Below are 124,541 nucleotides of genomic sequence, written 5' to 3'. Positions count from 1 at the left end.
AAGAGAAGGAAGAAAGAGTTATTTATATGTTATGTATATATAGTTTGAAAATAAAATGTTTAATATTTACAAAACATCCTACTCTCCAAAGATGTAGTCCTCAGGGACAAAAATTAGTGTACTACAAATACTTTATTGTTTAATATCAATCAAAATACCATTTTGAGCTAATTTTGACACTGAATTTCAAATATATCTGCTAGGTAGTATTAGCTTGCCTGATATAATGATATTTGCACTGAAAAATTTATAGAAAAAGTATCTATTTGGGGTCATTTATAGGCCTTCATCTGGACATCTGCTCTACATTTTTGTATAAAGTTTTTAGCCTCATAATCTTTATTCAATGTACTATTCTGACACAATTTTAATTATATAGCTTCAAAAATTACATATTCACTCTGTATGTTTCCAGTTACTACATACACAATTCATTTCTAAGTTTATACCAATATTTGAATGTTAGTCAGGGTATAACATATATGACAGCCTTTGACTTTAGCAGGAGTTTAAAGGTGTTATAATCTTGGCTAAAACGGCCCTCACTTTTTCAGAAAAACATATGAAACCCAGAACAAACTTTTGAAGGTATTGCCACATTTCCTCATGCCTATTTAATCAATTCTAACTTTTGAGGGACTCCTGGTGTTTGTAAGACTTACTTCACATTGTATTAGAATACACGGTCTGTGAAAGAGAATTTGTCTTCCAGTTCTAAGTTATTCAAATCCTGTTAGGATGAAAGCATAAGTGGATCAATCTATTCTCCATCAAATAATTTTAAAACAATGAATAAGCTATTGTTTAGTTGTCTACATTCCTCCATTTTGTTATATTTGAATTACTAAACACTTTATCATCAAACTGTACTTAGTCTAACTTATTTTTCTTTTGCTATTTTACAACTAGTTTTAAACTCTAATATTCATCTTGGGTGATGTTTACAACAAGGTGCTTTTCTTCCATTTTCAGTATAAATATTTTGGGATTATTTGGGTCCTAATTCCTTGCATGGTCATCTGTTGGCTATTTTAAGTTGGTTTGTAATTTCTAAAGAGTTATGTTTACAGCAATAAAATGATTCATATGCCTTCATTATCTTTTCTGAATTGCAAGGTGGGGATGGGTTTCAACATATAAAGAATAATTAGGAGTTATCAAATCTAGTTATAATTTGAAGTCCATATAAGGGAAGAAATAATTTTATTTTCACACTGTTAAAATTTTTTATTTTTGATTTCCTAAATCATTTCTTCTCATGTTTACTGAGGAACCCTCTCTCTAGAATGCTACTCAGTTATGTCAGAACACAGCCTTAAGCAGCCTCATGTAAATAAGTCAATGATCAATAATGCATTTTAAGCTTTTATTTGATACTTTTAGCATCTTTCCGTTTTCACCCTTTTCTCTTTCATACTCTGATTTTTTTGTTACACCAGCATTTTATATCTTTTAAGTGGATTTTCTTATTTACTTTTAAAATCATGCCTTTATTATCATATCATCATCTTTACTGAGGTGCATCTCCTTTTTGCTCTCCAATGCCACTTTCAGAACATTATCATCTTCATCATTATCATCTTCCCCTTTTCAGACATATGAGATCTGCTCATCTCCCCCTCCCTCTCTTCTTCTTGTGCTATTTTACTGATCTCTTTATAACATTTCCACTTTAGACTCTTGTACTCTGGCCCACTGTCTTCTGTGGCTTCTCCAACTCTGTGGATGAGGCACTTAGTACCCCACATTCTCAGCTCCTATACCTCCATTCCCCTGGTTTCCTCAGTCACTTGCTTCCTCATTATAACCCAGCATGGCAGGACCTCAAATGCCTCTCTTTCAATTTCTCCTTATCCTTCCAGCTCACTTGCTGACAAATTCCAATTGTTGCAATTCCTCCACTTCATTACTCTTTGGGCTCCCACCACTTTCTCAGCATCTGTCAGCTTCACTTCCCTCCTTGTCTATCTAGGCACAGGGCATTTCAGGCCGAGGGGACAACAAAGTTGCAAGCATTCTGAGGTAGGCATGCGGCTTGGGGGATTCAAGGAAGAAGAAGAGACCTACATGTGGAGTGAAAGAAGGAAATGAGAAATGAAGTCTGAGAGGTACCAGGGGTGGGATGGAGTTTGACCTCACAGGTCATTGTAAGAATTCTGATTTCCTCAGTGACATGGAGAGCCACTGGAAAGCCTGGACAGAGGAGTACTCTGATCAGGCTTGTATTTTTAAAAGATCACCTGTTGCTACCTCTTCCGTGCGTACATGTGTGCTAAGTTGCTTCAGTTTTGCCCACTCTTTGTGACCCCATGGAGTCCTATTACCTGGTTTGACCATAAAATTTGGTAGCAAAACAAGTGACAAAAATAAGCCAAAAGTCCTAAACAGTTTAACAGCAACATGCAAAAAGAAACTGGAAAAGGGGCACTGAGCAATAAATTAAAATCCCACTATAAAGTATCTTGAAAGAACTCAAGCATAATAAATATAAATGGAGAATACTGGCCAAAAATTTTGAACAGATGCCAGTTTCTCAGCATGGACTTGGTGATTGAGCTCAAATAATTCAAACTCCAGCTGACTCTGGGAGGCTTACTTTTTCTAGTTTTACAAACAAAGCTTAATTATGCCAGACTTGGGATATTCCAGTCTGCTCTGTGCCTGTGTCCTAGCCATCCTTATGTAAAGCCTAGGGATGAAATCCCCTGCCTCTAGAGCTTTCCTGCAACTGCTCAAAATCTCAGGCTATAATTCTTATCAAAGTTCTTTCTGGGACTTTCCTATGGTCCAGTGGTTAAGAATCTGCCTACTAATGCAGGGGACATGGGTTCAATCCCTGGTCCAAGAAGATCCCACATGCCATGGTGCAACTAAGCCAGAGAGCCACAACTACTAAAGCCCATGCACCTGGAGCCCACACTCCACAGCAAGAGAAGCCACTGCCATGAGAAGCCCGAGCACTGCAACTAGAGAAAGCCCGTAGCAACAAAGCCATAAATATATAAATAAATAAAAGTTTTTATCCGGTTGGACCCAGAATGTAATTGGTCACATTTTTCAAAGGAAAATACTTTGCTGCATTCAAATTAATAGATATCTCTTTCCAAATGTATGCCTGTTTTCTGCTTGATAAATGACTCCCCCAGGCTTCTTATTTATTTTAATCATGTTTTCAATTGGTTTCACCCAGAAGTAGACCCTAAGATAGGATGTGAGGGTAATCTGTAGGGAAAGGATGCAGAGGAAGGAACCACAGGTAGTAAATGGTGAGATGAAAGAGGGGAGGGAAAGCAGGCAGTAAAAGCCAGGGATCATCATGGACAACTGAAGCCCAGCACTTCTGGGAGGGAAAATCCCTCCTGGGGAAAATTCTAGGAGCTGGCGTGGTACTTGCACCATAAAGATAAACTATCCTAGGAATGAGGGCAGAGGGTACTGAAAGGATCTGTCACAAACACTGGTACCCTCTATAGAGCACTCTCTGATCAAATATGTGACACAAAACCTCAGAATTTTCTGATTTGACAGGCTTTCTTGAACATTCCACTGTAAATAAGAATCATCATGAGTTAATATAGCAACAGAGTGGATAATAAAATCCAATGGAGTAAAATAGGAAAGTCTTCAGGTCCCCCTTGTCATTAACTTGTACCTTTATGATATTATATCATGTATATTAATTAGATGCTTGCCCCTGTAAAGTGTATAGACATATAATCATTCTCTTATAATACATGACTTAGCTTTACTGTTACCCATTTAGGAGTGACCTTGATAGATAATCAGTTTTGATGTCTACTCACTGCCAAAAACAAGGGCTATGAGTCATTTAAATTCATCATTTTCTGTGTACGTAGTCCCAACACTCTAACAACTTATTTCTAATGACAACATGACCATTTACTCTGTTTTGAAGATATATTCTTGCACTTAGCTTATTGAAAAACATACATTGAAATTTCTATTGTCATTATTTGAATATGGAAGCAATTAAATAATAAGCCTTGAATTAATGTGTGATGCAGAGAGGTCAGCATAGTGACAAGCAGAAACTCAATAATTATTTTCTGGATACACGAATAAATGCAATCCATTCACACTTCAGTTTTTCTAAAATCCATTCTCGCCTTGACAGTCTGTATGAGAACTGAGCCCCTAGATTACATCACACAGCATATCAAATTCCACTGTTCTCAACAGAAATTCTATTTTGAAATAATTCTTTGGCATGATGATGTCTCATGAGGAACAATATAATTCAATTTGTTAGATTGTAAAATGTACCCTTCCTTAAAATGTCTTAAATACGTTTGGGGAAAGACTAGATATATAAAAATTTAGACCTTTCTAGCGGGTGGTTAAAATTAAGTGGTTAATGAAAGAAAAATAGTTTATTTCCAAATATAACTATTTTTCAAATATCTGAAAAATGAGTCCAAAAAACTGCAATGAGAATGTTGCTTTCTTCATATGACAAAGATCATGATAGTAACAGAGAAGTGCTCTGAGAATCCTATGAGATTAACAAATCATATCAATGATCATCTGACAGGTGAAATCAAAATATAGGTAGACTTTCATACCTTTTCATATGCTGTTCTCTGGGAGAAAAAATAAAGGTATTTCTTTCACATGGGAAGAATATTTTACTAGATACCTCTGCTGCTTAGGTGAAGAGCATGTCAAAATATCTATCCATCTTTGCTCTCTATCAGTGATCAATAAACAATTTTGTGGTTGGTACCTTAAATGCTAGGACAAGTGGAGGGCACCTGGAGAGAGAATATTAACTTTACAGTTTTCCTACCAAGGCAAAAATCCCCCCACTACAAACTCATAAGTTAGTATTCTACTTTATAGATTGTCTTCTATAAACATGATTATTGAACATCTATCACCAGGAAAACTGATCTGTTTTCAATATAAAGACAGAAATAAATGTGACCCTAGAAAACACAGATGTAAACTGCAATAGAGAACTCAGGCCAAGTTAGGTAATTTATAGGTCCTATTTGGGTAACTTGGAGAAGGCAATGGCACCCCACTCCAGTACTCTTGCTTGGAAAATCCCATGGGCGGAGGAGCCTGTTAGGCTGCAATCCATGGGGTCGCTAAGAGTCGGACACAACTGAGCGACTTCACTTTCACTTTTCACTTTCATGCATTGGAGAAGGAAATGGCAACCCACTCCAGTGTTCTTGCCTGAAGAATCCCAGGGACAGGGGAGCCTGGTGGGCTGCCGTCTATGGGGTCACACAGAGTCGGAAACGACTGAAGTGACTTAGCATTTGGGTAACTATCTGGCTGGACTTCTCTTTGCAATACTCATTATTAACAACCTAAAAGCTCTCCGTCTAAAACATTATTATTTGCAAAGTAAGAATAATAAGCCATATTTTTAAGACATATAATGAATTTCTAAAATTATTAAAACCAAGATGAGGATTAAAAACTAATTATATAGAACAAAATTTTAAACACATACAAAATCATTAGAAATTAATGTGTTATAATCTGGAGTAGGAAACAATAAGAAAATCATATTTAATATGTAACACTAAAAACTGAATACTAGTTTATATTAAAAACAGTATATATCTACACCTAATGCCAAGTGTTAATAAATGTCAAATCTATTAAAGATATATACACTCTATAAATTATGAAAGAAAGAATACCACTCAAAAAGAATGCACTGAGTGCTAGTCTTTCTATAAAAATATATCTAATTTAATGTCCTAAAATCTACAAGGGAAAGAAATAGGTAAGGAATCTGCTATTCACAGAGATAAATTAACTCACTCATGGAAACAAACCCAGTTTATAAAATTTCTGGAATTTCAACCATATGTAAATTTTTACCCATTTCAATATGCCACACTGGCATAGTTCATTGACCTTAACTGTAAATAGGTAATTCTATAAGCATGACAAATAAGATGCTATAATTAGAGATAAAGTACGTGAAATAAATAAAAGTACATTTTAACTTCTATGCAGTAAAAACAAATGTGATAAAAATGAAGACAATGAAGATTTCCAATTAATGATAGTTGAATCAAGATATTTTTATGCTACTCAACTCTATGAAATAAAGTAATAGTTGAAAATAACAATCTACCTTCAAAAGCCTACATACACACATGCAACGTCCACTAAGTACACTGAAACCAAAACTAGCAAGTTCTCGCTTTGAGGCAGCAGATATTCCTCTAGATCTCTTGTGAAGATTTCTCTAAAAATAAATGACACAGCCTTTCAAGACAGTGATGTAGGCAGCCTAAAGAATCATCAGAGAACATTTTTACAGGAAACCCATTCCATATCACTGGTCAGTAGGTGAGTCAAAGCTGAAAGGCAGACTCCTTAAAGACGTCATCGTTACTTTCTGACTCCATAGAAATGAGGAAGGCAGCAAGAGAACACTATCGCACATTCAAGGTAACCCAGAGACTTATCCAGCTAAACTTCATGAGAAAACTTCTTACAGCAGCAATAGGGAACTAAGAGATAGCAGGATTCTTTATAACTGCCTATTCAGTGTAAAAATATAATCATTTTCAATTTCAAAATTAAAACATACCCAAGAGAAACTCAAAAGAGGAAAAAAAAAAAAAAGCTGAAAATAATTGCAACATATATGACAGAGGTTAATTTCCCTTACATGTGAAGAGTGTTTATAAATCCATAATTAAAACCTCAGTGACACAATAGGAAAAAGGAAGCAAACTTTTCACAGAAAAAGAAACACTAAAAGCCAACAGCACTTCCCTCCCATGAAGAGGTGCTCATCTTACCATATTAGAAAAATGTCCATGTTTTTCTGCTGCCATTTTGGGTTATCCATAGGTCCTGGTTAATTACCCTGGTTCAGTGACTCTTAAATTTCAGCCTGCAACTCCAGAATTACCTAGAAAGTTTGTTAAGAATAAATATTCTAGGTTCCATCTCCAGAGATTCTGACTTAGTAAATCTGGGGTCTAGAAACCTGAATTTGTTTTGTACTAGACCAAACGATTTTGGTGCAAGTAGTCCAGGAAATATATTTATAAAAGCACTGCCTAGCTTTTGACTTTCCCGTATCTGGATTTCTTCCAAAACAACCTGAGCCCAGATTGCATTCAGAGTCTGCTTGGTGCTTAACTAACAGCATCAAAGGTAAACTACATACACATCACAACTTTGCCAAAGAGGGGCACTGCCAGTGCCATCAAAGTAGCCAGAGTGACATAAAAGTAATGACCACATGGTGAACAGCTGCCACTGCTCTAATGACCAGGAGTCAGGGGGTGAACAACAATGCCTTCTGTGGGGAGAAGTAGGCAGTAAGTATATGTCTCCGGCATTGGCAGGTGGGTTCTTTACCACCAGCGCCACCTGGGAAGCCCATGCAATAAGCATGTAAGTAATAATTAACACAGAACTAGAAGCCACGCTATTCTTTCTGCCCTTGTTTGGAATACATCCCACACCAAGGACATGAAGTCAGAGAGAGCCAACAAGGCACTTCTGTCTGTGGGTAAGTATGATTTTAGGGTGTAAACTAACATCATCCTTATGGTACTAACGTAACTCTTTAGGAAACTGATGTTTAACTCCGTGATTTCGAACACCCACTAAATAACCTGGTTTGCAGCACCCTGGTTGTCATACATAAACTGGTTTTAATGAGGAGACAGGTTGTTTATCTTCAATGCCATTATCTCAAAGTGAACAGACATGTATTCATAGTAACTGCTCTAGGTCAAAACCAAAACAGCTTTGTTTACCTTTTGCCCATCCCCCCAGGCCCATGCTAATGAAAACCCTTTTGCTTAAGTCAACTCTAGAACCTACTTGCCTCTAGCATTTGACATAGTTTGGGACCATAAATACTTTTAAAATTTCCTTTCCTTTAAAACCGGTTTTCAAGAAATTAAGCTGCACTTAGACACTTAAATCATATCCACCTGTAATCCTAAACTATAATTTCATGTAAAACTTTGCCCTAACATCATTTTCATAGTATCTTTGCCTGTAGAGATGTCTTTCTTTTTTTTTTTTTTTTTACAAAAAGAATTTGTACTGGAATGTACTGAATTAGCTGTCCTCTGTAGCATTCTTTTTAAAAATCGTATTAAAGTGCTCTCTCTATGTGTTAGGAGGGTATGACGTTTGGGATGAAAATATACTATGACTTTGGAAGCAGGAAGAGACAATATTATAGAAGCACAAGAACAGTAATTAAATATCAAAAGCACCCCTGAAATTCAATGTACACTTTCATATGACGAAATGAAATACTACTGGTTTGATTTCAAACATAAATAATAGGGCACACTTAACTTGAAAATTTCCATTTACAGAGTTAGGTGGTAAACTCAATAGTTTGGTCAACTCTACAACATAGAAAGGCTGATTCATGTTGATATATGGCAGAAACCAACACAATATTTTAAGAAATTAACCTCCAATTAAAAGTAAATCTAGTTTTTTAAGGAATCTCCACACTGTTCTCCATAGTGGCTGTACTAGTTTGCATTCCCACCAACAGTGTAAGAGGGTTCCCTTTTCTCCACACCCTCTCCAGCATTTATTACTTGTAGACTTTTGGATCGCAGCCATTCTGACTGGTGTGAAATGGTACCTCATAGTGGTTTTGATTTGCATTTCTCTGATAATGAGTGATGTTGAGCATCTTTTCATGTGTTTGTTAGCCATCTGTATGTCTTCTTTGGAGAAATGTCTATTTAGTTCTTTGGCCCATTTTTTGACTGGGTCATTTATTTTTCTGGAGTTGAGCTGTAGGAGTTGCTTGTATATTCTCGAGATTAGTTGTTTGTCAGTTGCTTCATTTGCTATTATCTTCTCCCATTCTGAAGGCTGTCTTTTCACCTTGCTAATAGTTTCCTTTGATGTGCAGAAGCTTTTAAGGTTAATTAGGTCCCATTTGTTTATTTTTGCTTTTATTTCCAATATTCTGGGAGGTGGGTCATAGAGGATCCTGCTGTGATGTATGTCAGAGAGTGTTTTGCCTATGTTCTCCTCTAGGAGTTTTATAGTTTCTGGTCTTATGTTGAGATCTTTAATCCATTTTGAGTTTATTTTTGTGTATGGTGTTAGAAAGTGTTCTAGTTTCATTCTTTTACAAGTGGTTGACCAGAGTTCCCAGCACCACTTGTTAAAGAGATTGTCTTTAATCCATTGTATATTCTTGCCTCCTTTGTCAAAGATAAGGTGTCCATATGTGCGTGGATTTATCTCTGGGCTTTCTATTTTGTTCCATTGATCTATATTTCTGTCTTTGTGCCAGTACCATACTGTCTTGATAACTGTGGCTTTGTAGTAGAGCCTGAAGTCAGGTAGGTTGATTCCTGGAAAACTGGAAATAGACCTGCCTTATGATCCAGCAATCCCAATGCTCAGCATACACACTGAGGAAACCAGAAGGGAAAGAGACACGAGTACCCCAATGTTCATCACAGCACTGTTTATAATAGCCAGGACATGGAAGCAACCTAGATGTCCATCAGCAGATGAATGGATAAGAAAGCTGTGGTACATATACACAATGGAGTATTATTCAGCCATTAAAAAGAATACATTTGAATCAGTTCTAATGAGGTGGATGAAACTGGAGCCTATTATACAGAGTGAAGTAAGCCAGAAAGAAAAACACCAATACAGTATACTAACGCATATATATGGAATTTAGAAAGATGGTAACAATAACCCTGTGTACGAGACAGCAAAACAGACACTGATGTATAGAACAGTCTTATGGACTCTGTGGGAGAGGGAGAGGGTGGGAAGATTTGGGAGAATGGCATTGAAACATGTAAAATATCATGTATGAAATGAGTTGCCAGTCCAGGTTCGATGCACGATACTGGATGCTTGGGGCTGGTGCACTGGGACGACCCAGAGGGATGGAATGGGGAGGGAGGAGGGAGGAGGGTTCAGGATGGGGAACACATGTATACCTGTGGCGGATTCATTTTGATATTTGGCAAAACTAATACAGTTATGTAAAGTTTAAAAATAAAATAAAATTAAAAAAAATAAATAAATAAAAGTAAATCTAAATTGAAAAAAAAACTGACTATGGTCAAAGTTGCACACATTGGTAAATATACCAAAAAATGTATTCACTTATACACATTAAATGACTAAATTTTTCAGTATGTGAATTATACCTCAATAAACCTCTCATTTAAAAAGAAAGGTAACATTCAGCCATCAACTCTTTTCTATTTTGCCTTCACGTATCTACCATAACTGAAAAGTGGCTTGGAAGTGTTAGTCACTCAGTTGTCCAACTCTTTGCAATTCCATGGACTGTAGCCCACCAGCTCCTCTGTCCATCGGGTTTCCCAGGAAAAGCACTGGAGCGTGTAGCTTTCTCTTCTCCAGGGGATCTTCCCAACCCAGGGATCGCACCCATGTCTCCTGCATTGCAGGCAGATTCGTTACTGTCTGAGCCACAATGTAGTCCTTATTTCTATTGCTTATTGTTTCTTTTCTTTGAAATTCACCCTATGAATAGCAATTCAGATAGAAAATTCTGTATTTCAGAAGGAATCAATCAACAGTGGTATAAACAAAAGAAGGAAATCCTTGTAAAATATCCCCATACTTTTCTCCAAGGGAAAAGTATAATTTTCTCCTTGTGAAAAACAACAACTTATAGGGATCTAAACTTGTTTCATTAATTTGCTTAGGCAAATTAAATTATTATGATTCAATATTAACTAAAATAAAACAAAATAAATTCCTTTAACTGGCTAAACAATGGTCAGTTTTCGTATGATGATCTTAGTATAATACACCATTAGAGCTTACCTCAGAGCCTGCTTGGAAGTTATTATAGAAATAAAACCATCATGATAGCCACTGACTTCTCCCTGATCCTTTAGTTCCTTCTTAAACTCGGACTGACCCAACATTCAGAACCATAAATCCCTGCTGGCTTCTCCCATTCGCTACTGTTCTGTAGTGACTCCCACTGCAATCCAGGATCTCCCACGTTTATTCCTGCCTCTTGGTCCAGAGCACGGTACTGAAGCAGTGAAGCTCCCATAACTCTCTACCATCCTCTCATATTCCCCTTTTGATGCAGACACCAAAAAAGAATTAGTATATGGGCCATGATAAACTGGTGGTACACAGAAAGGTGTCAATCATATATTTTTTAAGCCTGAAATTCCATTTATTTGAGACACTTTATTTTCTTCTCCTGTGTTTTTACAATTCAAATTCAAGCAATATTGCACATTACATTTGCACAAGACACAAACCAGAGCTGTTGGTGGTATGTTTCTAGGGATGGAAATAATGCCACAGTTAGCCGAGGAATAACCCCACTCACTGATACAGTGCAAATTCTCATTGTCCTTCTTTATTCCAAGCTAAGTCAAATCCTTCGTACAAAAATAAAAACAAGGTCATAGTGTGATTATAGCCAATGAAAAGGTCTCTGGGAAGCTGGATTGGAGAGAATCATCCCTCACCACCCTTTCTCTTAGAAATAATCTCAAGCAGCAGCACCATTTGTACCTTTGATATTCAGAAAAACAAAGGGGAAAATGCTGTACATTCCAAAAGCCCCAAGCTCACTGGCACCATTGAGAGAGGATATATCTCAAAGAGTAAAAAATAATTTAATACTGTTCACGTAGCTATAAAAGAAAATTTTTCTATGGTAGATACAACTGTCACATTTCAAACCTCTGGACAAAAATTTATGCAAATGAAGGATGAAAGCTCAGTTGGATATAAAAACGTTACAAGAGAATGCTTTGAATGCTTATTTACTCAAGCATCAGTTCAGTTCAGTTCAGTCACTCAGTCGTGTCCGACTCTTTGCGACCCCATGAATCACAGCACGCCAGGCCTCCCTGTCCATCACCAACTCTCGGAGTTCACTCAAACTCATGTCCATCGAGTCGGTGATGCCATCCAGCCATCTCATCCTCTGTCATCCCCTTCTCCTCCTGCCCCCAGGTTTCCATAATTCTTGGTTTAAAGACTAATCTAGCATACAATTAAACAGTTGGTTAATATCCACCCCATGAAGGTATGTGCATTAGTCTTATACATTCTGAAGAGCCACTCAAAGATGTATTTTAAAACACAATCCACACGCCTGCTTTATCAGGTCATCTTATATATTCTTGAATTAGGCAGGTATAGGTTGTTCAGTGGTAGAATTCTCACCTGTCACACAGGAGATCCGGGTTCATTTTCCGGCCTATGCAGCCACAGTGTCCCCTGTTTAGGGGCTTCCCTGGTGGCTCAGATAGTCAAGAATCTGCCCACAATGCAGCAGACCTGAGTTTGATCCCTGGGTCAGGAAGATCCCCTGGAGAAGGGCATGGCAACCCACTCCAGTATTCTTGCCTGGAGAATCCCATGGACAGAGGAGCCTGGAGGGCTGCAGTTCATGGGGTCGCAAAGAGTCAGGTATGACCAAGCAACTAACACACACCCAGATACATAGGTTACCTTAGGCAGATACATCCAAATACTGTCTCTTTGTAACAATTCATTTTTTAACGTTGCTTAAGTATAATTTCCTGCTCTCTGTCCCACAAATACCTTTAACATATCACTCATTTCTCTTCACTTTAGAATACTATGCCAGCCCTCCAACTGCCTAGATTCTATCCTGTGCTTCCAAAAATGCTAAACTAAGATTTTCAAAGGACTAAGTGTTATTTGGAATACATTCCATGAGAGGGGATTGCTTCTGCATTGTTTCTGAAGACAAGACACAGTCTCCCTTTAAAATTCTCCAACAACACCTACTAGCAATTAGAGAACATTTAACATTTTCTTTTTATGTTTGTGAAAGTTGATGCCAGCCAGCAATTTTTTCATGAGAAAACTATACCTATTCTAAACCCAGAAAAACAAAGGAGAAGAAAGAAATGAAAAAGAGAAAATGATTTTCAGAAATAACCAGATGTCGCTCTGCTCTTTTCCCCTTCAATTCTTAGATTTCCAATTTCGGCTTCTTCCCGATACATCTTTATGAGGACTTAACAGGCATTCCTCAGCCATGTTATAAACTTTTTTTATCAGCAGAAATGCCATGAGGAATAAACACACTCTGTACTGTGGTTACCTTAGAACACTTTAATTAATGTTATACCACACTGGTTTGACTGTATACTAAGAAGATGCTAAAATGTGCAAACAAATAATCTAGTAAACTCAAGAGTTTCTTTGTCTTTATTTTTAGAAGATCTTTAAAATTGAAGAATGCAATTCAACAATAGGACTTCTTTAGGAGTGAGGGAAGAATCACTAGAATTAAGACATGAGAATTCCATTATTCTGTCTGTCTCCCTACTTAGGCCTGGTACATTTTCACAATGTCCTGTGCTCAGAGTGTCAGTCCTTGAAGTTGGCTCTGTAGTGAACATGTGCATGTGTATATGTGTGTGTGTGACCATATGTAATTTTGCTTTTACAATGTTGGCAGTAAGAAGAAGCCTACTAATTTCATTCACCATGATGACAGGCCCTAGCATTTTAATTATTTTTCATGTTGTGAGTAATTTATTATTCATTGGGTATCTTCCCTGTAAATCTTGTCCGCACTCTGTAGGGTTTTTCTTTGGTGCCCAACAAAGGGTTTCATTGCAATAAGAATCAAGGTGTGTCTATGCTGTTACCCAGAACCCAGGCAATGCCAGTCCTTCAGGCCAGCCCAGGAGTTCGGGGTGGGGAAACAGTCATCATAGAACATCTTCATCCCTCAGCCCAGAGAGCAGCAGAGTCTTCACCAGGCCCTCCTCGAAGGGCATTTCAAAGCACATTTTCCAGAGCCGAACTCAGGCCGAGGACCAGACTCCAATCAAATCTCACTGCCCGTGCAAGAGAGACCCAGAGGAATGGACTGGCTCCTTTTCAGGAACTTTTGCCTTTTGATCATTTTAATGGTAAGTAGAATCTAAAGGCCTGGGAAAGAAGTGCAGACCTGAGGCCTTGCCTCCTGTGTCAGCTGTTGGACTTTCTACCTGGGATTTGCCCCATTTTTAAACCTTTTCCTGCCAAGGGAGTTCTTATGAGTCCAGCCTCTGGGACTTCAGAGGACTCTCCATGCTGGAGAAATGCCATAGAGAAGCAGGGTGAGAATCTGGCTGAATTAGCCATAAATGACATCAGAGACAGACTCTAATTCAGATAAACTGCTGGAATATTTATATAATTTATAATCAGAAATGCAATTATTTTTATATTTTCTTTTACTTAGACTTAAATCAGACCAATTGCTGTCAAAATTCTCAATGCAAATGGGTTCTAGGGAAGTAAAGTCGATCAACCCCATTTCTTTTAAACAGTTATTTCCCTGCGAGTTTCTTTCAATGTAGAGGAATGTTAACTATGTCAGGATTGCCCTACAATTACTTATAAAATATTTAAGTCATAGGAATTTTTTCCTCAGAAGTGACTAAAGAAAAATGAATGCCATGAAGAGAAACCCTTTCTGGAACTATTAAGGCATTCCTACAGTCCAGGAAGGGAACAATTACATGATCTATTTCTTCAATGTAAACATGGCATTTTGGATATTATATTACTTTCCTCCAATCCTCATAACGCATAGCAAGTATTCAGCCTTCAAAGAGATTGTTGCTGTTGTTGTCTAGTCGCTAAGTCATGTCTGACTCTTCTGCAACCCTATGGACTGTAGCCCACCAGGCTCCTCAGTCCATGGGATTTCCCAGGCAAGAATACTGGAGTGTGTTGCCATTTCCTTCTCCAGGGGATCTTCCCAACCCAGGGATCGAACCCAAATCTCCTGCATTGGCAGGTGTATTCTTTATCCACTAGGGAGGCCCATTGGAAAGAGATTAGGCAGCTCCTAAGGCCGGATCCTTAGAGGAACAAAGATCAGGTTAGTTAATTCACCAAACAACTGTCAATTCAACTAGAAAAGTCTATTTGAGAATAAAATAAGTTAGATTAGACTAGACTTAAATCTATAAATGGTCAAGTGACAGAACAATTTGGTCAAAACAGTTAAAAAATAAGTGGAAAGATAGAAGAGAATTGTTGGAAATTGTAGGGGTTTTTTTCCCAAGCAAATAAAGCCAAATACCTATAGTTGGCTGCACCTCAGTCTCCCAGGAATGTCTGCAGTTGTGCTGCAACGTAAGCTTGGTAAATGACTTCCACCCTATTCTCAGGCAGTGGTGTTATATGAGACTCATGTGAATGTCAGCTCAAAAGGGCAGAAGGCAGCCAAGCGGGGAAGATAAGGAATCGTGTACAGTTGGTCTGGCAGGCACTGCCCTTCTGCAGTTCATGTTTCTATGAACTTCAAAAGTGGTGCTGGAGCCCGACGCTGCAAAGGGCACACACTCCAAGCTTGGAAGGGAACAGCAGTAGAACATTCCATTCTCTGAGCTTGGAAGACAGAGTACAAAATGACAATTTTTGAAAAATACGTGTAAACTGAAAAACTCCAAATAGAATTGCAATGCCCTGCTGTAATGATCACTGTTCATTTATTCCACTAAAGAAAGAGGGAACATTCTGACTTAATCTTTAACAGAAATCAAGAATCATCAGTATGACCTCTGGTTACACTTCTGTGGATTATCTGTATATTTTGACTCAGAAAAACTTTTTGTTTCTATAAGAAAAACTGATTGCATGTTATCAAGATTTTAAAGGTGACTTTTGAGCACTAAAATTTGCCTCCTATTCCTCTATGCACAGCATGTTTTATGACAATATTATTAACTGAAGAGTTCATTTTTCTTCTCTTGATCTTGAAAGAATACTATATTCCAGATTCTCAGTATCTCTTTTTGGTAGTATTGATTTATTATCCTTAGTAATTTTGGAGTTTTTGATACTAAATTTCTCCCAGCATGCCTGTGTGCTAAGTCACTTCAGTTATGTCTGACTCTTTGCAACCCTATGGACAGTAGCCCACCACGCTCCTCTGTCCATGGGATTCTGCGGGCAAGAACACTGGAGTGGGTTTCCATGCCCTCCTCCAGGGGATCTTCCTGACTCAGGGATCAAACTCACACCTTCTGTGGCTCCTGTACTACAGGTGGATTCTTTACTGTTGAGCCACCGGGGACACCCAAATTTCTCCCTACTCCCCACTAAAGTATTTGTGTTTTACATTTCTTAATAATGGTGATAGACTTAAAGACTTGCATTTCTAATCAATCCCTTAATGTATCAATTAATAACTTTTGGAATTGGGAAGTAGAAACTTCTAGCATGTTTCAACATTGGAATAAATGCAAGAAATGTTTAAAGACAATCAATACAATATTATAGATGCTGTGGAGAACAGGCATGCCTACTTGTCTTTTGGGCTTCCCAGTGGCTCAGTGGTAAGCAAAATGAAAGTGTTAGTCCCTCATTCATTTCCGACTCTTTGTAAACTCATGAATTGTGTTCAGATTCTTTACCATCTGAGCCACCAGGGAAGCCCCAGTGGTAAAGAATACACTTGCAGTGCAAGAGACTTGGGTTTGATTCCTGGGCCAGGAAGATTCCTTGGAGGAAGAAATGGTACCCCATTCCAGTATTCTTGCCTGGGAAATCCCATGCACAGAGGAGCCTGGCGGGTTACAGTTCATGGGGTCACAAAGAGACGGACATGACTTAATGACTAAACAACAAGAAATTATCTTTCATTTCCTGAACCTGAACTCTGACCTTTTTTCATGAACTAAATCAAAGGCTCTCTGGAGCATCACTGCAGCTTACACTAACGAGGGTGTGGCAGCCTCTCAGAGACGGTCCTTTGTGTCATCTATCTCTCAACCACAAGAAGTACTTTAAGCGAGATTTTGACTGACTTAACCTATAAAAGGTACCCCCAAACTCTACGCTACAAGAGGGTGTTTCATTATACCACAGGAGTCCTTTGGCATCTTCTTTCTAAGGATGCTGCTCATCATGTACTTCTATAAAACAAACCAGGGTGGGAAGGTGCAGTCAACATTGAACTGAGACTCCAAAGCCCCAGGGTTGAGTCACAGCTTCCCCTCAAAGGGGCTACGTGCCTTTGGCCAAGGCACCCAGCCTCGCAAGCCCTCACTGTGCCCCACATCTGGACACACATTTAGACATGATGTCACCAAGTTTTTTCCAGTGCAGAAACTCTGCAAATGGTAACTGGCTCCTGAATATTATTTTCATAACTTTGGTTGTAGAATCTAAAGCTGGAAGTCATGTTATGAATTACATAAGTTTTTTTTTTTTTTTGACTTATATGTTTTATTGGACTTCTCTGTAGCTCAGATGGTAAAGAATCTGCCTGCAATGCAGGAGGCCCGGATTCAATCCCTGGGTCAGGAAGATCCTCTGGAGAAGGGAATGGCAACCCATTCCAGTATTCTTGCCTGGAGAATCCCATGGACAGAGGAACCTGGTGGGTTACAGTCCCTGGGGTCACAAAGAGTCAGACACGACTGAGCGAATAACACTGCTACTACTACTATACTACTACAGGTTTTATTAGGAAGGAATCACCTTAAGGCAGGGCAGTTATTAGCTGTGAGACGGTATATTTTATCAAGTTGATAAAATCATTAAAAACAGCCACATAGCTTTTATCAGATAAGAATTTTCATACACATATGGTGATCATTTGTGCTATACATAAGATGTAAACATTACAATAAAATATTCTGGTTCTTGGAAAGTAAATAAGGTTGGTGGCAAAGCATATAGATACTATCTCACTGTAAGCTGAAAACAAGCATCAAGATTTTAAAACATATTTAGAACTAACTTATCAATTTCTCACTTAAAACAATGCTATTCTGATATGTGGAACAGAATGTTGTTTTTATTTATATAATTGACAGGAAATTTTCTAGAAGTATAGGCTAGAAGGGAAAAAAAATACCCTTATCTGATTTGGCTTTTTACTTGTATTAAACAGAATACCCTAGACAGCCTTAAATGACTGGTATCAGTACTGCTTGTTATAGAGCATTAAAAAAGTCTTCATCACACCAAAGATTACATAGAAGCAAACCTCATCTTTATTATTTTTTGTTAATATAAATGGCTAAGAAATTATACATTTTAATCCCCCCCCCAGTGGGAAAAAATATATTTTTGCCTTCAAATACCTACAGACTTCATGATGAACTAAAAAAATAAATGTTCCATTCTATGATATATCAGGGCTCCCCTGGTGGTTCAGTGGTAAAGAATCCGCCTGCAATGCAGGAGACACAGGTTCTACCCCTGGGTTGGGAAGATTCCCTGTAGAAGGGAATGGTAACCCACTCCAGCATTCTTGCCTGGGAAATCCCATGAACAGAGGAGCCTAGCAGACTACAGTCCACAGGGTCACAAAGAGTCGGACGTGACTGAGTGACTAAACAAGAATATATATCTCTATTACCCTAGCATGACCTACAATTTTAATAGCCTTCTAAATAATATCTCCCTGTACAGTTGTAGCATAAAAGTCCTGCTCTCAAAATATTTCATGGCTCTTGAGACTCTATGATGCTCTCCCTCTTTCAAAGATATTTCTCTTTTTTAGAGAACTTCTGGATCCTGAGTATACAGTTCTTAGGACTCTTGTCTATACTTAAGCATCCAGGGAAGAATCCTTGTAAAGCAATGAACCTGTTGTTTGAGCTGCAGTGATGTTTCCTTTTCTTTCCCGCTTGGGATCGAGGTTGGAATTCTTCACTCACAGAGAGCAGCTCTGATGATAGGGTTGTCAGAGGAGGGACTGGAGTAAAACCTTCAGATATTACCTGCCTGAGAAACGTCTGGCCTGCCTTTCTACACAGAAAATTATATGGCTTCCAAACGAAAATGCCACTACTTAATATACCTTCAATTACAAACAAAAGTGGTATAATTAGGCTTGAACTTGGCATCTCTCGCTGAGAACAGCAATTGCTTTCCTCAATTATTTTTACAAGTCTTATTCAGGGGAGAACTGCTTATTAATAAATTGGTCCTAGGTGTGCAAATGACTTCGAAAACTGACTTCAAAAAGATAAGTTATGCAGGTGAAAAATAGCCTTGTTCTGTGGCTACTACTTGAAATACACTCAGTATGAAACAGAGTAATATGTATTTCAACATTGCAATCAGCACATGTAATGACTTAGCTTCTCCATATCATATATAAAATCATCATATTCCCTCTAGTAGAAAGTATTTTAAAAGAAAACTAGGCCCAGAAAAAACTCCAGCAATTTGCCAAAAATTAGATGGCTAGAGAATATTATATAATCCTATTATTCTCCCTGGAATGTACACATCATAAAAGGTTGGAGCTTATACACAAAAGATAGTGCCTGTCACATAGTATTTTGTCTATAAAAATTTGTGAATGAATGCATGGGTTTGGTTTCTAATTTATATTTCTTAATAAAGTCACTTTACCATATTTCCCACCTATACGCAACAGGCAACTTCAATGGGGCTGTGAGTTTCAAAGTGAGTTTGAGGGTTAAAAATTGAGACAACCAAGGGGTTGGTCCCTGGTATTTGCTCTGTCACTGCCATCCCATTTCACCACCTTCCACTAGCAAAACATCTTACAAGTAACAAAGTTATTTCACACACATAACAAAAACCCTGAAATATAAATAGAGATATCCTCATTTTACAAATAAAATCGGGGGGCATAAATGATTCATAAATGTACCATAAGGGGTACAGTGGAATTTGAACCCAATATCACATGGCCCAAACTCAATCTACAGTTCCAAAATGGACCCCTTTCCTGAAATGAGCCAATGTTGTAACTTTCTTTTACAATGTGTATGATATTCCAGTATCTTTTCTCGTCTGTTTTCCTCCCTCTTTTAACCTGTGAGCTCTTTACCCCATCTGAGTCTTCATCATATTCTTGGAGATTAACATAGGCACATACATTTTCGTTTCCTTGGTACTTTTAAATTGCTAGAAAAGGTCCTATTCAGGTTACTAAAGTTAATACCATTTATTGTAAGGACCTCCAGAGAAACAAAAAGAAGACAGGAAACTCATCAACTAGGGCACAGAGACTGGGAGTGGCATTTCTGGGTCATATGATAGTTCTATTTTTGGTTTTCTGAGAAAATTCCACATTATGTTCCACTGTGGCTGAACCAATTTACACTTCTATCAACAGTGTACTAAGGTCCCCTTTCCTCCATATCCTCGCCAACATTTGTTATTTGTGGTCTTTTTGATGATAGTCATTCTGACAGGTGTTACTTGATATCTCATTATGGTTTTAATTTGCATTTCTCATTTCATCATGATTAATGATACTGCACATCTTTTCAAGTACCTGTTGGCCATATGAATGTCCTTTGGATAGGTGTCTATTCAAGTCTTCTGCATTTTTCAATTGGGTTTTGGTTTTGATGTTGCCTTGTATGAGCTATTCACATATTTTGGATATTGACTCATCGGTCATATCATTTACAAATGTTTTCTCCCATTTAGTACTTGTCTTTTCATTTTGTTGATGGGTTCTTTGACATCAAATAACTGCAGCTTTTGGATTCTACTGGCTACATTTAAAAAGTAGTGTAACAGTTTTATTTCAAAATATCAACATTTACAATACTCTTAAATTCCATCCTTTGCAGCTATTTAAACTCTTGATGAAATTTTTTAGATGTCTTAGGTTGTTTTCCACTGTATCCACTTAGTTTCTGCCTACTTAAAAGTCTGCAAGGTTAATATTGGATGTGTGTGGTATGAAAATACATGCTGGAGGATGGATCCAAAGCACTGATTCTTTTAGTTAAGTTAATTAAGTTAATTAATTAATTGTCTAATTATTTAATAAATTAAAACTAAAAATTAGGTTAAATTTTTTAGAAAATTTTGAAGAATTAGGGCCACATAAGCAAAAATATCTGAAGATTTCTATAAGACAGTATTAGGAATAGTTCAACACAAACATCAATATTCTCCCAGTCAGAAGAATAATTATGTGACAGCAAAGTTTAAGCAAAACCAGGGCAATTTGGCAAAATAATATCAGGTGATTCAAGAGAAGTTTTAGTCATTGAGTAAATGAGTTGTTAAAAGATAAACTAAAACATATTAAAATTTTAGAATTTATTTGAACAAAAACTGATTGGAATCAGGTATAACCAAACTGTAAGCAGTTAGAAACACTCTGCCCACAGAGGCTGGGGGAAAGCTTTTATAGAGAAAAAGCAAAAGCAAAGTTAGGAAATTATTGGTGCTGCAGTCTAAAGCTGGGCATTTCCCAGGTGGCTCAGTGAGTAAAGACCTGCAACGCAGGAGATGCAAGAGGCACAGGTTCGATCCCTGGGAAGATCCCCTGGTGGAGGGCGTGGCAACCCACTCCAGTAGTCTTGCCTGGAGAATCCCATGGGCAAAGGAGCCTGGGGGCTACACTCCATGGAGTTGCAAAGAGCTGGACACGACTGAAGCAACTGAGCACACACACAAGCACAGCCTAAAGCCTAGTGGACTATCTGTGCCCAGCTATCCTTGAGGCATTAATTGGCTTAGATTTTGGTTTGCTTGCCTCAACACCAGAGCATCAGAGCCACCCCAGTTTAATAGCCTCCTGCTTACTTAAGTTAACAAAAAGAGTCAGTAATTTGGGTCCATCCTTCAGCGGGTGTTTTCATACCACACACATCCACTATTAACCTGGCAGACTTTTAAGTAGGCAGAAACTGGGGTGGATACAGTGGGAAATTACTGCCACATCGCTGACTGAGTTATGAGCAGAACCCCGCTAGGACTCACTCTCACTACTGTCCAGTTAAAATTAGGTTACTGGGTTGATTATAGCTCAGAGAGGAAGCAGGCTACTGAGGCTAGTATGATTCTCAGTCAAACCTAAGACAACATCAGGTAGGACGAGAGGACTAGGTGGAAGAGAATATCAAAGGACAGAGAAAGAAGGAGGAGAAGCAGAGGAGAGAGAGAAGAGAGACAAGGGGGAATCTAAATCACAGAATCTGTCAGTTCTCTGTTATCCTAATATCCTGATGCCCTGAATGGAAGACATCTATTAAAGTGATACATACGGCAACCTTCAAAATATACGATGTCTCTGTGTATTCACTGACATGGAATTTTACCCCAATAATCAGTGCAAAAAACAAATTATCAAATGGCATGTTATAATATGATTTATTTTTGGTTAAAAAAAATTACAACTTGTATATGTGTTAAAACAAAAAAAAAATCCTGGAAGAATTTCTCCAAATATTAACCATGGTGATTTCTAAGTTGTGGGATACTGTGTGATTTTTTACTTTCTTAGACCTTCCAGAATCATCTATCTTTCTAACAAAAAGAACACCTAACTCCCAAAAGGCAATATTTTTAAAAAAAAACAAAACTATTTATTTATTTATTTGGCTATGTTGGGTCTGAGTTGCGATACTTTGGATCTTCGTTGTGGCTCAGTGGCTTAGTTGCCCCGCAGCATGTGGGATCTTAGTTCCCTGACCAGGGATTGAACCTGCATCCTTTGCAATGGAAGGTGGATTCTTAACCACTGGACCACCAGGGAAGTCCCAAAAAGGCAATATTAATTATGAAATAAGACATCTTATGCAACCAATTAAAACCATCTTCTGTTCAATAATAAACTTTCTTCCCAGGTCTAGATATTTTACTATGTCTAATAAAAGTACACATGAGTAAGAAAGTAAGTTAAAAGGAAATACTAGGCCCTACTGCCAAATTTCTCATCAGTATTTTACTCTCTCTGGACTCAGCTGTCATTCCAAATCACCACCCTACACTCCCTCTTACACCCCCATTTCACACCTGCAAAATCTACTCTGCCCCCCTCCACCAGTCCCAGGCTCTCTGGTCTCAGTTCCCTGCCTCTCTGGAGTTCACAGTTGTGTCTGATCCCCTCCCTGCATCTCTGCTCTGTTCTTGACAACAATCCCCAAAGCCAGGACAGCCCTTGTATTCTTTGTCCACCCACTCCCAGACTGTCAAGTACTGCTAGAACAGGCACAGAACAAATGCACAATGAGGGAAGGATCATTTCAAGAATGCTAGGTGGGCCGACGGCTCCTCTCTGACTTGGGCTGTTGGGCTGGCTTCCTGTCACCTCCCCTCTGGCAGATTCCAGAGGTCTTTGACAGTCTCGTGGAGCCCTCCCCACGCCTGCTCATTCCAACTGTTCAGAACTATGGAGTAGGTACGTGTGTAATTTTCCTCCAATTACACCTCCAAATGATTTTCTCTCTTCATTGTATTCTTTTGATCTTCTGTTTCAAAAGAAGAAACAGTCTTCCTCATATCTGGTCTCTTTCACCCACAGCTCTGATTCAGCCATTCCTGTTCTCTCAATCAGGGCTTCCCTGGTGGCTCAGTGGTAAACAGTCCAACTGCCAAAGCAGCAGACATGAGTTCTATCCCTGGGTTGGAAAGATCCTATGGAGAAGGGAATGGCTATATACTCCAGTATTCTTGCCTTGGAAATCCCATGAACAGAGGAGCCTGGAGGGCTACAGTCCATGGTGTCTCAAACAGCTGGACACAACTGAGTGACTAAAGAACAACTAAATTTTCTCAATCACAGTCGTAACTGCTCTTTGATTTCTTCCCCCTTCTCCCGCTCCATTTCCTTTCTCTTCCTATCACTCTTTCTCCACAATCCCATTTCCTCTCCCTGTAGACCATATATTTGATCATGGTGTCCCAAAATATGCCTTGATCTAGTTAAATCCCCACTGCATCTCACAGTTTTAAAATTTCTGAACTTGAAAATGTAATCTATAATTGTTATTTCCATTTTTCTCAATAACTTATTTCTTGACTCCTGTAATTTGATTTATGCCCCTGGGAAAAGTTAGCAAAGCCTGACTACTTTAGATCCCCAATGTCCTCATCCCCATTTTCCTTGTCCTTGTTATGGCACGTAAACCACTAAAGATTCCCTCTTTGTCTAACTTGTCACTCCAGTCCACTCACTCTGCCTGCTCTTTGGCTACTTCTCCTTCACCTACTTACCCAACTTCTTTTCCTTTCTGAACTACACATCCTCTCCAACCCTCCACCGCAAGGACCATAACCCCTACCCCTTCTTAGCATTCTCACACTAACAGAATCTGCTGTACATCCACAGCCCTGATCCCTTGACCTCTCTTTTCTGTTAGTCTCTGGGTGCCCTCTGTTTTCAGACTTCTTCCTTCTGACCTCTGCACAAGCAGTTCCCTTTAGAATCCAATCCCTGCCTACTTCTTTTATCTTAAACTGTTTCAAGTCATAGCCTCATTTCCTTCAACTTTAAACAGCACTCCTGTTTGGATAAATTCTACTTGTACAGGTGGCATATTTGGTAAAGAATCTGCCTGCCAATTCAGGATATTCAAGAGATGTGGGTTTGATCCCTGGGTTGGGAAGATTCCCTGGAGAAGGGAACAGCTACACATTCCAGTACTCTTGCCTGGAGAATCCCACGGACAGAGGAATTTGGTGGGCTACAATCCATGGGGTTGCAAAGAGTCGGACACGACTGAGCACACACACACATATAGCTTTTATATCTATTCCAAGTTTCAGAAACCCATTGCAAACAAATAAAACAAACTTAGGTCACCATTTCCCTGCAGTGATAATCTCCTGCTGAATTTTCTGTTTCTATAATAGTACCTCAATTCTCCAAAAAAGCCTCGCTCACGTCACCAGAATCACGTGATTCTTCCTCTCTCCTGCCCCACAGCCCACAAGCGTCCATCCTCTCCCCTTTCCAGTGCCACCTTAGCACCGATGTTCATTTTCTATGTCTTACCTAAGCAACTGCTATCTAAGGGTGTCAACTTCAAGTGCTTTCTCCTTGTAATCTCCTCTTTGTATCAATGACATGCTTTAAAAATCACGTTCTCGTCACTCCCAATCTCTTACCCAATAAAGTCTAGACTCTTGAGTCTGGAGTATAAAACTTCATGATCTGGCTCCAAGCTCACATCTAAGCCTTGTCACCCATCCCTCCTCATCATTTCCTCTAATTCCTCGAGTCCCTTGGACTGCAAGGAGATCCAACCAGTCTATCCTAAAGGAGATCAGTCCTAGGTGTTCATTGGAAGGACTGATGTTGAAGCTGAAACTCCAGTACTTTGGCCACCTGATGCGAAGAGCTGACTCAATTGAAAAGACCCTGATGCTGGGAAAGATTGAGGGCAGGAGGAGAAGGGGACGATAGAGGATGAGGGTCGGATGGCATCACCGACTCAATGGACATGGGTTTGGGTAGACTCCAGGAGTTGGTGATAGACGGGGAGGCCTGGCATGCTGCGGTTCATGGGGTCGCAAAGAGTCGGACATGACTGAGCTACTGCCCTGAACTGACTGAATATTATTTACCATTTCCAGAACATCCTCTAAAACAGTGCCTTTACAACTGTACTTGTGTTTTCCTCTTGCGAAAGTGTTCTTCCCCATCAATTCCTCTTATCAAAGCAGGTTCATCCTGCAGACCCTTTCAATGGCCTCCTCTCCTATGAGTCTTTCCCAGGATTCACCTTGATAACTTGAGCGGTCCACTCTGTCCTTTCACTGAGCCCATCAGTATCTATGTTGAAGCATGTATCCTAACCTGCCTTGCTGTAAGTTAAAATTTTGTCTTCCCTAAAAGTTAAGCCTTTAGAGGGCAAAAACCTGTATGTTGCATCACCCATGTTTATTCCATATTATTAACAAAATAGTATTTAACAAATGAGTTAATAAAAACACTGTCAATGCTTTTCTGGTACTGCTTCCTTTAAATTATGAAAATTTATGCTTATATTTTACCTTCCATAACAGGTGGTGCTGGAAGTAAACAGTGAATTTGTTGTTGAGGTAATGTATAATGAAACTATTTTTCAATTTAAAAACAAAAGAAAACTGAATTTTGTAATGCATCATATATCAAAAATCAGAAACCATAATAGTTGAGATAAAAGATAAGAGAAAGAACTTCTTCAAAATTGAAATAGCAGTGGTAAAACCTATATTCCCCAATAGCCATGCATTTAGCCATGGTTTGTGACAGCTCAGTGTAGTAACTCCTACTTATCAAACTATGCCATCAGCTTATCTATACATTTTCCAACCTAAATCAAAGAAAAAGAAGCAAAGCTACATATTAGAGTGGGAAGAGGATTTTTTGACAGTTACATCAGCAAGAGGACAACTGACAGTAAATCGATGAGTAAAGGATACAAAAGTAAAAAATATGTAATCGCAACTAAATAAAACAACAGAGAATCTGGTGCAGATTCTTAGAGCAGGACTCAGGATGTAAAGCTACTGTCCTCCATCTCCAGCAGGACTTTATTTCAGTAGTTAAATTTCCATTATGATGATCTCAAACCTTTGAAAAAAATAAAATTAGTTTTCAAATCTCTGTTGCAAACAGGGGAACATTTGTATCAAGTGGAAGTTGCATCAAAATGGGGGGAAAATGAAAAATTCTTTGATTCTGGAAAGGATAAATTCCATTCACTGAATTCTTTCCCCAAAGTGGGAATTAAATAAAGCTTTGATTAAAGCAAACACACTTATCCACATCTTTACAAATATATTAGGAGTTACTGCTAAAAATCTCTACACATAAGTACTTTTGGACTTGTATACAAACATGCAGGTAGTAATATTTCTAAATTCTTTTCTTCTTTATTTATTTTTAATTGAAGGATAATTGTTTTATGATATTGTGTTGGTTTCTGCCATACATCAACATGAACTGTTGGTACTATGTCCCCTCCCTTTTGAGCCTGCCTCTCATCTCCCACATAAAGTCTTTAACTATAAAATTCTTAAATATCCTCCGACAATAGCAACATAAGACTACAAAGAGAAAAACATATAGCAAGCAGAGATACAAACAGACAGCTCTGAGAAGCCATCTAGACGTCCATGGGATTACTGCAGGTACCATCAACTCAGCTAAAATATCCCCTCTAATCCTGCGCTAATCTATTTGGATGCTTAGCCAGGGCAGTGTCTTTATCAAGAGAGGAGAAAAAAATCCCTTCCCACTCTTAGCTGAGCATACTCACCAGCACAAAGCTCTTTTCACAGGGGATATACTCACATGAAACACTGCAGTTTTTATACTCCGGAGACCAGGAAACCTGGTCACAGCAGAGTGAAGGGTGAGGTGGGCAGGACTCCTCACCTGGCGAGGACAGGTTGAGGAAAGAAAAGCCACACCTGTTACCCATTAGAACATACTATAAGCTCCATACACAGCTAAGAAAATTTGTTTCACTAGAATCCTATAGTTAGAAAGAGAGAATTCCAAGGGAAGTTCCTAAGTCAAGGTGACCAGGCTATGTCCATCCAGAGTTGTAAAATAGTAAATACTTTCTTTGTTTCTCAAATTCAATACTGTTGCTTCCTCTGGGTGCACCTTACAGCGTTGAATAAATGTCCTTACTGAGTAAAACTGCTCTAACACTGTGCAAAATGGGAACATTTTTTGCTTAAGGTGAAGGAATTGGACGCGGAAAATAGCACCGCAAAATGGCAAACGGTCAGAAGACAGAAGCGGGAGTGGATCAAGTTTGCTGCAGCCTGTCGAGAAGGAGAAGATAACTCCAAGAGGAATCCGATTGCCAGAGTAAGTGATGAAACAAACAGGAGGAGGCTGTGCTGATAACAAAGGCTTCTGCAGGGCAGGAAAGGCCCCAGACACGTTGAGGACTTGCAGCCTCCAGGACACCATAGTGACTTAGGAAGATGGGTGATGTGGAGTAATTTGTTTGCATTGTTGAGACATTGTTTTGAACATCACGTTCTGGAAGCTGATAATACAGAGCAGAGGGTCCTTGAGTGATGCAGGGAGATCTGGATCTCCTGCACAACTGAGCTTTATCTGTTGGTTTGCATTCTGTGTACTCACATGTCTACATTATAGGAAGGGTATGCATGATGTATGCAATAGTCTTATATTACAAAATCAAAGGTTTACAGTATTGATTAATTCCCTCCAAGAGAGTCAGGATAGTGAAAAAATTTTCCATTAGATTCCTGGGTGAAGTTGCTTCCGTCGTGTCTGACGCTGCAACCCTATGAGCTGGAGCCTGCCAGGCTCCTCTTGTCCATGGGATTTCCCAGGCAAGAATACTGGAGTGGGTTGCCATTTCCTTCTCCAGAGGATCTTCCTGACCCAGGGATTGAACCCACATCTCTTGAGTCTCCTGCATTGGCAGGCGGGTTCTTTACTGCCAGCACCACCTGGGAAGGTTTACAGTATTGATTAATCCCTTCCAAGAGAGTCAGAACAGGGTAAAAAATTTCCACTAGATTCCTACATCCAGAAATTAGAAGAGTCTTAAAAAGTACTCTAAATACTGGCAATCAGTAAGGAAGGAGAGTGAAGAAAAGAATATATAATAAATTGATTCGTGAAGGAGGGGACCCACATTAACAGCCTCACTAGCTCTTTCTGGACATCTTGGCCCTGCCCTCATGCTGAAATCAACAGTACAGTGATCTACCAGAATTCTCTCCTTAAAGTATTACATATATGCATAGCTTAAATGTATATAGAAAGCTTTACATATATCATAAGCATCCCACTGATATTAAAGATGTAACCTCACCTCAAGAAAAGAGATTATTTTCTGTCAGAAGTTTTCAAATTCTTGGAAATTTTTGGAAAGCTTTAAATTGTTACCGTTTCCATTCAACTCACAGTTATAGCTTTCTGTTATCCCATTTGTATGGCATCTTGTGTGCCAGCCGCTCAGTCGTGTCCGACTCTTTGTGACCCCATGGACTGTAGTCACCCAGGCTCCTCTGTCCATGAGATTTCCCAGGCAAGAATACTGGAGTGGGTTGCCATTTCCTTTTCTTCTCTTTTTATTCACACTTGGGGGATTTCCTGGATTTTCATTTATATAAATAAGATCTTTGGATTAAGGGGAGCTAATCCAAGTTGTAGTTTCAGCTGTCATTGTTTAAGTGTGGATATTTGGGTAACAAATCTTAGTATCTTACTGAGTGTTCTCATCTTCAATATATAGGTGAGATTTCAAAGTTGAAATATCTTTGTTTAAATGTATGAACAGCATATACAAAACTACTCAAAACCTATATGGCAAAATATTTGTCACAAAATCTGTTTGGCAAATGAGTGATACAGTAGGTTTCCATTGATAAAATTATTGCCAATATCTCTAAACACTGTATTTCTCTTCCAGCTTTCCTAATTTATTGGTAATTTTGATTAAATCTTTAACTAAAGTCTAGACAGTGAAACACCTTTTTAAAGAACAGTAAAGATGGTGCTTTCTTCTCTCAAATTCTTTCTCCAGGAGCAAAGAGAACCAGAGAATTGAAGAATATTTTCATAATAACAAGTGTAGTAGCATCAAGCACGTAAGTGCCATATGCCAGGAACTGGGGTGAAGTGAGATGGGGTGAGGTGACTATATGCCACCTCATACAGTCACCATAGCAAACCTAGGGTATAGGTGGTATTAGCAAACCTAGGGTATAGGCTGGAGAAGGCAATGGCACCCTACTCCAGTACTCTTGCCTGGGAAATCCCATGGACGGAGGAGCCTGGTGGGCTGCGGTCCATGGGGTTGCACAGAGTCAGACACGACCGAGCGACTTCACTTTCACCTTTCACTTTCCTGCATTGGAGAAAGAAATGGCAACCCACTCCAGTGTTTTGCCTGGAGAATCCCAGGGATGAGGGAGCCTGGTGGGCTGCCGTCTATGGGGTCGCACAGAATCGGACACGACTGAACCGACTTAGCAGCAGCAGCAGGAGCAGCAGCAGCAGCAGGGTATAGGCAGTATTATTAATACCTCATTATCGGCTGCTGCTTGGCAAAGCTAAGTAAATTTTCCAAAGTTACACAGGTATAAGTCATGGCTCCAGGTTTTGGTTCAAAGCCCACTTGACTACAAAGCCCATTCCCTTCTCAGTCCACTACACTCCACAGATTATGACCTGCTCTAAATTAAACCACACTTCTGGCCATTTTCTTCATAGATTCGATCAGACTGTGAAGTGAACCAGAAGATTACATACCGCATCTCTGGGGCAGGAATCGATCGACCGCCCTATGGAGTGTTCACCATTAACCCTCGGACGGGGGAAATTAACATCACTTCAGTGGTGGACCGAGAGATAACACCACTTTTCTTGGTAAGTCACAGCAGTGTGCTCTGAGTTACACATATTTTTTTTCTTTAAAAAATATCATCTCAGGAGTAATGCTTACTTTTGATAAAACACAGTAAACTGAAATCAAATAAATGAATAGATGAAAAAAGTATGAAATATAAATTTACAGTTCAGGATTCTCTCATGTGTTACATTATGTATGTGATCAAATATCTTGATAAAATTTAAATCACTAGATTGTAATACAGTCTGAATTTACTGGGGAAATTGTTGCTTTGCATACTGCCTAATATATTTTCAGGCTCTTGCTTAACTTCCTTTGGTGAAAACAGTGTTCCCCGCACCCCCCCCCAACTTTTCACAGATTTATTGCCGAGCTCTGAATTCACGGGGTGAAGACTTAGAAAGGCCTCTTGAGCTTCGAGTCAAAGTTATGGACATAAATGATAACCCCCCAGTCTTTACACAAAATGTGTACACAGCCAGCATTGAAGAAAACAGCGACGCAAGTAAGCAGGCTGACACGCTTTCACTGCGTTACACCATCTATTTGGCTTGGTTAAAAGCTTTAGTAGATTGAAATACAGGCAATTTCAATATCAGAAAAAGCCAAATTTGTATTTGAAAATGGAAAGTAATTTTTTTTAATTGTATTAAATTTTTAAAGTTTTTTTAAAAATACATTTGCAGAAATGTGAGACAATGCCAACCATGTCACTAAATTCTGTTGTGATATAGTTCATTTTTTATAAAAAAAGATGTGACTTATGTAAACATAATGAGTTTATTGTTGTCACTTTAAATAAATTAATAAGTACATTTTAAAACAAAGATGATTGATTTTTAAAAAAGACTCCTATATTTTGCTAATCTGCCATCTCATCGTTTAAGGAGTATAAGTACTTTATAAATGGTAAAGGATTTTATAGAAGGAAAGCACCATTATTTTTGTAATCAGCAGTGAAGCGGAAAGTCATGGTACTATATTCTCATGGAAAATTAGAACAAGAGAATTCAGGAGAAGGCACACTACTCTTTCTTCCTATGCCTGATGATTTGTAGAATTGATTCTAACAGACTCCCAAACGTTCTCCGCCTCCGTCTTCATTTCTAGACACCCTGGTGGTAAAGTTAAGTGCCACAGACGCAGATGAAGACAATCATCTGAATTCTAAAATTGCCTATAAGATCGTGTCTCAGGAGCCGGCGGGCTCACCCATGTTCATCATGAACAGGTACACTGGAGAAGTGTGCACGACGTCCAACCTCCTCGACAGAGAGGTAAAGCCTGCTGTGAATCAACTTTTAAAAATAAGGAATTCAGTTTTGACAAGACAAAGATGAAATGATTCGTGTGTGCCCATGCCTTTTTCGTGTAAAGGAGAAGAGTAAAAAGAGTCCAGTCATTACTTTTCAATGAAAATGATGAAAAGAAAAAAATACTGTATTAAAAGATGACAGAAAATTATAAAAGAAAAATGGAATAATCAGAATGTGTTGGATTGTATTCCAAACTAGGTCAAAGTCTTAAAATTCTCTTTCATCTTAAGCAACACAGCATGTATAACCTCCTCGTGAGGGGCTCAGATCGGGATGGAGCCACAGATGGACTGTCTTCGGAGTGTGACTGCAGAATCAAGGTTTTAGACGTCAATGATAATTTCCCCACTTTGGAGAAAACTTCGGTAAGTTGTTACTCTTCTACTCCTTTTTTCACCATAAGTGTCAATAATAGATCTACTTTCCCGCTGGTTTGTGAACCTGGTTCTGTGAAATGTATGCTGCTGTGCTGTGCTAAGTCATGTCCAACTCTTGGCAACCCCATGGACTGTAGCCCACCAGGCTCCTCTGTCCATGGGGTTATGACATGTATAGACGTACTCAACTTTCTCACTGTATAAACTTTGGAACTTCTTACATATAATCATACACAAGATCTGCTGGACAAGGAATAGGCTACCCATTCCAGTATTCTTGGGGGCTTCCCTAGTGATAGCTAGTAAAGAATCCGCCTGCAATGCAAGAGACCTGGGTTTGATCCTTGGGTTGGGAAGATCCCCTGGAGAAGGTAATGGCTACTCACTCCAGTATTCTGGCCTGGAGAATTCCATGGACTGTATAGTCCATGGGATCGTAAAGAGTTAGACACGACTGAGCGACTTTCACTTTCACTGAATAGTACGTTTGCCTTTGTTTCACTATTCTGTGTAAATCTCTTCTTTGGCAGCAATGGACTATCTCCTCCATACTCTCTACTCACAGAATTGTAGAAATTTATGAACATAACTCTGGGAATCATGTAACAACGTTGATGTATTTTTCTATGCCTGATGATTTGCTGAATCAATTCCAGAAAAGTCCCAAACATTCCAACTTCCATATTCATAAAAAGCCACACAATTGTAAACAGTAGGGCTGAACCTGGCTCACTGCCTGTTTTGGTTAAAATTTAAAAGTTTTATTAGCCACAACTGTCCTGTGTTGTCTGTGGCTGCTTTGATCTTAACAACAGCAGAGATGAGTAACTGACACAAACTCTCTGGTCCACAAAGTCTAATATAATTACCATCCTGCCCTTTACATAAAAGGAAGAACTAACTTAAGAAAAATTTAAAGGAAGCAAGAAAAATAAAACAAAGTTCCCGTTTGACCTTGATTGCACCGGCAGCACAAGAAAACCAGTTTTATTATCCTGTAATCATTTTATTCTTATATTTCTGATAGGACAGATGGCTGACGCAAAAATCATTGGCATAATCTGTTGTTAGTATTTCAAATAATAATTACGATAAGTCAATCTCTTTCCTTTTGAAAATTTATTGATTATAAAATTGATTTATGCCATTTCAGTACTCAGCAAGTATCGAAGAGAACTGTTTAAGTTCGGAACTGATCCGATTTCAAGCAATTGATCTCGACGAAGAAGGCACTGACAACTGGTTGGCAAAATATTTAATTCTCTCTGGAAATGATGGGAATTGGTTTGATATTCAAACAGACCCACAAACCAACGAAGGCATTTTGAAAGTCGTCAAGGTACAGTACAGGATCTGCGATATTCGCTTTCCAAGAAGGGTTAGAATACTCAGAGAGAGAATCTGTCTGCAACAAGTGGACCATAATCTTGCATACTTCTTATGTGGACAAGTGTCCTGGGTTAGTGGTCTGTTCATCAAGGCAGTGTTTATTACTAAGAGAAATAAGAAGTCTGTTTTGTTCTCACAATGCCCAACACCTAGTTGAGAAAATAAGGCAGGTACTTCCAAACTAGGTAATAATATGAGTTAAAAAAAAAAAAAAAAAACACATAGTAGATGTTATGGTATTAGGCGTAAACTGGAGTGGGCTGCCATGCCCTCCTCCAGAGGATCTTCCCAACCCAGGGATCGAACCCATGTCTCTTACATCTCCTGCACTGGCAGGCGGGTTCTTTACCACTAACACCACCTGGGAAGCCCCAATTAATAGCCAGATGGGTGAAATATGAAATAAGTTCTAACAGATAAGATCTTTCTGAGCAAGAGGTGGCTGAAAGGGTTTCAGTCATGGAATCAGGTTTAAGACTTTATAACCGAGATTGTTAATGTGGGTAACAAAATGCACAAACACACAGGTGAGCAAGCATAAAGCATGTTCAGGCATGACGAGCAGTTCTGTGGGGCTGTTGCAGAGTATTCATGGAGAAAAGTGATGAGATGCAAGAACACATGTTAAGAACCTTGAGTACTAGACTGCAGGGTTTGACTTTTTTCTTATAGATTAATTTTTCTTGAACTACTTTATGCTTTATGGACAACAATAAAATCTAAAAATAGAAATAAAACTAACCAATAAGATTCAAATTAGCATTAATGCAATAAGGAAAATTAATTTTTCACAAACAAAATTACTACTAACAACATAAACAGAACTTATAGCTATGAAAACATATACTAGTAGACCTATGTACATATTTATTTGAGCACACAGTGTGAACTGTGATTATTCAGTTGTTACTACTTTTCTCTATTCCAGTTACTGTGATACTTTTTTCCAGACAGTAAATTAGGAAGCCATTTAGCCCTCATCTGATCCAAACATATTGTTTATATATTGAATTTTTTCTGTCCTTTTTACAACTGTTTGGAGAAATTAAAGTATTACAACTTTACCACAAAATACAACCACTAGCACAGAAATCAGGTAGAGTATTAATGTATGAGGCAGTCATCAAAAACATGGAAAACATCTGTATGTGCTTTTTAAATTGCCATTCAAATCAATATATGACATTTCAATTCCTTAAAGAACACAAGGACTCCAAGAATATGTGATGAACTTCCTGTTTGAGAAACATGGCTTTGGACCAAAGATCAGTAAACTATGACTCTCAGGCCAAATCTGACCTGCCACTTTTTTGGAAATAAAGTTTTACTGGAACACAGCCACATGCATTCATTCATCTATTTCCTATGGCTGTTTCCAAACTCCATTGGCTGAACTGAATGCTCAAGACGGAAACTGTATCTGACCTCCAAAGCCTAAAATATTTACTATCTGCCCTTAACCAAAAAAATTCACCAGCCCTACTTACACACCAAGAAAAGCTTTGAGATATATTTTTAAATAGCTGTAACATTATGAGCTCAACTCCAGAAAGATGAAAGAAAACAATTATTATATTGATCAAGTCTTGAAGTTAGGAACCTGATCTAAAGCAAATGAAGTCAAAATACAAATTAAGGAACAAATAGCCACTGCCAAATGTGACATGGATAGAAAGAGAGAGACAGGAGGTTGCCTATCACCTCATTAAATTCTGAATATTTAGTCACATTTTTTTCCAGGGATCAGAATTTGTTCTACCTTGCATCTTAATTAAAAATCAAGATCTAGACATGTCATGAAATTCTTACCTATCTTCTTACCACCTTTATCACTGTCTTCGTATATTATCTTACAATATATAACTTTTATTTTTGCTTTTAATCTGCCTCCTAAACTACTAAAATAAGAGCAAAAAAAAAAAATCTTTGAGCATAAACAACTTGACCTAAATATCTTTCCATCCCTTGCACCTGGTCCCATGTCCAGAAGATAGCAGCAGCTCACCAAACTTTGAGAGTAATGATGATGCCACTTACTGAAACTGCAGCTCTCACCGAAACAGGAGTCACTGAGCTTGAATGCAGAATTCATCATTTCTACAAAATTAGAAAAATGAGAAAGAAAACACGTTCATCACTCAGGCAGTGCACTATCTATGACATACATAATGTCTTCTGTGAGACCTAAAACTTTTTTTAAAGATCTACTTATATTATTGCAAAAAAGAAAAAAAAAAAACTACTGGAAATTCAATTTCATGAAAAATTGGTCAAGGTAGTATTAGACATGGTGTAAACAAAGTATGTGTATTTTTTCAGAATGATAACTTCCCAAGTTTCTTACAAAGAGCAGAAAACAATATGCTTTAAAACATCAAAATAATGTAGAAGGGCTAATGAAATTTAAAATCTTAATATCTGTGCCCTGATGCTGGGGAAAGATTGAAGACAGGAAGAGAAGGGGATGACAGAGGATGAGATGGTTGAATGGCATCACCAACTTAATGGGCATGAGTTTGAGCAAGCTCCGGGAGTTGGTGATGGACAGAGAAGCCTGGTGTGCTGCAGTCCGTGGGCTCACAAAGAGTCAGACACGACTGAGCAAATGAACTGAACTGAACTGAATATGTGTGCTAGCACACAGCCAAGAGAGCTATGCATGTAGAGGATATATGTGCAATTTTCCAAGATTTGGCATTTGGAACAAGGTCACTGATGTCCTCTGGGACTCTCTCCATATTCACTCAAGCTATCACTTAACCTCATAGGAACTGACCTCTAAGTCACAAGCTTTTGACTAAGATTTCTAGAACCCTTTTCTTAGTCTGAGGATATTATAAATAATTCACTTCAACCCAAATTTGAGAAATGAAGGGTACCAGGAATATGAATCAGACATAGTCCCAGTTTTCCAGGAACTATCCCACTTTATAGCCATCCCACTTGTAAATCACTTATAAGGATTTTCTGAGCAGAAAATCCTAACAGATTCATCCTCATGGTTTTCCCTTTGTTCTAGAAACCTTGCTCCTTTCAGGGCTGTGGTATCCTTAGTTTAGCAAACCTTTTTCTCCTTTTCCCCGCCAGCTCTCAATATTGCCCATAATTAATTAACCCCATTTCTTGGGTATGGAATCCTGGCAGGCCTACCCTCCTTAGGATTGGCCCCTGTGGTGTAACTTAACAAGAGAAAGACCTCTAAGAAAGTGAAAAATCTCTTTGTCAATAATTTTTTTTTTTGTATTTATGATCACATACGTATGGATAACAAAGAATATAAATAGATGGGGGAGTAAGCACACATTCACTTCAACATCAAAAAGAAAAGCAAAATACTATCCAATTGGAATTCTAACAAAAAAATACTGGTTGTGTATTTTTCTAATAACTCTAATCAAGATTTATTACACACTTGCTGACCCTGTTCCTACATGGGACACTGGTAAAGAATCCACCTGCCAATACGAAAGAGGCAAGAGACGTGGGTTTGATCCCTGGGTCGGGAAGATTCCCTGGAAGAAGAAATGGCCACCTGCTCCAGTATTCTTGTCTGGGAAATTCCATGGACAGAGGAGCCTGGTGAGCTATAGCCCATGGGGTCCCAAAGAGTCAGACACAACTGAGCACGCAGGCAAGCACTCTCTGGACACCAGTTATTGGGTTATATTATGTGTATAAAGGCTCTATGCATATTATCTCAATCATCACAACTAAGAGAAGAAAATATTATGATTCCTTTTTTTATAGAAAGTGAAACAAAACCAAAGAGGAAAACTAAGTTTTCTAAGTTCACCTAGGCAGCAAATGACAAAGACAAGTTCCAACCAGATGTCTCTGATTCCAAACTCATTCTTAACTGCCACCTCTGTGCCCTACAGTGTAATCCAGAGCCAGTAAACCAAGTTTTAGGAAAGAATTAGCGTCTGAAGATTTTTCCCTCTGTTGATTTCTGTAAGATCTTTCCCGACTGTGTGTGCCCTGCTGGTCAGATCAGATCAGATGAGTCGCTCAGTCGTGTCCGACTCTTTGCGACCCCATTAATCACAGCACGCCAGGTCTCCCTGTCCATCACCAACTCCCAGAGTTCACTGAGACTCACGTCCATCGAGTCAGCGATGCCATCCAACCATCTCATCCTCTGTCGTCCCCTTCTCCTCTTGCCCCCAATCCCTCCCAGCATCAGAGTCTTTTCCAATGAGTCAACTCTTCGCATGAGGTGGCCAAAGTACTGGAGTTTCAGCTTTAGCATCATTCCTTCCAAAGAAATCCCAGGGCTGATCTCCTTCAGAATGGACTGGTTGGATCTCCTTGCAGTCCAAGGGACTCTCAAGAGTCTTCTCCAACACCACAGTACAAAAGCATCAATTCTTTGACACTCAGCCTTCTTCACAGTCCAACTCTCACATCCATACATGACCACAGGAAAAACCATAGCCTTGACTAGGTGGACCTTTGTTGGCAAAGTAATGTCTCTGCTTCTGAACATGCTATCTAGGTTGGTCATAACTTTCCTTCCAAGGAGTAAGCGTCTTTTAATTTCATGGCTGCAGTCACCCTCTGCAGTGATTTTGGAGCCCAGAAAAATAAAGTCTGACACTGTTTCCACTGTTTCCCCATCTATTTCCCATGAAGTGGTGGGACCGGATGCCATGATCTTCATTTTCTGAATGTTGAGCTTTAAGCCAACTTTTTCACTCTCCACTTTCACTTTCATCAAGAGGCTTTTTGAGTTCCTCTTCACTTTCTGCCATAAGGGTGGTGTCATCTGCATATCTGAGGTTATTGATATTCCTCCTGGCAATCTTGATTCCAGCTTGTGTTTCTTCCAGTCCAGCGTTTCTCATGATGTACTCTGCACAGAAGTTAAATAAACAGGGTGACAATATACAGCCTTGACGAACTCCTTTTCCTATTTGGAACCAGTCTGTTGTTCCATGTCCAGTTCTAACTGTTACTTCCTGATCTGCATACAAATTTCTCAAGAGGCAGATCAGGTGGTCTGGTATTCCCATCTCTTTCAGAATTTTCCACAGTTTATTGTGATCCACACAGTCAAAGGCTTTGACATAGTCAATAAAGCAGAAGTAGATGTTTTTCTGGAACTCTCTTGCTTTTTCCATGATCCAGCGGATGTTGGCAATTTGATCTCTGGTTCCTCTGCCTTTTCTAAAACCAGCTTGAACATCAGGAAGTTCACGGTTCACATATTGCTGAAGCCTGGCTTGGAGAATTTTGAGCATTACTTTACTAGCGTGTGAGATGAGTGCAATTGTGCGGTAGTTTGAGCATTCTTTAGCATTGCCTTTCTTTGGGATTGGAATGAACACTGACCTTTTCCAGTCCTGTGGCCACTGCTGAGTTTTCCAAATTTGCTGGCATATTGAGTGCAGCACTTTCACAGCATCATCTTTCAGGATTTGGAATAGCTCAACTGGAATTCCGTCACCTCCACTAGCTTTGTTCGTAGTGATGCTTTCTAAGGCCCACTTGACTTCACATTCCAGGATGTCTGGCTCTAGGTCAGTGATCACACCATCGTGATTATCTGGGTCGTGAAGATCTTTTTGTACAGCTCTTCTGTGTATTCTTGCCATCTCTTCTTAATATCTTCTGCTTCTGTTAGGTCCATACCATTTCTGTCCTTTATCGAGCTCATCTTTGCATGAAATGTTCCTTTGGTATCTCTGATTTTCTTGAAGAGATCCCTAGTCTTTCCCATTCTGTTGTTTTCCTCTATTTCTTTGCCCTGCTGGTCAGACACATCTATACCAGAAAATGTCAATTCCTGGGCATTTCAGCAATTGAAATCCCAAATCTCAAGGGTTTTAGCTGAATTTTAAGTGAGACATGTTGAGCCAGCCCCAAACAAGAACCCTAGTAAATTCCTGTAAATATTTCTATCTTATTACCTCCTGTGAAGAATTTAACCAAAATCTAGAACATTCATGAGGTTATGGAATTTCCCTGAGAAGCAGAGATTTGTCTAAGATTCTTGCTGATGATACTCATATCTTAACTTCTGTTATTGGTAAATGTGTTGCAATTGATGTTTATCTTAGCTTCCAGGGCACTTCTAACAGCACCCAGTACTCCCTTTTCTACAACTTTTTTTTTACAAATGGAGAAGATGGATCTCTTCCAATTGAAAATTCATTTTTGAGCCCACAATTCATTTCAGCTCTGTGCTGAATCATTGTTGGTGACTTTTCATGTCACCACATCAGTCATTCTGGATCAAAAGATTCTATTCATCTTTTATCCAAAGAACCCATCTCAAAGGTGACTTTTCTCATTTGAATGTGCCCTATGAAGGAGTCTTCTTGTTCACCAGACTCAGCACAATTAAATTATAGTTGAGGGCTCTAATAGTCTATAATAGCTATAGACTATAATAGTCACAAATTCTCCTTTAGAAGTTGTTTGCATCATTTTTCAAAATTACAGGTTCAGTTACATCATATATACTGGCTTCTAGGTTCTCTGATTATACTTCCAAGATATTCTCAGATAGGCATTCTACGAAAGAGACCTGGCTACTATTTATTCATTTAATAACTGTGAATATTTTTATTTCATTACTTTTTATTTTTCATAAGCACCTCATTTGGAAAGAAGGGTCATCTTTCATTTTAGGGTTTTATGTATGAAGTTCAAAACTCCAAAACTAGAGTCCAACTTAAAGTCACAGGCCTAAATGATCCATGTACCATGTACCTGGTTATGCCAAAAGATAAAGGAAATAACATGTCTGATATATCTAAGTGAACGTGAAAGCGTTAGTCAATCAATCTTTGTGACCCCATGAACTGTAGCCCACCAGGTCCTCTGTCCGTGGGGCTCTCCAGGCAAGAATACTGGAGTGGGTTGTCATGCCCTTCTCCAGGGGATCTTCTCCACCCAGGGATCAAACCAGGGTCTCCTGCACTGCAGGCAGATTCTTTACCATCTGAGACACCAGGGAAGCCCATGATATACATAATGCAGTAACAAACAAAATTCGATCGGTTCAAGAGCAGAATTGCACAGCTCCTGGCCTTTATTTTAGTGTACTGCTTTTTAAATTTTGACTTCTAATTCTATCAAGAAAGTCTTCTTGCTGTTTCAGAGTTTTGTTGTTGTTTTTTTTTAACTTTCTATCATTTCAGACGCTGGATTATGAACAAGTGCCTAATATTCATCTTAGCATTGGAGTTAAAAACCAAGCTGAGTTTCACCACTCGGTTGCCTCTCAATTCCGAATGCACTCAACCCCTGTGAGAATTCAGGTTGTTAACGTGAGAGAAGGACCTGCATTTCAACCAAATTCTATGACGTTCAGTGTGCGAGAAGGACTGAAAGGAAATTCCTTATTGAATTTTGTGCTTGGCACATACACAGCTATAGATTTGGATACAGGAAATCCTGCAACAAACGTCAGGTACTGCACATATTTTGCTCGTGTTAAAGAGATAAAGCTCAGCTCTTCCTATATTAATTCACAAGAAGGTGCTACTTTTGAAGTTTTGCTTTGCTTTTTGTCTTCGTTTTAGAAGATGACTGTGGTACTAACTTTATTTCAGAATTTTAATAGTGCTTTAGAGGCAGTAAGGGCTCCAACAGGTTAAAGGAGTAATTGCGTCCAGCGAGCAGTTGTAAGATCAAAGAGCCACCTACAGATACTCTGAGTCTCTCTGACCTTTTGTGCCCGGCTATACTACCCTGGCCCCAGGATGATTAAGCTATATTATAAACAATAAGGCATCATAAAAGATGAGTCACTGTTTTTCCTTAAAATCTGTGTTATCTAATGACTTTGGGGCTAATTTCAATCTCCTACTTGACCTAAAACAAAAAAGTAAAAAAAAAGAAGAGGCTGAAACATAGGTGTTTCAGAAATTTGATGAATCTTAAGAGAATCAGAACTGAAAAAATAGAAAAGTAGGTATTAGGGTCACTAGATACACAGATTATATATGAGTTAGATCTATGTAAGATATCCTGGAAAATAATTATAGTGAAATATACAAGTATTCTCTTTATCTTTTCCTTCCAATATATTTGGAATGAGCAAAGTCTACTGACCTATCAGTTACTTTTGACATAAAAATTTTTGATTATTTAATCAGCTAATAAATAGGTAGACAACAAAAACTGTGAAGTCTATCAGAGGAAAGAATGTGCAAGGTAAGTGTCTTGGACGTTTGAATTTATGCCTGGTACAGAGAACAGATGTTCTACCAATAAGGTCAAAAGCTTTGAATCCATTATATGTAAAAAAAAAAAAAAATTCCACATACACAAGCAGACTAGATGATACCACAACCTCTAACAGGCCAACCATGAGGGGCTCTGAAACCAGTATGTATTAAAATCTAAGAAAAAAATGTATCACATGTGAAAATGAATAAAGCACATTCTCACATTCTTTCAATAGACACTGCTATGATTTTATAAACAGCCCTGAAATAATTTCATACATTCTATTAACAATTATATTAAGAGCCAGAAGAGTAAGAATTATGAGATTATAAAATTCTGTTGTGAATCTGTACATAAATATGTTCTATACTGGAATTTTATTTTCTATACATTTTATAAACTGACTCAATTGTCACTATAAAGCATGCAAATACCATATATAAGAGTAACACATTGTGCAGCTTAAAATGATTAACTTTTACATAAGCAAATGATGAATGTATTTATTTAAAAACAGGTATATCATAGGACATGACGCAGGCAACTGGTTAAAAATAGATTCAAGGACTGGAGAGATACAATTTTCTAGGGAATTTGATAAGAAGTCAAAATATATTACCAATGGGATATACACAGCAGAGATCCTGGCTATAGATGGTAAGAAAATTTATTGTCAATTCTTAATAAAATTATTACTAAAACATTCAATACAAGTAATATTCTAATGTTAATACTAGATTGACTCAAATCCAACATACAGTTTATTGGTGTCTTTAAGACTTATAGAGAGTTCTAAATACCTTAGATCAAGGACTGAGTTCAGTATCCTTATAATCATAATTTACATTTAAGTCATAATTTATTTCACCTATTTACAAAAAAGAATTGTATGTGATTTACAGTGTGAAGCATAAAAGTTAAAATATGTAAATAAAATTCAGTTTCTGCTTTTTACTTCATCTCTTGAGAGAATTGATCAGCTTGTACAGTATGTTAGAAATGTTTACTTAAGTAAGTGCTACAAAGTGTGCTCAAAATTCACCTGCAGGTAAGGCAGCGTCCCGAAGTATATAGTTATTTCAGAACCACTAAAACTGAGCTACAATAAGAGGCCTGTGTGAGTACTGTTATCCAAAGAAAAATGCTGAAGACCAAGAAAGCACAAGGTTATTCCAAATATAAGATTCAAATTACATTTGTAAGTGCAGATGCACTGAAGTAACTTGTAATTGAGCAGTTCCTCACATGAGAAAATCTATTAAACATTCCTCTTGGTGAGCAGCAACAGAAATTTGTTTAGCAATAGTTAATGATTCTCCAGAACAAAGGCTACTACTGTTATTTCCTAGCAGTAGCTAGGAAACCAGCCACTATGAAACAAAACAGCAGAAAAAGCTCAGTAACCAGGAAAGAAGGGAGAAGATGTCTCAAGTACATACCTAATAGAAGATAGATATTGCAGGATTGCATTAAGTTTATACCTGAGATTTACAGTAGCCAAACAAAGAGAAAGATAAACAGTCAGTATAGGATTGAAAGAGAAACCATGGTAATACCCAAACAATTACATACATTCTAGTCTTCATCCCATGAGTGTCACTTTCAGCATCTGCGTGAGTTATATAAATATTTATTTTCAGTATTCTGAAAATGAATTCTAGCCAGGTTGATCACAGCCAATGAGTCATACGAGAAAATCCAATTCTAGTTCAAAAACTAGAATAAAACATTAGTCAAGTAAATAAAAACAAAACTACATGAAAATGTACCCACAGAAACCTAAAAACGAGGGCCATTGTTTATTCCCCTAAGCCGAGCGTCTGCACTGGCACAAGCCTTCCAGATAGCTGGAATACGTTTGCTCAAGGATGCTCGGCCACTAGGTGAAGCAGCAGAGCTCTGCCTATAGCAGGCAGACACAACAAGGAGCAGATGCTGTAGACAGTGTTTTTAGCTGTGGTTTGCCACAGAAAGTGAAAGTCGCTCAGTCGCGTCTGACTCTTTACGACCACATGGACTATACAGTCCATGGAATTCTTCTGGTCAGAATACTGGAGTGGGTAGCCTTTCCCTTCTCCAGGGGATCTTCCTAACCCAGGGATCGAACCCAGATATCCCACATTGCAGGCGGAGTCTTTACCAGCTGAGCCACCAGCGAAGCCCACAGCCCAAGGCCATAAGAAAGTTCCAGAGGATGAGAGAACAACACAGCACATAATCTAATCTACGGGATAATCTAGTGTCTCTCTAATGAACCTAAGTCTAGAATAGAAAGTCAACTCCCAAATCAGGTATAAGAACACACTGTACAAAACCATATACAGTATGAATAGGCTCCTGGTTTGTTATCATTCGAGTAACTAAATGACTCTACCATTTAGGCATACAGAAGACATCTTTAAAAGACATTTATTAACGTCACAAAGAGTGACCTAGCAAAATACCTAGAGATGATAGTGTTCTGACTTACAAATGAAAATACTAAGACTCTCTGCAATTAAAAAACAAAACAATTCTTTATTCAACATAAAGTATAAAAGTAGACTAAAAGCCCAGACTCCTATTTCTTTGTCCTCTGCTCCTTCTAATAATATACTAACCCAAAATTTGTTTCAAATGGGTTAGGAAAAAAGCAAATATATTTATATTTGTTTTCAAAAGTACCATTTCAGAGAGAAACAGTGTCTATCTAATGGATGGATTTAAACAGTGAAACAGAAAAAAAAAAAAAACTCAAACAATTATTTAACTTCAATTGCAGTTATTTCCACAAACACCGGACTCAGTAAGTACCCAGAATGAAAGGCTCTAAAATGGACTACAGGGGTCTCATTTGGGGAGATACGGTGGACTAGAAAGCAGTAAACCTTCTCTGAGAAAGGACGCCGAATTTTGCATTCTGAGATATGTAGCTGAATGAAACAGGGATGAAACAACATTTTAGGAAGAGTGACTAGAAGGCACAAGTGTTTGGTTTAGGAAAGAACGAGTTCAAAGAACTAAAAAGAAGCCACTGTGCCCAGAAGGTGCTAAGCAAAGGCAAGCATGGCTTCAGGAGATTTAAGCAGGCAGGATCCTATCACATACCAGCTCAGGAGTCAAGTAATGTATTCCTCTATGCTGTGGCATCATCATGGGATATGAGAAAGAATTTTCTCCCCAACACCATTTACCCCAACACCCTATATGTCTTGCTGTTTCAGATGGCTCTCTAAAAACGGCCACGGGAACCATATGTATCGAAGTTCCTGATGTCAACGATTACTGCCCAGTCATTGTTGCTGAGAGAGAAACCATCTGCATTGCCTCTCCCTCCATCCTTATCTCTGCTGCAGGCGTTAACAGTCACCCTTATGGGTCTCCCTTTACCTTCTGTGTTGTTAATGAACCCCCAGGGACAGCGGACATTTGGGATATCACATTAGTAAATGGTAAGTAGGATGCAAATTTGCTTATACTCTAAGGCCAAAAGTAAAAACAATTACCAAATAATTAGTCAAGTCACATAATAATACTTTCCGACTCTATGTCCACCAAAAGTGTAAAGAGTCCATAATAGTATGCGTGTTTATGGTAACTGTTGCTACTTTAAAATAAAGGCCTCACATTGATAAAAATTGAGATGTCATTTCAGGCATCTTAACAATTTATGTACCTTGGGTTCTTTTTCCTGAGATGTTAGATGTATAATAGAAAATGAAATGTTTTGGACATGTGCATTCTGGACATGTGCATACTAAGTCACTTCAGTCATGTCCAGCTCTTTGCGACCCTATGGACTGTAGAGACTAGCTCGCCAGGCTCCTCTTTCCATGGGATTCTCCAGGCAAGAATACTGGAGAGGGTTGCCATTTCCTCCTCCAGGGGTTCTTCCCAACCCAGGGATCAAACCCGCGTCTCTTACATCTCCTGCATTGGCCAGCGGGTCCTTTACCACCTGGTAAAGTGCCACTTGGGAAGCTCCCATTCTGGCCACAATAGCTCTCTCGTCAGACATTCATTTGGAGAAACAGGAGAGACGTTGTAGGTAGGGTGGTAAGATGGTGGTCAGAGTTCAAGGTAAGAGGAAAAATCCACCTTTCTGAAGCCACCAAGCTTTTCCATTCATCCTAAAATGATGCCAGGAAAAAAAAATGCCACCATTGACTTGGAGGAAATCGGGTAACCTGTTTTCACCATAAAACCTTTTAGCCCTTTCACACAAAACCACCTTAATATTTTTAAAAGCTAAGCAATTGCATTAAAATCAATATAACTCTGAATTCAATGTTCACTACAAAAATCAATATGTTGTTCTTAAATAATTGCTAACTACTTTTTCCTCATTCATATCCTAGATTTTATGAGGAAAAACAAGAAAAAATATTCAGCATGAGATATTTCTATCACAGATTTACCAGTAAAAAATATAGTCTTATTGGAAAGAATATTCTTAGGGTCCTATTTACATGCATGTCTTGAAGAAAAGAAAAAATCCCACTTAACAAAAGGCTGGGGCCATGCCTTATTTGACTCTTACTTTGAGCTCAGGTTACATTTTGGTAGACATAGCCAGGTTATTACATAGCTAATTGAAAGCAATAACCCATAATAATAATAATTAACAATAATAATAATTGAGTGTTAAGGATTCATCAATTACTATTCATGATTTAGGAGTAAGTCATTTCTAAGGCCTCCTCAGGTTGATAAATTACAACCTATATGTTAAGCAATGGTTTCTATAAAAATCAATAGATAATCACAGCACAAAGAATTAGTAAAATAATAGTTTTTGGAATAAGTTTAAATGTTAAGACAGTGATTTTGAATAAGAGATGAACAACAGTCTTCATGAGGGTATTTGGAAGCTGTCATCCCAAATAGAAAACTTCTAATATTTCCTTTCAGCTCAATATTCTTCATTCATTGGACAAATATCCACTGAGTGCATACTATATGCCAAGTATTGTTGCTCTGGAAATAAGCATCATAAGTGTTAATTTTTAAAAACTGACAATGTATTCTATGACTAAAGGAGCATGAAAAAAAGTCAGATCCTAAGTTAATCATGGGTATTAGGAAGAGTTACTCACCAAAACGTTTTTTAAATTTTTCCTGTATATTCAAGTACAGTCACTTGACAATTTCTGTGTTACTTTTAGGTATACAACAAAGTGATTCAGTTATACATACAAATATACCCATTCTTTTCCAAATTCTTTTTCCATATGGATTTTTACAGAGTATTGAGTAAAGTTCCCTCTACTATACAGTAGAACCTTATTTTTTATCTATTTTATATATTGTGGTATCTATCTGTAAATCCCCAATTCCTAATTTATCCCTCCCCCATTTCCCCTTTGGTCATCAAAAGCTTGTTTTCTATGTTTGTGCTATTTCTGTTTTGTGAATAAATTCATCTGTATCATCTCTTTATATTTCACATATAAGCTATATCATATGATACTCTTCTTTCTCTGTCTGACTTTACTTAGTATTATAATCTCTAGGTCTGTTCATGTTGCTGCAATATGACTTCGTTCTTTTCTATGACTGTGTAATATTCCATTGTACATATGTACCCCATCTTTAATTTATTTTCTCTCTTGCCTTTCAGCTACCTCCGCAATCCTGAAAGCTGAGCAGACTTTATATTCCGGATACTACGAAATCCCGATCCTAGTAAAGGACAGTTTTAACAGAGCATGCGAATTGCCGCAGATCGTGGAGCTAAGGGCCTGTGACTGTGACGGCAAGCACGGGTGCTGGTCCTCGGGCGCCACAGACGTCAGCGCCGGGGCTGCGAGCTCTGTCACCAGTGTGTCTGTCACTGACGGCCAAACCGAGGCTTCAAATGTTGGTATGGGATCAACAGGGATTGGCATGATCACGATGGGCGTCTTACTGCTGCTTCGTAAGTACTGGATTAAATCCCTCTTTTCAGCAGTTCTTCAAAATAAGAATGTAATCAGGTTCACTGGAATGGCCATTTCTTTTCAGTACCTATGGCAATGTTTGTGGAAATCTGGAAATAAGCAATGGGATTGATATGGGCATGTTACTTGTTCAATAATGGTAAGTAAGAATATTCACTGGAAGGACAAATGCTGACACTGAAACTCCAATACTCTGGCCACCTGACATGAAGACCCAACTCATTGGAAAAGACCCTGATACTGGGAAAGACTGAGGGTACGAGGAGAAGGGGGCGACAGAGGATGCGATGGTTGGATGGCATCACCAACTCAGTGGACATGAGTTTGAGCAAACTCTGGGAGATAGTGAAGGACAGGGAAGCCTCATGTGCTGCAGTCCATGGGGTCCCAAAGAGTTGGACATGACTGAGTAACTAAACAACAACAACAACAACAACAAAAAAAAAGTCCAGGGTTAGTGAGGGTCAAAAAGATGGGAAATATGCAAGTCCCTAAGTATAGTATTTTTGCTGTTGTTCAGTTGCTCAGTCGTGTCTGCTTTATAGCAGAGCATAAAGGAATCGCATCATGACAATTTCAGCAGAGTCCTTTAAGAGCAGAAAAGCAGAAGTAATTAAGTCTAAATAGGAAAGTTGGGGAAGGACACAGGAAAAGCACAGACATAAACACACATGTAAAATGTGCACACATGTACATAGGGGACTAGGAAACATAAAACTGAATTTGAATCCTGGATCTGCCAACAACCACTTTGGAGTCTTAGATAAGCAGGAAGAAAGAACCTTATTTGCCTAATCTGTCATTAAAGTTTACCTGATCTTAAGTGATTAGCGGATTTGTATTTATAAACACAGATACGTATCCTCAATCCTTAATGTTACTCAATCAGTCATGTCCGACTCTTTGCAACCCCATGGACTGTAGCCTACCAGGCTCCTCTGTCCATGGGATTTCCCAGGCAAGAATACTGGAGTGAGTTGCTATTTCCTTCTCCCGGGGATCTTCCCGACCCAGGAATCAAACTTGGGTCTCCTATGCTGCAGGGATATTCTTTACCATCTGAGCCACCAGGGAAGCCCCACTCAATCCTTTAGGGGAAATTAATGCATTACATTTGTATTTTTCCCTCTAGTTCTGAATGTCATGCCACATTTTCCCAAAAGTGATGCATTTGATGACTTCCTAAATTGAGCAATATGTGTTAACTCTTCCTTTCCACTTTCTTGGGCAGTGGCACCGCTCTTGCTGCTCCTGTGCTGCTGCTGCAAACGAAAACAGCCAGAAGGGCTGGGGACGAGTTTTGCTCCTGTGCCTGAGGGGGGAGAAGGAGTGGTGCAATCCTGGAGAATAGAAGGGGCCCATCCCGAGGACAGGGTGAGTGGATTCGTCAGGTTCCACAGAAGCTTGGTGTTTCAGAGGGATTCAACATGTCCTGATAATTATACATTGCACAAAGTTGAAAATACATCACTTTTGAAATGTTTAACATAAGCACTTCCCTGGTTCAGTGGCTTAAACCCTGTGCTCCCAATGCAGGGGGCCCAGGTTCGATCCCTGGTCAGGGGTCTAGATCCCACATGACACAACTAAAGGTCTCACGTGCTACAGCTAAGGCCAGTGCAGCCAAAATAAGTAATTAAATATGTATTTCAAAATGTTTAACATAAAACATTTCTTTAAAATCTTTTTTTTTTTCTTTTCAGGATGTGTCCAACATATGTGTACCAATGACAGCCTCTAATACCCAGGACCGTATGGATTCCTCTGGTCAGTGGATGTCAAAATCTGTTTTCCTTTTTAAAATTTGCAAACTGTTCAGCCAGGCAAATCTCATGTATAAGTACCTTACCAAAAATCAGCACATCTGTCATTTTCCTTGGAGGACAGTGTAAGTGGAGAGAAAGTTACATATTTGAAGTGGTGACTTTATTTTTCTGTCTTAAACACTGGCAGTGAAGAACGATGTAGCAATTCAAAGGGCAAAGTCTGGAACCAGAATGCTCAAGTTTGATTCCCAGCTCTGCCACTTACTAGTAATTAAGTCCTTGAGTAAGACACTTCACCTCTCTAGGCCTCAATTTCCTTCTTTGAAACTGAATTTATGATAGTACCTACTTCAAAGTGTTCCTATGAGGAGTAAATGATCATATATATATATATATACATATTATATATTATATATATAGTATACATACTATATATTATACGTATATTATACATATTATATATTATATGTATAGTATGTACATTATATATGTATGTGTGGTATATAATATGGATCATATATGTTACATATATCATATACAAATGTATGTATATGTGCTGTATGTATATATGTATATCACAAAATATACATTAGAATAGTGCCTTGCATAGTAAGTGTTACCATTATTTGTAAAACAAGCAGTTCAAAAAAAAGAAAGAAAGAAAAAAACGAAGCAGCAAATATGTTCTCCTAAGAATACACTGAAGGGGACAACAGAGGATGAGCGGTTGGATGGTATCATGGACTCGATGGACATGAGTTTGCTCAAGCTCTGGGAGTTGGTGATGGACAGGGAAGCCTGGCGTACTGCAGTCCATGGGGTCATAAAGAGTTGGACACGACTGAGCAACTGAGCTGAAATGAGGAACTTTTCTTAAATTTATACATGCATTCACCTCACCACTCTTACCCTCTCCTAATTTACCAAGTCCCAGAAATACCCTAAAATACTGGGAAAATACCCAGTATTGGGCAATAACTGAACAAAGTAGAGAGGCTGCCCAGTTCTAGAGCGGGCTTGTGATTTTTCAGTGATGGTTTCTGAGCGTCCCAAGCCAGGCTCTGAACGCAAAGAGTCTAAGGTGACTGAACACTCCTATGGAAGCCCACTCCCCATGCAGCACCAGGGTGAATGAGGACCCTGAGTTTCCCTTTCTGCAAACGCGTGGCTGGCCTTGCTCTGGAGGGCTCATGAGTGAGTGCAAGTCTTCTCAGCCAGGCCTGGGGAGCTTGCCAGAGGCAGCCCGAGAAGGAACTGGTACAGGCAAAACGGAGGCCCTGCTCCTCTGGCCTCTTCTGCACCTTCAAGTCTGTCACCTGAAAGGTGGCAAAGCCACGCCTGATACCTGGCTCCCTTTGTACTGTTTGTTTAGTTTTATTTTTATCAGCAAGCCTGAAGATTATAGATATAGTTGGAATTGCTCCTATACTAGCGTTCCAGAGCCTTCCCTTTGCTGGGGGGAAGGGGTGGTGGTGTTGCCGACAGTGTCTATGCGGGTAAACAATGCAGACGACTCCAGCACCGTTGAACCCCGTCTCCTTTCAGAAATCTACACTAACACCTACGCAGGCGGAGGAACGGTTGAAGGGGGTGTCTCGGGAGTGGAACTCAATACCGGTCTGGGGGCGGCCGCTGGCCTGGCAGCGGGAGGAGCAGCGGGCACCGTGGGGAGGAGGAGCTCGGCGGTGGGCATCCAGCGGGACTATGCGGACACCGGCCTGAACCTGGCTTTCCTGGACAGCTATTTCTCTGAGGTAACTTCCCTGCACACAGCTCCACAAAATAGTCTTGGGACTGAATAATAATAATAACAATGGTGGTCGAGTCTTCTGAAATATATTCGGGGACTCTTAACTCCACCCCAATCCTGAATAAAAAAATATTTCTCTGAGGTAATTCCCCTGCACACAGTTCAACAATATTATCATTCACTCTTGAGACTGCATAATAATAACAATGGCAGTAGATTCTTTTCTGAGATATATTCAGTTACTTTTAACTCTATCCCAATCTTGAATAAAAAATATTTCACTTTTCCTTAAAATACAAAAAGCCAACTTACTGAAACACATCATATCCAGTGAGCATAATACCTCTGACGACTGTGAAAAAGGCTAGTATCCCATCATTTTCCATTTCCCTTCTGCTATTTTCCTGTATTCTGTTTCTTTCTGGTATTCCCAGTGTTTCCCACAGCAAAGAGCAAAGAGAATCCCGATCAAGAAGAACTACATGTTCATGTCTGTTCTTCACAGTGGCCTTTGAGCCCTGCAGATACCTCCAACAGAAAGGAGAAAAAAATGAATCAAAAGCCAAATTAGGGAAGAAAGAGAGCAGAAACTGAAGAAGAGGGCATCACCAAGATTTGATGACAGATTAGGGCCTGGAACCCGGGTCTCTCATCTCTACTCAGGGCCCCAGGCACTGTGTCCCTCACTAGGGGAGAGGATCATGGGTCTATGAGCATGCCAGGAGGAAAGACACAAGGCCCTGGGATGGCCTAACAGGGCAGCACAAAGGATAAACAGAGGATTTATTTAAACCATCTTGTGAATTCCTATCTAGTACATTTATTTCTCTTATTTAGCAGTCCATTTTATCTCATATTCTAATTAGCCCATTTTACTCCTTATGTGGCAACATGTGAGTTTCAGCACTGCTCTTAACAAAAAATGCTAAAGATGTTGTTGTAAGGTGTATCTTAAAATTGGTGGTTACCAACACCACTATAGATAGGGCATGAAGAGTATCAGTTATTTAAATGAGTCATCCACACCACTCAAGTACATTTGGGAAATGGGCACAAGACTAAGTGTGGCTAAGACTCCACACTCCCAATGTGGGAGGCCCTGGGTTTGATCCCTGGTCAGGGAACTATACCCGACATACCACAACTAAAGATCCTGTGTGCCACAACTAAGAACTGGCACAGCCAAATAAATAAATAGAAAATTTTTTTAAGAAAAAGTAGGGATGTAGACTCTGGTACAAACCATAGGGAAAGCAGCATGATGCAGTGGAGAAAAGATAGGTGGATTTGACGTTGTATTGGACAACTATTTAAGTCTTGGGCATGACATTAACCTTCTCTGGGCCTGTGGTTACCTTATTTATAAAAGAAAGAAAGGGTCAGATTGTATCAGGGGATTTTGGATGGTGTTGGGCAGGCCCTGTGGGATTTCATGGAAACCAAGAGCTATAACAGTTGAGGCAAATAGGGAAGCGAACCACCAGGTCTCTGCTCCCTCCCCACACCTTCAAACAAAGAAGTTCTCATTTCATCACTTCTACATGTTGAGGTCACGCCTAGGATTTCATTTAAAGGGCCTGTCATTTAAAAAAAATTTAAAAATCACTGTAGATAAACTCCCTCCTGATAACGTAACTCCAAAAACACCCCAGCTCTCTTCACCTAGGCCACATAAAATAAGCCTCTGAAACATAGAGCTATGTACACCTCTATAGATGTTTTTATTCCAAGTTGATCAAATATCTCTCCTTAAATAAATAATGTTTTGTACATAACTAAATATGTTGTTATCTTAGACCACCTCAGAAACAAAAGACTATGCACACTGATCTCCTTTCAGAGTTCCAATTATTTAGAAATACGGCAATCAATCAGGGTATCTCTCAGTTCATTCCATTAAATCATCTTAGATCAGATGTCTCTAAGGCATTGTTGTTGTTCTTCTTTAATTATTTTATAGAGAAAAGAAACTTCTAATTGTCTGTTTTTCTTCCAATTTTAGAAAGCACAGGCTTATGCAGGCGAAGATGAAGGCCGCCCTGCAAACGATTGTTTGCTCATTTATGACCACGAAGGAGTAGGGTCTCCTGTGGGCTCCATTGGTTGTTGCAGTTGGATTGTGGATGATTTAGATGAAAGCTACATGGAAACTTTAGATCCAAAATTTAAGACTCTTGCTGAAATCTGCTTAAACACGGAAATTGACCCATTTCCTTCACAGCAGTCCTGTATCCCCATCAGCACTGACCTCCCCTTACTTGGACCGAACTACTTTGTTAATGAATCTTCAGGAATGACTCTCTCAGAGGCTGAATTCAAAGAAGAAATGGCAACACCTGAACCCATGATGCACGGGGATATTGTAGTGACCGAGACTTACACTGCTGCTGATCCATGCGTGCAACCCACTACGATTGTCTTTGATCCTCAGCTTGCGCCCAATGTTGTAGTAACGGAAACAGTAATGGCACCTGTCTACGAGGTTCAAGGGAATATTTGTGTCCCTGCTGAGTTAGCCAACACACACAATGTAATCTATGCTGAGAGAGTGGTGTCTAGTCCTGGTAGGCCTGACGTGAGCAGTAGTAGCATGAGTGATGGTTGTAGGGGACCTGTCATGAGTGGTGGTATTTTGGTAGGACCAGAAATTCAACTGACACAAACGATGAGTCCAGACATTCGCATAAGCCAAACTATTGGTTCCACATCCCCAGTGACATCTCGACACAGAGTAACACGGTACAGTAACATACATTACTCCCAACAGTAAGTGTTTTATGGTCAATACTCTCTATGGAGACCATGCACCTTGTAATCACCAACATATCCATCAAAGATGCGCAGTGTACCACATTTAACATTTTAAGTCAACAAATGTTCAAAAATTCTAAATTCAGTGAGATTCTTTGATTATATCTTTTGGGGGGTAACTATGGCCAAGCACTTTAGATAAGCCTTTAAATTTTTTTTTCTGATTTTAAATTATGTGCCAAAAAAACTTAAAGAAAATGTGTTACATTCTTTGATACTGTCTAATAAATAGCACATAATTCATACAGTGAATCTTAAGGACTTCAGGCCTGTAAAACTGGTCATATAAACCAAGATGCTCTTGTTCTTGAAGGTTGCATAGAAAAGCCTTGTCTGCATTCAATAGCCATGTTAACTTTCAAATACATATTTCTATTTAAAACTTTAAAGTGGAAAAAAATGAATTAAATGTACACTTTTGAAGTGAAATTGAAAAAGAAGATGGAGAATCTGTTAATAGAGATCTAAAGTCACTTGTCTCATCAAATGGTTTCTCAAGATAGGCAATGATTAGGGCATGCTTAATATAATACAGGGAAAGAGCTTCTTAGCTGAATGTGTCACTGAAAATGGTCCATCAAAAGGAATTATATACATATATAGATATGCATATATTCATATCAATATGGATGAATTCTTATTGCACTTTATTGATTTATATCATCAACTATAAATTAATTTAGACTAGCAGAAATATAATTATGACAACATGACAACAGAAACAGTTTCCAGGAGAAGTATTAGAGATTTTACTCCTTAGAGAATGTTTTTTCCCCTGCTTTTGTTAATTATGTCAGAAAACCATATGAAATGTGGTTTAATCAGTTTCACTGACCTGAGTCATAGACTATTTCGTTGGCAATCAGATAGCCTCTAAAAGCACCTCTGTAATTATTCATACATTCAACAATATTGACTTGGAAGCTTCTCTGTGTTGAGTGCTGATCTTGACTCTGAATGTTAGTTGAAGACAACTGGCAAGATTCCTGCCTTCAAAAAGCCTCTAATTCATTTCTAGACTTAAAACTCTGGTGATATGGCTTTGAGTTCCTACCAAAAATAATTAACAAAATATTTAATTTCATTACCAAGTTGTGTTTCTCTTTTTAATGTTATTAGTAATGTTGAATAAATAAAATGGAAACCCATGCACAGATTGCTTATTCTTAGTAGGCATCAAGCTGTCCTGAGAAAAAGAAATTCTAGCAAGATAGTTTTATTTAATTCTGTAAAATATGTAAACTATATAGTAGTAAGGATAATGATGTGACTAGTAAGATAATATAAATGGAATAAATTTATTTTCAGGGCTTATTTTCTTCTGGAAGGAAATAACTGTAGTGCTTCTTGCTTAATATTTTTATGAGTAAAAGTGTTGAAGAATTTGGGGCCTCTCACAATCTCTTGTCCAGTTCTTTCATTTTATAGAAAAATTTTCTGTGATCTATCCCACTATCAATATGCAAAGATTTAATGGTGCTTCAAAAAGAGAAACCCCATTTCTGGTGGATGCATTCCTCCATACTATCCATGGAAATGAGATCAGAACCATTTCATTTTTTCTCTCAACATTATCAGTGGAGAGGAAATTCTCCATCATTCTACGTATCAATCATATGTGACTCAAGCCTCTGAAATTGACATATGTTAAAAACATCATCTCAAACAAAATAAAGGGCATAAAGCAAGATTTCTCCTGCTTAAGAGGGTACTGATTTAGCTAGGAGGTAAAGATGACATAGCATTTATGTTAACATTTGAAAATGAACCCAGGAGTCCAGGAAATGGGATTTAATAAACAAATATAATAGAATGTAGTTTGAGTTCTATCTTCTGCCCCATAGAGTGAATAAATGGGTTCTCTTAGAAAAGTCTTATCAGGTGAAGGGAAAAGAAGACGTCGACAAGACAGAATTTATAAACTTCTTTCAGAAAAGCATTCTTTTAAAATATTCCCTCTTTTGGATTAGATACTTCTGATTGCAATATATTACTGAATATAATAATGTTTTACATATGTCTTCAATAAAAAATATGTGGTAAGAAAATATATGTTTTATTTTCTCTTTGGTGCATGCAGTATTCCACACACAAATACACATTTGGAAAACTATTTCCCATTTTGTTACTAGGTGATTATCATCTTTATCATTATGTGCACAATACAGGAACATGAATCCACTTATAAACCGAAATTCAGAATAATGTATTTATCAGTGGTAGAATTTCTCAATAGCATCATTATTTTATGAGTAAATGGCTCATTATAAACTAAAAAATCAATTGAATAAGCTCCAGAATTGTTCTAGACCTTGTATAAATTATAAAACACCATCTCTTCCCACTGTATTTAAATTTAGCAAAATAGGGCTGGCTTCCCTGGTGGTACAGTAGCCAATGCAGGGTACACGGGTTCCACCTCTGGTCCAGGAAGATTCCCAAGCTGTGGAGCAACTAAAGCCCGTGGCCACAACTAGAGCCCGTGTGCTGCAATTACTGAAGCTTGCACCTGGAGCGTGTGCTCTGCAACAAGAGAAGCCACCACAATGAGAAGTCCTCTCATCGCCATAAGGAGTAACCCCTGCTCGCCACAACTAGAGAAAGCCTGTGCACGCCAACAAAGACTCAGCACAATGAATAAATAAGTGAAGATTCAACCTCTAAAATTATTTCAAAAGTTATTAGTATTATTTCTGTACCAGAGGTATCAATTTCTGTTGAAATAAGAAAAGGATAATTAATTTCAATTATTTTTTAAAGGCTCCTTGAAGATGGGGACACCTGAGGTAAGCCAAGTAGAATTCTATCTGACAGTGGTTCCAAAAGTATCAACGTCAGAAATACAGGGTATATTCAGAAAGCACTAACAGTAAAACATAATTTAAAATGTCTGAGGCAAAATATGAATTATCACATAGTCAGCCATTTTATATAATGCTTGCCATACGAATTACTCGAAATTATATTTTATTGAATTCTCTTTTTTCTTTTTTTAAATTAATTATTTTAATTGGAGGCTAATTATTTTATAATATTGTGGTGGTGTTTGCCATACATTTACATGAATCAGCCATGGGTGTACATGTTATGTGAGCTTAAGTAAATAGCAGAGTTAAAATTCAACCGCAGAACAGCCTAACCTCAAAGACCTTATTATTATTACTCATCAAATTCTTCCAACTTAATTCTAGAAGGACATATGGGAGACAGATGGCAGAGGATCTTGAACCCCATTAGGGTTTTGGATTTAACTTTGTAGAAAGTGGCTCAGATAATTAAGAATCTGCCTGCAATGCAGAAGACCTGGGTTCAATACCTGGCTCAGGAAGAGCCCCTGGAAAAGGAAATGGCAACCCACTTCAGTATTCCTGCCTGGAGAATTCCATGGACCAAGGAGTCTGGCGGGCTACAGTCCATGGGTCACAAAGAGTCGGACATGACTGAGTGACTAACACTTTCACTTCTCATAGAAAATGAGGGTCCCAGTGAAAATTTTTGTGCTAATGAGTGACTAGGTCCTATTTCATGAGATGACACTGGGGCAGGCCTCAGAAATCTCATGATACGTGCTGTGCTGTTGATCATATGATACAGAGACACCCCCGTGGCCAGATTACTAAGGCAGAGAGCCCAGGATGGTGTCAGGATCTTCCAAAAAGCCAGCGTTCCAAGCTGAGCTTGCTGGCCCCAAAGCCTGGAGATGGTCTGTACACTGCTGAGGTGGGCAAGTCCACGGTGCACGGCCTAAAACAACACCAGTCAATCATTCTCTATGTTAATTGAAGGCTGTATACATTGCATGGCCCTGACCTATTTCATTACTTCAAGTGAGGCAGATGGACAATTTCAGTCTCTAGAGTAGGGCATGCTTTCTCATAGCTGTCACTCTGCCCTACCCTGGCTCCTTAACTGGAAACCCTCTTCCTTCCCTTCATCTTCTCAGCTTCTTCATTCTCGTCTCTCAACACCCACTTCAATCATTGTCACTTTCTAGGAGCATTTCTTGGTATCTCTTCCTATTGACCCAACCTACTTGCTCAGCTACTTCTCTACCCCCTCCAGCAATTAAGATACTATATTTTTCCTATGCCTGCCAGTCTGTGAGCCCCCTGAGAATAAGGACAATTTTATCATTTCTGTTGGAGAAGGAACTGGCAACCCACTGCAGTATTCTTGCCTGGAGAATCCCATGGACAGAAGAGCCTGGAGGGTTAGAGTCCATGGGATCGCAAAGACTTGGACACAACTGAGTGACTAGCACACACATCATTTCTGTATCTCCAGCATCAGCAGAATGTCTATCTAGCACAGGCATACATTACTTTTGGAAGCGAAGAATACAGTCAAGTTCTCTCAAGCACCTAAAAGGAAGTGCCTGTATTTAATCATAATATATCTCTCAAAAGTGAAAGTTGCTCAGTTGTGTCCGACTGTTTGTGACCCTGTGGACTGTACAGGCCATGGAATTCTCCAGGCCAGAATACTGCAGTGGGTAGCATTTCCCTTCTCCAGGGAATCTTCCCAACCCAGGGATCAAACCCAGGTCTCCTGCATTGAGGGCAGATTCTTTACCAGCTGAGCCACAAGGGAATTCCAAGAATACTGGAGTGGGTAGCCTATCCCTTCTCCAGCGGATCTTCCTGACCCAGGAATCAAAGCGGGGTCTCCTGCATTGCAGACGGATTCTTTACCAACTGAGCTATCAGGGAAGCCCATATTTCTCAAAACAACCATGAAAACCAAATAAATGAACCCCAAACATTATACTGACTAAACATGTCACATGAAAAAATCCCATTCCCAGAAAGCCAATACAGCAGTGTTACCTCTAGACAACAGCCCTTTGAATGACCTTTGAAAGGTTTGTGTAAATGCCACCCTTAGCATGAAGACACAAATACAAACTCATGAAGACAATTGCATTTTGGGAGAAATTCACCATTTTACAGGAAGAGTAATAAAGTCATTGAAAGCAATCTTGTGTGCTTTTTGAAAGAAGTTATGAGACAGATGAATAACATATTAATAAATTCTAAAATGTTACAGAGAAGATGTATCTGGGAAATGTAGTTCCTTGAAAACCTTAAAAGTGAGTGATGGTGAAGCAAACCTGAAAGCTAGCCATCAGGTATCCAAAACAACTGGTTTTAAAGCAATGACGGCAGATTTGCTTTTTCTAGAGTGTAAAGGTATTCTAGTTTAGCATCATGATTCTGTGATTGGATTCTGAATTTTTCTATTATAGTACTCTTCTATAATTTGATTTTCCCACATTATCATGAACATCATTCTTTCAAAATTCTGCAAAATATTCATTAATTTGTACACAACTTCTAACCATTCCCTGAATCCCAAAGAACTAGGCTGATTCCAATTTTTGCTGTTAACAAAGCTTCAGTGGACATTTATATATACACATACATACACATGTACATAATCACAGGAGCACATACATATGTTGATATATTTTTATAAGACAGACTCTTAAAAAGGAGGCTGCCATATCAAAGACACATGCAAATAATTTTTTAGTTTTCCTAAATTTCCCTCTCAACAAAGTGTATCAATTTACACTCCCACCAACAGTTCTTAATAGGACTTCTTAACCACAAACTTAATAATCGTTAATCAGCTGATTTAATCAGTTTTTAAATTCTTAATAATCTAGTAAGAATTATGATTACCTGATGTATACCCATCATCTGCACACATGCTGACAATCAATAAATATGAGTTGATTGAATCATAGAATGAGCTAGTACAGCCACTATGGAGAACAGTGTGGAGATTCCTTAAAAAACTGGAAATAGAACTGCCTTATGATACAGCAATCCCAATGCTCAGCATACACACTGAGGAAACCAGAAGGGAAAGAGACACGTGTACCCCAATGTTCATCGCAGCACTGTTTATAATAGCCAGGACATGGAAGCAACCTAGATGTCCATCAGCAGATGAATGGATAAGAAAGCTATGGTACATATACACAATGGAGTATTACTCAACCATTAAAAAGAATACATGTGAATCAGTTCTAATGAGGTGGATGAAACTGGAGCCTATTATACAGAGTGAAGTAAGCCAGAAAGAAAAACACCAATATAGTATACTAACACATATATATGGAATTTAGAAAGATGGTAACAATAACCCCATATACGAGACAGCAAAAGAGACACTGATGTATAGAACAGTCTTTTGGACTCTGTGGGAGAGGGAGAGGGTGGGATGATTTGGGAGAATGGCATTGAAACATGTATAATATCATATATGAAACGAGTCGCCAGTCCAGGTTTGATGCACGATACTGGGTGCTTGGGGCTGGTGCACTGGGACGACCCAGAGGGATGGTACGGGGAGGGAGGAGGGAGGAGGGTTCAGGACGGGGAACACATGTATACCTGTGGTGGATTCATTTTGATATATGGCAAAACCAATACAATATTTTAAATTAAAAAAATAAATAAATAAAAAATATATATATATTTCACAAAACAACTATGAAAACCAAACAAACAGACCCTAAACAATACACTACTAAACATATTACATGGAAATTCCCAGAAAGCTAACACTTATTATCACTAAACATGGTAAATTTTCTTGAATGTCACCATGTGTCCATGTATAAACAATTGTTGCAGTATTTTAAACATGGACTAAATATTAAATACAGACAATGAAAATTAATTTGCTCTTTAAATTCTATTTCTGCTTATTTGAAATAAAAGTAAGAGCAAAAAAACAGAATTTATATGAGGAAAGAATTATTGGTGGAGATCTGCCAGTACTTTTATGGATTGTTGAGAAAGTGAATAAGCAAGAGATTTCATCTCAGCATTTTCAAAAAAATAATAAAATTAAGTGCAGAAAAAATCAAGGAAAAGGCAATAAAAACAAGTCCAATAATGATGCAAATAAATTCTTCTTTCCAGATAAAGGTGGTGGTTGGTACTGACCGTGGGCATGGGGGTATCAGGTGCTGCTAACACAGCGTGCGTGTTCATTAGCTCACGGGCAGGCTGACTCGTGCCCAAGGAAGGTACAGCAAGGATACCGGTACACAGCGTGGAAAAAGTGAGTTGAATTGAGTGGGAAAAAATGAAAGCCAAGGACTACCTGTATTTACTGTTGTTGATATAAAGGATCAACCTTAAGTACTGAAAATGTTTTTCTTAAAAAGAAGACCACACTCTGGCTAGAAATGCTAGAGCTGAGTTTCTCTGTGATTAGTAAGATGACTGAGTTAAAGGTAAGAGACATGCTGAATGTGTGTTTAATAGAGGCAGTGAGTGTGTGTGGTGAGTGATGATGAGGTGTTAGTACAAAAGTCACAGTGTTTACATGTGATCAGCATAAATATTGGTTGACTGGGAAGTCTTCCTTAGGTATTTAACAAGGAGGTACTGATAGGGTGGAAACTTTGGTACCAGTGAAGTATAACCACCAGGTGTGGGAAATCCGAAACCTTTACAACTCATAGATAAGAGCTGTAAAGAAAGAAGAGTGAAAGAACAAGTATTTATTATTATTATGCACCAAGCATCATGGTAGTTACTTTGCAAAAATCTTCTCATTTAATGTACTTTATGATCTTCCTTTTCAAGACAAGGAAAAGTGAGAAAAAGAAAAATGATATGGGAGTCACTGTGATCTATTTCCAATGCTCATTCATTCATTTATTAAAAGTGTCTTTTTGTTAGTTGCTCAGTCATGTTCGACTCTTTGTGACCCCATGGACTGTAGTCTGCCAGGCTCCTCTATCCATGGGATTTCCCAGGCAAGAATAGTGAAGTGGGTTGCCATTTCTTTCTCCAGAGGATCTTCCCGATCCAGGGACTGAACCCAGGTCTCCTGCATTGCAGGCAGATTCTTTACTATCTGAGCCACCAGGGAAGCCCTACTCAATCCTTTAGAGGAAATTAATGCTGTGTTACTTTTGTATTTACCCCTTTAGTTCTAACTATAACCCGGGTCTTCTACATTGCAGGCAGATTCTTTACCAGCTGAGCCACCAGGGCCTATGGGCTCAGTGCTAGGAATAAAGAGGTTGAATTAGGGTCTTTGCCATTAAGGCCCTCACAGTCAGATGCAGGAAGTAGTAAGAGTTAAAATACAGTATGACATGGGACTTCCTTGGCCATCCAGTGATTAAGACTGACTTCCAATGCAAGGGGTGCAGTTTCAATTCTTTGTTGAGGAGCTGAAGATCCCACATGCCTCACGGGCAAAAAACCACAACATAAAACAGAAGCAATATAGTAAAAAATTCAATAAAGACTTTAAAAATGGTCCACATCCAAAAAAAAAAAAAAAATTTAAAGAAAAAAAAAAAACAGTATGACATGTTTCATAAGGGGTATGAATGTGAGGATTAAGGAGAAAGAGAAGGGTCGTCCAGCTGAATAGTCGAGAAAGGCTTCTCCTGAGAAATGACCTTTGAGCTGAGTGTAGCAGGACCACAGGAAATAGCCAAGTAAAGAAACAGGAATGGCATTCCAGGTCAATGGAACAGACTTGGGGAGAGACACGGGGTGGTGTGGGGGTGGGGAACATGAAGAAAGAGATGTGCTGTTTCTGAAAACTGAAAGTAGCTTATTAAGGCTGGGGAAGATGCTTATATAAATGAGAAGTCAGAGGCCTAAATATGTATGACAGCCTAAGGAATTTTAATTTTAATCCAAAAGTCAGAGTGAAGTGAAAGTTGCTCAGTTGAGTCTGACTCTTTGCGACCCATGGACTGTAGCCTGCCAGGCTCCTCTCTCCATGGGATTCTCCAGGCAAGAATACTGGAGTGGGTTGCCATTGCCTTATCCAGGGAATCTTCCCCTCCCAGAGATCAAACCCATGTCTCCTGCATTGCAGGCAGACTAACGTCTGAGCCACCCAGGGCTTTTTCAAGTTAAAGAAAACCATTCTCTAAAGAAAGTTAAAGAGAAACTTTCTCTAACGAAAGTTAAAAAGAACCACTAAAATATTTAAAGAGCAGTGACAGTGGAATCACTCGTGAAGTTTGCCCTGGAGTAGACAGGAGGAGGAGGAGGCTGTTGGTGAGGGGATAGAGGAAGTTCTTTCAATTAAACAAGGCCGGTGAGGGCCTGCTTTGAGCTTCCTCTACACATCCTGATCCTGGGGCTAAGTGAGTAATTCAAAATCCTATTTGAATTTGTGCATTTCACATCATCAGCCAGTGGTGGCAACCAGTTATGCCAGCTCTCTCCCAAAGATGGCACTACAAGCCAGAGACATCGAACCCGTCAAGGCCCTGGAAATGGGGCAGCTCTCCCTGGAGGACCATCAAAAAGGAGCAGAACATGGACACAAGACTAAGCCTTTCACCTTGAGAATAACATGTTTTCTACATTTACAAGGAATAGAAATGAAATCAAAGCAGTCAGTGTTAGGAGTTTAAGCCTTTTTTTTTTTTTTTTTTTGCTATTAGTGCACCATTGATTACTTTCCTTACTCTTGTTGTTGTTGTTCAGAAAGTCGTGTCTGTCTCTTTGCAATCCCATGGACCGCAGCACCCCAGACTTCCCTGTCCTTCACCATCTCCTGGAGTTTGCTCAAACTCACGTCCATTGAGTCGTTGATGCCATCCAACCAGCTCATCCTCTGTTGCCCCCTTCTCCTGCTGTCTATAAATAATGTGTTAGCCCTGATCTATGTACATATAACCCTACAACCAAAATAATGGTTTACAATTTTCTAAGAAAGTACCAAATTGTCATCTAACAATTTAAACCCTGAAAAACGTCTCTTCCCCCAAAAAAGTCATAAGAAAATCAGAACTGCAGTGCACACCAGCACGCCCAGGTACCACCTGTGGGCGGACTGACAGAACTAGGTTAGCCATCCATCAGAAAGGATCCTCAGATTTAAGTATGTGCTTTAGAGAGGAAAAAAATATATTCCCAATAAAAACAGGACAGACATGACCTGACATGATGATAGTAAATCCCATCCCAGGATGGCACTTATTACTTGCCTTTGTTCTTAATTTCAAGAAATTTGAGATTTTTATACCATTCAGAATGCATTAAACCCTGACTAATCTTTCACAATTGGTAGATTTCAATCAGGTTCTAGCCTATTCCCTGTTACTTTCCATTTCCACTGTTTCAAACCAATATTTTCCCCTCTCACCCTGCCTCCCTCAACTTAGAGCATTTGCATCTTCTGCCTCACCTGCACTGAGATACTGAGAGAAGATACTGTGATCAGTAACACTGAAAAATTAAGACAAAACGTTCAACTTTTGAAGAGAGAGAATGGAAGACCTGGATCCATGAGCAAACCTGGCCTCCGCAGTCATTGCTTTCCCAACAGTTACAGGCTGAAGTGTAAACCCCAGACAAGCGTCACAAGCTAACAAGATTCATTAGCTGTTTCTGATGGCTGTTACCTATTCACACAGAGCATAATCTTCATATTCATACAGAGCAGAATCAAGATGCTTCCAATCAACTACTTAAAACCAGCAGTACTTTTGGACCATACCACATAGCAAGCACTAAAACAGTTAACTGGAATCTTAACACTTTCCCACCCCTTGAAGTTTCATAAAATTTATCAGTGAAAAACAACTGATTATCTATAGAAATGGGAAAAAAAAAAAAAAAAGAAGGTTAAATCCTTTACCATATTCTGGTAATCAACTAGTTTAGGGAGTTAATGCCTTCCTCTCTCAGTCTTCAGATTTTCTGACGGGAGGCTCTGAGGAATCATGTTTACTGCTAAGAGGAAGCAAGCACGAGAATCAGAGAGAGAGCAAGAACTAGAGGGAACAGGGCACATACCCTCCACTGACTCCGGCCTCTCCCAGTCTCTCTCTCCAAGTCAACAGTTCCTTTCTGCCTGCACCACAGGCTTCCTCAGACAGGAGGATCCAGGTCAGGAGGGCATCAGACTCCTCCTGAATTCCTCCCTCCATGCTTCTCCCTCCTCTAAAGAGAGAAGAAGGGAGGCAAGCAAAGACCACAGAAAATCCCACTGCCTTAGCAATCATGGTTTCTCGGGAATCGAAAGGGATGTCCTTTCTCTGAAGATAAGGGTGTGTTCAGCTCACTGCATGTTTTGGCAGAGTACTTGACAAGACAGAAAAGTATGTAGCTTAACAGGAAAAGAAGGGCTGAGAAATGGTACCTGAAATTGAAGCCACTAAGCTCCATGAAAGACTGATTAGCAGGGATAACTTAGAAAATATCCATCATGTTGTCAGCTGGAAAATCTGGGCAAAATGAACATTGCTTTATATTGAGTTTTGAAATCTGGAATAACTGGTGATTCTTAGGATTGAGTACAATAATTAACAGTGACCATAACCTCCTGGATTTCTAAGATGGGTTCATATTTATCACCAGTTATTTTAGTCTTAACTTAAAATCATATATCTCTTGCCCCCTTATGGACTCATTCTTGTTAGACTAAACTGAGTTTTAGAAAATACAGTCACTCTTGTAGGCATTCATTAAATATCTGTCAATTTCACATGACCAATTAGTCATGTAAAAACTTTCACAGCATGAATTGAATTAGCTTATTGCTTTCCATGCCTATGGATACACTTTGATCCAAGACTCCACCATTATCTCATTAATCTTTGTATCTCAAGGCTTAGTTTAAATTGTGCCTGGTACATTAGACACTTAATAAATACAAATAAATATATTCCATATATGTGGAATGTATACTCATTGACTGAATTATCCTTATTCAGTCAATTCTTAACATTGTCATCAAAATTGTCTCTTCTAGTAGCTGTAGGTTATGGGAGGATCAATGTTTCTAAAAGAAAAATCATGAAGAGATATCATTAAACTTCTACGTTCCAAGATTTGCAGCTCTCACAACAGGTCTGAGAATTCTATTCATATTTGGATTCAGTTCTTGGATAAGTCATTTAAATTTTTCAACATACTTTGCTTATTTGTAAAGTTAGAGAATTGGATTAAACCAGTGTTTTTTTATACGGCTTCCCAGGCGGCACTAATGGTAAAGGATCCGCCTGCCAGTGCAGGAGACACAAGAGCCTCAGGTTCAATCCCTGGATGGAGAAGATCCCCTGGAGGATGAAATGGCACCCACTCCAGTATTCCTGCCTGGAAAATTCCATGGACAAAAGAGCCTGGTGGGCTACAGTCCATGGGGTCGCAAAGAGTCAGACATGACTGAGCACTGACACACATGGTGTTTTTAAAACTGTGGGTCACACTCCCCCAATAAGGAGTCACGACGTCAATTTAGCATGCCTGTCTAGACAAATATTTTTACAGAATTAGATAGAACATAAAAGAAAAAGAAATAGGAGAGTATCTCACACAGAGTCAGAGTACACACTTATATATCTATGTATCAGTTGTTGACATAACTCTATTTTTGACCATAGTTAAAACAAGTTTGAATACCACTAGACTAGATCATCTTGAGCTTCTTTAGTTTCAAATGTTTGAATTTGAGGAATAGATTTAAGGAGAAACAGGAAGGGCTTTACTGGTAGGAATGGGGGAGTAAGAGTGACAGAGGACAGTGCCTCTAGGAGCAGAGCAAAAGTTGTGCCAGTGAGAGATGCTTCAGTCCCTTTAATATTATTTACATCATCTGAAGATAAGCAGTAGGTAAATCTTTTTACAGAATACCTCTTCCTGGAGAGTACTGGGAAAGTAAAGTCATCAAATCCCGGAGGACTAGAGTTTGTAAAATGACTCAGCGATCCTCAGTGACCAAAAGCTGGTTACTAAGGAAAGGTGTGTGCGTGCTGCCACTTAGTCATCTCTGACTCTGCGACCCCGTGGACTGTAGCCCATGAGCCTCCTGCATCTCCTGCATTGGCAGGAGGATTCTTTATCATTGAGCCACCTGGGAAGCCGGAGGAAAGATCATGTATATTCAAAGCTATTGTTTTTCCAGTAGTCATGTACAAATGTAACAGTTGGTCCATAAAGGTTGAGCACAGAATTGATGCTTTTGAATTATGGCGCTGGAGAAGACTCTTGAGAGTCGCTTGAACTGCAAGGAGGTCAAACCAGTAAATCCTAAAGAAAATCAGTCCTGCATATTCATTAGAAGGACTGTTGCTGAAGCTAAAGTTCCAATACTTTGGCCACCTGATGTGAAGAGCTGACTCACTGGAAAAGACCCTGATGTTGGGAAAAATCTAAGGCAAGAAAAGGGGGCGGTAGAGGATAAGATGGTTAGATAGCATCACCAACTCAATGGACATGAGTTTGAGCAAAGTTCAGGAGATAGTAGATGACAGAGGAACTGGTGTGTTGCAGTCCATGGGTACACAAAATCAGACACAACAAGGGAAAGACAGTTCATCTAACATGGAAGAAAGAAAGGCTCCATGTAAGTTTTAGGTGTATCCTATCTTCATTTATTTAAATTGAACCTAGCAAACCCTACTCTATCTTTGCTTTGATCTTCTGCTTTTGGAGTATGATATAGCTTGCCATTTGTAGATGATGAAACATGTGCTCATGACTCCTGCCCAGTGAGGTCTTGTCAACCTAACCTGGATATGGGATTGGTGCCCGGTCTTCACCACTGAGGAACCATGCAGTGACAGGCGAGTCCCTTACCTCCCCGGGCTTCACAGGCTTCACCTCCAAAATGTGAGTTTCCTGGACAACACATGTTTCTGGGTATGAAATTGCCCAGATCGCATCTGCTCTAATTTAACAAGACAATCCCTGTAGATACTAAGTCTTTCCCTAAAAGGAGAGTGACCTGAGGCACTCTAGGCACTTTGTTCAAGGAGAAACCAGTTTCAGAGAATCCCCTTTGTGAGTAAAGCCCCAGGTATGTAATTTCCAGGGTGTTTTATGGTCAACTGAGAAAATTAGGAATGAAGGCTCTTGGAGAGCAATGAACTGTTGTTCCCCGAGGGATAAGTTTTCTGAAAGAAACTTCAGAATTCCTTGAGATTTTGTGTTACCCCTCCCCTTTCTGCGTGCTCCCCTTCTTAGTGGACCGAAGCGGGGTGGTCAGACTCAGTGCATCTACTCCCACACGCTCACTCCCCGCTCCACACACACAGAAGCTTGCTTTTCCTCAAGTTCTAGCAGAATGGGTTTTAATTAAGTCCAAATAAATACTGAGCAATTTTATGAATTGGATCCTCTTTTAAGAGTGAAAAAAAAAAAAATTGGGAGAGGGGGCATTTAACTTTTAGAGTGAAAATACAGAAAATAAATTTCCTCTGATAAACAGAGTAACACAAATTTCAGATCTATACTTTGCCCAGAGGTAGTATGGAAAGGGAAAATTAATAAAAGGAAAAGAAAGAATGGGTGGGGGTGGGGCACTGCTGAAGGAGCAGGAAGTAAAAGGATGAGAGGGAGGGAGAGGGAATAGTAATTAGGAATGGAAAGAGCAAGCTACATCCAGACAGGCAAACTGGAAGGGGGATGTGCCTTGAAAGGCAGTCAGGAGCGGATGCTGGGTTCCCTAGCCCCAAGGAGCCTGCCACACTCTGGAACCTCACACACACACACACACACCCCTCCCACTCCTCCACCCCAACTTCTTCACCCCCTCATCCCTGGTCCAGCCACGGTGAGATCTCTGACCTCCTCACCAGGAAGCCAACACAAGACAGAGAAGAGATAATCCTTGTTCTAGGATAGACAGTCATTTCCTGGTTTGGAGCTTGTTAAACTGACTAGTTGCCTGTTTTTGTTCCTAATTTGTACTCCATTTCCATTGTTGTTGTTTTTCTCATAGTAGTCAAAAATGCCAACCTCTTTGACTTTTTATTATGACTTTGTCTCCCTTAGACCTGACTGTGAGCATAACAAGAACTTTTTCAGACACTGAAAGGTGCCCACAGTCTGACCTGGAATCTCTGACCCTGATCTCAGACTTTCTCCCCAGGATTCCCAGATCTGTTCTTTCAGTGTAACACTCAGAGGCATGATTCCTAATGCACATTTTGCTCACACTTTCAATTCAACAAGCACTTATTATCTGGCATGGACAGGTGAGGCATGGGGGCTACAAAGAGGTACCAGACACAGCTCCACCCTTGGGAATGCTACAGACTAGTAAGAGGGATCAACATGTAAGCAAACATTTCAGGATAATCTTTAAGAAATTCCTACCCATGTGCTTTCCCATTGGCTCAGGGGTAAAGAACCCACTCACCAATGCAGGAGACATGGGTTTGATCCCTAGGTCAGGCAGAGAGGAAAGATCCCCTGGAGAAGGAAATGGCAACCCAATCCAGTATTCCTGCCTGGAGAATCCCATGGAAAGAAAAGCCTGTCAGGCTACAGTCCATGGGGTCTCAAAAGAGTCAGATACAACCGAGCAACTAAACAACAACCCATGTATGGGAATGCAGACCCAGAGCACAGGCTAGTTTGGGAGATAGAAGATGGCATCTGGAGAAGATGAATCCTCAACTATTAATATGTTATATATATGCATGTATATATATATATAGATATAGATATAGATATATATACTACTGTTTGTCCATTAACCTTTTAATATTTATTTATTTGGCCATGCCTGGTCTTAGTTGCAGCACGTGGGATCTAGTTCCCTGACCACAGGTGGAGCCTAGGCCCCTGCACTGGGAGCAGAGGCTCAGCCACTGGACCACCAGGTAGGTCCCTAGTCATTCATCTTTAATGGACACTTAGTTTGCTTCCATATGTTGGCAAGTGTAAATAATGCTGCTATGTAGCTTTTTGAATCAGTGTTTTTGTTTTTGTTTTCAGATAAATACCCAGCAGTGGAATTGCTGGGTCATATAGTAGCTCTATTTTTAGTTTTTTGAGAAACTCCCATACTGTTTTTCACAGTGACTGTACCAAATTATGTTCCCATAAACAGTGTATGAGGGTTCCCTTTTCTCCACATCCTCTCCAACATTTGTTGTGTTCTTTATGAACACAGCCATTCTGACAGGTGCAAGGTGATAGTTCATTGTAGTTTTGATTAGCATTTCCCTGATGACTAGTGAAATTGAATATCTTTTCACGTACCTGTTGGCCACCAGCATGTCCTCTTTGGAAAAATGTCTATTTACGTCTTCTGTCCATTTTTCAATTGAGTTGTTTCCTGTGATGTTCAGTTGTATGAACTGTTATATATTTTGGGTATTAACCCCTTAGCAAGTATTTTCTCCCATTCAGTGGGTTGTCTTTTTGTTTTGTTGAGGGTTTCCTTTGCTATGCAAAACTTTTTAAGTCTAATGAGGTCTCATTTGTTTATTTTTATTTCATTTCCTTTGCACTAGGAGATAGACCCCCAAAAATATTGCTATGATTTGTGTCCCAGGGTTTTCTGTCTATATTTTCTTCCAGGATCTTTATAGTTTCTGGTCTTTCACTTAGGTCTTTAATCTATTTTGAATTTAGTTTTTTATATGGGGTGAGAAAATGTTCTAATTTCATTCTTTTACATTATCGCTGTCCAGTTTTCCCACAATATTCTTGTTAATCACTCTTAATTGGCTGGTGGGGACATATATTTTTCTTCCATACAGACTTTACATTTTTTTTTTTTAATCTTTCTCCACCCCCATCTTTCACATAGACTATGGATCAAGTCTGAGAACTGCACTGAGAATTTATCTATGAGGAATTGACATAGTAATTCATTTCATCCTGGAACACATTAATATCTTTCTATTTTCTTAGGTCTTATTTTATGCCCTTCATTAATAGTCTTCTAATCATTCTTAAGAAAGTTACTTGCAAATATTTTACAGTTTTTCAGAGTCTGAATGGATTCTTATTTCACTTTCTAGGTCCTTTTTTACTACTAGGGTAAAAAAAAAGTTACTAACTTATTATATAAAAATCCATGTTAAAATTTCTAAGATAAGCATTACATGCAAATGTGTGATAATAAATTTGAAGATGCTAGAAGATATGGATAAAAGATATGGATGAAATGCTAGAAGATATGGATAATTTCCTTGAAAAATATAAACCATTGAAAGATGGCCCCCAAAATAGAAAACTTCTACAGACCAATTGACCATAGTGAAACTTGGAGTAACTGGAGATAAATTTCCTAAGCTCAAAATACTTGCTTAAGATGCAGGCTGACCAATCCAAATTAGTATACACTACATCACTTCAAAGTCTAAAGGAATAAAAAGGTGTTCCAAAAATTTGTCAAACATGACTTCATGCAGAGAACTAAAGATTAATATTGTCACCATGTTGCACAAGTTAATCAACGTGTACACACATCCATAAAATTGGCCGTGTGTCTAAGGCTTCAAAAACGAAGCCCAAACTGACTCATGAGCGTGCTGTAAGAACAAGGGAGACTAGAGGTGGAGTTTTCTCGACTTTAATCTCTCTTGAGGTGTAGCCTTCCAGGAAACCAAATAGGCTCCACCTGTGCCAACACTGGGTCAAAAACCATAAAATTATACCATAAATATTGTGCTTTGAGAAAAGCTCAGCTTAAGTGAGTCCACAGGAATCTTCAGAAGTTTCAATAAAGGAAAGTAAACTGAAATGATGTTCAAAAAAGTTAACATGAAACAATAGAGAAAAAAATTCCATAAGCTAGGCAACATTTTCCTGTAGACATAGATTTATTACCTATTCAGGTACATAATGGATTCTGATCCTCTTCTTAATGTCAGCGAATAGAATAATGGTGTTTATTCAAAGGAAGGCCAATTAGACATGTCCCAAACTGCAGAAGAAACATGCTCATATGTTTGAACAGGAAGTTCAGTGCCTTCCTAAGTCTTATGTGACTGTAAAACTGATCTGCACAATACGAGAATTATCAGGCCCCTGAAAAACACAAGCAACAAAATACACTTGCCATTTTTTTCCTCTCATTCATCTTTTCAGGAGGTTTTGTCACTCCTAGTCAGGACCCCAGGGCTTACAATGCATGGGATGATCAGTTGTGCAAGTTTTACAGGTTTGCCAAACTTCCTTGCAACTTACTAATCATAAAAGTATCAGTGTATGATGCCTCATTAGGTAAAATGTCAGCAACCCATGAGTCTTTGTAGAGATTAAACACATCTGTCTTTGACCCAGAAGAACGAAATGTGATAGACTGCTCATTTTTCGGAAATATCCTTCCTCACTTCATTAGAGCTAGTAGTTCTTAACTACAGTCGTTGCTAAAATCCTTGGAGATCATTTTCTCAAATGTTCCATGCTGTTTTCAGAGCCCATCTGAGGCAGAGCAGGGAGCAGGCAGCTGCTGCAGCAAATGATGCAGTGTATACATTCCACCAGCAGCCACTCCTCGTGACGCGTGGTTTGAGAAGCTGGTGGAACATTCCACATGATATTGCTTCCCACGGGTTGGGTGGGGTGGGGGGGGTAAGCTTTATTTATCTTTTTGACTGTGCCAGGTCTTAGTTGCAGCATGCGGGATCTAGTTCCCTGACCAGGGATCAAACCCCGGGCCCCCTGCATTGGGAGCATGGAGCCTTAGCCACTGGACCACCAGGGAAGTCCCTGGGTTGAGCTTTAAATTCTAAAAATTATTTTTCCTTCCTTAGAAATTACCAGTAATGATACTGGTACAATTTGACTCTTAGGAAAACATAAGTCATGGCCCTCACGATACTTAAAAATATTTGAGAACTTCTGTGAAATGTGCTCTTTATCATCAAAAGGACTATTAAAAATATACAAATACAGGGATCTAACAACAACTAGGGAGTATAGGAAATTAATACTTAACTTTTTATATTTCATTGTCCTATCTCTTCAAATCATATCATTTTATTATCTGAGATGGTGAAAAATCATATCATTCTGTCACCTCCCCTGAAAAGGTCAGGATGAGGTTAGATTGAGGAGGGATATCAGGTTCTCTGGATCAAACCAAGATCCAGAACTTATTTAATTTTGGCTCCAGTTTCTTAGATTGCTATACTCAGAATCTTAACTTCATTTAATTTATTATAATCCAATTAATTATTATTTGCATTTATAGGAACCACATTTAAATCTCTTGAAAGTAGAAGTGAGAGTATAGCCACTCAGTTGTGTCCGACTCGTTGTGACCCTATGGAGACCCTTCAGTCTCCTCTGTCCATGGAATCCTCCAGACGAGAATACTGCAGTAGGTAGCCATTCCCTTCTCCAGAGGACCTTCCCCACCCAGAGACACAACTGGGGTCTTCTGTACTGCAGGCAGATTCTTTACCACTGAGCCATCAGGGAAGCCCCCTTTAAATCTCTTACTATAGGTAATTCTTTTCTACTTCTTTTATGAGAAAACAGTACCCATATAAAAATATATATTTTAGCTCTACTAAGAGACAGTTTAGCTCTACTAGGAGATTTAAAGCTAAAATCTCTTAGTAGAAGTAAAATATATATTTTATATGAGTACTATGTTCTCATAAAAGAAGTAGAAAAGGATTACCTATAATAAATGTTATGCCTCAGGGGGATGGGGAAGAGGAGAGACAATTTCTTACACTATCAGCGGGAACGTAAATTGATAGAGCCTTCTGGGATGATGAGCCATTAAAAATCTGGAGTATATGTGCCTTTTGAGCCAGCAGACATACTTGCACACAATTTTTAAAGATATGTTCATTTATTCACCCTGCAAAGTGCTGGGAATATGCTGTAAAATGAAACAGACATGATCCCTCCTGACAGAGCACACAGACAAGTGGAGGAAGGTCATGTTAAGTGTTCCAACTAAGAGATAACAATGACACACGGTACTAAGCCCCGTGTGTGTGGGCATGCGTGCACTCAGTCCCTCGTCACGTTTGACTCTTTGTGACCCCATGGACTATAGCCTGCCAGGTTCCTCTGTCCAAGAAATTTTCAAGGCAAGAATACTGGAGTGAGTTGACATTTCCTACTCTAGGTAATCTTCCCTACCCAGGGATCAAACTGGCATCTCTTGTGTCTTCTATATTGGCAGGCAGATTCTTTACCACCAAGCCACCTGGGAAGCCCCATTACGCCCTATACAGGTAGCAAATTGGGATGATGGATGAAATAATGGGGATGAGCAGGCCCATGCTATGGAAGAGGAAGAAAGGACCCCTATGAGAAAGCCTCAGAAGCCACCACCTGATGAATGAGAAGTAGCCAGTCTTGCAGGAGAGAAACTGAGTGATGACCTAAGACAGGAAAAGATGATTTTCGAAGAACAAAAGAAGGTGCATGTGAGATGAAGGGAGTTTGCGATGTGGCTGGAGGGGAACACAAAGAAGGACCAGGCAGTTCCCTGGAAGCCACGACAGGCGGTTTTGATTCTGTTCCAAGTACACTGCAAGCTGCGGTCCTTTTAAAAATAGCAGTCAGGTTGCTGACTGAGAGCGGACTGAGAGGCAGACTGGGTGAGAGGCGAGAAAGAAACAGGACTGAGTCCTAGGCCCCTTGCCTAAGCTACCTTGAGAGATTCCAAGAATCTGGCAAGTGTGGGAGCCCAGAGAAGGAGGAAACTAGACGGATTCAAAAATAGGTCTTATAAGTAGATTCCACCTTATGGCTTCCATGATAGCTCAGTTGGTAAAGAATCTGCCTGCAATGCAGGAGACCCCGGTTCAAGTCCTGGATCAGAAATATCCCCTGGAGAAGGCATAGGCTGCCCATTCCAGTATTCTTGGGCTTCCCTTGTGGCTCAGCTGGTAGTGAATTCCCCTGCAATGTGGTAGACCTGGGTTCAATTTCTGGGTTGGGAAGATCCTCTGGAAAAGGGAAAAGCTACCCACTCCAGTATTTTGGCCTAGAGAATTTCATGGACTATATAGATGTTCAAGCTGGTTTTAGAAAAGGCAGAGGAACCAGAGATCAAATTGCCAACATCCACTGGATCATGGACAAAGCAAGAGAGTTCCAGAAAAACATCTATTTCTGCTTTATTGACTATGCCAAAGCCTTTGACTGTGTGGATCACAATAATCTGTGGAAAATTCTGAAAGAGATGGGAATATCAGACCACCTGATCTGCCTCTTGAGAAATTTGTATGCAGGTCAGGAAGCAACAGTTAGAACTGGACATGGAACAACAGACTGGTTCCAAATGGGAAAAGGAGTTCGTCAAGGCTGTATATTGTCACCCTGTTTATTTAACTTCTATGCAGAGTACATCATCAGAAACGCTGGACTGGAAGAAGCACAAGCTGGAATCAAGATTGCCAGGAGAAATATCAATAACCTCAGATATGCAGATGACACCACCCTTATGGCAGAAAGTGAAGAGGAACTAAAAAGCCTCTTGATGAAGGTGAAAGTGGAGAGTGAAAAAGTTGGCTTAAAGCTCAACATTCAGAAAACGAAGATCATGGCATCCGGTCCCATCACGTCATGGAAATAGATGGGGAAACAGTGGAAACAGTGTCAGACTTTATTTTTCTGGGCTCCAAAATCACTGCAGATGGTGACTGCAGCCATGAAATTAAAAGACACTTACTCCTTGGAAGGAAAGTTATGACCAACCTAGATAGCATATTCAAAAGCAGAGACATTACTTTGCCAACAAAGGTCCGTCTAGTCAAGGCTATGGTTTTTCCTGTGGTCATGTATGGATGTGAGAGTTGGACTGTGAAGAAGGCTGAGCGCCGAAGAATTGATGCTTTTAAACTGTGGTGTTGGAGAAGACTCTTGAGAGTCCCTTGGACTGCAAGGAGATCCAACAAGTCCATTCTAAAGGAGATCAGCCCTGGGATTTCTTTGGAAGGACTGATGCTAAAGCTGAAACTCCAGTACTTTGGCCATCTCATGCGAAGAGTTGACTCATTGGAAAAGACTCATGCTGGGAGGGATTGGGGGCAAGAGATGAAGGGGATGACAGAGGATGAGATGGCTGGATGGCATCACTGACTCGATGGACATGAGTCTGAGTGAACTCCGGGAGTTGGTGATGGACAGGGAGGCCTGGCATGCTGTGATTCATGGGGTCGCAAAGAGTCGGACATGACTGAGCGACTGATCTGATCTGATAGTCCACGGGGTCGCAGAGTAGGACATGACTGAGTGACTTTCACTCACTCAACCACAAGAACCAAAGAAAAGCTTTTTCTAAAGAAACTCACTGTTGAAGTGAGGAAATTCCTCCCTTCTCACTCTTTATTACCTAACAAAAATATTTCCACAAATAAGCAATTGCCTAATCAGACTAAACAAAGCCAAAAGAAGTGGACCCTGGTCCACGACATAAGTGAAAATTTTTAAATGCACGTTCACCTGTATTTATCCTTCTGTTTGGGTTTGAATCAGTATATGATAAAAATTACACAAATCTTTTGAAAGAAAGAATTCCAGGAATCACAGAACCATGGTGACCATGTTGCATACCATCTAATAGAAAATTAGATCAAAGCTCTATTTTCACTGATTTTTACAGTTGTAGGCTGTTCTCTCCAAATGCATGATTATGATGTTCTCTGACATTTCTGGATGTCTTCAAGTGATGATCTTAATGGAAGTGCATGATTCCATTATCTTGAACAACAAAAAGTGATGGATCAGTACAGTGACAGGCCATTTGGGTAACATTTTGCTAATGCATTCTTTGTGGAACCCATATTTTAATTCATGAATTGGTGGACATTCAAGAACCATTAAATATCAAAAAGTAGTGATGTCTGACATGTAAGATACATGATATACATTTCCAGTCAAAACAAGCAAAAACCAGTGAAGGCTTGCCAGGGAAGGCAGTCTTATTAAGATTCTCTACTTGATGAATAACAGAACTACTGTAGGAAATTAGGAACACTGGGGACATCATGGGAACCTCTGAAGCCACTGCCACATAAACACTCATTGCTTCATTTCTTATTTCATCTGTTCAGCTTTCAGCAGATTGAAGAACAGTGTCTTCTTTAACCTATGATGTATCGTATCTATTGTTCCATTCTTATATTTTTAATACGATGCATCAAATGAAGCACAGTACACATGTACTTTTCAATGATTATGATTATTATTGTTATGATCCTCATTTTCATTTCAGCTTCTTCAGTAAAAGCTAGCTTCCAGTTGGGGCTTATGTTTCCAAAGCCATTATCTGGAGAGTAATAACATAATCTCTCAACAGAAACCACTGGAAAATCCTCCCTTCTTTCCTTTTCACAAACAAAAACAAACAAATTAGCAAGTGAAAACATGCTGAGTCCAGAAGGCAAAGGCACCACCCAGCAGGGGTAACCTCAGTCTACCTTCCTCTCGCCTGGTAAATGTGGCCCCAATACAAGGATGTTTTATTACCTTACTGAGCTCACCAATCCTGCAAAGAAAAAGAAGTGCTATCTTAAAGTATTGTCTAGAGCACCTAGAAGATTAGGGGAGTCCTGTCTGCCTACCAGTGGACAACGGGATCTGTCCTTCCTTTCTACAACCCTCCTTAACTTAGCCTGCATCAGGCTACGGATGGTATATAACTCTCCTACAAGGGTGCCCATACTCTATTTTCACCACCCAACCAAGAATTTACTTACTGGCATTTCAAAACACAAAAATGAAGTACCAGTTAAATCCTTAACCTGTGTTTAGGTCAGGAAAGAGCAAAGTGATAATTAATATTTTTAAGCCTAATTAATAAAAATTGTCAAAGAACTAGAATTTTAGGAAAGGCAAATCAGAAGGAAAAAAATGAGCCATATCTAGAATTTAGTCCACAATGCAATTTATGGGTATTCCTAGGAATATCATAATTCACTGCTATCATTTTTAAAATCTCTTTTGTCTTTAGCACAATAATTGTTCTCTAAGTAATGTCTGACTCTGCAACCCCATGAGCTGTAGTATAACAGGCTCCTTCATCCTCCACTAACTCTGCTTTGAAGAAACTGCAAGATATTATAGAAAAGGAAGCAACTGAAGTTCATTTCTTCTCTTTTTCCCTGCCCCAAAGTTTAGAATGTTATACATAAAGACTTTCTGTACTCATATTATTTTTAAAGAACTTTCTTTTCTAATTGTAAAGCTAATACGCTGTCTTTAAAAAAATTTTTTTTAATGTATACAATCATAATGAAAAAAGTTAAATATATTCATAATCACTTCATTCAAAAATAAGTTCTAGTATATTATGGTAATCCATTGTAGTTTCTAGTTTATATGTATTTCTTTTCATTATCTTATAATTAAATGGCCCCAGTACACACACATCTAAACCCAAAACTCTCAACAATGTTAAACAAATTCAGATGCTAAATTCACAAGTAACCAACATTTCAATTGCTGAATTATGCATTACACAAATCAGTAATAAGTTCAATAAAGCTCATCTCACCTTCTATGCTCCTAAATTTGTTAGCTAGTCCTGTCATGGAGAAACCACTTCCTAATTCAAGAAAGACTTTGCCATGTGCTTCAGTCTTTCCATGTTAGAAAGGATTCAGTATTTGTTCACTTTATGATTCTAATCAAAAAGTGAATAAAATACACATTATGAAACTTAGAAGGAATTCTACAAAGGATATTAAACCTGAGCTTTGGAAAATTTCCAGGTTTTTAACGATTCACTAATTATTCCTCCATTAGCATCAACACCCAACAGATTTGCCACAAATGCTAAGGTATACAATGTTAGTCATCAGTCATCAAGTGTTTTCTGAAAGTAAATAAATAAAGCCAACATTTCTCATAAATAGGTGGTGGTGGTGGAACTTCAGTCACTAAGTTGTGTCCGACTCTTTGTGACCCCATGACTATAGCCCACTAGGATTCTCTGTCCATGGGATTTTCCAGGCAAGAATACTGGAGTGGATTGCCATTACTTTCTCCAGGGGATCTTCCCAACCCAGGATCAAACCTGAGTTTCCTGCCTTGTAGGCAGATTCTTTACTATCTGAGCCACCAGAGAAGCCCATTTCCTATAAGTTAGTATTGAATAGTTTTGGCTTAGCAGCCATACAGTCTCTGTCCATTCTCAACTCCCCTCAACTTGGCCCTTTCACCACAAAGTCAGCCATTTACAACACATAAACAAATGGGAGTAGCTGTGTTCCAATAAAACTTTATTTACAAAAACTTTATCACAAAATCAAGATTTTTTTCTGGGAATGGGTAGTAGGGATGGCTGTACAACAATGTGAATACATTCAATGTCACTCAGCTGTAACCTGAAAATAGTTAAAATAGTAAATTTTATTATGTATGCTTTACCAAAATTTTTAAAAATACACACACAAAACCCCCAAATGCACAACATTTTGCCTATAAGGTGTTTTTTCCCAACTCCTTGACTATGAAATCCTTTCTGTCTGAAATACTCTCATTAAATGGCTTTTCTGAAACTAAAAAGCTTCCAAAACCCGATGCATAAATACTTATAAAGATAATATTGTTCTTCTACCAAACCTTTAAAAAAAACCTGGAATGCTGAAAGCACAAAGGCTTCAGTAGTTGTGGCCCACAGGCTTAGTTGCACCACAGCATGTGGGATCTTAGTTCTCCAACCTCGGATCAAACCCACGTCCCCTGCACTGGGAGGTGGATTCCTAACCACCGAGCCACCAGGGAAGTCCCTGCAAACTACTTTTTTTTTAATTTATAAATGAAAAGAAATACAACAGAAAGATGTCAACTGAGTATTATCAGATACCTGATTTTGCAACACATGGTTTATAGATTTCAAATATCCAAGGCACCATTTGTATTTAGTGTAATTTTATTTCTAATTGTTTTCACTCAAATCCTATTATTAGCAACTGCTTGATGCGATGATTTTCTTCTTCAGATCTGCAGTTTCTTTCAAAAAATATATATATTGCTTAAAACCTAAAGTATATTTTGCGTGTGTGTGCTCAATCGCCCAGTCGTGTCTAACACTTTGAGATCCTCATGGACTGTAGCCCACCAAGCTCCTCTGTTCATGGGATTTTTCAGGCAAGAATACTGGAGTGGGTTGCCATTTCCTTCTCCCGGGGATCTTCCCAACTCAGGGATCGAACCAGTGTCTCCTGCACTGGCAGACAGATTCTTTACCACTGTGCCACCTGGGAAGCCCCCAAAATATATTTTGCTCAACTTTAAATCTACTCACACATACTCAAGCTAAAAATAAGTGCTCTTCCACAAGTTAGATTTGGGGGAATTTCGGATGTTTTGTTTTACTTTTCAGTTTTAATTGGCACCATGAGAACCAGCCAACTAGATCCTTCTACAGTGTAGTCAAGGCTAGATTTTGCCCTTCCACACTGTGATTAATTTATTATTCATCTGGTACCTTCCTATTAGAACTGGTTTTTAGCCTGTGAACTTCTCTTTCAGCTTCCTACAAAGGATTTCATTGCTTCAGGAATTGAGGTGTGTCTAAGTTTTTACCTGGGAGCAAAAGTGATGCAAGCGTTTCTGGTGAGACCAATCCTTGGTTTAGGGTGGGGAGGATCTGCATAACAGGCCATCTGCAGACTCCTGAAGACAGGAGAGACGCTGAGAAAGGGCTTTCCTGAGACATCGTATGCCGACGGTTGGAAAGACTAAAGCGGCAGCTCCCTTCGTTCACCAGGGAAATCAGAAACCATGGCTTGGCTCCCTTTCAGAACCACAGGGGCTCTGGCCATTTTAATGGTAAGTCCTCCCCTCCCCCCGCCCCCCAATAATTGCAAACTTTCCCTGTTTCCTTCCTTGTTAGAGAATATTAATTTGATTGCTGAATCCCTATTATAAATTCTAAAAAGAGTTCAGTGGAAATAAACATTTTAAAATGAAACTGCAAAGATTACCAATTTCCCCCTTTTGTTGCTGTTTGGTTGTGTTTTTTTTTTCAGTGCTGTATTTTCACATGGAAAACCAAGCCAGATAGAAACGAATTTGAAAGTTGCCATTTAGCATATTTAGTTGGAGAACTAATTAATCCTGATTGCAGGTCTATTTTCCACAGTATCTTCACTTTCTTTAAAGTCATGCTTTTATTCATCTTTTTGTTCAGGCTTTTATTCTATTACACAAAGTAAAACACATAAAAGAGAATGAGGTCTATTTCCCAAGGTTATATATATCTCTTAAGCACATGGCTAAGAATTGTACATGCCTGGTCTTGATACCTGACATGTTTTTAAGTAGTCTAAGACCATTGAATTAAAATCAAAGCAATGTTTGATTCTGGAGAAGTTGGGAGGGTTATTAAGAAAAGAATGTTTATGTTTATGTGCAAAAGATATCTAACCTTTAGGGAGAAAAAAATATTTTATAAGCCAGTTTTCCAGAAAAGTAAAACTTTTACTGACTGGGAAAGTTTTATATAGTATTAGATAAAAGAGTAGTGGAATCTGGAGAGCAAAGAACTAGACTAGACGTTACAGACTAGTGTGCTCCTTAACTATGTTGTTTTAGTGAAGAAAAAAATTGGTCACAATATTATCAGTTCCACATAGATATCAAAATAGTGAAATACACCATAATGAAGTTTTTAAATCCCTAATATTAATTCCTCATTTTATCAACAATAAGTTGGGTTGGCCTAAGTATCAGTTTCCCTCATGTCCTCATCTAAAAAATTGAGATAATTGGACTTCAAAAAGTTACAGGGAGATAGATCTCAAGAAAGAACTTTCTAAAAATTAAACATGCTTAAAATTAGAATAGACTGCCTGTTAGCCAGCATTTCTTAACCTTATCTGTTATGGCAATGGTCAAGCAGAATATTGGTATCACATCCTTCTGTTCGAGTCTATTTCTATTATGACAGTGTAACTAACTGTTTTGGCAATCTAATGAATTTAATTGACCCAAGAATGTTGTAAAGAGAAATCTGGCAGTTGTATGACTTCCCCGCCTTTCCAGATGGTCATTTCTGAACTAAATAAACTGCAGGTAGCCTGATAAGCCATCTGTCCCGATCAATGACCAGCCTGGGAAGCTAGGGGATATGCGGCAGGGTGTGCTGGAATAGTGTTGTTGTAGAATTGGACTGCCACATGCTTAGGGGAGTTTCTTTCCCTTCTCTGATGTGTACCCCTCTCAGCTACCCTTCTGGTTCTGGAGTGGCTGTAAGATCCTTACACAGAGGGCTGTTTTATTCCTCTTTGCATCCCCAATGCCTACCATAACATCTACCTTACAGTGGATGCACAATTGTTCAAAGAATGGGTAAATGAATGATTGAATAAGGCCTCTCTAAACTATAACCCCCACCACAGTGCCTCTATAATCCTAGTCATGGGGGACGCTCCCTCAGGAAAATTTTGCAGGCTCACATACAAAAACACACAAGTTATTTACACAATAATATAATGTTATATATAATTATTAAACTAAGTGGTCTAGAACTGCTCTGTCCAATACAGTAGCCACTAGCCACATGTGGCTATTAACCACATGAAACGTGGTTGATCTGTATTGAGATGTGCTGTTAAGCATAAAGTATACATTATATTTTGAAGACTCTGTATGAAAAAAAAAGAGAACATGCATGCATATGTGCTCAGTTTCATCCAACTCTTTGCAACCCTACAGACTGCAGCCTACCAGGCTCCTCAGTTCATGGGATTCTCCAGGCAAGAATACTGGAGTGGGTTGCCATGCCTTCCTCCAGGGGATCTTCTCGACCCAGGGATTGAACCTGTGGCTCCTGAATGGCAGGCAGATTCTTTACCACTGAGCCACAGGGGAAGCCCAGAAAAGAACATAAAATATGTCATCAATAATTTTTATGTCGACTGTATATTGAAATTGACAGTAGTTGGGGTACATTCGTTAAAAATATGTTGAAAAAATTAATTTCACCTTTTTAACCTTTTTAATATGAATGGTAAAAAATTTAAAATTCGATAAGCGATTCACATTCATTACTTTATTTCAACTGGACAGTGCTGGTCTACTCTTAATCCCATTAGTGGAAGGCAGTGTCAGTCAGAAGTGAGGTAGGCAGGGACTTCCCTGGTGGTCCAGTGGTTAAGACTTTGCCTTCCAAAGGGTGTGGGTTCAATCCCTAGTTGGGAAGCTAAGACCCTGCATGCCTTGGGGCCAAAAAACCAAAACATAAAAAGTACAGAAACAGTATTGTAACAAATTCAATAAAGACTTAGAAAACAGTACACATCAAAAATTTTTTTTTAAAAAGTGAGGTAGGCAAACCAGGCTTGATGAACCAGGAGAGATTCGGGCTGCTCTCTGATAAATATAGGTGGGCCACAGGGACATTTATTTTGTCGTCAGCCCAGCATGAGCAAAGGCAGGTGCAACTGAAGCGCTTGCCTAGGGGCAAGGGACACACTAGTTTGGCTGCACTGGAGAATCCGGATGTGAGTTAGAATGGCAGATGAGGGTCAGACAGAAAAGTGCATTCTGTGAAGGGTAGTGAAATCCTTTTAGAAGTGGAGAGCCACCCAGAGTTTCGAAATGGTGTGGTGATGGGAAAAAAACAATGTTCTTAAAAGCATTGTGGAGTGGGAATGTACATCTTTTGTTATTGAAGGATGGGTGTGAAAGTTGGAAGACCTGTTCGGAGGTTTTGAGTTAATTCCACCAACCTATGACCATACAAAGGTTGCCTGGAGAGGTAATACATAAAAGCTAAATCATAGACTTTAGTCTATACCTGTACCACTGACTCACTCCAGGTTTTGCTTCCTCAGCTGTCAAATAAGAATAGTCATATCCCCCTGACTAATGAGAATGACCACAGTAAAAATGAAACAGCAATGAGTGCAAAAAAGTGTTCCGGAAAATATAAAGTGCTTTGTAGGACTCTACTTCCTACTATTTGTAATATTTTAGTAATAAAGATGAAACTTGATAACACCTTAATATTCTCCCTTCCTATTTTAAACAACTACCAACATTAGTTTTAATGTCAAGAACCTACATTTTTCTTGAGTGAAAGGGCACATCAAAAACAGTTATGCGATTAATTTTTTGGAAATTGACAGAAAAAAAAATTAAACCTGAATTTTAAATGATAATGGGTATAGGGAAATAACAAAATTTTAAACTTGGAGCATTACCCTAAATTTTAACTGCTTTAGTCTAGATTCATTGAGAGGGGACTGTGTGAGGAACACCAGCATGTTGTAAAATTTAACACTTATCTGTTTCCCATGTTTGCTTGATCTGTTTTGCACAATACCAAGTAAACATTTTGGGGAAAGGTTTTGTGATTGAAAAATACTTGTCTTCAAAGATTTAAACTTTTCAAAACAATGTTTGTCTTCAAAGGAGACTACCGGTCAGTATTACAGAAGTCCATTAAATCTGAAACACAATCTGTCAAATAACGTTCCTATAGCATCTGAACAATAAGCCATTTAATTTCATGTTACAATATTATTATGTAAAGATTTACTCATTACAAAACTAATACAAGCGTTTGAAATCCAAAGATGTTTAAAGCACGACGTTTTAAACAAGTTAATAGTGTTCATGCTGGAAAAAAGAAAAGTAGTTTAAATACCAAGCTCTGAGTTAGAATGTGTTCTAAATAGAGCAGCGGTGGTGATTTAGACACTAAGTCATGTCTGACTCTTGGGATCCCATGGACTGTAGCCTGCCAGGCTCCTCTGTACATGGGATTCTCCAGGTGAGAAGACTGGAGTGGGTTGCCATTTCTTTCTCCAGAGGATCTTCCCGACCCAGGGATCGAACCAGGATTTCCGATATTGCAGTCAGATTCTTTACTGACTAAGCTATGAGGGAAGCGCCAAATACAGCACAACACCCTTCAACCACTTTCTCTACAGAACATCCAGAAAGCAAATTGTTAAGAAAAGAATTGTATGCTAAGTGGCCCAGATTTTCCAGAAGGAAAATCTTCGACATACCCTTCCTTCTCTTCACTGATGAAGCACTCCAATTTCCAATGCTGGTGAATATATGAAAATTAATTTCCTCCTGAACCTCTCCAACAGTTAAAATTCTAAAATCAGAATAACCTTGCCAAGCGATTCATGCCAGCCCTGACTGACGTGCAAACCTTGGGAAAGATGTAATTATTTACTTCCATCAATTACCATTCCCAGTTGCTTAATACTCAAAACCGGTTTTCATTTAGAACTAGAAGACTTGGTGTCCGTGATGCTTCTCATAAACCTCTTAGCCTTTGGCTCTTCCTTTCCAGTTAAGAGTCAATCTGATAGCCTAAGGAGAGGGTTTGCTTTGTGAAGTTCATTACAAGAATTAGGGCAAGAGTCGAACACGACTTGGCAACTAAACCACCAAGGAGATGGCTTGCTTTGTGAAGTTCATTACAAGAATTACACAGGCAACTGGTTACTATCCATAATTGTACTATGAATAATTGAATCCATGTAATGTGCACATGTTCCTTGTATGACCGCTGCACAGCTGACCAGGCTGTACACTGCACAATGCCAGGAGGTATGTTCACATAAACTACAATGTGAACAATGTCCCCTGGAGTTGCACAGGCGGCAAATCACACCATTGGACAGTGGAACACTGGTTCTTATCTCTTTCTGAGGCTCAAGAAAGAGTTCTATGTGCCTTGACATGAGTAATAATAATAAAAGATCATATCACAGTGGCTCTTTACATCTTTTTTAAGTCTTTTTTAAGACCTGTTAATTCATTTAATCCTCACAACAAACCTATAAAGTTAGTAGAATTATTATACCTATTTTATGGATAAAGAAACTGAAAAATTAAATAATGTTCCCAAGTTTTTCAGCTAGTACATGATGAGACTAGGATTTTAATTGAGGGATTCAGAATCCAATGTCCAGTTTTGTATTTCTACACTTAACTGTTACCTTTGTTCTTGTTGTTTAGTGACTAGGTTGTGTCTGACTCTTTGTGACCCCATGGACTATGGCCACAAGGCTCCTCTGTCCATGGGATTTCTCAGGCAAGAATATTGGAGTGGGTTGCCATTTCCTTCTCCAGAGGATCTTCCCAACCCAGGGATCGAACCCGCATCTCTTACATCTCCTGCATTGGCTGGTGGATTCTTTACCACTGAGCCACCTGGGAAGAAACTGTCTTACATAGTACTTAAAATGAGCTCCTGAAAAAGGACTTAATTTTCTAAATTGAATTTACTCTAAACATCAGTTATTAAAGTGTTGAACTCTCCTAAATTAAATACTTCTTAAGTAATTAAACATAAATCATTTTCATTCAATTAAGGAATTTTCCTTGGTAAACATGAAGCTTATTAAAATACTTCTGGATTTTTTTAATCTTAATTTCAAAAAGTTGATACATATCTATTGATCTCTTTAATCTGACACATAATCTTGCATCTAACCAATTATAAAAATAGTATCACCAACCTATATGCATACATATATTTCATGAACTTTTCAAAAATAATAATTAATTTTAAAAATCAAGTTTAAAATTTGTAATGATTCCTTTGAATTACCCAGCTCATTCTGCAAATTTCCCAGAGAGGAGTGGGTCTGATCTTATCCCATGCAGAGAAAAATGGCCGAGAAAAATGGCCATGCTTTATGCTGGCTAGGACTAGCTTCCTGAATCCAATGCATACTCAAACAGTCTGACCTTCCTTCCCCACGCTGAAATTTCAGAGTACTCTAAACAAAACCTTAGCCAAACTCAGTAAAAAGCAACTGTTATTATATAAGACTTTTAAAAATCCAGTCACCCACATCCTCAAAATATATTTATTACAAATCTACCATACTCAATAGGAATCTTAATGATATAACTACATACATTTTAGTTAGCAAATAGGGCATATGAATATCCAGCCATTTTATGTCGCACGCTTTTTATTAACTTAAAAATCTTATTTGCTTTTAATAAAACATTTCTAATTCTTATGTATACCAAGGCATTTAGACCATATTGCTGCTTTATAAATCATACAGTCAAAATTATAAAACCATAACCAGGGAACACAGGGAAGAAAGAAAAATAAATTCACAAAATACAGAGTGTTTTCTCTACACTGCTATTTTCTAGACTCTAGGCCACAAAAAAGACAACTTAATTGATTTACATTGTCAAGAAGCTATTGAAATATTTATTAGATATTCAAAATAATTATATGAACAATGTAACTAAAACAACTAAATAGCTGCATATAAGTACTAATTAACTCAAATAGTAAAGTTTTTTTAAAAATACTTGGGAATAATGTAAAGCTATGACTATATGTCTAAATACATATTTAAAAAGCACTGCATTATTCAAAAGTGTTCTTAGTAACTGTCCCCATATTCCTAAAAACACAACAAAGATTATATTTTCACAATATTCCCTAAAATTGGAAAACATTCCTGGTGGGCTAACTTTGAAAGAGAGGATGGGAAAGAGTAAAGGTTTGGCTGAGTAGCTTCTTTAAGGGCTCGGAGTCAAAGAAATGACTTAACAAGTAAGAAACACCTGTCTGCAATGCTCGATTTCCACAGTTTAGGGTTTGTCCTTCCTTCACTTCCCAGAAAAACAGATATCTTGTCTTAATGTCTATTAGAAAAATCATTCTCCACAGGGCTAGTACAAACATGATTCATATTTTCAGGATGACTCCAGTTTTCCTGTAAAAGGGATCATGCCTGGTCCATCCCTCCCCTCACGTAGGGCTGAGTTGTTCTTGGGAACTGAGAAAGGTGTACAATGACTTCATTGTCCTGGTCTTTTCTCCCACGTAATGCATGTGTGCACATGTACTCAGTCGTGTCTGACTCTGTGCAACTCCATGGACTACAGCCCACTGGGCTCCTCTGTCCATGGAACTTTCCAGGCAAGGATACTGAACTGGGTCACCATTTCCTTCTTCAGGGGATCTTCCCAACCCAGGGTTTGAACCTGCATCTCTTATGTCTCCTGCATTGTCAGGCAGATTCTTTACCACTAGTGCCTCCTGGGAACCCCCCAAGTAACTCATGAATCTGTTTAAAAAAGAGCAGCAATGCTGTAAAATAATTTTGAGATCTGTTATAACCACAAGTCATGGTCTTTTTCCATGACAATTTTAACAAACATCCTTTGAAATAAAGATTTTACTGAAATTTTTAGAATGGAAGCATCCTCACATCCTAAGTCTGATATCATTTTTCCTTTGGTTCAGACTGGGACTTGCCTCTTTATTATAGCCTTCCAAAATAAGCAACGTAATAAATCTACATTGTTTCAGGATTAACTGCAGCCTTTGCCAGGAAGAAATCTAAATTGACTATCACATAACTTTTTTTCTATGACTCGTTTTTATTTTCTATTTATTTACACTGACTTAAGAATCTAGTGTAGTGGTGATGTGCACACTTAGAGTCAGGCTGCAGAGATTCAAATCCGAGGGCTGTTAGTCGGGGCAAAGTACTCATTTTCTCATGAGTATTCTCCTTTTCTTCATCCCTGAAAGACAGATTACAGTATCCTTCAGATGGCTGCTGTGTTAAGTGAGATAGTAAACATAAAGCTCTGTGAATAGCATCTGACACATAAAACATAATTCTTTTGTTCTGATTTATTTTTCATAATCTTTTTCCTTCCAGATTGTCTTCAAATTAGTTAATCAGTGAGAGTCAGAAAACAGTTTTAAAACATCTGCTAAGGGATCAGTATTGTAAGGATAGCAAAAAACAATAATAATAATATAGAAGCACCAATTTGGAAAGTTTGCCATTTTCTTGGCTCGACACCATATAATGCACATAAAACCATAAGAAATAATAAATAACGGTAAACCATTATGGGCTAAATTGCACAGTACAGAATATACGTCATGTAAACTTAGAAAAGGAGACATCAGTAAGGACAGTTGCATGGAGACTGTTGGAACTTAAAATGATCTTCAAGGATGAGTAATACAGTATTCAAGTATGGGAAGGTAAGAAGAATGCATTCCAGGTAGAAAACAACACTGAAAATGACACAGATGAAGGTCCTATATACTCCTAAGAAGGTGAAGACCTAGTCTGGCCTGGCTTCATCTTATCTTTATTTGTTTTAGATCAGTAGGAAAATTAAGCTCAAATTTAAATTGAACTAGTAGAGCAGAGATGCACAAATCCACATTCCATAGCAAATAGTACTTGTGATTGGAATAGCACATCCCCATCTTTTACATTTCATTCTCTAAATTAGACTGCTGCTGCTGCTGCTAAGTCGCTTCAGTCATGTCCAACTCTACACGACCCCACAGGCGGCAGCCCACCAGGCTCCCCCGTCCCTGGGATTCTCCAGGCAAGAACACTGGAGTGGGCTGCCATTTCCTTCTCCAATACATTAAAGTGAAAACTGAAAGTGAAGTCGCTCAGTCATGTCTGACTCTTAGCGACCCCATGGACTGCAGCCCACCAGGCTCCTCCATCCATGGGATTTTTCCAGCCAAGAGTACTGGAGTGGGTTGCCATTGCCTTCTCCCTAAATTAGACTAGTTCCTTTCCATTCTCTCAGCTCTTATATGACTAAGAAAATGCCTTAGTCTGGAATTGCAACTAACGAAAACAGCGTTGCCAAGTCGGTAGAGTAGGTCACAGCTTTTAATAATCTCCTGTGGTACTTTCTGAAGCTTATTAGAATGATGCGCACCATTGTTTCCCAAAGCAACAGCTTCCATAGCTCCTGGGAAGTGTTTATAGAGCAGCCAGGTAAGAAATGTCTGGTTGTTGCAACAACTGTTAGAATTTTGAAAAGTCCAATAGATTCCCCTGAACATCATTAAAATTCTACAATTAGATTACACAACTGAAGGAACTATTTACATGAAGACTGTTTTCTTTTTTGCTCTTTGAATACTGCTTCTCCAAATCTACCTCTTTCCTATTTTTATTACTTTTAATCGGAAGATAATTGCTTTACAATGTTGTGCTGGTTTCTGCCATATATCAATATGAGTCAGCCATAGGTATACCCGTGTTCCCTCCCTCTTGAAACAGAAACAACTACAATAGGAACAACAGAATGTAAAAATCAGAATTATTATCTTATGTAATTACTTATTTGAAGAATTTATGTTTAATTTGACTTTATTTAAATGTCTACAGGTGGTTCTTTTGGTTCATGGAGAATTGAGAATACAGGTAAAGTATGAAAAAGATTTTGCAATTAAAATAGTTTAGCTTAAAAACTGTACTGGAAAAATAAATATTTACTTAATATTATAAAGTACTAAATAATTTAATTGTGAAAATACAATTCTAACAACTAACCTAGTAATACTTAAATACTAGCATGAATCGATGTCATTATTGTAATTTACCTCATGCATTCTTTTGTCTTATCTTAAAAATATCAACAGATAAACCAGTATCTGTGCCCAGAACAGTTAGATGTTGTGGAATATATATAGGAAATATAAAATATGGCTAAATGTTAATATTAAAAATCATATAGCTCAGTAGCTGTTTTAGTTATTTACTGTTTCTTCTTTGCATGATAGTGTAAGGGAGAGAAAATTGGGTTTTTAACCATCTTAAATATCTTGAAACATAGGAGACTCCTTAACCTAGGTGTCTGTAATTAATACTCAAAGCAAATATTTCCAACAATGTTCATAATAAAATGTAATCCCTTTTTGAATAAGACTAAAGGACAATACGAAGAATATGAGACAGCAATACAACAAGGCAAAAGGAGATACAAACGTGAGTGGGTGAAATTCGCAAGACCCTGCAGAGAAGGAGAAGACAACTCATACAGAAATCCAATTGCCAAAGTAAGTCTTACGAGCAGAAGCAATGTGAGTTTTGAGAATAAATGTACTAGATGTAAATTAGAATAATGCGGAAATTCCAATTAGCAAGATACAGATTGAGGAGTCCATAGAACAAATAATCTGGTATTTTCAATAACACAAAAAATACAACAATAATAGTATTAATAATATCAATTTAAAAGAGAAAGATGAAGGAGTTACAGCTTCCAGAGTAATTAAAAATAATTAAGAGCCATTTCAATATATTTCAATGGATATGCCTTTTGGAATTCAGATTCTAGCAAATGAATAGAAAAATGTATATGGCCAAGTGCTTTGTTTGGGGCAGCAAATTATCCTCAGAGAATGTGACTGTCTTTACCAGTAATGTATTTAACACGGGTTCACTGCAGGAGTTATGACAATTTCACAAGCTGAAAACATACAGGATAATGTCTCGCAATAAACCCAAAAATACCATACTCCTAATCAAGTGCAGATTAATCACACTATTGTTCCAGGCAAGAGAGGTTAAAGGCATAGAGTCCAGATTAAGTTGAGGTGGACCTTTCTACCAGTTGGTTCTCACAAGAGTCAGTTTAGTCAATCACAGCTGATGTCTGGCTGCCAGTGCAAAAGCAAAAGTCCCTTATCACTAGAGCACGCTGCTAGGGAACAGAGGTAGTGGCAAGCAAGATTACAGTTTTCACCACTGCCAGGCAAAAGTTGCCTTGCCCAGGCAGGAGCTAATGCCCCAAGCTCTTCAGAGAGGCATTTAGATCAGCTAAGAGTTGCCTTGCCCAGACTGAACACTCTCAAGAAGTCCTCACAAACTGTTCCTTATTTAAAGCTTAAATGTCTCCCAGCCATAGTGACTTCTCCACGCACTTGTATCAGTAAGCCCCAGCGTTGCTCAGCAAGAGCTGAGCTGAATGTATATTGACAGTCACAGATATCCACAACAACATCCTGACAGCTTCCTCAATGCAAACAACCACACTCTTAAAGCAACTCTATTCCTAGATAAAAACAAAAAAGTAGATTTGAAATCATAGCAAACCAACATACAGCAATAAGACAATTAAAGATGGTTGACAATCAACATTGGATTGGCCATGTATTCAGAACTGTTGAAGCTGGGTGATGAGATATATCAGGTTCATTATACATTCTAACTTTATAATATATTTGAAATTTTCCCTATTAAAAATTTAAAGATTAATAATAAAAGCAATTCATTCTAATATTTTTAACACTTAGTATATTATCACTTTCCATTTTTTTCTCCAGCTTCTCCTATTTAAAACTAAATGTCCTTTTTTTTTTTTTTGGTGTTATCTGCTAAGCAACGAGGCATTAAATAGTAGCCTGTCATTTTTTTCTCCAGCTTCTCCTATTTAAAACTAAATGTCTTTTGTGTGTGTGTGTTATCTGCTAAGCAAGGAGGCATTCAGTAGTAGCCTTGTCCTTCACTTTCTCTCAACCTTTTAACATCACCATGGTGACCACAATCTGGGCAAATATTCTAAGGCTGGAAAGGTTAAGGCACGTTGGTCCATACTGGCCAACAGAGGAAACAATTTGAATTTATTTCATATTCCTAATAGCTATCAAGGCAAAAAAATAAACAACACAGTGTCAGAAAGCATGAATAAAATGAACAGATGACTTGAGAGTGTGGAGCACAGGGGGGAAGGAAGAGGCCTGAGTGATGATCACCTTAACATTTTGGGTATTTTGGGCTGCAGATTACTTCAGACTTTGAAGCAACCCAGAAAATTACCTACCACATCTCTGGAATAGGAATTGATCAGCCCCCTTTTGGAATCTTTGTCATTGACAGAAACACTGGGGAAATTAACATAACAGCCATAGTTGATAGAGAAGTAACCCCAAGCTTCCAGGTAAGTGTGTGTCCTTGATATCAGCCACCCTTTCCCTTGTGGCAGTGACTTTAGAAGGTTAATCTAGAAGGATATCAGTGCATGAATCCATCCACCATCAAATAACAAAGAGCCTTCCTTGGATGTCCCTGGTGATCCACTGGTCAGGACTCTGGGCTTCCACTGCAGGGGCTGCAGGTTCAATCCCTGGTTGGGAAACTAAAATCCCACAGGCTGCAATGTGCAGCATAAAAGTAAAAAAAACAAATAAAACAAAGAGCTTCTGAAGGTTGTGCCCCTGAAGGAACAACCCAGGAGGATGTATGAACACTGAACTCCAGCATGCTTCTGGCTAAGACTTTCAGGCTAACAGGAGACACGGTAGCAGCCCACAAGAAGGGGTAACTTGGCCAACTAGTCTACCCAGAATAGACACTTTCCTACTTTGTCTCCTCTTTGTGAAAAATATTTTTCCTCTTTGCACAAAAGTACTGCATATGCTGCTGCTAAGTCGCTTCAGTCATGTCCAACTCTGTGCGACCCCAGAGACGGCAGCCCACCAGGCTCCCCCGTCCCTGGGATTCTCCAGGCAAGAACACTGGAGTGGGTTGCCATTTCCTTCTCCAATGCATGAAAGTGAAAAGTGAAAGTGAAGTCGCTCAGTCGTGTCCGACTCTTAGTGACCCCATGGACTGCAGGCCACCAGGCTCCTCCGTCCATGGGATTTTCCAGGCAAGGGTACTGGAGTGGGGTGCCATTGCCGTCTCCACTGTATATGCTAGGAGAGGCCTTATCTCGACAAGTTTTAATAATAAGCAAACTGATGTTGTAGAACATTCATTAATGCGTCCTCTCCTTTTCTAGATTACATGTCGTGCTCTCAACGCCCTAGGACAAGAGGTAGAAAAACCACTTATACTAACGGTCAAAATTTTAGATATAAACGACAATGCTCCAGTATTTTCACAAAGCATATTCCAGGGTGAAATTGAAGAAAATAGTGCTTCGAGTAAGTCTTCGGCAGTAACTACCACTTTTAATTATTTTTGTTTAACTTTCAGATACAAGCATGATTATAGTACATCATTTTATTCTCTTAGTTTCATCAGTAGTTTTGTAGAAAAATCCATGAAGACAGTCTGGGTCTTCCTTGCTAATATTTGTGATTGAGCTACATATCCACTGCCATTGTACTTCTAGGCTATGGCTGTGTTATCAAGTCAAAGCTTATTCTAGTCACAAAGCTGAAGAGGGGGCTTTAGACAACCCAGATGCATCAGCTGGGCCTTCTTAGATTATAAGAGACAGAGACACTCTCCTTACATGGATAATTGGGGAGAAAGGGAGAACCATAAAGCCATTCAGCAAGGGTGAAAAAATGAAGAGGAAACAGTCTCAACCTCAACATAACCAACCAAGGCTTAGTGAGAAGTGGAGGATTTTTATGGAAGGCAACAACGGGTCAACTGACTCCGTCACCTGACTAAGAGATATTGCACATGACATGTAGTTTTTTGGCATACAAATAGTTTTAAAATCTTACAAGACAAAGATCAATTTGAAATTGTGTTGGATATTTAACGTGAACATAATGTCAATCTTTACATAGCCTTTAATGAACTTCTGTACTCCTAGACTCACTGGTGATGATCCTAAATGCCACAGACGCAGATGAACCGAACCACTTGAACTCTAAAATTGCCTTCAAAATCATCTCTCAGGAACCTGCAGGCACATCCATGTTCCTCCTAAGCAGACACACGGGGGAAGTCCGCACTTTGACCAATTCACTTGATCGAGAGGTAAAGCAAGGCTCTTGGGAGCATTCAATAACTCAGGATTCAGTTGTAAGCAACCCAGGAGAGGTGACTCCCTTCTACCTAAGAAGGAAAGAGGGAAGGAAGAGGGGTTCTCTGGATTCAACTGACCCAACTGAGGGATGCTCCTCACATCCTACTGTGATTTTGCTGGGGTGGCTTGTGTGTCTGAGATCTGCACAATCGATTGTACCTCAATAAATGAGTATCCCATATCCATGGAAGTTAAACTGAGGGAATAAGAGAAGGCATTGTATCCACGGACAGAGACTGAACTGGGGCTAATCCCTCATGTGATGGAGGAAAAGGAAACTTCCTAGGGAGAAATTTGTATCTGGAATAAAGCCCTCTCTGATGCTGTGCTTTTTCTCCTGACTTCTTTCCATTTTACTCCTGTTTCTAGAACACTAGAGAATCCCCAGGAATTACCTGATGGTCCAATGGTAGAGCTTCATGCTCTCTCTGCTGAGCAACCCGGATTCAATCCTTGGTTAGGAAACTAAGGTCCCACAAGCCACATGGAGCGGCCACAAGGGAAAAAGAAAAAAGAATCCCCTTACTCTCTCTTCTCCATTGTTCTACCGACACATCTCCAACATCACACAAGACCCCATGAGACTCTGTATTGCTTTTACACAAATGATTTTCTGAACAGACCAGCAAGGAAGCTCTATAAATGAGCTTCCCTCAGATAAACAGAGTACCATCCTCATTGTCCATTTCTGCTCTTAGTGCACTTTCCTGCCCTAAGAAGCTCACAAAAGAGAAAACTTGTATCAGGCCCATAAAGACTTCCTCCCATGTGGGGCATGTGCCCCATATGCTTCATCTATGGTGGACAATGAAAGTGCATGTGGTCCTTCTAGAGAATGAACCATGAATTTAAATATTTTCACTTCCTTCCCATAGGAAGCAAGTAATTGTCATTCATATCCCTGACACTAGAGATTAATCATTTATCTTTTTTTCTCCAAATTTAGCAAGTTAGCAGCTATCGCCTGGTTGTGAGCGGTGCAGACAGAGATGGAGAAGGACTATCATCTCAGTGTGAATGTAGCATTAAAGTGAAAGATGTCAATGATAATTTCCCAACATTCAGAGAATCACAGGTGTGCCTTTTTTTCCTTGAAAAATAATTACTTAAAACATTATTATAAAACAATTATATATATATGTTTATATATATATATTATGTTATACCCTACCACCATAATTCGGGATTTGCTGGCTTGCTGGCTTTTAGTTACATACTCTGCACTTTTCTTTTAAAATAAGCTATGGTAAAAGATAAGAATTCAGGGGCCAGCAAAGAGCCAATACATAATTTGGGAATTAATGACTAATGCCATTCAGAATGAATATAATTCTTTTAGATAAAACCTGACATTGAAACTTAAATTCTGCTTTTTTTTAGTATTTAGCAAGTATTGAAGAAAACACTTTAAGTTCTGAGTTGCTTCGAATTCAAGTAATCGATTTGGACGAAGAGTTCACTGATAATTGGCTTGCAGACTTCTTCTTTACCTCTGGAAATGAAGGGAATTGGTTTGAAATAGAAACTGATACCAAAACTAACGAAGGTATCCTGAAAGTAGTTAAGGTAAGGTCTGATTTCCTTTCAGTGGGAAAAACATTCTGTATTAACCAAAACTGTTACTTTATGTTAGCCGAAACTGTCATAAATAAACCTTATTCACTTACAAATAATATCACGTCTCTACATAAAATATAAAACACACACAAAAGTAGACAGAATTTTGAAAACACAGCCCCATTTCCTAAGGAGACTTTTCTTAACATGTTGATTTATTTCCTTCCAAACTATCATCCTTTCTACAGAAACACAAACACACTAATAGATATATATGTATCAGTGTGCCTGTTTTAAGCACAAGAAAGTAAAACATTTCCTGACTTAAACTCAGGAACAGACAAGAATACATTGAATAGTGGCTTGTGCATTTGTTGACTTACTTTAAATGGATTAGCTACAGTCCTCGGAAGGGAAAAACGGCAACTTTTTCTAGAAAATGGGAATATATAAACTAAGTTTGCAAAATAAACAATTCAGTAAAACTTCCATTTAACAGACTTGGTTACAACACACCCTTCATCTGAAATAACATAAACCTATTTATGTCTGTCTATTGTATAGACTAGAAAAATATTACCACTGTTTTAGGACATTCCTTGGCATAGGACATTGGACTATATGAGCTTCTCTCTTAATTCCGTGAGTCCAGCAGAATAACAGACCCATAATATTCCCTTAACAGGGTGGCTGCTGCAATTCCAGATTGCTGGAAGCCTCATACGACTTCCTATTACTCTGCTTTTCAGAGAGTGAGCTACAGCCCTCCTCAGTTGCAAGGTTTTGTTATGGTCTGGCCCTGACCTTCCTTCTTATGGCCTGTGCTGCCGCAGGCCTTGCCTCCCTCTCTTCGAGATGCTGGCGATCCCTTCTGGGTAGACTTCCCCACCCCCACCTCCTGTGTCTACCCCCCCTTCATTCTCTGTCTACCACATTTTTCTGAAAAACAGTTTGGACCAATTCCTCTCCCTTAAAAACCTTCCTTGTTCTCACTGGCTGTGAAAATGGCCCTCAGTTAAAGACTGTCCCTTTGAATCCGCTGCAGCTTCTCCTAGCCTGTGGGAACATAGGAGTGGTTGGTCCAGTTTGTCTTCAGGGAGCTCCTCAGGGGGCTCTAATATGCAGCCAGGGTTGATGACCACCTGCTGGCCTTGGAGATGACCTTCAACCCCCTCAGAGTTGTACCCCAGGCCTCTCACTATCACCAGCTCCCTATCACCTTCTGCTAAATCTGGCATTTACTCTGCCTGAATGACTCCTCCTCACCCTGAAATGCTCACACAAAAACCTCTAGGAAGCCTTTCCTGATTTTTCTCAAGTCCAAGTCTTCAGTCGCCTTCACACAGAGACTTACCATCTCTTTGGTCACTTAGCCCTTACATTATAATGACCAGTTTGAGCATCTTTCTCTTCTTCTCCACTAGGAAACACTTGAGTCCACAAAACCAGTCACTGCCAAATTAAAACTCAAATCTAGACCTCATACCTTATTTTCAGTTATACTCCAATGTAACCAAAATGAACATTTCCTTATCCCATCACCCTTAGAAAATTTACTAGTGAATGAAAAGAGCTATCCTGGGATATCTCTGGCCTTGACTTGTGCCACTTCAATATAAGAGCCAAACAGTGAACACATAAGACCATATGAAAATGGTTCTATGGAGAGTTGGTGGGCCACCCTCTCACTGCTCTACAGAAGCCTATGTGCCAACCAAGTTTAGTAAGATAATTTGTCATTTCTGAATTTTTTTAAGTCAGGAAAGATATTACTGCACATGAATCCACTATATCCACTGCAGAGAATTCACTATTCTGTGAGTGGATGTAGCTACCATTTACAGGAATGTATTGTGGGTCGTAATTTGTTCAGTCCTTACAACAATGTGATGAGGTAAGAGTTTTTTTTTCTTTTTCACAAGTAAATAGTTGAGGATCAGAGATATTAAATATTGTGCCCTGAGTCACACAGCTATTAAGTAGCAGAACCAGGATTCAAACCAAGCAACAACAAATTTGGAATTCTTTCCACTGCATCACACAGCCTAAAGAAACTGTAAAGGTGTTTTGTTAGTCTTAAAAGAGATAACTGTGCTTCATAAGTATCAGTCACCAAACTGAGGTTTCATAAGCAAAGAATTCTGAAGGACCCTCATCAGAGCATTACAATCATCTGTGAAACCATTTTGCTGTGTAGAAATAAAGGATTCATTCATAGAAATAAAGGAGTCATTCATAGCACATAACATAGAGTTCTCTGGTCCTCTTACCTGATCATATTTTTGTGACACCTCTTTCCTTCTATTTTTATTTTTACTCTAGTCTCTAGATTATGAACAAGTACAAAGCATGCAACTTGGTATTGCCGTCAAAAACAAAGCTGAATTTCACCAATCCGTAATCTCTCAATATCAAGTCCAGTCAACCCCACTCATAATTCAAGTAATAAATGTGAGGGAAGGAATTGCATTCCGTCCTTCTTCCAAGACATTTACTGTCCGAAAAGGCATAAGTAGTCGACGGTTGATCAATTACGTCCTGGGAACCTATCAAGCCATTGATGAAGACACTGGTGAAGTTGCCTCCTTTGTCAGGTGAGAATAATTTTTTTAATATCTCGTTATTCCTTGATGAAGTTTCTTTTAATTTTTTTGAAGTATAGTTGGTTTACAATGTTGTGTTCATTTCTTATGTACAGTAAAGTGACTGAGTTATACAGATATAATCTTTTTCAGATTCTCCATTTCAGTTTATCACAGGATATTGAATATAATTCCCTGGGCTGGACAGTAGGACCTTGTTTACCTTGACTAGTTTTAATTTATAAACTATTGCAAAATAATATCTAAACTACTCTATGCCAAGAATATAAAGAGATACAATGGTGACCAACTCAAGGACCTATATAACCCAAGAAGAGATGTGCTATGAGCTAAGGTAGCATAAACATAAGTGAAAGTGGAAATGAAGAATGACAGCCTGTCTAGTGAGATCTAGAAAGTTTCATGCAAACTTTCAGTTGAGCCTTAAAAAAGTAGAATTTCACCAGAAGACCATGGTGTAGTCAGACATAGAACAGTACGTACAAAGCACGGTGCCTAAAATAATAAAACACCATGAAAAGTTGCTGCTATAGTATAAAGAACAAGGACACAGTTATTTTACTGAGCAGAGCAGAAAATTTAAAAACCAGGCTAACATATTCTTAAGGCTTATGAAATACTCCTTGTCTAGGCTAGTATGTTAATTTTCTGCTGCTTTTTAGAAAGCATATTTCAGAGTCTTATGAAAATACATTAAATATAAGTCATTTTCATTAAATAGGTAACATTCCATGTTTGGAAAAAAACTTACTGTTTTCTGTTACAAAACAGATATGTCTTGGGACGTAATGATGGTGGTTTGCTAATGATTGATTCAAAAACTGCTGAAATCAAATTGGTCAAAAACATTGATCAAGACGTTACTTTCATAGTTAACAAGACCATCACAGCTGAAGTTCTGGCCATAGATGGTAAGAAAAAAATATTATTCCAATTAGCATTTTTTTATGAATAGATGCTTTTGATTACTAACATATTACCTTTATCACTGCATGCATATGTGCTAAGTCACTTCAGTCATGTCCAACTCTTTGCAACCCCATGAACTGTAGCCCACCAGGCTCCTTTGTCCATGAAATTTCCCAGGCAAGAATCCTGGAGTGAGTTGCCATTTCCTTCTCCAAGGGATCTTCCTGACCCAGGGATCAAACCTGCATCTCCTGCATCGCAGGCAGATTCCTTACCACTGAGACACCAGGGAAGAATCTTTATCACTAGATAAAGTTGATTACCTTAGGGGCCTTGGGTCTTAAGTCTGAGGTGGCTAAATCTAGGCGACGACTGAGCATCCTAGCTTTTCACTGGAGTTCATTGGACCAGTGAATTCTGGGTTTAGTCCTACTATTTGCTGTGGTTGGCGCAAGAATTTCTTGATTTGAGAATGTGAACAAAGATTGATACAGAAAGCCTATCAGGGAAGTTCAGCTCAAATGTGAGGTGCCTTTGTGAGTTACTTACACACAGAGTGAGTTACTTACAGAGACTTATATGCTTATATCCTAGAACAGGAAAAATCTGCTGAAAAATCTTCTAAATGAAGCACCTGGTCAAAGCACATTGACTATGTGCTTCCCTAAGTGTAAAATTAATTTATACTCAAGGCAATTTCAGCAAACATAAAAATAAAATAAAAAATCATATTATCTGGAAAAACAGAAAAAAGCACTAAGGGAAACAACAGAAGTAATTTTTAATCCCACCACTGAGAGATCTTATATCTTGGGTAATAAAAATAAATCATAGTTTATTCCAAATACTTTGGTTCAAGCTTTAAAAGCAGAAATCTTCCACACAGTCTGGGCTCTTGCACTAGAATATATTTAAGAAAACTATGATTTTTATGTTGATTTCATTCATAATCAGTGGCTTTATCACCTTAAAGGTCTTGGTTCCAATCACATTGAATAGCTGACGCTACTAATTAAGGTGGCTCAGAGGTAAAGAACCCACCTGCTAATGCAGGATTCCATCTGTGGGTCGGGAAGATCCCCAGGAGAAGGAAATGACCCACTCCAGTATTCTTGCCTGGAGAATCCCATAGACAGAGGAGACTGGCAGGCTACAGTCCATGGGGCTGTAAAGAGTCAGACATGACTTAGTGACTGAACAACAACAAGCTAATTAAACTAATTAAAGACAGCAGCCAAGCTGATAATTAGATTTCCTTTTAACCGGGTACAGAAATTGGGTGACATCTTTTTATTTGTAGGAATAACAGACACAATTTCATGAGTACACACACCAATCTGGTGCACGTGAGATCATTTTTTTCTAATATTTATTTATTTATTCCTGGTTGCACTGGGTCTTCTTTGCTGTGTTCAGGCTTTCTCGAGTTGCAGCAAGCAGGGCCACTCTCTAGTTGTGGTGCACGGGATTTTCATTGTGGCGGCTTCCCTCGTTGCGGAGCACAGGCTCTCAGCTTCAGTAGCTGCAGCATGTGGGCTCAGCAGTTGCAACTCACAGGCACTAGAGCACAGGCTTTGTAGTTGAGGTGCACGAGCTTAGTTACTCCACAGCATGTGGTGTCTTCCTGGACCAGTGATCAAACCCATGTCCCCTGTGCTGGCAGGTGGATCCTTATGCACTGTGCCACCAGAGAAGTCCATGCATGTGAGAGACATTTCAAGGGCTTATTTATTTGTTTCTTTATTTTGCACAACTTGCTCTGTATAGTTCTCTAACTCTAAAATGTTATTCTTACAGAAAACACCCATAAAACTTCTACAGGCACCATATATGTCCTAGTACCTGACTTTAATGAAAATTGTCCAACAATTGCCCTGGAAAAGGAAGCAGTCTGTAGTTCGTCACCTTCCGTGGTTGTCAGAGCTTCACTACTGGAAAGGGATAAATATGCTGGCCCCTATGAATTTTCAGTCGAAGACCAAAGCGTAAAACTTGCAGTTGTATGGAGTATCTCAGGAAGAGATGGTGAGTAATTGTAAAGCTGTTTCTACAAATGAAAACTGCTGCTTCTTTATATTTCCAGAAGGTTAAGAGGGAGTCCATTTGGGAGCAAGTCCGTTCCAAGAGTAATTTTAAAAATTCTTTGCAATGAAGATGATGTCCTATCCTCATGAATCTCCTCTGTCTTCAGAAAAGGAACAACATAAGATATTCAGTTCAGTTCAGTCGCTCAGTCGTGTCCAACTCTTTGCGACCCCATGAATTGCAGCATGCCAGGCCTCCCTGTCCCTCACCAACTCCCGGAGTTCACTCAGACTCATGTCCAATTTTAAAAATTCTTTGCAATGAAGATGATGTCCTATCCTCATGAATTTCCTCTGTCTTCAGAAAAGGAACAATATAAGATATTAGCACTATTTAAAATTTTCTGTTTTTCTCATGTGGACTCTAACTATTGGATATTTTATATTTTCAATTTTTTATCTGTATCTCCTCAGTATACCAAAATAAATAAATAATGAAAAGATTACAGTCAGGCACCTATTTTACTGCTGAGCTGTTTAGATTTCTAAATACATAAACTTTTCCTAACTGGCCAGCCTGTCAGCAGACTGGAGGGGTCAGCCTGCTCACGGTTGTCCCTAGTCTGTCACTAGTTAGGAATTTTGAAAGCATGGTAGGCTGAAGTTCTCAAACTCATAAGCCAATGGGCAAGAGTTAATCCATCCGTACTTTTCTCCTAACTTTTATAATGCTAATTTCACATTTCCTATGTTTTCCAGGAGTCTCATAGAAAAAGCCATTAGACATAATAAGAATCTTCTCTCTTTTTAGATTTCATAGTGACCAGCAGGGCTTCCCAGGTGGCTCAGTGGTAAAGAACCTGCCTGCCAAGCAGGAGACACAGGTTCAATCCCTGGGTCGGGAAGATCCCCTGGAGAAGTAAATGGTAACCTACTCCAGTATTCTTGCTTGGGAAATCCCATGAACTGTAGGCTGCCAGGCTCCTCTGTTGCAAAAGAGTGGGACATGACTTAGTGACTAAAAAACAACAAAAGTAACTATCGGGCCACTTCAAGTCCTTTGTAAATGACCTCATCTATCGCTTGCTCTTTTCTGAAATAATGTATACCCAACTGAACCCCAACAACCCTCATAACTGCTCCAGTCTCACCCTACTTATTTGTGACAGTGATGTGTCAACTGTGGCCCTATTCACCCAAAACAACAAGTAGTTTTAAGAGCCAGAGACACCTTGTCCTACTGCTGATGTGTTTGATGGTTCCCCTACAGCTACATCCGCACTCCTCACAGCCCCACAGCCAGTCTCTCCCGGAGTGTACAGAATCTCCATCGTGGTCACGGACAGTGAGGGGAGGCGGTGCGAGGCACCAGAGAGCTTGACCCTGGAAGTCTGCCAATGTGACTACAGGGACATCTGTCAAAGACCGCATCCACCCACCACCACTAATCCCATAATTGGAGAGGGCTCTGGGAGGATGGGGGCCGCCGCCATCGGCCTGCTATTCCTCGGCCTTTTGCTGCTACTGTGTGAGTATGCCAGGGGTATGGTAGCATGTGCATGGACAAAGCATCTCTGCAGCTGTTTTAGAGGCAGAGCTCACAGGGTGAGGTGGGGGCAGGGGGTGTGCTGACATCTTCAGGAAGACCCAGAAATGTTTAAAGTTAACACGTGACTTGCCAACAATCTATATTTATAATACAGCAGAGCAGGTCGTGTATGTTAGACATATAGAAACCAGCACCAGAGAATCAAAGAAAGGCGAAAAGAAAGCATGGACAGTCTACACACTGCCTGTAATGTTCACGGTCAAAATAATGACTTTATCCAGGATCACAGTACTTTCTAAAATGTCTTTTCCCTCTACAAGTCTCATGAAATTCTAAAATACAATAGAGTCCTGACCAAAAAAATTTAGGAAAAATTCTAAGATAGCATAAGCTTTGAGCTTTACAATGCACATAAATATATCGCACTCTGAGAAGTTGTTGCTTAATCCAGAATTTCCTCAAAACAGCTTTTCACCTGAAAATACACTCCTTTAAGGCTCAAACTTAATATGATGAAGTTTACTGAACACATTAAGGGAATTTACACACACATATTTTTTTCTCTTTCTTTTTTATATTTTTGAATTATGAAAGTATGATAACACATTTACAGGAGAGAGTTAGAGAATACAAAGTTATTTGTATAGTTATAGTTCCACTACATATGACAATTATTTTTTGAGTAGGTAAATTTAGATTTTTAGAGTTGCAATATCAAACTCTGAAAAACTAACAGAATGTACAGAAATGTAGAAGGATAGAGTAGACCTGAAAAGTACTATGAACCAATTCAACATAATTAAGATTTATACAATTTTCACACAATAGTAGGATACAACAAATTCTATTCAAGTTCCCATAGACTATGAACTAGGAGACACTGGACCATACCCAGGGATATAAGACAAGTTCCATTCCAAGAGGGAGAGTTGCTGAGAATATCTGAATAAAAGAGCGACATGATCTTATTTGTATTTTAGATAGATAACACTGACAGCAGTGTGTACTGCAAATTAAAAAGGGAAGAAGAGTTAGGAGGTTATTGTAATATTATAACTCACATGGGATGATGAAGGCCAGGTTTTGCGCCACGGCATAAGACTGGAAAGGAACGAATAGGTATGGGAGGCACAGTTGGAATAAATGTAGAAGATCTGGAGACTAATGGAGAGAATGAATGGATGAGAAGTCCAGATGAACCACTGAATTCAGTTGCTACTGAAACCATTAAATGAAATTGAAAATATCAGACGAAGTGCAGATAAGTAGGGTGGCAATCATAAATCTGATTTTGAAATGTTGAATTTTGAGGTACAGATATATCCTCTAGACTACTATGCACTTGGGATTATGGCTCAGGATGGCAGTCAGAGGAAATATACTGTGATATTCCCACAGTCATATTTACTTCATGTGATCCTACCATTTGCAAAAGATCATATCTTGAATTTTGTGGACAGAACATACACATGTTTCTGTGGAAACACAGTCAACACTTTGAAAAACTTTCCCTGGATGCGTATATAAAAATCGAATACATATTGTACATACAATGATCAACAAGACTTCTAAAATACTGTTATACTCATCTAAAAATACTGACCATACATATATATATTCATCACTTTTCAAAACAAATTTGCCCACTTAAACTATTCAACCCTTCCCATACATTTAATTAAGTCATAGAATTGAGGATGGCAATAAAGCCTTTAGAGGTATCACTTATATGAACATTATGTTAAATTCTGAGAAAATGTGCTTTGTCCAACTTATTTTATTTTATATACTTGGCCTAATTTTTTCACCATATATTTACATATATATATATATATGTAACTGACCTAATTTGTGTAACTGATGTAGCTCATTCAAACAATACTAGGGAGTCCTCTCATGGCACTCAATACCATCCTTTATCTCCATTAACTCATAATCCTCACAACAATCTATGATACTATATATCCTCCCATTCTTCGGATAGTTAATGGAGGCAAGAAAAGATGATGTAATTTGTCCAGCTGGTGAATGGTGAAGCCAAAATTCAAACCCTAGAAGACTGACTCCAAAGCCTATATACTCTTAAACCCCTCACTAAGCTTCCAGTAAGTAAAAGAATTCAAACTAGGATTTAGTGCTTTCCTTCTGCAGGGCAGGACTTCCCTCATAGCTCAGTCAGTAAAGAATCTGCCTGCAATGCGGGAGAACCAGGTTAGATTCTTGGGTCGGGAAGATCCTCTAGAGAAGGAAATGGCAAACCACTCCAGTATACTCGCCTGGAGAATCCCATGGACAGAGGAGCCTAGCAGGCTACAGTCCATGGGATCGCAAGAATCAGACACAAACTCAGTCGGACACAAACATCCAGCACGCAGGGCAGAGGTGGAGGTGGGGTCATCGACCACCCAGCCTGGGAAGTGTTTCATTTCTCTCTTGGCCTATTAGCCTGCTGCTGCTGTGTCGCTTCAGTCGTGTCCGACTCTAAATGATGTTAATCTTATTGCCAAGATGTGACCTATCTGCACAGAAAGAATGATAATTACCCAGGCAGGAAGGCCCCTCCAAGCTAAGGATTCCTAAGTCACCATTAAGAGTGTAAAGACATTAGATCATCACTTGCAGAGGGAGTTTGTAGGTTAATTGCTATTCTATAAAGAGATGTTTAGAGACCAGATTACCATATCATTATAATGCCCACCTAAAATCTTGACTATTCAGGTGTGTATTCACCCCACATCATATACTGAGCTTCAATATGTACAAATAAAAGCAATAATAATAAGAATATATTATAGAAAATAATTGAGGAAATGAATGACCACTATTATCATTCATCAAACAGTGCCTCTTTTAAGAAAATATACAGGTCGCAAGAATAATCTGATCTGTCTCCTTCAGTTTCATAATTATGTGAAATTTTAGTACGCTTAGTTTATCAAATTTTACCTTGTAGAAATTAATTTTGCTTTCTATTAGATTTTCCATAAGCATTAAAGATACTGTATTTCTTTGTAATGTTTCCAACAATTGCCCTGTCAAGTCATTTCCAAGTGATTCAAATCTTCTGCTACTTTGTTTTCCTTCATACTAGTGGCTCTCCTCCTGCTGCTGACCTGTGACTGTGGGGCAGGTCCTATTGGGGGAGTGACCGGTGGCTTTGTCCCAGTGCCGGATGGTTCAGAAGGAACAATTCACCCGTGGGGAATTGAAGGAGCCCAACCTGAAGACAAGGTGAAGATCCACTTTGTAAAACATTTACTTCACTCAAACAGAGCAAACTTAAATTTACATACTAGATAGAAAGGGGGGGTAATGGGGTATAAAAAATAAGACTCCTGACCATCAAGGACCTATGAGAGTGCTGAAATGAATGGAGCCTTTTAGGATCTTAGCTCTTCAGATGTCACATCATAAAAACGGTTACTCCTGCAAGAATTTGGAATTCTTGTAATGTCTCCATTTAAAAGGGAGTGTATTTCACTTATATTGGTGAAATCTGGTTAATTTTTAAATATATTTTTTGCATATTGCTTGTAGGAAATCACAAATATCTGTGTGCCACCTGTAACTGCCAATGGAGTTGATTTCATGGAAAATTCTGGTAAGTGAACATCGAATTTATTTTTGAAAGGAACAATGGGTTAAATAAGAAATATTAAAAACTAAGAAATGTTCTAAATTCTCTCCTTAATAATTTGTGCACACACTGAGATATTACCACTGAAACAGGGTTTCAGTGAATCGGTTTACTGTTAGTATAGAAGTCAATTTTGTGACCTAGTTCTGACTTCAGTAAGTTCATTTGTCTACTGATGTCACTATTTTTACTAGCAGAAGATTTGTTATATTTCTCCAAACTTCGGTAAACTGAAGTATAGCTCTCTGATAGTTGATTACTAATTTTTTAATAAGTTAAGAATTTTACATATATAGAAAAATGTAAAGGAGAATATAAAACACACTATGTACCCACCATCCAACTCTGCCTGTTAACACTGGTAATATTTGCAGTTAAAGTGTCATGTGGGCACATCCTAGATCTTGTTGCCCTTCTTTCTTCCCCAGAACAGGAACCTGATTTCAATTCAATAACCAATTCTTGTATTTAATCATGGGTTTCCCTAGTGGCTCAGTGGTAAAGAATCTGCTTGCCAGTGCAGGAGATGGGGGTTCAATCCCTGGGTCAGGAAGATCCCCTGGAGTAGGAAATGGCAACGCACTCAGTATTCTTGCCTGGAAAATCCTATGGACAGAGGAGCCTGGTAGGCTACAGTCCATGGGATCACAAAAGAACTGGACACGACTGAGCAAACTGCAGCCATGAAATTAAAAGATGCTTACTCCTTGGAAGAAAAGTTATGACCAACCTAGATAGCATATTCAAAAGCAGAGACATTACTTTGCTAACAAAGGTTCGTCTAGTCAAGGCTATGGTTTTTCCTGTGGTCATGTATGGATGTGAGAGTTGGACTCTGAAGAAGGCTGAGCGCCGAAGAATTGATGCCTTTGAACTGTGGTGTTGGAGAAGACTCTTGAGAGTCCCTTGGACTGCAAGGAGATCCAACCAGTCCATTCTGAAGGAGATCAGCCCTGGGATTTCTTTGGAAGGAATGATGCCGAAGCTGAAACTCCAGTACTTTGGCCACCTCATGCGAAGAGTTGACTCATTGGAAAAGACTCTGATGCTGGGAGGGATTGGGGGCAGGAGGAGAAAGGAACGACAGAGGATGAGATGGCTGGATGGCATCACTGACTCGATGGACATGAGTCTGGGTGAGCTCTGGGAGTTGGTGATGGACAGGGAGGCCTGGCGTGCTGCGATTCATGGGGTCACAAAGAGTCGGACTCGACTGAGCGACTGAACTGAACTGAACTGAACTGAGCAACTAAACAACAACAATATTTAATCATAATGGGACAAGGATCGCTTGTGTTGTCATATAAGTGAAATTATTTATTTCTTTAGCTTACCAAACGACTATTTCATTCATCTTATCTCAGTGCCACACTAAGGTGTAAACTAGAACAAGAAGCATGCTAAGTTGCTTCAGTCGAACCCAAATCCCCTATGTCTCCTGCATTAGCAGGCACATTCTTTATCACTAGCGCTACCTGGGAAGCCTATAGAACAATAAGATCTAATGCCTAATATTCAAATTTTTCTTAATTCCATGCTTAGCAATAGATTGTTTTTAAATGTCCAGCCTGAAAAATCTACATAAGATCGCCCCCAAAATGTAACTATCTGTCTTTATCAGCTACCTTAATCCTTATTTGCTTCTCCCATTACATCACAAAAACAATATTTTGAATTCTCTAGGAAAAAGAGCTTTCCATGAAAATGCAGTGTAAAGGTAATAGGCAGAATAGTCACAGCTCATTAAATTTTCATTAGGCACTAAGACACCTAATTAGCATTGGCTAATTTGCATGATTACATTATGTATGTTTCCTCTTTGGTTTCCATATTGAGCCAATATGACAGCTAAATTACAACTTCTTTTTTCCTGAAAACAAGCATCACATTAGAAGCTTTCCATGGCTGTGCGCTGAATATTTCATTTATACTTTTCCATTTCTGGCTGTTGTCACTGAAAATCTATTTTATTTTTTTAATCAGTATGGTTTCAGAAACAATACCTCTCTGAAAACAACACCCTCTGTTACTCCCTCACCTCCTCTGTTCCTCTCACATTACAGACTGTGGGGTGTTCTTCTCACTTTGAGTCATGAAGTGAGTCATAAAATCGTATTTTCTCCCACATGCTGGCTTTATTTGGCAGGAGCTCTTGGATATCAAAGATCAGTAAAAACCAAAACAAAACAAATCGCAGCATGAGATGTTACAGCACTTTCTCCCTGTTTTTAGAAGTCTGTACAAACACATATGCTGGAGGGACGGTGGTAGAAGGAGCTTCGGGAATGGAACTGACCACCAATCTTGGAGCAGCTGCAGGATCTGGGGGTGCCACGGGGTTCGGAGCAACCGCTGGTCTGAGCAACTTTTCCGTGGGACAGTCCGGGACGATGAGAACAAGGCATTCCACGGGAGGAACCAACAAGGACTTTGGGGAAGGGGCAATCAACATGAAATTCCTGGACTCCTACTTTTCTCAGGTAATCTGGTGGAAAACTCTGTGGCTTTGTTATCTTGTTTACATTAGAGATCTTTCTACTTGAGTGAACTTCGGTTTTACATTTCGGTTCTTTTGTAGCTTGGTATAAGACAAGAAAAAAGAGGTAAAGGCTCCTTGTTAAAATAACAAGGATAACCTAAGGTAGCTGCCAAAATCCAGCTACTGGTCAAAAGAAAGGGATGGGTAGACACAAAATGAGAGAATATGGCAGCTCATTCCTCCCACTGAGATAACAACAGAAAGCAAAACCCTCTGCTTTTCAGATCAGCGGCATCCTCTTTAGACATACAAAGCAGTTATTTCTCATTTCCTGTACCATGAAGTATGTCAGAATACATCGGCATACATTTTTCCGAGAGGGTTATAGTATTCTTCACATTGTCAAGGAGTCCATGTTCAAAAATGCTGAAGAAACTTTAATGACCCAAACATAAAAGGGGAAACAAGGGATGTGGTCCAAAATGAGGCGAGGTGTCAGGAAGCAGAGAATCTACAAAGGGACAGGGGTGAAGGGCAGAGAGGACGCTGGGAGGCAGGTAGCTTGCCTCCTGGTTGGTGCATCAATAGAATGGATCTCACCTAAACTCTGCTATCAGAGCTGTAAGTGATGGCGTTTGTCCTCGTGGCCAAGCAGATGAAGGCTGACACAGTGTTTGAGGACAGACTGATAGGAAGGATCAGATTCCCAGTTAGGGGTCAGAGTCTCCCAAGGGTTAGAGTGTCTTGGCCAAGGCCCCTGGCTGGTGAGAGCTGCCTCAGATGGTGAGGAAGCCTGCACCCTGCCCCACACAATGACCTGCAGTAACCCAAACACACACAGGGACCCTCACAGATGGCCCAGCAAATAACCTCCAGGCTCCACACACATTTGCTCTGTATGGCTAAGTCTGTGTCAATGCAAGTCTTAAAACTCAAGAGTTCAAATATGAGCCTACAACAGACTCAAGTTTGAAGGAATGTCAATTGCATCATTCTCCAAACACAGATAACTTCTGTAACAAGACTGCTAATATGGAGTATGCCCTTACTTCTTTTGTTGTTGTTGCCATTCAGTCGATAAGTCATATCCGACTCTTTGGGACCCCATGAATTGCAGCATGCCAGGCTTCCCTGTCCATCACTATCTCCCTGATTTTGCTCAAACTCATGTCCATTGAGTCAGTGATGCCATCCAACCATCTCATCCTCTGTCACCCCCCTTCTCCTGCCCTCAATCTTTCCCAGCATCAGGGTTTTTTCCAGTGAGTTGGTTCTTTGCATCATGTGGCCAAAGAGCTTCAGCTTCAGCATCAGCCCTTCCAGTGAATATCCAGGGTTGATTTCCTTTAGGATTGACTGGTTTGATCTCCTTGCTGTGCAAGGGACTCTCACGAGTCTTCTCCAGCACTGCAATTCAAAAGCATCAATTCTTTGGCACTCAGCCTTCCTTATGGTCCAACTCTCACATCTGTACATGACTTCAATGGATTACCTCAATCACACAGTCACAATCAAATGTTGAGTTCTACGAAAGGTATTACATCCTTCCCCTGAATGTCTCTTACAGTTCATTTTCTCCTCTTCTCTCCACCTTTAGAAAGCATTTGCCTGTGCAGATGAAGACGACAGCCAGGAAGCAAATGACTGCTTGCTGATCTATGATAATGAAGGAATGGAGGCCCCCAGTTCTCCCATTGGCTCCCTGGGTTGTTGCAGTTTTATTGCCGACGATTTTGACGAGAGTTTCTTGGACTCCCTCGGCCCCAAATTTAAAAAGCTGGCCGAGATAAGCCTCGGGATGGATGACGAAACCAAAAGCTCTCAGCCGCCTACCAAAGACAGCAGTTCTAGGGTTGACGCCTGTGGCCAACACGTACAAGTCCAGCAGTCAGAGTCTGTTAGGTACCAGACTTTGTCAGGCAGCCAGGGGGCATCTGCGCTGTCTGCTTCCAGTTCTGTCCTCCAGCCCGCCATTTCCATCGCTGACCCTTTGCAGCATGGTAGCTATCTGGTAACGGAGACTTACTCGGCTTCTTCTGGTTCCCTTGTGCAACCTCCCGCTGCCGTTTTTGATCCACTTCTCACACAAAATGTGATAGTGACGGAAAGAGTGATTTGTCCGATTCCTAGTATTACTGGTAACCTACATGGTCCTACAGAGCTACGAGGATCAGACAGTAAGATCTTTACTGAAGATCCTTCTTCCCGTCTGATATAAGCAGAGTGAACTGGAATTACATACTGGCCAAATACGGATACTTGAACCAAATTATTCAAAATAGCACAGCAAATCTCATAGTATTGGTCTGATTTGGCACTTATTTGCTACTCTTTCATAAACTGGTCATGATTACAATCTAAATTGTCTAGTTTATATCCCCACACTGGATGTGTGGTCACTCTTACTTCTCAAATTCAAGTCCTAGTAGATCTTAAATGTTTTCTGAAATATCTTAAGATCATATTCAGTGGGAAATTTCCTAATAATTTTTAAACTTCAAATGCAGTGTGTTTTGTGGATTAAGGACTTGGAGTCAAGACCCCCAGTTCTTGAATCTTTCACCTTTGCTTACATCATTAGTAATGATGTAAGAATCATAAAGTCTTTGCTAAAGCATTTTGAGCTGCTTGGGGAAAAGAAAATAGTTGCATTTGAACTTCTTCCATCTTCTGGGTGTTGGGAGACCGTAGGGACATCTTTTGCTCAAGCTAAGGGTATTGGTTTACACATTAAACTTGCTGCATCTATATTCCTCATACTCTCACAATAAGACAGTTTTGAAATAGAAGTATCATAGGAAATTTAGGAAAGTTCAGTAAGGTGTAAATATTTTTGTGTTTTTTTAAATCACCTTGAAAGGATCTACCTAAAGAAAATATTTTACATTAAGCCCCTCCCTACACTTCTCAATAACAGTAATCCTGTGTTAATAGTCTTTGAAAATTACTCTTTATTTTTTAAATGTTAGTAGGTAGATGTAACTTACATATGATGTGTAGTGATATTTATCATGTTAACAATGTCTACAGACTTCCTAGGAATACAAAATATGGCTTTTCTCACAAGCAAAACAGGCCTCTGACTAGAGTAACACATAGTGAAATTTGTGAATGTGTATTATATACCATGTTTCAGGTCAAAAAGGGATATAGAAAGAGATTATGAGTAACAATTTTATTAAGCCTCACTCCGTTTAAATGAAGCTGCTACCACTGTTTAATCCTTGAGTATAACCATGTTAGGTTAGTGACGGCTTAGAATATGTCATTTCACGTGTGTCACCCTGATGACAATGTAGTTCTTCAAGTCATTTCTAATCATTCAAGGTCCTCATCCTTTAGCCCATAGAGAGCACCCTACCTCTTATTAACATTATTGTCTTAGCTGAGTCTTTACAAGGTCATTGTTTGGCTCTATTGTCTCTAATTGTATATAAAATAATCTTTTCTGGTTTTTGCCAAATTCAAATCTATATTTGTTTTCAGATGAAAGGCAAAGTATAAAGTGTTTGTGTTTTAACACAGAAGGGTGCAATCCTAAGGATTCTTGGCTGGGAGGAAACCCCCTAAAATGTCCTTACATCTAGCATTCTTCCCTCTCCCTGGTGTCATGACTAACAGAAAGCCCAAGAAGCACAGGCAATCACTTCTTCCAACACAAGGTTGCTGTAGCAACAAGGTCTGCAGAGGCCACCTTGAGGTGAGAGGAACTAGACCCTCTGGAGCAGCCTTGCAGGTCCTGAGGAAGTTGCCTTGCTGTTACCTCCGGGGCCTATTCTCAACAGAAGCTTGCTCTGGGGTCTAGAACACACAGAGCTGACTTGTGACTCTGTTTATGCATGAGAATTAAACTAATAATCAGAATAACCCTTGTTCCAAGTTCAGAAGTGTTTTCACGATCCTCAAGGTATTCTAATATTTCCTCTTAAAATCCAACTCATGAAATGGGAATTTTGCTGCACTGCCAAACTGCAGAGGAAACTATGCCACAGTAGTAAAGTCAAATAAGGGGGAAAGTGAAATTAAAGGAGTTTTGAAAGAAAAGTAGATCACTCTTATCTAAGAGGACCTATAATTTTAATCTGCCATGTAAAATTAAATTCAAAGCAAAAATGTATCTGTATTTTTTCACTAAAAATAAAAAATGTTTTAAGCAGAAAAACTCTTTAAAAACTATCTTTTTACTTGATGTATTATAAATTTTAAACAGTATATATTAAAACTTATAGAGTGGTAACATTGTTATAATAAAACTGTTTGGCAACAAATTTATGAGTACTTCCTTAACCATTTAGCAAAAACTGAACTATTCTCTGCAGTTAATAACTATTAACAAATATGATGTAAGAAAGTGATTGCATGTGTATTTTTATCAGTATTTTTCTTTTATTTTTTTTTTAAAGCTGACACTTTTTCTGAATCCTCCCCAACAGGAAGTACATGGGGACTTGGCATCTCTTCTTCAGGTGGAAATAGATGTTGGATGAGGTCAGGGCAGATTTTTATTAACTGGATGATTTAACTCATTTATGATCTATTGGGTAATTTGGAGTGGTCTCTCAGGCAAAAATGTTGACACCCTATGAAGACTCAAGAGAGAAAAGGTGGAGAAGGAGAAGGTAAGGTTTATAGCCTAACATGATGACAAAAATGTACCATGACTTTGGTGACAGCCATCAGCCCCTGCAGTGAGTGTGTCTGCCAGTAAATGTCTGAGGTGGCTCAGTGGCAAAGAATCTGCCTGCCAAGCAGGAAACATGGGTTTGATCCCCGGGTTAGGAAGATCCCCTGGAAAAGGAAATGGCAACCCACTCCAGTATTCTCACCTGGAAAATCCCATGGACAGAGGAACCTGGCGGGCTACAGTCCATGGGGTCACAAACGAGTCAGAAACAACTTAGTAACTGAACAACAACAACAAAAGTATGTTATTTTTATGTCTTCCTTTAAAGGGATACCACAAAACAAGTCCCTTCAGAGCCTCACATCTTGGTTTCGCTGACCCTCCTCATTCTTAAATACAGACAATTCAACTTGGACCTGGGGTAAGGTGAGCAGAAACTGGATTTGAGTGAATGTTGAGTGAAGAAAAGTGGATGGCTTAACTCAGATGTCCTAGATCAACCCCAGGAAAATGAAAACCATGCAGGTAAATCCCAAAAATATCACCAGTTCCTCTTATTCATAGGAAGGTGAAGGAATAAAAACAGCAAGATCAGTTTCTCTTATCTAATTTTCAAAAGTCAAGTAAGGTGTAAATGAATACATTCAACTGACTAGCTTCAATGTAACTGGTGATTAAGAAACAACTAGCAATTAAGTAAAAGTTAAGGATCTTTCCTTCCTGTTATTGGCAATCCAGTATTTTCTCAACTCCTTTACTGAGTTTATAAGAGTAATAGTGAAATCAGAGATCACATGATTTAACGCTTGCTCAACAACATAAGGAGGATATTTGATGAGAAAAGAAGGTAATCATTTAAATTCCAGGTGCCAGAAACAACACATCTTCCACAAAGAATACTGAGATTCCTTCTGCTTTGCCTGATCCAAAGATCACCATGATCCCCTCCAAGACAAGACACAGGCCGTTACACAGGTTGGTGTCTTTGCTTTTTTTTTTCTTTTATACATTGCCTTTTTTTTTTTTTTTTAACAAATGCAAAACAAACAAACAAAAAAATCTAAGTACAATGCAGGTATAGTTAAAACTCAACATAATGATGGTCTGAAGTGTAAACAGATGCAGTTACCAAAAAAGGAAGAATGATACTTTTGAGGTCTACCAGACAGCCAAGAGAGTTATATTCTAGTTTATCTCTTATGGTAACTTTGAGATTATAGCCACAAAAACAGAAACTCAGAGAATCAAAGTAACTTCCTTAAGATCATAGAATAAATGACACAAATGTAAAAGTTGATCTGTATCATTCAGCAATATTAATACTTATTAGTTTCTCAGAATAATCTGTTTATTTTCAGATCTAAGAATTTAAGTAGAATATGAAAAACTGGAAAGAAAACAATGAAAATTATAAAATAAAAAGATCATAAATCCAAATATAATTCTAAAGATTAAAGAAGCGATACAATGCTGGCATATATATATTATAACTGAAAGATACAGGTAGAGAAATAAAAAGGTAGGGACAGATGAGAAAATGTACACACTTGATTTGCCACTATTTTGAAGACTATGTGAGTTTATTTTTCAGGTCACAGTAAGCAGCTTTCCTCCACATTTCATAACAGAAACAAGCTACCTGGAGGTCATGGAACTTCTTTCCCAGTAAACTCCTTAAAAATTACTTTGATAACACACTTTAACAGAAGAGGTAATGTGACATGCATCTAGATATAAAAATAACTTTATATGTTAAATTTTTTTTATATTTATGTATATTTCAAAATTATTACAATAGGTCTAGTTAACATCCTTCACCATACAAAAAAATCTTTTTCCTGTGATAAGGACTTTTAAGGTTTACTCTTTTAGCAACTTTTAAATATGCAGTTCAATACTGCTAACTATATGACCCAGCTGTACCTTACATCCCCAGAAGTTATTTATTTTATAGCTAGAAGTCTGTACCTTTTGATTCCACCCATTTTGCCCATCTCCCAACCACTTCACCTCTGGCAATCACCAGTCTGTTCTCTGTATCTGTGAACTTGGTTTTTGTTTTGTTTTTTAAAAATAATAACTTTAAATGAGTCCTTCTACCTCAGTGTTTCCATGATTTGTGGGAAAAAACAAATTTTTAACAACTACAGCAAATATTTACTACCTAAAGCCAATTCTACTTATACCTTTATTCCCATGAAGGATATGGGACCACCTTATTTTTAATTTTATGCCTCAGGATATCCCTAATATTTCCTGTGGGCTGAATTTGTCACTATTAAGTTAGCAAACAGTAAATTTTGTATAAAAACAGAGCATCGAGTTATGATAAAAGCAAAATATTGATACTGAAAAAGTATGTCCTCATTTCTGTAGAAGGTAGAGGAAATACTTAAAGTCTTTCATAATCAAAAGAGGGTTGCAAAGAACTTTCTTAATTATAAAGCAGTACAGAATCAGGTAATCCTGGATTTATGTAAATGGCATAATGATATGGTTTCTGCTCCTGCAAGGAGGCATTGTTACTAAACCAAAATTGGGTATTTAAACACAAAATGTGAGATTAACTTAGTCACGCCTTCCATGTCCTACTCACTAGTACTGATTGTTATGGTCCTAACTACCAGGAGAAACATACACACACACACACACACACACACACATTTACACATGCACCACAAGCACATGGTATTTGCCACCAGTAGCCACGTAGCCTGGTATAGCTGAAGCAGTGTCTTTTCATTCTTAGACCCATGGACCAAATACTAATATTTAGTGGTGCTGCAGACACAAAGTTTCTCCATACAAGGAATCTGCTCTCTAGATCCATAATTAAAAAGAAAAGAATCACCTAGATTTTCCACCTAAATTTCTTTCAGTAAGACACAATGAAGAGGCCTTGTTTGACCAAACTTTTATCTTTTTTTAACTAATCTTAATTATGCTTATCCAGGGCAGACACCCACAACTTTTGATCAGTAAAAACAGGTGTAATCGGAACTGAAGCTATTAGTCAATGGGTACAAAGTTTCGGTTGTACCAGATAAATAAGTTCAATAGACTAATGTGTAGCATAAAGCTTATACTTAACAACTCTGTATTATATACTTAAAATTTTATTAAGAGGGTAAGTCTTACATTAAGTGTTCTTGTCACATGCACAAAGTAACAGTAATAAAGAGTGTAGGAGGAGACTTTTGAAGGTGATACATAAGTTTATGGTATAGATTATGATAATGGTTTCATGGGTTTATACTTATCTCAAACTCATCAAGTTGTATATATTAATTATGTACAACTTTTTGTATGTAAAAAAATTTTAATATATAATAAACCCTTAGTCCAACATCTTTTGACAGTATTTTTCCATATCTTCCCTTTCCTCTCAGTTGTTATAAACTGCTATGGATTCTTCCTCAGAAGATATTTATGGCTGCTAGTGGTTGAAATCTAAGCTGATTTTCTAACTAGCCACTCTTTCTGTACACACTTTCATGGGCCCTCTTTGTATTGGTCTTTGAGTATTCGTTCAAATTGCAAACTAACAACAAAGGCATATGCTGTCAGGATAACATAAGACCTTCTATTCTAGGAATCAAAGACTCTCCCAAGGCTTCCAGAACAAGCCAATGCACGCTATTACCACTTTGCCAACCTTGGTTAGGGAAGGATGTCTCCACTGAAAGAACAAGTCGGGAGATGTTGAATATTTTGGTTAGGAAACTATGAGTTGTTAAGCAAAGAAAATCTGCTAGTGGTGAAAAATCAAAACTTATTAGGAAGTTATAAGTTAAAACTTATTATAAGTTTTGTTATAACTAACAAAAGATAAACTTAAAACGTTTTTGTTTTGTTTTCAATTGTGTGTTTAAGTTAATGGTTAAGAGTTCAGGTTTTGGAGACAAACTACTTGAGTTTAAATCCCAGCTTCATCACTTACTAATTGTGTGTCTTTGGCAAGTTACTTCGACTTTTCACACATCTCTGGACTATTCTTATGGAGATAGTAACAGTCCCTACTTCATGAAGTTTCTGTCAAGAAGTAATAAGAATGTACTTAGGTCCAGTGGCTAGGACTCCACATTCCCAATGCAGGGGGCCTGGGTTGGATCACTAGTCTGGGAAACAGATCCCCTGTACCACACATACACGAACACACGCACACACAAAACAGAACACCCTTAGGACATATTAATAGAGGTACTCATGAAGATCTGACATAAAAAGTTTTTTCAATCTTCAAAATGAACTAAACTCAGAAAGTTATGAGGGTGACATCCAAAACCACTGAAACCATACAAACTCAAAACTTCTAGATTATCTGATCCAAAATTCTGTTTTACAGATGCTCAAACAGGCTGAAAAATAATCTGTTGATCAAAGGTAGAGTTAGGAACTAACTAAGCCAATTCTCTTCTTGTGACTCCAAATTGTGAGTGCACTATTTCTTTTTCACTAATCTTTCACCTTATCCACAGAACCTGTCCTGTCTACCCTACATGACACTAGAAATTCCTCTGAATACACAAGCAAATAGAGATGAATTCATTCATATCAAATTGCGATCTTGTAGCCAAACTGATGAGAATCACCAGATCACTGGAATTTTTCAGCTGGGCTTCCTTAGAAAAGGACAGAATGGAGGGCTTTTTTTCCCGTTAAGAGTTCTAACTATGTCATTTCCACCAAGTAGAACAGGGCAGCCAGGTAGCTTTAGGTGGAAAAAAAAGTAGATATACTTGAAAACCAGCAATCAGCATAAAAAGAATGCTGCTACTGACCCAATCTCCAGTAGGAGACATGTTAGAATAGTAATTACTGTATGAAGAAAATTACCTCACTTTACAGTTTAACAGGATTTATGGTGCCAGGTGAAAAGGAATTTCATTTACAAAAGCCAGTTGACTCAACATAAAATAGAAGGAAGTTAAATTGTCTTTACCTTTGCATATTTTATTACCTTATTTCCAGAATATAATATGGGAGATAGTGAAGGACAGGGAACCCTGGCATGCTGCAGTTCATGGGGTCACAAAGAGTCAGAAACAACAATAAAGGTTTTCATAATTACTTCCTATTTCCTTTAAAATGTGATCGTAACTAGTTAATAAAATTTTTAATTGTTTGATAAATTAATTCACGGCAAAGTATAAATCACAGAAAATGCTTTGTTCTCCTCCTTGAAGTATGTATCTTACATACTTAAATATCTGCTGACTTAAAAAACAAAATAAAATTTCACTATCATTAGGTCATAGGTCAGGAGGTGGAGTGTTTCCTGCAGGGACATTTACCTGCCAAATCACATATGTGGGCATCTACACGTACATTAGGACCACCCAGGGCAAATCCAAGACTCAGGTTTCATATTCTGACCAACTGACCTAATGCATCCTCTCTAGAAATAAAAGTAAACAAAATGTTCCTTAGAAATCCCATCATCCTTTTAGTCCTGAAAGCCTTAGAATAAAAATCTTCCTCTGTTTTTTATGTGTGTGTGTTTGGTTTTAGGTGGCTTATTCACACTTCTAAAGGGGAAAATCGCAGGTATAAAGAACAGTAAATCATACTCTATGGACTTGAGATTCTAATTACAGAAATTTCAAGGTCCAAACAATGGAAACTCACAATGGCACGTTATGAATCATAAAACAACTCTCCATGTGGGCTCTCACGCTATTTTACTTTGTTCATCTCTTAAGTTTTCCCTGCTGTACTGTTCTGCCTGACTTGTCATAAATTTACTGATTACTTCCATGTTCTAATCCTAAAGTTAAGAAAGAAGAACGAGGATACACTCTCTTCTTTTGTACTCACAGAAGTATTAGTCACAAGAAGTCTTTATTGGCTGACTTACCTTTATTGTAGCTGATTCTGCATGAAATGGGCGTGACTCTCTCTCCAAAGGTATGACTCATTCAGATACTGTTTCAGTAGAAATTAAGAGAAGTTCACCTAAAATAATATGTTACGGTAAATTAGCAGACAATTGTTTTGTAAAACAAGAGGTCTGTTTCCAAGGGCATACAGTAATGTTCATAATAAATATTACCTTTTAACAAAAAAATCTTTAACCACAAATATTCTCAGACAAGCTAGTAAGGATTACTGTGGTCATTTAAAATATCAGGAGCAGATTCTTTCCTATTGCCTTTTTTGTAACTAAGTTTTGCTTAACTGGTTTGATAATATTTGAACACATTTCTATATAATAAAATCTCTAAATGGGAGCTAGAGAAGGTGATAAAACTCAAACTAAGTGAAAGTGAAAGTGTTAGTTGCTGAGTCACATCTAACTCCCTGCGAACCCATGAACCACAGCCTACCAGGGTCCTCAGTCCATGGAATTCTCCAGGGAAGAATACTGGAGTGGGTAGCCATTCCCTTCTCCAGGGGATCTTCCCAACCCAGGATTCCAACCTGGATCTCCTGCTTTGCAGGCAGATTCTTTACTGTCTGAGCCACCAAGGAAGTCTGAAACTCAAACTAGGTCCACTGCAAAAACAAACCAAAAAAAAAAAAAAAAAGTACAGTGCAGGCAAAACAGCTTTAAGAACACTTTTCTAAAATGCTCAGGCACCAGGGACATGATAGCTGAACAACCGTTTCAACTTTCCAATTCCCGGGGCACATATAGATGTAAGTGAGTTAATTAAGTTGTTATTTATCGTATTAAGAGACTTTTGATTATTTTTGTTATAAAGTTACTCCATAAAAACAATTTGCATTCATAATATCAAATCTGGGATTCAAGAATAACAATATCCTAACTTTTGCTCAGCACAGCAGTGATTCTCAATATTTCTTCTGTGTAACTTGTGCCAAATGACCTTCACAAGGTCACACCCTCCCTTGGACAAGTTCACCCTCGGGCACCGTTTGCCTCCCCCACTGGAATCAAGACTCCTTTTCCACCCGAGGGGATGTCAAAAATGCAAGTAAATAACATCATTACTAAATAACTTTGCTGCTGCTACTGCTAAGTCGCTTCAGTCGTGTCCAACTCTGTGTGACCCCATAGACGGCAGCCCTCCAGGCTCCCCCGTCCCTGGGATTCTCCAGGCAAGAACACTAGAGTGGGTTGCCATTTCCTTTTCCAATGCATGAAAGTGAAAAGTGAAAGTGAAGTTTCGCAGTCGAGTCTGACTCTTCCCGACCCCATGGACTTTAGCCTACCAGGCTCCTTCGTCCATGGGATTATCCAGGCAAGAGTACTGGAGTGGGGTGCCATTGCCTTCTCCAACTAAATAACTTTAAATGTGCTCTAATCATTTTATAACAAGTAAATCAATCACAGATTTTGGAACTTGATACTTAACAAGTCACTGCATGGTACAATAATTTTAAAAAGCATCAACAACGTTAGTTCGGAAAGGAAATCAAAATGAGTTAATTTCTTTGAATCCTTGCTTTCTCTTTAACATGGAAATTGTTGTTTATTTTCGAAATTCTGCTTCTCTCTGCTAAAGTATTTATAATCATCCATTGGACTGCTTTGAAAAGAACTTCAAAGCCAGTATTTTACATCCACCTTTTCCAAAGCCATTATATCACTTCTTTCTCATTTTTTTCTTGATATGCAAGAATGTTACCTGTTCACGTTCAAATGACTGAGGTAACTGCTGAGAAACCAGTGCTCTTTTCTGTCTTCTGAGGGGCTTTTTTTGGTGGGTTCCTTCCGAGGCTCATTAGTCACGTTTGGGTCAACATGTCTGACACTCGGAGTAAACACTCCTGTACTGCCCATAAGCCCCACAGTTCGCAATGGGCGCCACTTCAGTGCCGCTATTAGTAACCAAACTCTCCACCCTTCTTCCCCGCCACTTCCCTTATCTTTGGAGAATTCTTATAAACAAACCCTAAGGTGAAATCAAAGCTAGAGATTTATTCTGAGATGTTTTCCAGAAAATGTAGGTGGGGAGATAAAATCAACATTCCCAAGTGCCAAGCTCTGGGAATGAATGCTAGCTTTGTGCATCTCCATAGGGAAAAGGGATTTTCCATGTGGTTTATGGTTTTGCACTTTGTCCCTCCTGTAAGGAAGGGAGTCTCGAAGAAGAGGAAAAACACAGAAACACTCTCCACTGGCCTCTGAACTCCTCCAACTTGACATGGTTCAAGAAACCTTAGCAGGCTTGTCTGGGATAAATTTGTGTGGTGGGGGGAGGTTGTCCACGGTACTGGAGACCTTCCAGCACACCCCCACCTCAGTTTGGTGAGATTAACATCTTTCCAGGAATATTAGTCTCTTTTCATTTTACATGTACACTCTTTCTCTCTCATACACACACCCTTTCCTCCAAAATAACCCTGAAAATATATTTGCTATTTTTTCATTCACACATTCAACTAGTATAAACTGAAGACTTACAATTGATCAAGCACTGTTTGGGTGATCTAAGTTTTGTGCGCGTTAGTCACTCAGTCATGTCTGACCTGCGACCTCATGGACTGTAGCCCACCAGGCTCCTATGTCTATGGAATTCTCCAGGCAAGAATACTGGAGTGGGTGGCCATTCCCTTCTCCAGGGGATCTTCTCCACCTAGAAATCAAACCCAGGTCTCTTGCACGGCAGGCAGATTCTTTACCATCTGAGCCACCAGAATCCATCAGTTCAGTTCAATTCAGTCACTCAGTCATGTCTGACTCTTTGCGACCCCATAGACTGCAGCATGCCAGGCCTCCCTGTCCATCACCAACTCCCGGAGTCTACTCAAAAATCATGTCCACTGAGTCAGTGGTGCCATCCAACCAACTCATCTATTTGGCTGTGCTGGGTCTTAGTTGCAGCATATCGGCTCTGTTTCCCGACCAGGGATGGAAGCCAGGCCTCCTGCATTGGGAGTAACGAGTCTCAGCCACTGGACCACCAGGGAAGTCCCCACCAGAATCCATAGCAGTTCATAGGTAAAGACCTCAGCCTTCAGGAAGTTTACATTCTAATGAATGGTGACAGATAATAAATAAGTAAATGCACAGCCTTTTAAGTTGCAATGTGCCAAGAAGAAAAATGAAGTAAGAAAGGTGGGTGGGGAGATTTGGGGGTGGGAGATGTATTATAATTTTTATACGGGTAGCAGAGATGTCACTGAGAAACTAATATTTGAGGAGGGAGTAACCCTTGTATGTGGCTGGAACAGAACCTTCTCGAAAAAAGGAACAGAGAGGACAAGGGCTCTCAGGTGGAGCTTGCCTGGTGTATTTGTGGTGTCAGGTTATGATGTAAATGATTGATCAGGATTAGCACACCACCCTCCCAGGAATATGCACACAGCAGTCAAGGGAGCCTTCAGCTAAGGGATTTCAGATCTTAGTGGGAGGGCGAGGCATTCTAATGGGCCATCAAGACCTTGCTGAGGTTTTCTAGACAATCCCTGTTTTGAACACACCTCAATTTAGGACTATTATAGTCTCATCACCTTGTAAAACTAGTGCATGATGTATTTCGAAAAAAATCTCTTATGATGTCGGTTCAGCACTCTACTTAGACCCCAAAACAGACAACTTTGTTTTCTCTGCTGTGTCAAGTCTTCATTTTGCCACTGTTGTGTCTCCCTCTGATTCTCTGGTCCACAAACACTGCTGACAATTTCCTGAAGTCATCTCGGTTCGGGACTTTGCATGCAAGGAGTCAGTCCTCATCTACTGACTCACAGGAGGAGCCTGCAGGGAACAGCTCAGCTACAGCCCGTGACTCACCACACACGGCTCTCTAATCTCTCGGGCAGGGTGTTGGCATCTGTGGCTGTGCTCCCAGGGCTGATGTTGCTGCAACACAGAGCGGTGACTGTTCACTAAGGACGTGCTGGTTTCTCTACAGTAGACCATGGGGCTTGCAGTCTGCTGGGCTTTGATTATTACTCTGCAAGTCCCAGCTCAGAAAGGCAGCAAAGCTTTTTCCCACCCTGTTATTAAGAGATCATCCCCCACCTGCAAGTCACCCAGTTCTCCCCTCTCACTGTCTAAGGCTCTTGGTCCAGCTAAGCCATGAAAATTTCAACACCCAGACACCTACTATCTGTGATCTCACTCCTGCTTTGGCTTCTGTGGAAAAGGACCATACTCCTCCTCCAGGATTAAGGGGGTGGACAATCCCTTGCCATTTCTCCACCTGCGGCTAACACACTCTCTTCTTAACCTGTCCCTGAACTCCTTCAGCTTTGCTCTGTCCACACCCCTCCTGCCACACTCAACCCTGGAGACACCACATCCTGACACTTACACCGCTATCAGGCCACTCTGACTCACACCCACCATCTGACATTTCTCTCCTGCTCCTGGACTGTAGCAACCTTGGAGGAAACACACAAACATCCACCAACACAACTGTATATATGTTTGCACGTCTGTATGCATGTGCATAACTCCCCCCCACACAATCCCAGACCATTTTCTGGCCAGATCCACTATTAATACATCCGGAGTGGATATATTCAAATACCTTCCCCTACAATACTTCTTTTTTACTTGTAATTAGTCCCTTCTATGTGGGCTTGGTTCAACAACTCTTTATTGATCATCTTATATGTGCTGGATACGGAAGTCTGGGCCAACTATGAATATGATATAGCGTCTGCTCTTAAAGAAGTAACCATCTTTGAAAAGAAGAGGCATCACAGCAGCAGACATGAATGAATTAACCATACATCACAGTGATGCTGCGAAGCACATTGTGTGAATCATCTTGAACAGAGCCACAGAGAATGAAAGTACAGTAATTGCAGACAATACAACAAGAAGAATTGAGAATGATTCTCAGGTTCCCGGCTTGAGTGGTCAAGTTGACCAAGCATAGGAGGAAGGGGCAAGCTTGAGCTGGAGAGGTACAGAGGGATGGGGAAATCTCTTTTATCAGTATGCTGTTTGTCAGTATTCTGTTATGGCTTCCCTGGTGGCTCTGCTGGTAAAGAATCCACTTGCAATAGGGGAGACCTGGGTTCAATCCCTGGGTTGGGAAGATCCCCTGGAGAAGGGCATGGCAACCCACTCTGATATTCTTGCCTGGAGAATTCCATGGACTGTATAGTCCATGGGGTCGCAAAGAGTTAGACATGAATGAGTGACTTTCACAAAGTTATTTGATGATAGTTTGAGATCCTTATGAGATATTCAAATGGTAATGTCCCATGTTTGAAGCTCAGGAGAGAAAGCTGTGAAGGATTTGCACAATGCAAGTGGTTACAGAGTCATTCTGGGTACCAAGTAAGAAAAGATGGAAAGGAAAGAACTCAAGAGGTGTAAGTATTTAGCAGGTACGCAAAGAATAAGAAATGTATTGAGAAACAACAGCCAAAGATAAAGAAAATTGGCAACTTTTTCTGCCTCCTAAATCGACCTGTAATTGTAT

General features: G+C 39.0%; 2 protein-coding genes, 1 long non-coding RNA gene and 1 other non-coding gene across 4 annotated transcripts; 3 read left to right on the top strand and 1 right to left on the bottom strand.

Annotated features, from left to right (window-relative positions):
- Positions 1 to 13,672: 13,672 nt before the first annotated feature.
- On the top strand, positions 13,673 to 53,547 carry DSG4 (desmoglein 4). The gene is made up of 17 exons (XM_055558874.1): positions 13,673 to 13,925; positions 16,832 to 16,950; positions 25,756 to 25,791; positions 27,425 to 27,556; positions 29,945 to 30,100; positions 30,444 to 30,588; positions 31,194 to 31,360; positions 31,630 to 31,764; positions 32,930 to 33,115; positions 40,311 to 40,582; positions 41,861 to 42,000; positions 44,547 to 44,774; positions 46,943 to 47,239; positions 48,493 to 48,635; positions 48,965 to 49,028; positions 50,573 to 50,781; positions 52,780 to 53,547. Exons 1-17 carry the CDS (start codon positions 13,673 to 13,675, stop codon positions 53,545 to 53,547), a joined length of 3,450 nt encoding a protein of 1,149 aa, XP_055414849.1.
- Positions 53,548 to 79,917: 26,370 nt separating this feature from the next.
- Positions 79,918 to 110,870, top strand: DSG3 (desmoglein 3). The gene is made up of 16 exons (XM_055559052.1): positions 79,918 to 80,086; positions 89,428 to 89,463; positions 89,967 to 90,098; positions 91,826 to 91,981; positions 92,825 to 92,969; positions 93,596 to 93,762; positions 94,758 to 94,886; positions 95,192 to 95,377; positions 97,691 to 97,962; positions 98,743 to 98,882; positions 100,678 to 100,905; positions 102,175 to 102,432; positions 105,545 to 105,684; positions 105,991 to 106,054; positions 108,323 to 108,570; positions 110,167 to 110,870. Exons 1-16 carry the CDS (start codon positions 80,039 to 80,041, stop codon positions 110,785 to 110,787), a joined length of 2,970 nt encoding a protein of 989 aa, XP_055415027.1. The 5' UTR covers positions 79,918 to 80,038; the 3' UTR covers positions 110,788 to 110,870.
- Positions 87,659 to 120,953, bottom strand: LOC129635849 (uncharacterized). The gene is made up of 3 exons (XR_008706487.1): positions 120,786 to 120,953; positions 119,051 to 119,148; positions 87,659 to 87,793 (listed from the first exon to the last, which is right to left on the bottom strand). It is a non-coding gene; the product is annotated as an uncharacterized LOC129635849 (long non-coding RNA).
- TRNAG-GCC (transfer RNA glycine (anticodon GCC)) lies at positions 101,739 to 101,809 on the top strand. Its single transcript has one exon. It is a non-coding gene; the product is annotated as a tRNA-Gly (tRNA).
- Positions 120,954 to 124,541: the final 3,588 nt, after the last annotated feature.

The sequence above is a fragment of the Bubalus kerabau genome, chromosome 21 (assembly GCF_029407905.1).
Source record: "Bubalus kerabau isolate K-KA32 ecotype Philippines breed swamp buffalo chromosome 21, PCC_UOA_SB_1v2, whole genome shotgun sequence".
In the NCBI taxonomy this organism is placed as follows: domain Eukaryota; kingdom Metazoa; phylum Chordata; class Mammalia; order Artiodactyla; family Bovidae; genus Bubalus; species Bubalus kerabau.
The sequence above is the reverse complement of the archived record's forward strand: the minus strand, read 5'-3'. Positions and strand labels throughout refer to the sequence as shown.

What these genes read in the sequence shown, in the direction of transcription:
- DSG4 (XM_055558874.1), top strand. Translation starts at nt 13,673, where the DNA reads ATGCCAGTCCTTCAGGCCAGCCCAGGAGTTCGGGGTGGGGAAACAGTC. An exon ending in ACAGTGAATTTGTTGTTGAG is followed by an intron (nt 25,792 to 27,424) that starts GTAATGTATAAT and finishes TTTTTGCTTAAG; the next exon opens with GTGAAGGAATTGGACGCGGA. An exon ending in GGATATCACATTAGTAAATG is followed by an intron (nt 44,775 to 46,942) that starts GTAAGTAGGATG and finishes CTTGCCTTTCAG; the next exon opens with CTACCTCCGCAATCCTGAAA.
- DSG3 (XM_055559052.1), top strand. Translation starts at nt 80,039, where the DNA reads ATGGCTTGGCTCCCTTTCAGAACCACAGGGGCTCTGGCCATTTTAATG. An exon ending in TGAAGAAAATAGTGCTTCGA is followed by an intron (nt 92,970 to 93,595) that starts GTAAGTCTTCGG and finishes CTGTACTCCTAG; the next exon opens with ACTCACTGGTGATGATCCTA. An exon ending in CGGCCTTTTGCTGCTACTGT is followed by an intron (nt 102,433 to 105,544) that starts GTGAGTATGCCA and finishes CCTTCATACTAG; the next exon opens with TGGCTCTCCTCCTGCTGCTG.